A 143,185-nucleotide genomic window follows, 5' to 3' on the forward strand; every position below is an offset into this window, starting at 1 on the left:
AAAGGCAGAAGCTCAGAGGGACACAGGACTTGTCCAAGGTCATCCAGCGTCATCCATCCCCTTTCCAGGGGTCATGGCTCTTGGCTCTTACTCCAGGCTGGAAGGGAGGAAAGTTTGGGGGTGATGGTGGTGGTGGGCAGTCAGGAACCAAATTACTCATGAAAATGTCCAGCAAGACCCAACATCCCCCCTCATCCTTTCACAGTGGCCTCTGGGGCTCTGGCTTAATTTCTGGACAAGTGTGCTTTCAGAGTCAGCTTAATGGGTTGGGTCTTCCCCACCTAGGAAGTGGGTCTGTGGGCAGAACAGGGGATGGTAGGAGCTACCCCTTACCCAGGCAGGCTGCATCTCCAAGATCTAGAGCTAGCCCCCTTCTGGGCTTCTGCCTCCTCTTACCTCTGCAATTCTAACCCTCTTCATCCCTACACTCTCCAATTTCTAAATCAGGAACTGCAAACTCAATGTCTACAGGTCTCAGACAGGTGATGCAAACGGATGTGCTAAACGAGGGCATGGTGGGGACTCTGGTTAAGTGGAGATGAATGCGTATCTGCAGGGGACCACCATCACTCAGTCCAGCCCACTGTTACCACGTGGGAGCGGGTCCTACACAGCCACGTTTCTCCATCGTTCAAGAGGAATTCTAAATCAGGGTTATTCTTTTTGTTTAAACTTGGTGCAGGCCAGCCTTTTCAAAGAGGCCTGCAGGCCAGATTTGGCTCAAAGGCTGTCAATTTGTAACTATTATTCTAAGTGCCCTGAGTTCTAAATGCTTCAGAACACGCCAGCATGCCAAACTCACCCCTATGCACACTGACGCCCAGGATGGATGGCACCCATTTGTGGGGCTGAAACTGTTTCCAAACCGCTGCCTTTGACAGCAGGGGTGGTAATGACACTCTGACATTAATATTTAAACCACAAACAGAGTTAGTGTGCTAATACCATCCCTGAAGGCTTCGGACTTGTTTAAGTTTTATCCTTGTGAGACCTAATTATTGTCAGCAATGAATCCTGTAAAGCTGCAGGATTAGGGCTGGGGAAGAGGAACTAGGCAGACCCCTGGGACCCGTGGCTTATGGGACTGAAGTGTACAGGGCGGGAGGTGGCCCGTGGGCCTGGCTGGATACCCACTGTTCATGTGGACCATTGGAGAGTCCTAGGAGGAGGCAAATGGATCTTTGTGTCCTCCTGACTGTCTCCCAAACTAGGGAGCTTGCTCTTCATCCTTCCCGCACAAGGATGGGGGCACCTATACCCCGCACTCTGGGAAATTCATGCCAATTTCTGACCTTTTACCTGTAGCCCAATTGCTATGTGACTGTGGTCAATCACTTAGCCTTGCTAGACTTAATTTCCTCCTCTGTAAGAATTTCTAGGATGGGGTTTGAGGGAGAAAAAATATGAATATAGAGGCTAGCAAGCAGAGAGAACTGAAGAATTGATGATTTCGAATTGTAGTGCTGGAGAAGACTCTTAAGAGTTCTTTGGACTGCAAGGAGATCAAACCAGTTAATCCTAAAGGATATCAACCCTTAATATTCATTGGAAGAACTGATGCTGAAGCTGAAGCACCAATACCTTGGCCACTTGATGCGAAGAGCTGACTCATTAGAGAAGACCCTGATGCTGGGAAAGATTGAGGGCAGCAGAGGATGAGATGGTTAGATAGCATCACTGACACAATGAACATGAATTTGAGCAAATGCCAGGAGATGGTGAAGGACAGGGGAGCCTGGCATGCTGCAGTCCATTGGGGACATGACTCAGCGACTAAATAACAACACCACCACGCAGGGAGGACTGGATGAACGGTCACTGCTAATCTTGTTTTATTGCTACTGGTGTCTACCAAGGGGTTCACAGGAGAGATGCTTCACAGGGAGCAGATAGAATGGATTGGGGCCCTTCCCCGTCAGCCCCTGGGTCCCCTGGCAGCACAGGAGCCCCCTCCAAGGCCTGATCCACGGCTGCTCCCCACACTCCCTGGTTGTATCTCCATGCCTCCCTGCTCCCAGCTTGCCCTGGACAATGGCAGACTGAATTTTCTGTTTATTTGGGGGAAAGCAAGGTCCAAGATAAATGCCCTTGGACCAATGTGCTCAAGAAATGAATGGGCTGTAACTAAGCTGAGGCCTCCTTTGAGGGAGGGAAGGAGGATGCTCAGGTTACAGGCTGGGGGTGGCAGAGGCTGAGAAAACTGGGGACTAACCAGAGAATGGGCTGAGCCTCCCCTGACCCACCCTGGCTTGGTTTTCTGGCTTGGGGGCAAGAGTAAGATCTTTTTCAAGGGCACACATGCCAGCACGGAGGACACCAGAGGGGAGTTAGCACCTGCTCCTCCCAAAGCCATGCAGAAGCTGTGTGCATGCTAAGTCGCTCAGTCATGTCTGACTCTTTGTGACCCATCCTCTGTCCATGGGATTTTTCAGGCAAGAATTCTAGAGTGGGTTGCGTGCCCTTCTCCAGGGGATCTTCCTAACTCAGGGATCGAACCTGTGCCTCTTGTGGTTCCTGCAATGCAGGTGGATTCTTTACCACTGAGCCATGTGGGTGGGGATGTCGTGGAGAAGTTGAGTCTGGCTCAATCCCTTAGCACTCTTCCCCACCCCAAAAGGAGGCACTCATGAGCCCTGAAGGCAGCATCCACCATGGGCCAAGCTGCCTCTTGAGAGGGTGATTAGAGGCATCTCTCAGGGTTTAAAACACACAAATCCTTTGATCCAGCAGTTGAAGTGCAAGAAATCCACCCTGCAGAGATATTTACCCTGTGTCCAAAGGGTGGCAAGCCGGAGGGTCTAGAAACCACGTCATGCCCATAAATAGGGAGCTAGTGGGATAAACGGTGGCTCAGCCATACAGCTTTCCTTCTCTTTCCTTGGAGAAGGAAATGACAACCCACTCCAACATTTTTGCCTGGAGAACCCCATGGACAGAGGAAACTGGCGGGCTATAGTCCATGGACTTGCAAACGAATCAGACATGACTGAATGACTAAGCATGCAGTCACATAGCATCCAATGTGAAGTTCAAGAAACAGTGAAGCAGCGCTAATGTGTGAGCAGGGAGTCATTGCCAAGATCTCCTGCTGACAGAAGGAGGGAGGGGCAGAGTGGGCGCCTAAGAAGTGAGACAGCATCACCTAAGGACAAATAGTGTATGATCCCACTTTCCTGGGGCTCGCAGAGGAACCGAATTCATGGAGACAGAAGGCAGAATGGTGGGTTCTGCGGCCTAGAGTAGGAGGCAGGACGGTGAAACGTCAAGGTTCAATGGGGACAGAATGTCAGTTTGGAAAGACGAAAAAGTTCTGGACACAGTGGTGGTGATGGCTGCCCAGCAACATGAAGGCCACTGAAATGTACACTTAAAAATGGTTGAAATGGTAAATTTTGTGTTTACAGATAGTTTACTGTGATTAAAAAAAAAAGGAGGAAAAAAGAAGGGAAATGGGGATATGGTTGAGGGGAAGCTTACTTTTCACAGCCTACTGCTTGATCTTTTAAAAATCACATACTGGGGACTTCCCTGGCAGTCCAGTGGTTAAGAATCTGCCTAACAATGAGGGAGGTGGAGGTTCAATCCCTGGTCAGGGAAACTAAAATACCACATGCCACGCGTGGAGCAACTGGGCCTGCAACTGGGCCCACATTCCACACCTACTGAGCCCCCAACTCCAGAGCCTGCGAACAGCAACTAGAGAGTCCGTGTTCTGCAGGGGAGGATCTCGTGTGATGCAGTGAAGATCCCATGTGCTGCAACTAAGACCTGACATAGCCAAATAAATAAATAAAATAAATATTAAAAAATCACATACAGTACATGTATTATAACATTTACTACCAAAAATCTAATTATGTCACAGTGATTCCCTCTTCTGCCCACGTCGGCCATGCTCAGCACACCCCACCCAGAGTCGAAGGGGTAAAGGTTAGTGTTGGAGCAGTGGATTTGTAACAAGACTCACAGTCTCGGCTCATGCAACACTTGCTGTGTGAGCTGGGAAAGAGCAGAGGGAGCCTCTCAGCTTCCCTGGGCCTTATCTGTGGATACAGGCAGCTTGGCCTGGCAGAGCATCCTGGGCAGGGCTGGATGAACTGGCCTTGCACGTCGAGTCCAGCAGCAGCCCTGGGGTGGATGCTCTGAGAAGGAGGAGACAGCCTGAGCCCCCTGCTGCAGTCCCCGGCAGTGCTTCATCCACCTGAGCCCTCCAGCTGACTGCAAGCCCCACCTGTCAACCCCAGACCACGACAGCAGAGGAAGTGAGGCCCTCACCTTCCAACTCCATTTCTGGCCTTCTAGCAGCTCCTGGGCTGAATGGGGTCACCACCAGGGCACCCAGCACTGAAACAGAGTGAAGGAGAAACAGTGCCCTTCCCGAAAACCAGGCACTTCCAAGGTGTGAGGTTGCCCCTTTTCAGATGGGGCATCTATGGCCCAGGGAGTGGAGCCGTCTGTCCTGGGTGTCTGGGTTCTATGACAATGACGTTAATTAAGCAGGGTCTAAGCTCCCACTCCCGACCCCCCAGGCCAGGTGGCTTCCACTCTGCCAGGACCAGACACTCTGCTGAGCAGTGACTGGGTGGGGTGAGTGAGGAGGCGGATGATTCCTGGGCTGGGGGTGCGGGAAGGGACCATGGGGTCAGGAAGATGAAAAGACTCATCACCTGGAGCAGGGAGGGCATGCAAGTCAGAGGTGCTGGAGTTTGCATCCTCCCCTGCAAGGTGGTGAGGGGACAGCTCTGGAGTCAGGCGGGCCTAGTTGCGAGTCCCCAGGTCGGCCTCAGGGTCCCTGCTCCTGAGTGGGTCTATTTCCTCCTCCATAAACTGGTGGTAAATTCACACCCACCACTTAGGAGGCTGTGAGCATTAAACAAGACAATGGTACAAAGCACCCAGCCCCTGCCTGCTCATCAATGGAGTGCTTGATGGGAGCTCTTATGATTACCATCATTATCATTGTTGTTACCTGAGATGGGGGGCAGATTTCAGCACCTGGAAGGCTGTGTTTTGGAAATGCATTTGGTGGCTCAGACAGTAGAGAATCTGCCTGCAATGTAGGAGACCTGGGTTCAATCCCTGGGTCAGGAAGATCCCCTGGAGAGGAATACTGGCAAATCCACTCCAGTATTCTTGCCTGGAGAATTCCATGGACAGAGGGGCCTGGTGGGCGACAGTCCACGGGGTCACAAAGAGTCAGACACAACTGAGCAACTAACACTTTCACTTTTTCTTTGGAGGAAAAAGGAAGCACAGAAAGGAAGAGCTGGGTAGGGGCTGGAATGGGATAAGGGTGATGGCAGGGCAAGCACAGGCTGGGAGGAAGATGAGGAATTTGGCTCTGGGCTCAAGAGCAGAATCCGTCAAACAGGATACAGGGATCCTCACCTCCTTAGGTGCCCTCCTTCGGCCTTTTTGGCTGCACCCTCAGGCCTCCTTGGGCCTCCTGTCCTGCTTTCTGCAGGCTCCAATCTGCCCTCTTTCCTAGAATCCATCCGTTTGCAGGGCGCTGGCTCAATATTCCCCAGGAGAGATTTGAATTGGAGCAATAATTAATTGCGAGAGAGATGGTGCCTGGTGGGCTGTGGTGAGGAGCTAAACAGAAGAACTAACGGACAGACTGACAGCCGCCTGTGGACCTTGTGCTCAGGAGTCCTCAGGGGCCTGGCTGCCTCCCACCCCTGCACATCCCATCTCAACTACAAGAGAGAGAAAACCAAGATCTCAAGAGACCAAAGGTCAGGTTCAAGGCACAGAGACAGAACCTTGGCCTGGGTGGCTGGGCAGAGCAGCTGCTGTGCAGGGTGAAGGAAGGACGTAAGCTCTGGGCAGAAGGCCTGAAACTCTTCGCCATGTGTGCCTTTCTTGGGGATCACAGTGGTTGGGACTGTGTGTTTTGGAGGATGTTGATTGAACTTCTCATGGAATAAAGAGGGGCTGAGCCGTGAATGGCTGGCTCTATTAACATCTCAAATCCTGTTGAATGAATTCATGAATTGAATCTCAGAAAACAGCAGACAGAAGAGTGTGTCATCCTTATCCCTTGATTTGTAGGTGATCAACCCTTGAGAAGCGAATGGCTACCCACTCCGGTATTCTTGCCTGGAGAAGTCCATGGACAGAGGAGCCTGGGGGGCTGCAGTCCATAGGCTTGAGAAGAGCTGGACACGACTGGGAGACTAACACTTTCAACCCTTCTGAGTACGTGCTGTATGCCTGGCCTGTGTGGGCTCTGGATGGGGGTTACCTTCCCTGGACGTGGGGGCACCACGGGCTCCAGCAAGCACTGCACAGACCCGAGTTCAAATGTCACTTACCCTGAACAGGTCATTTCTCATGGAGTTGGTGTGCTGATCAGCACCATTTGACAGAGAGGGAAACCTGAGTCTCCAAGAAGCTGATCTCTTGTCCGAGGGCCCGTGGTCAGCGTGGAAGCTAGGACTTGAACTCTGGTTGATGTGACTCCAGAGCCTGTCCCATTCACCAATACAGCGCTGCCTGATCAATGTGTTCTAAAGCAGGGGTCCACAAACCCTAGCCCACGGCCTGTTAGGAACCAGGCTGCACAGCAGGAGGTGAGTGGCTCCCCATTACTCTCATTACTGCCTGAACTGTCCCCCCAGCACCCGCACCCCCACCCCACTCCATGGATAAACTATCTTCCACGAAACCGGTCCCTAGTACCAAAAATGTTGGGACTGCTGGTCTAAGGGAAGCTGATGACATCTGTGGCAGAGCACAGGAGGAGTACGGGGGACTCTGGGTCCCATTGTGATCCTACTCCTGAGTCCAGAACCAAATTCATTGTCCTCTCCCCAGCCTGCCTCCCACACTGTCACCCCGGCCCTGTCCCAGCCTTAGGCTAGCCTCCAGCCCCCTCTGTGCCTCCTCCGATGTGGATCTAGTTTGATACAGGAGACAGCAAGGCATCCTGAGCGTTAGTCCAGGCTGCAACCGTGACCCTGAGTAAATCACTTCCTTTTCTGGTTTGTTTTCTCATCTGTGAAGTGGCCTCTGCCCTTGACTCAACCAGATGGTTCAGACTTAACACTGTGGGAAGGAAACTGACCCAGAGATGCCTCCACCCATTGTAAAGGGCCCAGAGACTCAAAGTAGAAGCCGTGGGGAGTGGGAGGGGAGGGGTGGGAGCTCTCCCCCTACCCCCAAGCTCTGTGGCCTTCCCGGTAGCTCTTACTCCACATCCAGGGAGGGGAGCTGGCACAGGGACCAGCTAATCGTCCCCAGACAGCCAATCATTCTGGCCAAGTCTGAGGACGCGTTCCACTGTCATTGTTAACACTTGAGTTACCCCTTAATCCTCCAGACTCAGGAGGCTGTCCAGATGAGCCTGCCTTCCCTGAAGAAGGGAAGTCATGGGGAAGAATTCAAAAGGAGCAGGCTGGGGAGTTCAACACAGGCTGAAACGGAGTGCTGGGAGGGGGTCCTGGGGGCCGGGAGGGAAGAACATGGGCTTGGTCCCAGTTTGGCCACATGCTGTCTTGGGCAGGTCCCTTCCCATCTCTGCTGTCCTGGGCCTCTGCGGAGGGCTCCCCCTGCTCCGTCCATCCTGGGCACATATGCAGCATGAACCTGCATACAACAGACACCCTGCCCATCTAGCTCCTGCTAAAACCCCCATACCCAGCTCCCAGAAGGGTCCCAGTCCACCTATGCCTCTGGTGTTCTCTTTCTCCTCCCCCACCTCCCCATCCCATCCCTCGCTTCCCACCTGAACCAGGGTCCCTGTCATCCCTTGTGGTCCGAGCAGAGGGATGACATGTCCACGCTTTGCAGGACTCCATCCTTGGCCAGTGACCCAGGACCCCTCGATGGTGTGAGCCCCTGGGCGGGGTGAGCCGTGCATCCGGACGGTGACAGCAGGAGGACCAGACGACCTTACCCAGAGCATCCCGGGCTGCGAGGCTTTAATTTATTTAATCAATTCCGACCCCCAGGCTGGGGAAGGAAAACTGCAGGATATTAAATCTGTCTCTCTCACCAATCTGTCATAGGCATGTCGGAGCACACTGATTCCCCTCAGTCTGCCTTTATTAACTATCTCCTCCGGGAGCTGCTGGCTCTGCCAGGCCCGGCCTGGACCCTGCCCAGGAGCAGTGAGCAGATTGCAGGTGGAAAGGAGGGGCGTGGGGCAGGGGCACAAGAACCATTCAGGGGACAAATATAACAAGGCAGTGTTTAGCATTGGGAGGCAAGGACTTTGAAGCTCATTTGTAATTTAAGTCCTTCCCTTTAGGGATAAGGAACCCAAGTCTGGAGAACAGTGTCACCCTGAGTACAGCCAGTTGGGGGCAGGACTGGAACCAGAATCCAAGATTCCTGACGCCCAGGCCAGGGTTCTTTTTATTTATTGAGTCAACATGTTTTTCCTGGGTGAGTGCTAACTGGTGATAGTATTGATTGTTCAGTGGGCCCAGTATTGGGTTCCAATTACTGCTGCAATGAATCACCACAGCTTAGTGGCTTTCAAACAACACAGATTTAGTATCCTGCAGCTCTGGAGGTCAGAAGTGTGAAATGAGTCTCACGGGCTAAAATCAAGGTGTTGGTTGGGCCGTGTTCCATCCTGGAGACTCTAGGGGAGAATCCATCTTTGTGTCTTTTCCAGCTTCAAGGGGCTGTCTGCATTCCTTAGCTTGTGGTCTCCTTTCATGTTCAAAGTCAGCAATGTCTGCTGGCATCTTCCTGACACAGCATCACCTTGACATTGACCCTCCCACCTCCCTCATCCACTTCTAAGATCCCTTGTGATTACTTTGGACCCACATGGATAATCCAGCTTAGTCTCCACATCTCAGGGTCAACTGATTAGCCACCTTAATTTCATCTGCAAACCTGACGCCTCTTGCCACATAAGGTATCACATTCACAGATTTTGGGGATTAGAACTTGGACATCTTTGGAGGCCATTATTCTTCCAACCATAGACATCCTCATGGATCACGCACCAGGCTGAGAATTTTACATTCAGCACCTCACTTCATGATGATAACTTGGTAAAAATCACTGCTAGCTTGTTCCCGTTACATAGATGAGAAAACTGAGCTTCAGGGACGTTGAGATTTGCTAAGCCACATAGCTAGTTAGTGATAGAGCTGGGATTTGGACTTGAGTCCACTTGAGCCCAGAGGCCACTCTCCCCTGCTCTGCTGCTGTTGGGGTGGGTCACATCCAGGGAGAGGTAGTCTGGACTTGGTGCTATGGGTCTACATGAGAAGGGAAGACTCAGCCTTGGCCCACAGAGCCAGGTGAAGAAGCCACACTTTGAAAGAGGGGGGATGTGGACAGTACCCCAGACTTTGGGAGGCACTTTTGGTCCTAAATAATTGAGAGTCCTGCCCCGCCTCCTTCCCCCCAGCCCACTCTCTCATATGATTTATTTGCTCACAAAATTGAAGGCCTTCTTCCCTGGTACCATTCTCTATTTAGCTTAGACAAATACTTAACATCCAGATCTGACCTTAATTTCCCTAAATATCAGGGACCCTGGAAGATGGAGAGCTGGCCCAGTGGGTGAGGGTATCAGTGTATCTGGGATGGGTATGCTGCGACCCCTTACCTGGGTAAGGACCATGTCTGCCCGTGACCAATCAGGTGCATGGCTCCCCCTCCTTCTGTCTACACCTGTCAGGTCTTCCCACCACTGAGGCTGCAGGAAGAGATGGGAGGCAGATGGCAGGGTCCCAGCCACTCTCAGTGCCTGTTGCATTCTGGACCAGGGTCTCTGTCCAGGGGTGATGGGGAGAGTAACTACGGAATCCAGCCCCCTGGGACTCCCTCCCTATAGGGCGTGGCCTGGGGGAAAGGGGAATGCAGAGTGGCCAGAGAGAGTGAGGGGCCTCATGCTAGCGCTGCCAGGAAGAGGTAAGGGACAGGGGCTGGTGACTCTGTTGTTTTTCTCCTCTTCCGCACATTTGTTCATTGACTCACTTCATTCATTAAGAAATGTTTCCTGTGCTGGGCCTGGGGATCAGAAATATAAGTCCAGGGACTTTCCCAGTGATTAACGCTCCGAGCTTCCGCTACAAGGGTCACAGATTCAATCTCTGGTCAGGGAATTAAGATCCCACATAATGCCATGTGGTGCAGAAAAAAAATAAGAAAAAGAAATACAAGCCCAGTGTTGCTTTGTAGGGTCTTGTGTCCCAAAGTTTGGCTGGTGACAGGAGGTGTATAGAGACATGAATGAGGCGGGGATGGAGGGAAGGGGAGAGGTCAGGCTGTCCTCGTACAAGAAGAGTGACCAAGCTGAGTCCAGAGAATGAGTTACACAGGCTCCCTGCCAGCGGCCACCTGTCTAAAGGAGGACAAGGGGCAGACAGGACGCGGGGCTGGGGATACTGGCTTGGGGGCCTGGATGGTGCAACTGGGAAGCCAAACGGTTGGGCCAGCAGGAGGTTGGGGCCCTGGGGTCCTATTCTCAGATCCTGCCTCTGAAGCCAGTGTCAAGGTTCTCACCCTCCTGCCTGCCTCCACCCAGAGCCCATCCCTGCTTCTGTCCTTCCCATTTGAGTAAATGGGTCCCTGTGGGGAGCAAGGCCTCTACAAACCAGGGAACATGGAGGATTGCCGGCCATCCCAAGAAGCTAGGAGAGAAGCAAGGAACAGACCCTTTGCCAGAGCCTTCAGGAGGAACCAAACCTGCCAGCACTGTGATTTTTGGACTTCTAGCCTCCTGAATGGTAAAAGAATGAGTTTCTGTTGCCTTCAGCCACCCAGTGTGTATTTCCTGTTACAGGAAAGTAACACACCCTTGTTACGATGGATGAAGAACTCTGAACGTGCGTCTGCGTACACCATGGTGCTCAGTAACTCCGGCTCCCTTAGGTCTCCTTGGTGCCGAACCTCTGCCTTTACCATCTCCTCCTCCCCTCCTGGTGTCCCCATGCCCTCCCTCTTTGGCTTCTCAGGCCAGGCCTGTCTGAGCTGGGGCTGTGACTCAGGCCAGAGCGATTCCTGGCCCCACGCTGAAGCCCGCCAACACCTCATTATCAGGCAGAATGTGGTGCAATTTCACCCATGGACAGCGCTGAAAGCCCGGCCTTTGCTGGGGTAATGGATGGGCCGGAAGCTGCTATTGGTGCCTCCCACCCCCTCCTGGGCCTGGCAAATCTCTAAAGCACCCAAGAAGCTGGCACGCACATGCTTCACAGCTGAGGCGCACAGATAAACCTCAACAGAACGCGGGGCTGTTTGGTCCCCGGCCCGGAGCAAAGATCAGGAAATTAATGGGTCTTTCTGTGGGCAGCGCCTCTTGGCCGGCCCCCGCTCCCGCCCCGGGGCCTCACTCCCGCCTGCCCATCTCTCCCTCCCAGGGCTTTGTTTTCTTTTCCCCTTTGTTTCCTGTTTGTGATAAACAAGATTCATGCCAGCCCAACTGGGCCCTGTCACCCTGCCCAAGGCTGGCTGTATATCTCAGTGATGAGATGCTCTGGCTGTAGCCATGGCCGGTCACCGGCTCGGCAGTGAGGACCTGACAGGGGGCGAAGGCAGAGGTGATGGGGGCATCAGGGAGGCAGCAGAGCACCAGGTCTCTGTTCAGGGCTGCCGAGCACTGGGCACCAAGGGGGACACTCAGAAGTGAGGGTGGCCAGGCACCTGGGGATTAACCCTCTCTGCCCTGACAGCTGGCAGTAGTTTGGTTCCTAAAGCTGCTGTAACACAGTATCACCAGCTGTTGTTGTTTAGTCAGTCAATCATGTCCCACTTTTTGTGACCCCATGGACTGTAGCCCACCAGGCTCCTCTGTCCATGGGATTCTCCAGGCAAGAATACTGGAATGGGTTGCCATTTCCTTCTCCAGGGGATCTTCCTAACACAGGGATTGAACCTGAGTCCCCTGAATTAGCAGGCAGATTCTTTACTGCTGAGCCACTGCTGGGAAGCTTACAAAACCAGATGTTCTCTCCCAGTTCTGGAAGCCAGAAGCCCAATATCAAGGTGTCAGCAGGGACACCCTCTCTCTGGAGGCTCTGGGAAAAGATGCTTACTTGCCTCTTCCAGCTTCCAGGGTGGCCAGCCATCCTCGGCATCAGAGACTACATCACTCTAGTCTTTGCTTCTGACTGCACCTGGCCCTTCCCCTCTCAGATCTGTGTCTGCACACAGCATTCTCCTCCACTTGTTTCTCTTCTCTACTTATGAAGACACCAGTCACATTAGATTAAGGGTCCACCCTACTCCGGTACACCCTCATCTGAGCTAATTACATTGGCAACGATCCCATATCCAAATGAGGTCACATTCACAGAGACTGGGCGTTATGACTTCAACATAGCTTTTAGTCTTTTGGCCATGCTGTGAGGCATGTAGGATCCTAGTTCCCTGGCCAGGGATCAAACCCATGTCTCCTGCGATGGAAGCCTGGAGTCCAAACCACTGAACCACCAGGGAAATCCCAGGATTTCAGCACATCTTTTGGGAGTCATGATTCCACCCGTAATAGCTCCCAGGTCTCCCCGAGGTCTGGTCCTTGCCTCCTTCTCTGTATTCATCTCTCATCTCAGCCCTCATGTATCTGACATTCGCCATCCTGGTAACTTACCATTCCCTAATGGTCACTCCTCTGTATGTGTCGTTCCTCTCCTTGGATGCCTGGCTCATGTCTAGCTGCCCGCCTGTGCCCCCCAGGACGGGCCAACCGGTGAATGCCTCCTCATCCATCAAGATCAAGCTCAGCTGTCACCTCTCCCAGGAACCCTCCCTGACCCTGCGCCTCAAGCTCCCTTAATGCCTGTGCTTACCTGCACTGCAGCTTGCTGCCCGCAGGGTGGTCTTAACTCATCTGCCCTGCCTCCTCAGGCCCTTGGCTTATAGGCTCCGAGTTGGCAGGCTCTGTGTCTCCCCTCTGTGTCCTCAGCATACGCATGCCCAGTGACTCATTGCGTGAAGGATTCTACCCAACAGCACTTACTGAGCATTTATGAAGTCCTAACGCCAGATGCTGTCCTGAGCCCTGTCTTTGTCTTAACCCTTTAACTCCCACAATAACCCTACGAGGCAGGTGCTATTGTTATCCCTATTATACAGATGAATAAATGGAACTCAGAGTGGTTAAGTCACTTGCCCAAGGTCTTTGTTGTTGTTGAGTTGCTAAGTTGTCTCTGACTGTTTGCAACCCCAAGAACTGCAGCACGCCAGGGTCCTCTGTCCTCCACTGTCTCTGGGAGTGTGCTCAAATTCATATCCATTGAGTCAGGGGTGCCACCTAACCATCTCATCCTCTGTCATCCCCTTCTCCTTTTGCCTTCAATCTTCCCCAGCATCAGGGGCTTTTCTAATGTGTCTGTTCCTCACATCAGGTGGCCAACGTATTGGAGCTTCAGCATCAGTCATTCCCAAAGAATAGTCAGGGTTGATTTCCTTTAGGATTAGCCCAAGGTCTAATGATGGATAAACTGCAGAGGTGGAGATATGACTCTGGCAGCGTGAGGGAGGCCCCTACCCTTCCTTGAAGGGCCACACAGATGGGGAGCAGGAGGACAGCATGTACTTCAGGGTTCAGGGAGACACCCAGAGCATCCGTGTGTGATGTGTCCCTGCACCGAGGAGAAGGTATTCTTGCTGGGGTCCTTCCTCTTATCCCTGAGGTTGTGATGACCCCTGTACCTCTCCACCCTGTTCTTTTCTTTAAAATTTTATTTATTTGGCTGTGTCGTGTCTCAGTGGCTGCCACCTGCAGGCTTAGTTGCTCCATAGTATGTGGGATCTTAGTTCCCTGATCAGGGATTGAACCTGGGACCCCCACACTGCAAGGTGGATTCTTAACCACTGGACCCACCTGGTTCTGACAGAGCTCTGCCCACCTCACAGCAGTGGGTCCCTACCAGCTGAGCCTCTGTGCCCTGCTTCAGCACACCAGAGTGGCCAATCAGTGATGCTCAGAGAGAGGCAGCTGAAAAATGCCCCAACTCACCACCAGGAAGGAGGAAAGCTTGGCTTTGGGGTCAGACTGGCTGGTGTTTCAAGCCCAATACTGCCGCATATTAGCTGTGTTACCTTGGCCCAGTCACTCGAGCTTTCTGAGCTCTTGTTTCCTCAGGTCTGCAGCGGTGAAAACAATGAGGGAAGCTGTGACAGACAAGTAGGGAGCAGGCCCAGAAAGCCAACAGGCAGTTGCTCGCAGCCATCCCTGCCTGTCCCAGTCTCTTCCTCCTGAGGAGGCTCAGCACCATCCTCCATGGGGTGATGGATGCAGCTTCCATTGCCTTTGCATTTAATTCACTTACTTAAATTTCAACTTTTTTTTTTAAAGAAATGAAGCAAAACACAGATAAACAGCCATTTAGAATCATGACTCCATAATCCAGGAATTCTCCTTCCCATGCAATCTGTTCAGCAATTATTTTGTGAGGTGGGAGGGAGAGCATCATGGGAAACTGCAATATGCAAATTCTGAGCTGAAGGAGAAGGGTGGGCAGGGGAAGGAGAGGAATGCCCAATTTCTCCAGAAAGGTCTTTCTTCCCAGAAACGTAGTCATGTGTCCTGGTTCAGGAATACAACAATCTGAGTCTCTGTGAACTCCAGGGGAGAGGTGTCTGCATGCCAAGTTGGGGGTGGGGGTGAGGGACAGCCATGTGAGGACAAAGGTTCCCATTTACAGGTAGTAAAATGGCCAGTGGGTATTCTTGGGGCCAGCTATGCTCAGGGGCCCAGGAATTGCCTGGGTCACCCATCCAATGGCCTTGGAAAGAGCTGAGCTTAGGGTAAGACTCTGGCTCTGTCACTTGCTGGCTCTGACAGCTTTGGCCAAATCCCTGAGTCTCTCAGGACCTGTTTCCTTGACTGTAAAATGGTAACAGCATTACTTAGCAGTACTTGGAGCTGGGTGGTGAGGACTGAGAGAGAATGAGCAGCAGTGTTCAGCATCACTTCTGGCCCCTGGGGAAGGGGCTGAACTCACAGCAGCCTGGTGCCAATAACCTCAGACAAAGGAGAGACCACTGCCTTGGCACACTGCCGAGAGAAAGCAGAGGAAAGAGCCGAGAGTTCTGCACGAGGGGTCGGGAAAGGCTTCCCAGAGGAGACGGCATTCCCATAGCATTCCCCTGGGAGATGGAGTTTGAGCTGGAACTTGGATGAGGATGAGCTGGATTCCTGTAGCTGGGGGAGGCACAGGAAGAAAAACCTAGTCCTGGAAGCCTCCTGCAAGGACCCTGGGAAGGTTAGATGTGAGCTTCCGCACAGAGGGCTTGTGTGCATGAGCGGCTCAGTGCACATCACCTTCACATAAGACATGGAATACAGCCATGTTCAACATACGTCCTCGTCTTCCCTCTTCTCATCCTTCTTTGCGAGCAGGGGTGCATGTCCCCCTTGCTGTATTGCTGCATCCCCCATGGCTGAATGCACAGTAGGTGCTCAGTAAGTGTGGACAGAATGGACCTCACCCCTCCTCCCACCTAGCTGAGCTGATGGGAGGCATGCAGGTGAGCAGAGAGAGCTTCTCCATGTCTTGGAACTGGCCTTAACATTTGAGCATGACTAGTCCTGGTGCCTACTTCCCCTGCACTCTGGCGTCCATCATCTGACCACAGTTACTGCCTCCCTAACCCACCCCTTAGCTCCTGGCTGGAGATGCAGGGATGCTGCTGTGGCCTTGCTCCCTGCCTCCCACTTCCCTGGGAAGGAGCCAGGCCAGACAGACTGTGCTGGGCACCAGGACGGGCTGTGCCAGGGCCAGCACTGTACTCTGAGTGACAGAGGATTGGCAGGTGGGAAGTTGGTCGATACACAGTTAAAATGAGGTGCAGAAGATACTGTGACCAGGAGGACGCTTTGCCTCCTTACACAGGGTTTCTGGATGTCTCCTTCAATCACATTTATCCTGAGCATCTATCCTTACTGAGCTCAGGGCTGGGTGCTAAGGATCCCAGTGGTCCTTGATTTCCAGGGCTGTGGTCCACCAAGGGAGGCAGATTATAAAGGAGAGGGTAATGCAGGGAAGAAGTGCTCCCATCCTCAGGGAAGTTCAGGTGTCCCTACCTGGGGGCAGGAGGTGGGGGGTGGAGGGCGGTTCATTGAGGAGGTGACATTTGACTTGGGCCTTGGTGGCAGCATAAGGTAAGTCCAGAGGAAGAGGCAAAGAAGTGTACATGAGGAGAGGGAACAGGCTTTGCAAAATGTGGAGGTGTGAAAGGGTGTGAAGCTGGGGTCACCTGCCTTCCAACACATCTTTGTGGCCCATGTAGAGGCACCAGCTGGTGCCACAGCTTTCTTAGAGCTAGTGGAGGAGGAACAGGAGGAGAGAAAAAGCACCCTTTCTAAGGTTTGAGGCCACTGGCCACTGACATAGAGGTGTAGGCATTTTCAGAGATCAGGGAGCATCTGGGTTCACAAAGAGAGTTTAATTTCAGTGCCAATTCAGCTACCTGGGAAGGCTGCACTCCCTGTGTGTGTGTGGGCAGAGGGGGCAGGGGTAGGTGGTGGAGGGTAGTGTTAGGGAATGTGCTGGGAAAAGATTTCTGGTCAACCAGGACTCAGTGGGAAATAGTGCAGTGATGGATTAGTAATGTCTGCCAGGTGAACACTGAGCAGGGGGCAGCCCTGCTCCCTTAGTTTCCACATGCGGAGATGGAAGCCCAAGGACACACAGAGCCTGGGGGAGATGCAAGATCTTCTCTCTCAGTCCAGGGCTCTCTCCATTATACTGCTGGTTCTCGAAACTGAACATGCACAGGAATCAGGAAGAGCCTCTTAAGTCACAGATTCCGGGTCCCACTCCTAGAGTTTCTGATTCTGAAATTTACATTCTTTTTTTAGATTTTGTTTGATGTGGACCATTTTTTTAAAGTCTTTTTACTGAATTTGTCACAATAATTTCTTCTGTTTTATGTTTCAGTTTTTTGGCCAGGAGGCATGTGGGATCTTAGCTCCCCAACCAGCGATTGAACCTGCATACCCTGTATTGAAAGGTGAAGATTTAACCATTGGACCACCAGGGAAGTCCCTGAAATTTACATTTCTAATAAACTCCCAGGGAATGCTTCTGCGGCTGATCTGGGGACCTCACTTGGAGGACCCCTGCTCCACACCCACCTGCTGGGTTGAAAAATGAAAATAACCTAATTTCTGAAAACTGGGGAGAACCACACCCTCCTGAGCTCCTAGGGTTGTAGTGAAGAGAATATAAAGTCAAGTTTGGGAATGTCTCTGTAAAGCAAAAGCAAGGGTAAACCTTGGCTGCACAATTGGACCATCTGCCAGACATTAGAAAGTCCCACTTGAAAAGAAATAGCAATGATGCAGCATGATGGAGGTGTTAGCTAGTGCTACGGTGGCCATTGCTTTACAATATGTAAGTGTATCAAATCAACACATTGTACACCTTAAACTTACGCAATGTTAGATGTCAATTACATCTCAAAAAAGTCCTGTTGCAATTCGATTGGGGTTGTGAAGATCCTCTGGAGGGGGGCATGGTAACCCACTCCAGTATTCTTGTCTGGAGAATCCCATGGAAGAGCCTGGCGGGCTGCAGTCCTTAGGGTCACACAGAGTTGCACACGACTGAAGTGACTTAGCACTCATGCATGCATCCAGGCCACAGCTCAGACCAATCAGAATCCCCAGGGTAGATCCAGGCTTCGGGGTTTTCTAAACCTCCCTTGGTGATTCTAACGTGTGGTCAGCCTTGAGGAAGAGTGAGGAACTTGTTGAAAATGCAGCTTCATCTTCAGTAGATCCAGGATAGGGCTGAAAGTATGCATTTTTAAGAAATGTCCAGGTGTTGCTGATGCTACTGGTCCGTGGACCATACTTTGAGAAGCAAAGTCCGGAGGAGAGAAAGAACCTGCTACTATCATCTCTGAGGCTGGGCACATTCAGGCTGTTTTAACTAGGCAGTTAATGGTTCATCCTCAGGTTTGCATCCTCCCTCTCTGTTACCCGTGTTACCAGCAGGCCATCCTGAATAAAGCACTGTTCCCATCATCTCTGCAGCCCTGCCTGTGGGCATCCAGGGACCACTGCAGTGCTCATTGCCAAGTGCAGCCCCTGCAGGCCCCAAGCTGCTTTGTCAGGCAGGAGCCAAGCACGCCATCCGCCACCCCTCATTTCCTTCATCTCCATTCTGGTCTTTAGCAAATAGCGTCAGATATGATAGATTTTTGTTTGCAAACCCAGCCTCAAGGCTGGAAATTGACATCTCCGTTTCTCTGTTGCATCCTTTTTATCTCACTGCCTTTTTGCCCATGATTTCCCCTTGTCAGTTGGCCACATGGTGTTTCAGCCAATCCATGCATTGACTGAGCACCTACTGTGTACAAAGAGGATGACAGTTTGCTCTATGATGTTGAGCAAGTCTTTTACTCACTCTAACTGTGCAGCTTATGGGTCAGGACCTTTTTTTAGTCACTTAGTGTCTTCTGATCCTAGTACAGTACCTGGCAAGTAGACTGTTCAACCAGCATTTGGTAAATGGATGCTGCTGAATGAAAGAAGTCAGGACCTCTGAGAGCCTCAGTTTCTTTGCCTGTAGAATGGGAGTGGTAAGGCCTGTTTCATAAGGGTGTAGTGAGGCTCATTATTAGTGGGGAGGCCTCCCACTTTGGCCACCTGATGTGAAGAGCTGACTCATTGGGAATGACCCTGATGCTGAGGAAGATTGAAGGCAAAAGGAGAAGGAGGTGGCAGAGGATGAGATGGTTAGATAGCATCGTCAACTCAATGGACATGAATTTGAGCATACTCTGGGAGATAGTGGAGGACAGAGGAGCCCAGCATGCTATAGTCCTTGGAGTTGCAGAGAGTTAGACATGGCTTAGTGACTGAACAACAACAAACTGACCCAAAGATATAGAAGAAGCAAGTCACTGGAGAAAGTGAAGCTAGAACCCAGGTCTATTACACCCAGAAAACTCTCAGTGCAAGAGAACCATTTGCTCTCAAGGAACAGTGGCCAGAGTGGAAGTGAACCTGGATCCAGAAGTCATGGCCAGGAGGAGGGCCTGTGAGTTGGAGAGGAAAAGAGCCAGGGTCAGCTTCAGATCTGGCAGAGGGATATAGCCCAGGAGCCAGGTCAGCATTGGCATCTTTGAAAATTGTCTTAGCAGGTAGGGAAGCCAGAGTGAGGTGTGAGCCTTCCTTTCCTTTTCTGGAGATTCTGCTCAGAAAGGTTAGCCAGCAAAAGTGGGCACTGATGCCAAGCTAGAGGTTGGCATGCTGGGGCCAGGTCCCTGGTACAGAGGAGTCCAGTCTGGGGCAGGCTTCTCTGCTGGCCAAGTGCAGTTCTTCCAAGGGGCATCCACATTGTCCACCTCTGCCTCTGAGCATCCTTTGTGCTTTCCAGACCCTTGTCTGTGGCAACCTTTCCTAGCATCACTGTCCCAGGCGAGCTCAAACTCCATCTTCTGCTTGGATGAAGGGGTGAGAGGGCGTCTTGTAGGAGCACAGCCATGAAAGGCTACAGGTTGATGTCATTGCCGAGACCAGGAAGCTGGGATTATGCATCTCATTGCAACCAGCCCTCCCGGGGCCAATCTACAGTCTAGTGCCTGGTGCTGCAGGATGTCCTGGTATAGGATAAATGTGCTAACACCAATGCAGGTGCATAAAGACACGTTAGTTCTTCCCCTTCTACACACCCATAGCTGTGGGACCCTTTCCTCATTGCTCTAAGTCTTGCTTAATGTCTAAGGACTTTAACTTCCTGAGATTCAACGAATTTATAATTCTAAGCATCCTCAGTTCTAGGTGTCCAAAATTTTATGATTAAAGGGTTCCAAGTTTACTTAAACTCTTTCAGTTCAAGTGACAGAAAATCTCTTCCACCTGATCTCATAGAAGAAAAGTCCAAAAGTAGACTAGGACTTCAGGCGTAGTTTGATCCAGAAGCTCAAGTCAAATCTCTCTCTGTCCCAGTTCATGGTGACATTGAAACACTTTATTCTTAGAACTGACATGGTGGCATTGTGGCTGCTAGTAACACAAATCCAATAGCTTCTTAGTTCCAAGTCCTGCAGGAAAAGCAGTCTCTTTCGGGCTTCCTCTAACTTCTCATATCAGGCCCAGCAATTTGACAAAAACCCCAGGACTGAATTCTCACATGGCTGGATTTGCCATGAGTCTATCCTTGAATAAATCCCTGTAGCCAAGAGGATGATGGAATAGCCTGATTGGCTTAGGCCTGGGTCACATGTATGTTGCCCCCACTCCAATCACATGGCCTGAAGGGGAATGGTGGTTCTCTGTTGGAAACCAGTGAGCAGCTAGCAAAAGGATGGTGAACAGATGCAAGAAGGCAAAAATTAAAAGTGTCCCCACACTGAGACTCTGAGGCTATAGAGATGAGTGATCCTATGAGAACTTGACACAAAGATTCTGGGGATCCCTTAAGCTCACCTCTCAGATTTGGGACAACGGGTGGGACTGGGAGATGGGGGTGAAGGTAACTCTTCACTCTCCCAGGTTAAATGAATTCCATGTCCCTTTATTCTTCTTTACATTCAATTAGTAGAGCCTGAGTATTCTTACATCTCTTCTCCACTGTTATTTTGAAAATAGCATGGCTATGTTTCCTATGGGGAAGGTGGGGAGTGAGCTGAAGGCTCTGTGATTAGTGGCTGTGGGGAAGGAAGCTGGGGTGCCTGTCTGGCAGCTTTGGGGGGCAGTCAGTTATCAGTTTGAATTTGTAAGAGGAAAGGTAGAGTCTTAAGCACAGCATAAAGGGTTGAATCAACTCAATCCTCAATCAGCATTGAGGATTGGCTTTAACTCCTCACTCTCTGGATTAGTATTTCACATTCACACCCTTGCCAGGGCTACATGAGTCTACTTCCTCACCACTTGACCCTGAGCTTGGCCAGGTGACTTGCTCTGGCCAATGGGATGGTAGCAGATACAATGAGAGAAGAGGCTTGGGGTGTGTCTATGTGGCTGTGCTTGTCCTCTTTGCACTCCTGCAGTTGCTGGAAAAGGAACTTCACTGGGGGTACCCATGGCCTCCGACATGACACATGGAGACGTGAGCTGGTTCATGACCTGAAGCAGAGCTCTCCAGCCAGCGTCTAGACCCATGAACAACATGTAAGTGTTAATGTACTGAGTTAAATACTGAGATTTCTTTTCAGCTGTGCTGGGTCTTCGTTGCTCTGCATGTGGGCTTTCTCTAGTTGCAGTGAGAGGGGGCTACTCTCTAGTTGTGGTGCACGGGCTTCTCATCAAGGCAGCTTCTCTTGTTGTGGAACATGGTATCTAGGTGCTCAAGCCTAGTAATCATGGTGCACGGATTTAGTGGCCCTACACCACATGGAATCTTTCTGGACCAGGGATTGAACCTGTGTCCCCTGCATTGGCAGGTGGCTTTTTAACCACTGGACCACCAGGGAAGTCTACCACTGAGATTTTGGAGTGGTTTGTCATGCAGTATTATGGTGATAGCTGACTAATCAAGGTGGCAAGGAGGACAGGCAAGGCAGAAAGGCAAGGCAGGACAGGCAAGAAAGCTCTGGGTGCAGAGAGAGTGTGTGTGCAAAGCCCAGCCCTAAACTGGGACCTTGGGGGCCCCCAGGATTAGGAATTGGGAGCCCAGGATCTACAGTCTTTCTATAAAGTGTCATATGATCATGGGAAAGTCAGCCTTCAATGAGCCTTTGTTGTTGTTCAGTCGCTATGTCATGTCCGACTCTGCAACCCCAAGGACTGCAGCATACCAGGTTTTCCTGTCCTACACTATCTCCCGGAGTTTGCTCAAACTCATGTCCATTGAGTCCGTGAGCCTCAATTGCCCCATCCCTAAAATGAGAAGGATGTCTGCCTCTGACTTCTGAGCTCAGCGTCCAGGTCCTGGAGGAGATGGTCCTAGAACTCCAGGCTCCACAGCTGCTCATGATCTGCCCCTCCCTGTCCCCAGCCCCTGCCTGGGAAGTGCCCACCCCCACCCCTCGCAGAGTCTTCACATAACCTCGCACTCTATGCACGCTCACACAACAGACTTTTTATAGAAAACAAGTCAGACTGTGACAAATGCAGAAATAGATGTGTGAAATCATTTTAGGAGCAAAGAGGAGAGAGAGTTGAAGACTCTCTGGGGGAAAGGGTGGGATGGGCTGGGGGTGGCTCCATCATAGAAGGCCTGAGTTGGGCATTGAGGATGAGAGATATTTCAGCTGCTGCAGAAGAAGAGAAAGAGGATTTCAGGCAGATGGAAGGTTGTGAGTAAAGGCTGAGAGGCACGAAGGAGCCTGGTGTGCTTGAGAGATGACAGGTTAACTCTTCAACTAGGATTAATTCAGGGCTGCCGGGGGTGAGGAAGGGGGCTACTGGTTGACAGGGTTGGGGAGAGGCCATTGAGAAGAAAGGCCTTGAGGGCCATATGCAGGGTCAGGACTGTGTCCTGCAGGCAATGGGGTGGGGTGGGGGCATGGAAAGATTGAAGCAGCAGACCCTCTTTCAGGGAATATCAAGCATCATCAGGGCTTCCTGCGAGCCTGAGAGCTCTTCTGGCTTCCTCCAGCCTCCCAAATCAGGTCCAGAGGAGTGCAAGGCTTAGATTCAGGGCTTTTGTAGGCTGACCCTGGTCTGCGCATATACACAGAGGGAATAGAAGGATGAGAAGGTATGGGGAACGTAACAATTCAGGGAGGGAGATAAAAATCAGCTTCGAGTTTTACAGGAAAAACAAAGAGGAAAAAGCATTTGCCAGTCAATCCACCCAAGGCCAAAGCCAAAAGAGAACAGACCACACCACCTCTGGCCCTCTTGCCTTACGTGTGATGAGGTGCTACTGTCCCCAACAGGGAGGAGGGACAGGAGAGTGTGGGCTCAGAAGTCAGTTGCACCTTACAAACTCTGATCTCTGAGTCATATTTTCCTCAAAAGGGAGGTGATTACTCTCCAAGGGCTATTGTGATGATTAAAGAAGACGGTGCATGTAAAACACTTGGCATGGGCTTGTCACACAGTAAGTGCTCAATCAATGTTTACTGTGGCCATTATCAAGGGAAGGAAGATGTGTAAAGGAGGGAAAGAGGGGGATTTGGGGATGTTGGGGAAGAGATAGGACAGGAAACAAGGAGGAGGAGTGGGGGGAGGGTAAGGACATGCCATCGGCCTGCATCCCCAGGCACAGCCAACCCTGCTGGCCTGGCCCCCAGCTACTCCCATGTGACCGTTAAGACTACTCACACATTCCTTTTGCATCCTTCCTCCACATCTGTCACATGGCCCTGGATGCCGGCAAGAACAGCTGTCCCCAGACGTGCAGCTGCAAAATGAGGACCCTGCGGTGTCATGAAGGACACAGAGGCCATGGAGGGGTGGCCAAGAGGACAGTTCTGTCAGGAGGCAAATACACCACTGCAATCCCTGTGCTGGGTGGGCCTCAGTCTCCCCATGGGAAATGAGAAGCTAGGAGATGATGTGGCATTTTGTATCGGGGATGCCAATCCCATGATATGTCTGTAGCCAGAGGCCTTGGCCCCTACATTTGGTCCTGGAAGGTACAGGTAGGACCCTGCCCTCCTGGGTCCCGGGACCTGTCCCACTATTTTTTGGGATGGCCCTTCTAGTTGGCATGAGTGAATCTCATCAGACAAAGCAATTCTCAGACTGGAATGTGAGCTCTGTCTTAGGATCTCTCCTTGGGTAGATTGGGATCAGAGATAGAGGCAGTGACTTCCCTAGGGATGAACAGGGGGATGAGTGTAGTTGTTTTAGACCTAGAATGAGACTTAAGTGCTACTGTTGGGGTCTCTGAGAGTGGGCACTCAACAGGGACCAAGTTCACCAGGGAGCAATAAACTAGATAAATGTGGTATCTTTGACATCAGGCAAATCTTAGCTCAAATCCTCTTCATCACTGACTCTTTCTGTGACATTAACCAAGTCTTTTATCCTCCCCAGCCCACCAGATTTGAAGAGCCAACTCATTGGAAAGGACCCTGATGCTGGGAAAGATTGAAGGCAGGAGGAGAAGGGGGCAACAGAGGATGAGATGATTGGATGACATCATCAGCTCAATGGACATGAGTTTGAGCAAACTCCGGAAGACATTGAAGAACAGAGGAGCCTGGAGTGCCACAGTCCATGGGGCCACAAAGAGTCAGACATGACTTAGTGACCAAACAACAACGAAAGATGAGAATAAAAATGTGGTAAAGAACTTGGGCTATGGAATCTAACTGCCTAGGGCTGAGTCTTCAGTACTTACCTGCTATGTGATCTAAAGGAGCTTATTCTCTGAGCCTCAATTTCCTCACCTGGAAATGAGGATAAGAGGATTCATATCCCATGAGGATTCACTTCACGGGGTGAGTTTAAATGGAGTAATGCATGTACGAGGCCTGGCACTCAATAAATGGTAGCCATTCATTATTATTGATGCTAATGTTAGCAGAATCCCTTGGTGCCTAAAAGGTATTTTAACTGCCTGGGCACTAAAGATCTGTCCACTAGCCTTTCCTTCCAGCTCAAGGACCCTGGCCACCAAGTTCTCTGGTACAGATTGTTCCTCGCCCTGCCCACACTGGAAGCACTAGAATAGGAGCTGGCACTGGGGCAGCCCATCAGAGCTGCACAGATTCCTGACTGGGAAAATGCCAGAAAAGCTCTTTTTTGCTGTCACTGCAGAGGCTCAGATGGAACCTGGTGGTCAGGGTTATTAAAGTTGGCCTGCCTCCTGGCGCCAGAGGGCCAGCCAGCCTGGCAGGGGAAGAGGGAGCTGCTGGCCAACTTGTGCCAGGAAGCTGAGACCAGAGGAAACAAAGGAGCCGGGAAGGGTGGGAAGACAGGGTTGGCACTGCATGCTGAGTCATACAAGAGCTCACACACGAAGAGGTGCACCAGGAGCTTGGGCAGCCCCACTGGACACTCAGAAACCCTCCCCAGGTGTAACTGAGTTGTTCTTGAGCCTCAGCACTCCTCCCGTTGCGCATCACACCACCTCCAAGTGGCCAAAATGTCTCTCATCGCTTGGCTCCTGCCTCAACAGTGGCTCAGGTGTTTGGAAGAACGGCACCAGCTACTGTCCACAGTCCTGAAACACCACTCAAAGAAAAGGGCTGCACTTGGGGACTTCTACTCAGCCTCTCCCAGGAGCTCTGAATCAGGCAATGATCTTTTCCCTCTGTGTTTGTGGTTTCTTTTACTGATGAAGAACCAGCAGACTCTAGGCTTGACTGTGTAACTGGTTTCATGTTCTTTTGGCAGTTCTATTACCTTTACCATTGCTGCCATCCACCCTCTTGAAAACTTGGGGATTCTATATTTCCTACCCACTCTACACTCATTCCCTCCACCCCCACTCTCCTGGAGGATCACAGTTAGAGGGGCTCTAGAGTTCATCTAGGCTCATGCCCTCCCTTGGAACAAGAGGCCAGAGTGAAAAGTGCAGCAAGACCACAGTATAAGTTATAGCGAATTTGGGGTCAGCCTCCAGGTCACCTAACCCGTCACCTACCTCCTTCCCCATTTCCCCACACTTCCACTCCACTGCCAAGGGAAAGAGGACCCACAAAGGCATGGAACCTCTTTCTAGGGCTCTTTCCATACAGAACACAATAGCAACCATGAATTTCCAGCTCACTCTGTGCCACTAGCTGGGCTAATGTGCGCTTCTGTGTAGCAACTCTCTCCTTGGGGAGGTGTGGCTGCTGTTGCCAGTTTACAGGTAAAGAAATGAGCTCAGAGACATGAAAGGATTTTCCCAAAGCCACAGTGCTCGTATGCAACTGAGCCAGGATTAAAACCAGAACTTTTGGGGGCATTTCTGACCTCTCCCTTTCTAGCCAGTTCTAACAAAAAACCTGCAGGGAATCTACTTAAAACCGTCAACGTGGAGGTTATACTTTTTCCTTCCACAAAATGAGACCGTCTCTGGCTAATGCCACACTGTACATATCTCTGGCAGGGTCCTGCTCTGCCCTGCCAGTGCTTCAGCCCTGCTTTGTGCACTGCCCCTCGGGATCTCAGCCCTCGCTGACTTTCACTTCTGAAGTCCTCTACTTGGTCTTCTCCAGATGCTGAAGTCAGAGCAAAGGCCCCTAGAAACATGGATGGGGAATGAGGGGACCGTCGTGTTGGGAGAGGATTATGTGGCAGCGTGAATACTGATGATGCTGTAATTGGTTCCTTCTTTCAGAGCTGGGGTGTCTGCAAGCCCAGGCTCTGGGACTAATTGTTGCAGGCAATTAATAACTTGGATTGTATTCACTCTGGCACAGGCTCCTCCTTGGAGGAGGCAGGCAAGGCTGGGAAAGGAGTGCTAAGCCTGCTGCTTGCTGGATTCTGGAGGAGGCAGGAGGGAAAGGCTGCCATCTGTCTAGCTTCCCCAGGCCCTGTCTGCAGCACCCCCACCCCAGTCTGGCCCTATCACCTTTCTCCAGGCCCCTTTTTCATCTCTTGAACTATTTGCCCTTATATCCTCTTCTCCCATAAACTCACACTCACCTCTTGAATAGAACTTCAGGGAGAAGGGGACTGGTGAGTGGAAAGGGTGTCTTGGAAGAAGCTCGAGAACTGAAACCTGGAGGCCTGGGTCCAACCCAAGCTCTTCCACTGGCTGGCTACGTGACCTTGAGTCAGAAATTCATTCACTATGAACTTGGGCATGTTTCCTGAGCTCTTTTGCATCCATTTCATCACGTGATGTGCAATCAACCTTGAAAGTCATGGAAACAGGGATTGATCATTCTATCTAGCATATGGCTCTCTAACTATATATAACTATATATATATGACTAATTATCAAATTGTTACTTATAAATCTGTGCTCCATCTCTGCTGAAAAGATAACTGCAGGCATATTATAGGCAGAATTCATTATTACTCCCACTTTGCAGTTGAGGAAACGAGTCTCAGAGAAGTGAAATGACCTGTCAAAGGCCATACAATTAATAAAAGACACATAGGAAAATCAAACTCAGATTCCTAAATCTAGAACTCTTTACAGCACAGCCCAGTTCACTTACCTCTACCCGGTGGCTTCCTGGAGAAGGTGAGATTAGAGGAAAATCCCTAATTTCTTTGGATTGGGGCCAAACTCAATGTGTTAGCAGATTGAAGAGAGAAACATGTACAAATGTGGTTACTCTATTCCTTCATGTGGGGACAAAGGAGAAACTGCTTTAATCTATCGCATATTTTAGAATAAACACCCCCATCCCTCTGAATATACTCTTCTTATCTGCTCAGCCATCTAGTGGGAGGACTTAATCTGTACATATCCCCCACCACCACCAGGGTCAGGATGAAGAAGTAAGAGGTATTATGGTCACCTGTAGGTCACTGTTGCCCAACAGGTAATAAGGAGAAGAAGCAGCAGGAGGTCGAGACGGAGGGGGAGAGAGGAGGAAGAAGCAGCTAATATTTAGAGCTTAGTTTGTGCCATGCACTGTGGTAAGTACTATTTTTGCACTGAGATGATCTCATTTAGTAAAACTTTTTATCCACTACTGTGAGATAGGTACTTTTATCATCCTCATTTTATAGATGAGATGATTAAGGCTCAGCAAAGTGAAGCGACTTTCCCAAGGTCACAGAGCTGGTAAGGGATGGAACAGAAATATGGCTTTACTGAGGATGGTGGTATCAGAGGCTGGGCTCAGAGGCCCTGCTTCAGACACGGTTGGAGAGAAAATAGAAATAAAGGGATGAGAGCTAAGGACAAAGCAGCCCTTTATGGCTCCGTCTCCTTACAAAAGAAGGCTTTTCAATTAGTCGTGAAGACAGAGAATAGGGGAAGCAGCTTATTGGCACTGAGAGGCATTTAAATCAGACCTGGAAGAACTTTCAACAGCCAGGGCTGGGGTGGGGGGGAGCGGTGCGGGCAGAGGAACATCAACCCTCATTCTCTGCAGCCTTGCAGTTGGGTGGGTCATCTGACTACTGGAGTCATCTTTAAGTAACACCTGGAGTGAAAGAAGGCTTCAGGGAGTTGCCCTGACACTGGGCAGGGATCTTTGGGTTCAGCATTCCCAGGCTCCTGTAAAGAAGCATCCTCTCCTGGAATAGAGGGAAGGGCGTCTGAGGATGAAGCTCCAGGAGGGGATTCTCATGACTTTCCACACCAGCGCCAGCTCCCGCTGCCACCACCAGTTCCACTTTATGGCAGGCATATTTCAAAGGCCCGGTTCCATTTGCATTTTTAAAACTCCGCTGATGGCCTGAGAAAATTGCATCTTTCCAGTGTTCCTGGGTACCACACTCCCCACCTCCTCCTCCACTCCACTGAGCCTCTGCCTCTGTACCTCCTGTTTGCAGAGGATCCCCCATCAAAGGCTTAGCAAACTCAGCCCCCACTGCAGATCACCTGGAGGTCCTAGAATGCCAGGGAGGGCTCTGAGGAGGTGTGACTGAGGTGGCCACGGCTGTGCCCAGCTAGACAGCATGAAGATAGGACCCAAATCTGCTAAAATTAGTTCCCAGGGACGTGAGGGCTGTGTCCCCAGGCAAGGGCTGAGGGTGGAACATGGGGTGCATCAATGTCACTCCCTGTGGACTAGTCCAACTGGGAGGAACAACAGTGCCACAGGCTTGGAAAACTTTGAGGAGGTTCCTGGAAGCAGCTGTCAAACCAGTGGAAAAGAGTAAGCCATTCACCCAGCAAAGAAAACCCTTTGCTCTCAGCTGGGCTTGGGAACACACTTTGTGTCTCCCCTAGTGCTCCCTTAAAAACAAATCTTTTACTTGTTTTCCTTCCTCCCACCCTCTCCCATGGCACTGTGTTCTCTGCCTCCCCTCTGGGATGTGGCTAGAGGGACCAGACATTTGCACGGCTGTGCTGAGTCTGTTCTTCTGTGCACATGTGTCAGATCTGGCCTCTGAACTGGGGGCTGTAACACACACACACTCTCCACTTCTCGGGAGAGGTCTCCTGTCTGCCCGCTCACAGCTCAGGGTGGCACCCTTAAAACAGGAGCTTTCCTAAACCCTAGTGTCTTCAAGGACCACTGTGAGTTCCCTGATAGCCTTGGCCAGCCTGGCAATGACTCCCACGATGATCCTGAGTACACAGGGAGTGAGTGCTGGTATAGGGACACCGGCTCGGGCCATTTGCTTTTGCATAGATGAGCTCTCAGGGCATCCAGAATCATAAATACCAATGTGTCCAGTTGGCAGTCAGCCAGTGGGTACAGCTGGAAGGCTGCACACCAGAGGGACAGAGCAGGGGTGGCAGGTGAGGAACAAACAGAAGCTCCACTCAGCCCTGTGGCATTAGAGATGCTACCAATTTGGTTGTCTTCTTTTAAAAAGAAGGGCTGTGGAATGGACATGGGTTGAGCATCTACCTGTGGGTATGGGCTCCCTGGTGCTTCATTTTAGAATTCAACCCTGTTTCTATCTGCCCCATAAGCTAGGAACTTCCTAGAGGCAGCCTGGGTTGGGAAGATACCCTGGAGAAGAAAATGGCAACCCACTCCAGTATTCTTGCTTGGAGAATTCCATGGACAGAGGAACCTGGCAGGCTACAGTCTATGGGGTCGCAAGAGTCCAGCACGATTTAGCGACTAAACCACCACCACTTCCTAGAGGCAGGGGTTGCGTTTCTCCCACCTCTGCATTTCCTGTTTTGCTCTCAGCACACACTCAGGGGATGTATGATAAACACCTGGCTCACCCCTCATACAACAGAAACAATGGCTTCCCTTCTTTCGAGCTTCAAAAAGTAAAACACCTCCAGCCCACCGCTGGGGGCTGGCAGCGGGTCCTCTTTCGAGGCATCCCCCTGCCTTGGTTGTCCCTGGGTGGCCCCAGTGCCAGTGTCCGCTGAGTATTTCTCTACTGATGGAGAGAAATGAGCCAGGCAATAAGCCTGGCCCCTTCTCCTTATGGCCGGTGAACGAGGGGTACAGGCAGATCGTGTACTAAAGCTGGAGGGAAGCCCGGTCCGGGAGCTGGCGTGGCTCTGGGCTCTGGTGCCAGAGAGGTGAATGGAGGAGGGAGGAAGGGACGGAGCCAGGAGCTGGGCTTGGCAGCTCCCTCTGGAGAGGACCTGGGGATGCCCTCTAATGTCCAGGAGGCTGGTGATCTGCCAAGACTGGGCGGACGGGGAGAAGAGTGCAGGCGGGCAGAGAGATAGGAACCTAGGAAAGCGGGCAGCGGCCGGGCAGGGGGCCGGGTCTGGGCCCTTTGCAGAGGCGAGGATTGACCCACAGGGGTCGCTGCGCCTCTCGCAGCCCCCTCCAGCGGTTTTTGGGAGCCCGGCTGTACCACCACGCGGCTCTCGCAGGGGGAACAGCAGCCACGGCGGCGCCTGGCGGCCGGCTTCGGAGACAGCAGCGCGCGGTGGAGCGCAGGCCCTCGTCGGGTACTGACGCAAAGCCCGGCGGCGCGGAGGCCTGCGGCGCCAGGGTCTTGGGGGCGGCGCGGCACCAGAGCCTGCCCCTGCACACCCCCGCGCCCGGTGGTAGGAGCCCGGACCCAAACAAAGGCGGGCGGCGAATAAAAGGCGGCGGCAGCAAGCAGAGCTCCAGGTTGCGCGCTGGGGAACGAGACGGAAACCCGGCAGTGCACCGTCTGTGCGCTCTGGAGCGGAGCAGGGAACCCCGGCCTCTCGCGGCTCTTAAAAGCTTCTCTCTGCGACTCCCGCGACGGGACAAGTCCGCACGGCAAGGTGGCTGCAGCCCTGGGCCCCTCCGGTGCGCCTCCCTCCCGCGCCCGCGGCTCAACCAGCTCAGCTTGGCCAGCCGAGGTGAGTGCGACGGCCGGTGGGCACCATCCGGCTCGGAGCTGGGGAATGCATGGCTCGGAACGGGGGCGGTGTCATCCGCGCTGCCCCCACCCCGGCCTGCGCGGGTCTGTATGTGAAGTTCTCCCGCTGTCCAGCCAGGCTAGGAGGAGGGCCTCGGACCCTCCGGGAAAGCCGGTTGGTGGGGGGCAGAGCCCAGAGCTAGCCCTCGCCCCTCGCGGCCGAGCTCCAACTCCGCACCAACTCCCCACGGGACCCGAGCACCAGCCAGGTTTACGTCCACAAACAGCGAGGCTTCCGACCTCTAGTCCCCGCGGGAGTACAACTGATTCCGAAAGTTAATCATCAGCCTGAAGCCGCCGGGGATCAGGCTCTCACCCCAGTTGGAGCTCACGAAGGGGGTTGGGAAAGGTTAATGACCTCCTTTCCATCCACTTTCTGCCAGAGCGCACTCATGCTCTCGGCGGGACATTCCCGGAGTCCTCGGGCCCAATTAAACTGGCCACAGGTCCAGCCCGGAGCGCGGGAGCTCTGTGGCACACCTGACGGGCGTTGGAAGCTGAGCGCGAGAGGGTTTGCGGTCCCTGCCGAGAACGCTAGTGAGGGTGGAGATGGGGTAGGCAGCTGGGCCGTGGTGGTGGAGCTGAGGGCCTGGGAAAGATTCTCGGCGCGAGTGGCGCCCACTCTTGTGAGCCAACCCCGCCGTGGGAGAACTTTTCCCAACTCCCCGGGAGGCCCTCAGCTGGGCTAGGAAGGCGCCTCCTAGTCCTTTCCTCTGCTCCTTCTGCTGCACGGTTTGACCCCAGGTTCCTCTTGAGCCTGGGCGCAGGTCCCGCCCGTACAGGCCCGGTGTCAGTACGGCGGACAGCGCCTGGAGGCGGCCTTGGAGACTCACAACCCCGCTTCGCGCGCCCACGGACCCAGGCATACACCAACGGAGAGTCCATGCACACATGCACACCCGCATCTACCCTCACATCTACCCACAAACCACACACCTGCAAACAATCCACGCACAGATTCATAGTCCACTCACGCAATGTACATCCACCCACACTCCACACAGTCCTCACACACAGGGAAGATCCACCAGCACGTGGACACACACATTTTCTCACAAGCACCAGCAAGCGGAGAAATGTCTTCACTCAGGTCCTGCTGTTTCCGGACATCTAAGCCTCAGACTCCAGATCTCACCTCTGGCTACTCACAGGGATGCCCAGCGATCACAGGCTCCTTCCTGCAGACACAGCCCCCCATCCCCACCCCACAAATGCACACACACCCTTTGGGGGAAAGCAGCAGGTCACAAAGCATGCTCTCCCCTCCCCCCTCCCCCAGTGCAGACCTGGTCAGGAACCAGGGCATCTGCTGAATGGTGGGAGTAACCTGGCCCAGTGGAAGCTGCAGAGGAAGCCCAGCCTTACAGAATCCTGGTACTGGGTTCAGAGTCCATTTTGCTCAGCTCACCACCTTCATGCCTGCTCCCCTTTCTCACTCCAGACAAAGCTCCTGCAACCAAGGTCCACACCCCGTCTCCCTGCATCATTCTTTGTTTGCACTTTCTGTCTCTTTGTTTCCGTGTTCTGTTCTCCTTCCCTGTGTTTATCCACCCCCACCCCCACCACCGCTCCCTTTGTCTTTCCCAATTCCTCTTTCCCAGCTGCCTTCACTCTCTCCTTAACTTTCCTGCAACCTGGGCCTGATCCAGTCAGTCTTTGCTCCAATGCGGAAACACCTGGCCCTTAGGGGGAGCTGAGTCCATTCTCTAAGTGGACTCCATGCCCCCATATCTCTGACCCCCCTCCCCATGGGGAGTTCTGCTCCCTCCCCAAGGAAATCCCCAGGGTCAGACACCCCAGATCCCTCTCAGTCTCCAAGGGGCCAGGATTCTTCAATTCTGGAATCACAGCTGCTGCTGCTGCTAAGTCACTTCAGTCATGTCTGACCCCATAGACGGAGGAATCACAACAAGTCCCGTAAAATCCAGAAACTGAGCTGAGAGAGGAAGAGTCCACGTGAAGTGGTGGAAGGAGTAGAAGTAGGGGGCCAGTCCTAAACTCAGCTTGGCCACAGGCTCCCATTGTGTCCCTGCGCAAATGCCCTTCTCTGAGCCTCAGGCTTCCCCATCTGTACAAGGACAGGGCTGGTTGAGGTGACCTTCAAGCGTCCCAGTTTGGCCCTAATAATGTGGGCCACTGATGTTTCTCTGAGTTTCTTGAGTATGGGTGGGACTGAAAATTATGATTCTAACCCCAGACTTTATGGTACTTTCCCCCTTCCTCAGAGCATCCACCACCAGTGAAGGCATTCTGTCCCCTGAGCAACAGATGTAGGACCAGAGATGGCAAGTAACATTCATGAGGTCACACCACTGAAGTGCCAAGCATTGTTTCTACTGTCACTTTATCCTCTGCATAAACCCCTGGTTCTGCTGGTGGAAGATTAGTGAATGAATGAATGAATGAATGAGTAAAAAAGTCAGGACTAAAACCTGGATCTCCTGACCCTCAGGATCTTGGAATTTTGGTTTAAACCCTTTTCCCTGATAGTTTTGGAGAAGGAAATGGCAACCCACTCCAGTATTCTTGCTTGAGAAATCACATAGACAGAGGAGCCTGATGGGGCTACAGTCCTTCGGGTCACAAAAGAATAGGATACAACTTAGTGACTAAATGACAACCCTCATCCCCTCTTTTCCACTGACACTCGCCTGGTCACTCAAAGGCGGATGGAATTGTCTGAGACCCTTCCTCCCTTAAGGCAGACTCTAGACTGGTTGCAAATGACCACAGAGATGGGACTGACTAGCTGGGAGCAGCTTTAGAGCCTATGCCTTGTGGGTAGAGGCTTGGCTGTCAGCTCCAAGTCCCAAAGACTCTACCAAGTAGGCTGTCTGTGGGCAGCTGGCCAGGATCTGCAGCCGGGAGGGAAGACAGTCATCTCTACCATTTGGCTGAGCAACCCCTTCTCACAGCCCCATGAGCTGGGGACTGCAAAAATCACCTTTACAGACGCGCAAAGCGAGATGCTGAAAGATGAGGTGGTTTCCCTAAGGGCAATCAGCAAGCCCACTCTTAGTCATAAAAATAGGCACCCCCAAATGGTGGTGGTGGTGGCAGTCATTGATACTGATGTTATTGGTATTGATAATGTTGTTAGCTTTATGATGATTAGAAACTCTGATTTGGCTATTTAGTCCCCTTTACCCCCTCCCCTCTTTTCTCCCCACCTAAACCTCTTACATTCTTCCCCCACCCACATATGGAGAAGCTGAGGGCTGGGATGGTGAGGCAGGGGTATCTGATCGCCTGTTACTCTCAGCCAAGGCAGAGGGCTCATCATTTGAAATCTTCCTCCTCTTGCCCACCCTCCCCCCACTTGAGCGTGTCTCCTGCCAGAGAAGCCTGGAGCGGTGTCAAAGTCTGTCAAAACACCCCTGCGAGCTGGGTTCCAAATGCAAAGCCCAGGGAAAATAAATAAAGAGGGCAGTGTTGGCCCGAAATAGAAACACGCACCAACTCACAAATACGCATGTTTTCCAAAAGTCGCATTTCACAGGCAAGACAGTGCGATGCATGCTCCAGCTGCTCGACTAAGGCTAGAGGCAGGGATGCTGCCAGAACTGGTCCAGAAAAGGTGGCAGAGCCTCCCGCAGTGAGCTCAACTCTCTGCCTGGCCATGGGGGAGACCAGACGGCTGCTCCCGCTCCGCACCAGCTGGAAGGTAGATGGGTGGGAGGACTGTGATGGATGTGTCTGTGGTAGTCAGGACTCTTTGGAAATGAGCACCAAAGAGGACTGATGGCCTTGCTTCCTCTGCTTTACAGTGGGCGCGGCAGACTTGTAATAGCAGTCCCGATAATAATAACTGCCTTTCGTTGAGTATCTACTGTGTGCCACATGCTAAGTGTTATACTCGATCTGTCTCAACCTCACAACAATCTCATGGCATATGGATTGTTATCCCCATTTAATATGTGGGGAAACCAAGGTTCAGAGAAGTGAAGAGGTTTGCTTAAGGCAAACCTAGAAGGGGCTAACTTGGGGTCAGATTTTCATCTGCATGAACCAAGAACCCCTATTTTGTCCAGTACCCTGCATTGTTTTAGGGCTTCCCTGGTAGCTCAGCTGGTAAAGAATCCACCTGCAATGCAGGAGACCCTGGTTTGATTCCTGGGTCGAGAAGATCCACTGGAGAAGGGATAGGCTACTCACTCCAGTATTCTTGGACTTCCCTGGTGGCTCAGCTGGTAAAGAATCCACCTGCAGTGCGGGAGACCTGGGTTTGATCCCTGGGTTGGGAAGATCCCCTGGAGAAGGGAAAGACTACCCACTCCAGTATTCTGGCCTGGAGAATGCCATGCATAGTCCATGGGGTTATAAAGAGTCGGACACGACTGAGCAACTTTCACTTTCTTCCTGCATTGTTTCTGCTATTCATTCAATATATATATAGTCAAGAAACCCACGAATGTGATGGTTTTCAAAAGAATGTAGATTCCTCTGCCGGTTGGGTCAGGTGTAAGGGTGGAGTTTAGCTTTGGCCATCGTAGGCTCGGTACTCAGGGCTTCTGGACTGGGGCTGGGACTGGGTCTTAACCTTTACATCTTGGACTCTGTCCCCAACCATGAGAGCCCAGGCCTGTCTGCCTGGGGGATGGGCTCAGGCAGGAGCCCCACTGTGAAGCCTGGACTATGAAAAACGATTTAACTCCATAAGAGATTAGGGCTGCAAGAGGTGTCGTAGATGGGGAGTTACATCAGAGAGGGTTAGTGAATTGCCCAGCATCACACAGCGTGTTGGCAGAGCCTGAATCTCAGAATCCCAGGCTTGTGTGCCATGTGGCCAGGCTAGACTCCTTGAGTGTGTGGGAAGCATCCAGTGAAGGGGATTGAACAGGTGCAGGCAGTTAACGTAACATTCCCCTTCCAAGCACAGAGGTGAGATGCAGCTGGTTTTCACTGCCAAGTCTTCTGCTCCACATCCCCCCAGATATCAGGACTAACCCTGCTGACCTGCCCAGGTGCCTGCATTCATCCATGTGAACAACGGCACCGGAAGGTACAGAATATTTGCCACATGCCAGGCACTCTGCTAAAAGCTTTGTTGTTGTTTAGTCACTAAGTCATGTCTGACTCTTTTGCAACCCCATGGACTGTAGCCCTACAGGCTCCTCTGTTCATGGGATTTCCCAGGAAGAAATACTGGAGTGGGTTGCCATTTCCTTCTCCAGGGCATCTTCCCAATCCAGGAACTGAACATGAGGCTCCTGCATTGGCAGGCGGATTCTTTACCTCTGAACCACCAGGGAAACTTGTCATGGGCTAATTGATGTAATCCCCACAACAACCCTGGAGGTAGGTATGCTTATTCTGCTTTTCAGTTGAAGGACCCAGGCTTGAGACGTTGACTTACTTGCCCAAAGCCACACAGCTAGGAAAGAGGCAGATGGAGCCCGGCAGAGGCCGCACTAGCTGGTTTATTCTGGTGGTGAGAGGGAGAAGGTTTGAAATCAAAGTCATGGGGAAGGAGGAACTGATGGGCAGCAGCAGGCTATTTATGTTATACCTCCAGGCCTTGTCATGCTTGCTGGCATTAGTGCTGGCAGAAGCTGAGCCTCTGCCAAAACCTGGAAGGAAGAAGCCCAGCAGAGGGTCCTGGGACCAGTTCCTGGGATATTAGTGAAGTGGAGGGTCTGAGTATGTTTCTCCTTGAATTCAAGGGAAGGAGCCTGCTAGGCATGTGGGACCCCTGTAGACACCCTTAGTTCTGACATTCTGCTTTCTCTCCTTGCTCCTCCCTCTGAGGAAATTTGGAAATTTCCCCTGGGAAATTTGGAAAGGGCCATTGGGTAGAGATTAGGGTCTTGCTTTATCAGTGAACTTGACCATTGGGAATGAGGAGGTGGTGGGGACAATGGGAAGGACTGGCTTGAATTTAGATGCCAGCAGGTGCCATCCAAGTCTCTTATAGGAAGCATTCCTTGGAATTAGGAAATGATGACCTGGGAGACAGTGTCCAGAGGCTTAAATCTCCTCTACCAGAAAAAGCCTTCTCCTTAATACCCCATCCCACAAGTGTCTACCTGTGCACCCCACTGTGTGCCAGGCATGCAGAAGTGGAACAACTTCAGTCTCTGTCCTTGCAGAGCCCACCAGAGTCTCCCAGGCCTGCCCCAACATCCCCTGCCTCGACTCAGGCAGATGGGTAGGTGAGAGCTCACCCAGGTACCCCAGCAGAAGTGGAAGAGGGACCCAAGCATCCTTTGGGGCTCAGAGAATGTGATCCAGGCAAGTGGTCGCTTCACAGTGAGAAGGAAATTTCCTGTGAGTGGCATCTGGGTGCCCTCCCCGGCTTGATGTCTTGGTGGGAGAGGGGGTGTGGTAGTGAAAGCTCATTCCCACCCAGCCATCTGCTCGAGGCATCCAATACACATACTGGCACCTGGATGATGCGTCCTTTGCCAAACCTTGTTAATGGAGGAGACATGACTGCCAGCTGGAAGCCACTCCTATCATGAAGGAGAATGTGGTGATCTTGTTGTCTCAGGGGAAGGCAGCTTAAATGGGGCTCAGAGTTTGGAACGGTTGTAGCAGACTGGTGTTCCTAGGATGTTTGGGGGAGGAGTGTTTCACCCCCTTCTCCCCATGGTATCGGCCTTTGCACTGTCCTGGAGGATTTCTCCTGTTCTTAGTTGGGAGAGTTCTGCAGGGTGACCACCTGGTGATAATGACAATTATAATAATGGCCAACATATTTTGACTGTTTACTGCCTGCCAGGCCTAGGGCTTTGTAGGTATTACCTTAGTGCATCCTCACACCTGCTCTATGAGATGCAGGGCTGCTGCTGCTGCTACTAAGTCACTTCAGTCGTGTCTAACTCTGTGTGACCCCATAGATGACAGCCCACCAGGCTCCCCTGTCCCTGGGATTCTCCAGGCAAGAACACTGGAATGGGTTGTCATTTCCTTCTCCAATGCGTGAAAGTGAAGTCGTTCAGTCGTGTCTGACTCTTAGCGACCTCATGGACTGCAGCCTACCAGGTTCCTCCATCCATGGGATTTTCCAGGCAAGAGTACTGGAGTGGGGTGCCACTGTCTACTCCAGAGATGCAGGGCTAGGTCTCTTCAATTGTGTCCTACTCTTTGCTGCCCTATGGACTATAACCTGCCAGGCTCTCTTGTCCATGGGATTCTCCAGGCAGGAATATTGGAGAGGGTTGCTGTGCCCTCTTCCTAGGGGGTCTTCCCAACCAAGAGATCAAACCCAAGTCTCTTAGGTCTCCTGCATTGGCAGGCGGGTACCTTTCCACTAGTGCCACCTGGGAAGCCTTGCTCTGTGAGATAGCTACCATTATTATTCTATTTTAAGGATGAGAACTGTGAAGAACAGAGACTAAAGAGATTGCCAGTAAGCCTCAGAGACAGGACTCAAACTGAGGCAAGCTGGACTCAGTACCATGATCATGACCACCATAAAATGACTGAGGCTCACACTTTGGCCTTGATTTGGGTCCTTGCAGATGGGTAGGACTGAAATCAAACTACCTTTTGGATCCTTCAGTAATCTGGGTAGTTTGTACCTGTGGGCTCGGGCTGAGTCCTGGTTGACAGGGTGACATGAAATGACCATTTGCTCCTTGATGGCCAACTCACTGAACGGATCACTTTTCAGAGATCCAGATGCAGGCAACATCTGGCAGACTGGCAGGGTTATTCTGGCTTTCATCCAGAAGTTTCCCCTTTTCATCCCATGTCGATACAGCTGGGACTTGCATCCCTCTGGACATAATCATATGTGCGAACTTTCTGTTTGAAGTATTGTTTGCTGGTTTTTAAAACATCATCTTGTGACTTCACAAAGGCAGGATGTTGGTTTTTGGCTCTTCTCTGCAATCCGGGCCTGAGAGGCATTCAGCTAAGCTAGAGAGAAGTCAGGCTTTGATTTCTCAGCAGCCAGAGGGGAAAAAAAAATCCTTTCCTTCTCCAACCGGAGAAGCTGGGACGAGACTAGCTGCAGAAGGGCATTACAGGTTAGTAGTTGCTGCATGTTCCCTGCAAGGGTTCCTGACTTGGTGACCTGCTCTTCCAGAGGCTTTGAGTGGGTGATCTCAGAGTAATGGAGTTAGGAATTTGTGATGAATAGGGATGTGTCAGCTGAGGGCACTCTTGGGCATTAATGAGTGTGAAAATAAATCTGTGGTGGGAAAGTTCCTGGAGCCTTGGGGAGGAAAGGAGTTCAAGACGTCCCAGAGTGAAGATAATGATGGTTTAACAGAAAGTCCTTATAGCAAGCACCAATGAGTGAGCAAATGAGGACGATGAATGAATGAATCAGTGAATGAATATGTAAATGTGTTCATGATAAGTGGGGCTGATGGACTTTGACCTTGGCTTGGATTTGGCAGGATCTGACCCCAAGTACTGACAAGGCAAAGAATACTGTTCTTGTCCACAGGAAGACCCTTCAGCTCAGGATTAGGCAGAGGGAGTCTGTCTGAATCCTTGAACCTTGCCCTCTCACTACACACCCCGCCCCCACCCTGTTCTGCAGGACCCTCTGACCCCTGGGCTCCTCTAGTTCCCAGCTGTGGCAAGGACTGGAACTCAGGAGACTGCAAAGCTGATGGAGGCTGCAGCCCCAGCACCCCCGAAAGTCTGCAGCTCTCTTCACCTTCCCAACTGCTCCCCCAGCCCTGAGACAGCCCATTTTCTCTGTTATCACAGTTCTGTGTCCTGGCTTTTTGGGGACTCCAAAGTGAGAGAACTAGGAAATAACTGAAATCTCATTTGGTCCAGCCCTCCCATTTTACAGAAGGGCAAACTGAGGCTCACGAAGGAAGAAAGACTAGTCCCAGGTCACGAGTGAAAAGGAGACTGATCCCTGTTATTGTGGGAGGACTTGAGGAAGGTTCCTGTGAGACCTGGGATAACACTGCACCATTGAGTGGGGTTGGAGGGGGACAGAAGGGGCTGGAGATTCTGAGGCTTGGGTGACTTTGTCAGGTTTTTCCTGGCCTCTGGTGCTAGGAGCAGCAGTTCTGAGTTCCTGGGACCTTGAGTCTCCCAAATGTTTCATGGGAGAGGCAGCAGAGTTGGGGAGAGGTGCTACTTGGGGGTCTGCTCTCATCTTGGACCCTCTGCTCCAGCAGCTCATCTCCAGCCCTCCATTCCTGCCTCCACAGGCAGCTGCACCATCACGGCAGGTGGGCTGAGGGCCCGCATCAGACCCTCCCCTCCCACGCTGCCAGGGCCTCTGTGCTGGTCCCAGGTGTGGAGGGTACCAAGTGTACCTCCCTCCCCACTATATGCACCTGAGCTGTCAATCAGCAGGGTAGCCAGGAAGCCCTTCCCCTGTACAGGCACGGAATGTATGTTTCCATCTGGACACCCAAGATGGACACATGGACAGAGGAGCCTGGGGCTACAGCCCCTCGGGTTGCAAATGGTCAGACACAACTAAAGGGACAGCACACGCACCCAAGATGGTGAGGTTGGGTGTCAGCCCGGGGTGCTTTTTCTCTCCTCCCTTCCCTGGAGCCAGGGTTGTGCCTGTGGTCAGAATGACTCCTGGGGACAGACACTGGGGTGGAAGGTGGGGGGATATGCGCCTGCACCAGTGGAGATTGGGAAGGCTGACTCTAGAACTCTTGAGAGTTTTCCAACATGTGAGACTCAAAACCTAATATAGTGAGATTGGGACTGAGCTTATCAGAAATCATGTTCAAATATCTCCCTTTACTTCTTTTAGCCTCAGTTTTCTTGTTTGCAAATTGGAAATAGTTCCTGAGACGAGAAAACCTGTGTGAAAATCATCTACAAGCTGTAAGTTGCTGCAGAGATGCAGCATCGTTCAGTCCCTCAGGATGAGAGGATCAAGGTCAGGATCAAGGCTGGGAACGTGAGTGCCCCGGCGGTTGCCAGTATCTCCTTGATGTGCGCTTTCATCGGGTGCTGGCCTCCTGGGCTTTCCCCAAACCCTGGCAGCAGGGGCTAGGGGTGCCCCCAGTGCTCAGAACGGGAGGTTCCTCCTAAGGTTCCTCACTTTCTTTCTGAGCCATGAGGCTGGGGGTAGAGCCCCTTCCTAGAACTCCATCCCTAACTAGATGTAGTGTCCCCCATTCCCTGCCATGGGTTTGAGTACTTTGCAGTGTCTGCTTGCTTTCAGCTTTCAATTTACCCTTAAGCTTCTCTTTCATGGTATGGGGCCAAGAAGAGTCTTTGCAGTGTCCCCAGACCCACAGATGAGATCTGGGTGTGTATGGTTGGGGGAAGACGGGGTAGTGGTCTCTGGAGCTTTCCCCAGAGCTAGGAACTGGCAGGTTACCACCTACTATGTCCCAGCAAAGCTGACGGCATCCAGCCAGCACAAGTTATTTGGCCTTTCCTGCTTCTTGGCTTGATGTTTTTTCAGGACCCCACAGTGTGCCCCCACCCAGTTATACATTAACTTCTGAATAGGGATGAAGGGGACCCCCCTCTCCTCTCTCTGCCTCCCCGTCTTGGGCAACAGCTAAGAATCAGAGGGTTTAGAGAGCATTTCTCCCTACCCACCATCTGACAGACAGGGGACCACCCATCCAGAAATGTTCAGTCACTTGTTCTAGGTAACGCAGCAGGCTGGTGGCAGGGCAGGTCCCACTGCTCCCGCCCCAGGACCCATCCCCTGCTGACACCTTCTCCCGTGTCCCTGAGCTTCAGCTCACAGGAAGTGCTGGCTGGAGCTGGAAAGGAGACACAAGGGGAATTGTTTTACATATTTGTTAATCGGGTCTGAGAGAGAGAGAAGGGCTCTGAGCTCATCAGCCAGGAAGGAATCCAATTTGGCTTTTATGGCCATGGTTATTAGTTGTATTTTGTGGGGATCTTTTTATTTTTTATTAATCCAGCAGTCTGGGGGCTGGGGAGCCGACTGGTTGCTGGGCCCCACGGGCCCTCCTGCTCTCTCGGAGTTCCAGGCAGCAGCCAGGGGGAGAGGTGGTGGAAACAGCAACCTCAACAGTTGGGTCCAGGCATGCAGTGGGGGTTTTCAGGAACCTTCTGATCCTTCAGGTGAGGGGTGTCTGGGGGCCTGGCTGTATTTCACAGCTTCTGTAAGTATTGCTGGTTTTATTAAGCTTTTATTGCCTTTTTCTCAGAGATGCAAGACTGCTTGGTGGGCAGGCCTGGTAGGTCTGGGCCTTAAGGCCTGAGCTGTGCAGGCGGAACAGAGTGGGGAGGGAGGGACAAGAGTGGGTCAGTGGGTGAGATACTCTGAACAGTGGAGCTCAGTGGCTGAAAGGACGGGCTCTGACTTGGGCCTGCAGAGGCTCAGATCTCAGCCCCGCTCCTGAAAACTGCCTTACAGAACTGAGGCTGGGTCAGATGAGGAGTCCACAAGCAAAGCACCAGTGCCAGCACACAGCAGCACTTGGTGCTGTGCCAGCCCCTTGCACAGGGTCTTCTATTTTCTTTTGCTGCCTGGACCCATCAGGAAGAGCTGGATGGCAGATCTGAATGCCATCATTTCTTCCCTCCCATGGCCAGAGGAAGGGGCATTTGGTTGGAGGACTGAGTCCTGGCCAGAGATCCAGGAGCCTAAGTCCATCCCCAGAGCTGGGGGCGGGCAGGACAAGCCTGAGGAGAGGCTAGTGTGAGCCCCAGAAGGGGGAAGGCCAAAGGCAAAGTCATCTGATGGAGGAAGCCACTGGGAAGGTGGCCAAGGCAGCAGGGTATTGCACAGAATAGTCCTGAACCACCTACAAAAGAATCATGTGGGAGGTGGTGTAAATGCAGGTCCCCAGGTACCACCCCCTGAGCATCTGATTGATGGGATCTAGTGCCTGGCCCAGGAGTTTGCACTTTAACAAGCCTGCCCGGCTTCTGATCCATATTAAAGCCTGAGGCTGATGTGTGTGTGTGTGTGCATGTTAAGACACTTCTGAAGTGAAGTGAAATCACTCAGTCGTGTCTGACTCTTTGCGACCCCGTGGACTGTAGCCCACCAGGCTCCTCCATCCATGGGATTCTTCAGGCAAAAATACTGGAGTAGGTTGCCATTTCCTTCTCCAGAGGATCTTCCCAACCCAGGGATTGAACCCAAGTCTCCCGCATTGCAGGCAGATGCTTTAACCTCTGAGCCACCAGGGAAGTCCCAAGACACTTCTAGTCATGTCCAACTCTTTGTGACCCTATGGACTATAGCCCGTCAGGCTCCTCTGTCCATGAGATTCTCCAGGCAAGAATACTAGAGTGGGTTTCCATTTCCTCCTCCAGGGGATCTTCATAATCCAGGTAGGGATTGAACACTCCTGCATAGGCAGGCAGGTTCTTACCCACTAGCACCACCTGGGAAGGAGGGCTGATGTAGCAAAGAATGAGTCAGTTCTAGCTGACTTGCCAACCTGCCCATGCACATGGGCCAGGTTTGGGGCACTTCTCATCTTTGAGAAGTGACTTCTCATCATGACTGTGACTCAGCAAGCAGGGTGTCACCACCCCATTTTACAGATGAAGAAACTGAGGCTTGCCCAAGGCACTCAGCTAGTAGCAGAGCCAAAGTTTGAACTCAGGACTGTTGCTGCCGTTTCCCCAAAAAACCAGGCCCTGGTGCTTAGTTCCAGACATCCCTCCTTCTGTTGGGGGACCTGTTCTGTTCCACTGAGCCCACCAGAGAGAGAACACGTGGAATGGGGGAAACCTAGGCTGTTGTGACAATTAATGTTGGTTTCTCTGGTGCTGGTATGTTTCCCCGGGTGATATATTGATGTGATCAAAGCTTGTTTGCCTGATATATATTGAGCTGTTGGGCTTACGAGTCAGTACCCGCAGTTTCTTCACCAGCTGTCAGCCTGGGGAGCCCAGCCGTCCTTCATATGCTCCATCTTTGCAGCCTGCTCTTCTCTGAGAAATGAGGGGTCTGGACAGGCTCCCCCTAGAGCCCCCCTCCCAACCCTCTTCCCTCTCCCACCCCCACCTGGGCTCACAATAAATAAGCCCAGATTTTCTTTGGGGAAGAAGCAGTTGCTCTGAGTTTCCTGCCCTCTGCTGGCACATTTAGCCAATGAGGATGGTGTTTCTTGGGGGGCAGGAGGTCTGATGGGGAGTAAGTAGGTGCAGGTGTTTGCTTCAGCTGCAGCCGCAAAGCCAGACTTCTTCAGGGCTGGGGCAGGGAGGATGGGGGTAGTAGATTTAGGGTCTTAGGGGAGGGGCTCAGAAAGTCACCCAGCCACACTCTTTCTTCTGTGGATTTGGAGGACCTTTGCTAGCTCTGTTCCCATTTTTGTCTAAGATTCTGGGTAGGACTTGGGGCTTCTTGAGAGAAGTTTCTAGGAGGGTCATAGGATCCAGCTGCTACAGTGGGGCTCCCTGCTTCACTCACACTTTCCCTCTAGGGAAATTATATTAGTGAGTGTTCTTCAGAGAAGCAGAACCAATAGGATGTAGGTTAAGTAATTAGGTAGGTAGGTAGTATTAGTTGCTTAGTTGTGTCCGACTCTTTGCGACCCCATGGACTACAGCCTGCCAGACTCCTCTGTCCATGGAATTTTCCAGGCAAGAATACTGGCGTGGGTTGCTATTCCCTTCTTCAGGGAATCTTCCCTGCCCAGGGATTGAACATGGGTCTCCTGCATTGCAGGCAGATTCTTTAACATCTGAGCCACCAGGGAAGCCCCAATAGGTAGGTAGGTAGGTAGGTAGGTAGGTAGGTAGGTAGAGGGATAGAGAAGTTGAGACTTCAAGGTCTGCAGTTGGCAAGCTGGGACCCAGGAGAGCTGATGCTGTAGTTCCAGTCTGTTTTCAAAGGTCTGAGATCTAGGAGAGCTGGTGATGTAACCTCCCATCTGAAAGCCAGCAGACTCGAGACCCAGGAGGAGCCAGTGTTTCAGTCTGAGTTTGAAGGCTGGAAAAAACCAATGTCCCAGCTCAGGCAGTCAGCAGGGAGCATTCCCTTTCACTCAGCCCTTTTGTTCCATTCACATCTTCAGCTGATTGGATGGGGCCCACCGCGTTAGGGAGGATCATCTGCTTTACACAGTCTGTACATCCAGAATCATGTTTGGTCAGATGCATGGCATCCCATGGGGCTTTCCAGGTGGTGCTAGTGGTAAAGAACCTGCCTGTCAATGCAGGAGACATAAGAGACATGCATTTGATCCCTGGGTTGGGAAGATTCTCCTGGAGGAGGCCATAGCAACACACTCCAGTATTCATGCCAGGAGAATCCCATGGACAGAGGAGCCTGGCGGGCTATAGTCCATGGGGTTGCAAAGGATTTGAAGCGACATGGCTGAAGTGACTTAGCATGGACACACTGGCATCCCATGGCCCAGTCAGGGTGACATGCAAAATTAACTGTCACACCCATGCTTTCCTTGAAGGGAAAGCCAGGCTTCCAAGACTGCTGGAGCCTTCCTTTGCATCATGCCCTGAGCTGCCTGAAACCTACCAAAGAGTGAATTGGTGAGACCTGTGTGATTCCACGTCTTATGGGGATGTTGCAGTCTTACTAAAAGGCAATGGGTTTCTTCAGTGAGAACCGACACCTCAGTTCTAAAGGAACTCCAAGGCTGCTTGGAATGGTAAACAGAACACAGGCTTTGGGATTGGTAGACCTGAGGTTCGAATGCTAGTTCCACCCCTTATTAAGCTTTGTGACCACAAGAGAGTCACTTAACCTCTATGATTGTTTATTACTCTGTAAAATGGGGAACTTATAAAGCCTGCCCTGTGGGGCTGATATATGAGAGAGGGTGTTTGCACACAGTAGATGCACAGCTAATTATGTTACGATTCTCTTCCTGGGTGTCAGTTTCTGTATTGAGCTGGTTGGACTTTCAGCTTCACTCTATCTGTGTGATTTTGACCCAGTTCTGCCATCATGTCTGCAGTGAATCTGCAGCCTCCCTGCCTGAGATGGAGTATCCAGGTCTCTGAGAACAACCTGGAATTCTGGATGGCAGGCACATAGCTGGGGCACATAGAGGGTGGCAGACTCTCAGAAGATGGGGTATTAGGATTTAGGATAGTGGCACCAAGGAGGGAGCAAGTCCTCCTCTTTCCTTTCATCTTTCTCCCACCTCAAATGAGCTGAATTCACCAAAGGGGAGATCCATAACCAGGGAGTGGAGAAGGGTACAATGTCCCCCCTTCAGCACATCCGGATAAAATGGAGCTGTTCAACTCAAAATATCTCATTTTGAATTTCTGCCCGAATCTCTCAGCCCAAGAGTAAGAGAATCAAAAACCCCAAGATGTTTTCAAGGACCAGGGAGGCAAAACACCCCGAGACAAGAAGAAAAAGCTGATTAACTCCTAATTGCCGTTAAATTATATATACATATACGTGTTTTAAGTCGAATCTGCATGGCTAATGTGATTTTTTGATTACATTTTAATAGTCTGGCTGGGATGGGGGAATGAAGAAGGAAGGGTTCTGTCACCCTTCGCCATAAGGAGGGAAGTTGTAAACAGGGATACAGGCAGGCTTGGGGGTGGGTCCACAGCCCTGGGAGCCTTTCTGGAGAAGAGCAGGGCGCAGCAGGGGGCTGGGGATGTCTTTGAGGCAATACCGCTTCCCACCCTAAGTCCCATTCTGTCCAGATGGGGAAGTCCATCTGCCTTGTGACTTGACAAAGGCCTCTTTTCTAGGCCTTAAAAACAGCTTCCCTGTCTTGGCTCTGGGTCCCCATGTCATCTTCCCCAGGCCTAGTTGTTCTCTTGGACTGCCCAAAACTCTCCCCCGCCACCCCTGAATTTGGTGATGGGGCAGATAGAGCACTCCTTTGAGCCAAGGGCCCTAACTCAGCCACTGTAACATGAACTTGAGGGGACTTCCCTGGCAGTCCAGTGGTTCAGACTTCACCTGCCAATGTAGGCGGTGCGGGCTTGATCTCTGGTTGGGGAGCTAAGATTCTACATGCCTCATGGCCAAAAAAAATCCATAACATAAAACGGAAGCAATATTGTAACAAGTTCAGTAATGACTTTTAAAATGGTCCACACCAAGAAAATCTTAAAAAGAAATACAACCTTGGATAAGACTGTTTGCTGGGCTTCATTTCTAAGCTGTGAAATGAAGGAGTTGGACCAGTGCTCTGAACCCTTCTGGGTCTGATAAGCCAGGATCTCCTTCCTGGTCATTTTAAAGACCCACCCCCTGTCCATCTCAGGGGAACAGAAGACTCCACAGTGACTCACTCACTGGGCATTTACCACCTCCTGCTCTCCCTAGGTCCTTCTGCTTTCTACCCAAGGTCTCTCTTGCTGCAATGCTCCTTGTTTCTCTTCTTGGAGGACAGAGCCCCACCTCCTCCCATGCCTATTATAGTAACTCCTCAAAGAGTTGAAGGCTGTTAGCAAAATCCCTTCTACACACATATACACATGTTCTATTTTAAACATGTTTTTAAATAACATTTTTTTTATAATTCTAAAAGGCAGGCTGTACCTGATCATTGTAGAAATATTGGAAAGAGACAAGTATAAAGAAGAAAATAAAAATCACCCATAATCCTCCTAGTCAGAGATAATCACTATTAATGGGTTTTTTAAAATGCATATATATGATTTTTTTTTCCTGTTTTAAAATTGGGATTAGGCTGCAAATGTGGCCTTGGCTTGCCTCAGGCTTGGCCCTTGAAACTGGACCAGCTTCTTTGTCTCCAAGGCTCCCCAGTGTCTGCCGTTCCCCTTTAGGTGGCTGTCTCATTTGCCTTTCCCAAGAGGAGGGAGACCATGTTCCATGGATGTGTGTCCACCTTGGTTCATGAGATCCCAGGAGTCCCAGAGTTTAATTCTGACTATCTCTGAGTGTGTGTGTGTGTGTTTGTGTTTGTGTGCATGTGCGTGTGTGTGTGTGTGTGTGTGTGTGTGTGTGTGACAGAGACAGATGGAGAGGCAGGGAGAAAGCACACACGCAGGTCACTGAGCAGGAACACCCTAATGGGATATCAGACAGGCAGGATCACAGTCCCCGGTGATCACAGTCCGATTTCGGGCTCTTTGTCTGAGCCAGTGACAAATATCAAAGAAGCCATCCTTATCTCCTTTCCACGGAGCAGCTGGAGCTCTTCAGTAAGCTAATCAATTCCCATCATTTGAAAAAGGAAAACAAATTTGTGATTTGTTGCCCATCCTGGGAGCGGGTGCTGAGAACAGGATTGCCAGCTGAGGCATTAGTGTCAGACCCTAGCTGCTAGCTGGGTTGGTGGAGACTCTCAGATTGTACCCATCCCCCCTTGGCCTGCAGACTAGGGCTGCTCAGAGAGTCTGGGGATGTCACAGCTGGAGGGACCTGGGCTTTTACCATTCCACTGCCAGATGGGGGAGACAACATTTCCCATCTCCCAGGTAGGGGAGACAGGGCACCAAGAGGGGGCCGGGACATGCCCAGGGCCACACGGAAAGTTGGAGGCTGAGCTGAATCTGGAGCCATGTGTGGTATCCCACATGGCAGTTTTTCTTTTCAAGAGTAGGCTGAGAAGGAGGGCATGGCGGTGGATGGGGGGAGGGGAGTGACAGTAAAAGAAACCATCAAGTCTACTTCCTGCTCATCTGTCTCATCCTCTCCAAGATCCTTCGCACCCAAGACAGAAGAAACTACACTCTCTGCACTATGTTTATATTGTTTGGTATCTGACTGTCCTCTGTCCAAGGAGAGTCCGGGGGCATTTCTACCTAATATCTAACCCAGATGCTTCTGCTGCTTCTGAGATTCACTTTCCTTCTTTCATTTAACAAATACCTGCTAACTACTGACACACACCCCAGCCCCCAGGCAGGAGTATTTTAGACCATGTGAACCCAGCAGGGAACATGACAGTGAAGTCCCTGCTCCCTTGGAATTTATGTCCACTGGGCTGTGGGGCTCTCACTGGGAGACCAAATGGCTGTGCTCAATTTTCTGATCACTTAAATCTAGCTAGCGCAGACTGCAGGACACAAAGTCATGTGGGACAGAGTTCTATTGCAATTGTTCACTTACTATTGCTATGGAACAGCTAACCCAAAACCTAGTGATGCATGGATGCATGGCAGCTGATATACTATGTTCATGGATTCTGTGGGCCAGAATAGAGCACAGGAGAGGGTGGCTTAGCTCAACTCCACAGTTTCCGAGTCTCAACTGGGACAACTAGAAGGTTGGGTATTACTTGGTGGCTAGGGGCCCAGAATCACTGGAGACATTTTCACTCATATCTGGTGGTTGATGATGGCTGTCAACTAGGTTGTCAGCGGGAGCTCCTAAGTGTAGTCTCTGCATGGGCTAGTTTGGGCTTCCTTACAGCATGGTGGCTAGGTTCCAAGGATGAATGTCCCAAGAAAGCCAGGTGGAAGCTGCATCTCCATTTTAACCTAGCCTCAGAAGTCACAGAGCATCTAGATTCAAGGGAAGGAATGAAGACATAACTGCTTGGTGGGAGAAGTCTTACAGTCACATCATGAGAACATGTGAGATGGGAGACATTGTTGTGGCCATCTTTGGCAAATATAATGGGCCACACGGATGTTTTAGGAGCTCACAACCTTTTGTGAGGAAGCAGAGTATAAAAGAACAGCGGCTATCATTTCTCACGCACTTATACCTCCTAGGCACTGTGGTCAGCTTGCTGTTTGTATCATCAAGCAACCTCTGTGGTGAGCACTGTTAGCCTTGTCTTGCAGATGGAAAAACTGAAGTTCAGAAATATTATACTGCTTGCCTAAGTCATACAGCTGGGATTTGCATCCAAGTCTGTCTGTCTCCCAAATCATGGTCTTTACCACTGCTACAGTGCCTCTCCCTCCCTGTCCTCGAGTAAATTTTTATCCCAGAAGTGTGGTGAGAAGCTTGGACACATATCTCGGAAGGGGTGGGGGTAGCTAGTGTTCAGATCTGGGAAGTCTTGGCAGAGGTGACGCTTGAGCAAGGTCTTGAAAGATGTTTTAAACTTGGACTTCTGGAGCAGAAAGTAGCATTCCTAGTGAAGTAACAATGGGCTAGCAGGATCGTTCGGGGAGTGCTGACAAGACCCAGAATCCTGGTCTTAGACCCATTCACATGCCAACACATTGAAAACTGTACCCTGGGTAAGGGGCTGGGGGCCAGTGGATGGATTTAGTCCCCAGAAAAAATGCAAGCATCCCTTGTCCCTCTCCACTGTACTGCCATCAACTTCCTCCTTCAGCAGTTAGGGATGAAGGGGAGGCTCCCACACACAACCCCCACCTCCACGTGCAGATTTGGGTTTGCCCTTTGGAGATGGGGTGAGCCTGAGCTGCCTCTGGTTTATGCCCACAAGTTTCTGCTGATGCAAATTGAGCCTCAGAGCAGGTAGCACCCCCTCAGGAGGCTAGCTTTAGGACATCAGAAATGAGAAGTTTAATTATTGCAACCATAGGAATCTCGCATATTTCTGGAGCAGTTCCTGCCCCTTCCAGTCTCTCTCCCTTTCAAGTCTTCCTCTCTTATCCACACTTGGCACCCTCTCCCTCACTCTTCTGTTTTTCTCTTATTTCCCTCTTTGCATCTATCTCCAACCCCTGCCCCCTAACTCCACTCTCCTGTCTCCTGTTTTCATTTTTCTCTGTCTCTCATCTCTCCCATGTCCTGTCTGTCTTTCTCTCTCTGTTTCCCTCCTTCCCCTCGCCCTCTCTTCTTCACTTTCTTTGGGATGATGGCAGCCTGTTCTCTTCCTGGACAGACCATCTAATTGAAATGGAGCATTCTAGAGAATGTTAATAGGAAAAGCAGCATTAATTAGCCAACGCTGGCATAATTAGCTTCCTCCTCTCACTGCCTGGCGTCTAACTAGATAATGAGTCTCTTTCCGTCCAAACAGAGGGCAGGCAGGACAAGGGGGCAGGCCATGCCTGGGGACACCGGGGGGCCTCCTGCCTTTGGGCCACCCTGCTGGAGTCCTCAGACTGCCCTCTCCTGCCAGGCCCTCCTGCTGCTTGTGCCCACATCTTGGGGAGACAGATGCCCGGCCCCTGTCTGTGCCCAAAGTTTTGACGTCCCTGGAGCTGCATATTAAGTGGTCTGAGCCGGACAAACAGTGGCTGCAGCTGCAGCATCCCAAAGAGGGGGTGGGAAGCTATTGAGAGTTCTTGAGGACTATGACAGGCATCTAGCGCTGTCAGAGCCACGTGGCAATGGCTGAGCACATTATAGTCCCCAGAGAGGAGCAAAGAAATGTATTCATGTGATATATAATAACAAATATACCACACAGACAGCAGGGTGCTTCTTCCCTAGAGGAATCGTGTGGGAAACAGCCACCTGTGCTTAATAGACAAAGATTCTGAGGTTCACTGCCTTGCCAGTGTTCACACTACCAGGACCCAAATAAGGGTCCAATTCCAGACAGCGTGTTCTTTCCCTTCTACCCTGATACTTTTGGACGACTTCATAGTTGCTCATTAAATAAAAGTGATTGCGACAAAGTCACACCTCACATTGGCTTTGATTTCTAAAATCAGAGAATGCAGCAAAAATTGGGAAATCATACATAACCAAAATTCCCCTCGAATATCCCTTCCTTGTGGAGGAACATCTCTTCCGTTTGCAACTGGGCCCTGATTCTCCTTTTTCAGTGGCCTTGAAAGCTCTGATCTAGTTGGGAGCTGTGATGGGCAAATAATAGGATTTCTTCTTTCTGTTTTGTACACATGTGGTTGAATTCAGTTAAGTGCAGTTAAGGGCCTGTTTGATGCTATTCCATTGTAGTATCTGTCTTGGTTATGAGTGGGCAAGGTTAACACTCGGGGTGGGCAACTGCAGCTATGGGAGCACCATCCTCTCCTTCTCTGTAGCCTGCTCACCCTCTCCCTCTCCTGTAGGCTATGGACTCAGAGGATGACCCCTTGCTGCAAGACGTGTGGCTAGAGGAGGAGCAGGAAGAGGAGGAGGAAGCAATGGGTGAGGCCTTTAGGAGGGGCCAGAAGAAGCCGGGGCCCCACGCTGGGGCAGGGAGGCAGTGTTGCTGGCGGCGCTGGACCTTGCCGTCCCGGCCCCCAGCCTCGGGCTTCTGGAGTACCCTGGGCTGGGCCTTCACCAATCCGTGCTGTGCAGGGCTGGTGCTCTTTCTGGGCTGCAGCATCCCCATGGCCTTGTCAGCCTTCATGTTCCTCTACTACCCGCCACTGGACATCGACATCTCCTACAATGCCTTTGAGATCCGCAACCATGAGGCCTCCCAGCGTTTTGACGCCCTCGCGCTGGCGCTCAAATCCCAGTTTGGGTCCTGGGGGCGCAACCGGCGCGACCTGGCTGACTTCACTTCTGAGACACTTCAGCGCCTCATCACAGAGCAGTTGCAGCAACTACATCTAGGGAACCACTCGCGGCCGGCCGCCCGAGCCCCACACACTGTGGTCGCTGTAGCCACGCAGAATGGCTTGTTGTGGGACACCGCCACCGCCCAGAAGCCAACAGCCAATCGAAGCAGGCGTCTCCGGCGAGAGGCTCCACCCCTGGAGAGGCCAGCAGCCAACCAGAGTGAAACACCGATAAACCCTGGGTCAGACAAGAGTGGGCAGCGCCCACCCAGTGTCCCGCCCCCCACAGCAGCCGCGGCCAATCAGAGCCGTGCCCGCCGTGGAGCCTCGCGCTGGGACTACTCACGCACCTATGTGAGCGCTAACACCCAGACACATGCGCACTGGCGCATTGAGCTCATCTTCCTGGCACGTGGCGACGCTGAGCGCAACATTTTCACGAGTGAGAGGCTGGTCACAATCCACGAGATTGAGCGCAAGATCATGGACCACCCGGGTTTCCGGGAGTTCTGCTGGAAGCCCCATGAAGTGCTCAAGGACCTGCCGCTCGGCTCCTACTCCTACTGCTCCCCGCCCAGCTCGCTCATGACCTACTTCTTCCCCACTGAGAGGGGTGGCAAGATTTACTATGATGGCATGGGCCAGGACCTGGCTGACATCCGGGGTGAGCAGCCCTAGGTGTGCTGGGGTGGGGCCTGTAGGGACCCGGTCTGAAGGACCCTGGAAGAGGGGCTTGTAAAGGGTGGAGACTGAGGATAGGTGGGGCTTGGGATGAAGGGGCATGGTTAATAAGATGGGGCGGGGCTTAGAGGTTAAAGGAAGGCTTGGCTCTGCAGTACTCTGCAGGTTGGTAAGAGGATGGAGCTGGAATTGGCTGTGAAGTGGAGTCAGGCCAGAGCTGAGTGCTGGGCAGGCCTGCAGGCCATTTATTGAGGAAGGGCAGGGACAGGGTTGGATGTGAGATGGAATCTGAGGGAGGCAAGGAAGGAGGTGCATACCTAGATTGATGGAGATTGGGAGTTACACTGTGCCTAGAGTTAGATAAAGCTTGGGCTGGGGCTTGGGCATGACATTGGTCATGTGGTTTCAGAGAACTGGACATTTGGAGAGAGGCTGAGGTTGCTGGAAGATCAAGGTGGATTAGTTTGAGGTACATTAGGGATGGGACTTGAGAAAGAATGGGGAGGGGACAGAGGCTGGCTGTGGGGGCCGGGCTTCGGTATGTCTTTTAAGGTGGACATGGCAGGGTTCTAAGCAGATGAAGGTGGGACTGGGATGGGAAGGAGTTACAGGACTACAGAGACTGAGCCTTAGTATTAGGTGAAGTTGAAGCTGAAATGAAGGTGTAAACTTAGTGGGAGCCACCTGAGCAGATCCTGGGGGCTGCTCTTTTGGGGCAGCAGTGATTTCTCTAAACCATCCCTCTGTCCTGTTAGAGACAGTTGGAGGCAGCCCAAGCTGGAACAGTTTTCCATTTCCTTAAAAAGGGGGTGAGATGTTGAGGAGGGCAGGATGACCTTGATGGAAGGTTTGTGGGAGCTGACTTACTGAGCTCCTTGGACCTCTCGACCCCTGCCCCTGCAGGCTCCCTAGAGCTGGCCATGACTCACCCAGAGTTCTACTGGTATGTGGACGAGGGCCTCTCCGCAGAAAACCTCAAGAGCTCCCTCCTACGCAGCGAGATCCTCTTTGGAGCACCCCTGCCCAACTACTACTCCGTGGACGATCGCTGGGAGGAGCAGCGGGCTAAGTTTCAGAGCTTTGTGGTCACCTATGTGGCCATGCTGGCCAAGCAGTCCACTAGGTAGGCAGTCCAGCTGCATCTGATGTGTGCCTGTCCTTATTTGTACCAGGAAAGGGCTGTATTAAGGTAGGGAATTGGTTTCCAGGTGGTTCTTTCTTATACATCCCAGATCCCCTTCTGCAACCTTTTCCCTGGAAGTCTTTCTTTTCAAATCAGAGCCAGAGCCAGATACATCCTCATCATCACTCTGACAGATGAAAGGATGCTTTTCCTGGTCAGTGCTAATGGTTAGTGAACATGACAGCTTTGGAGAACTTCTGCCCTGGAGGTCTTGGGTATTGATTTTCTCCTGCAATGGTGCTAGAAGGCTTTCTGGAAAGAGTATTAACCAGGGAGTAAGGAGTTCCTCTCTGCCTTTACTATCCAGGGAGATAGTGGACAAGTCACTTCACTTCTCTGGGCCTCTGTTACTGCTAAAATGGGAATGATGAGTCCTGCTACCCTTCTGCGGTCATTAGAAGGAGATGAGCTAAGAGATTTGACAGAGCTTTTTGGCAGTAGGTGCTCTGATTGTCCTCTAGTCCTTGGGGTGTGTGTCTGAGAAACAACTGGGCCCCTCCCCACCAGGTAAAAGCATTTGATAGTTCATCTGTCAGTCCTGCAGGGCAATAACTCCAGTGCCTTTCAGTCTCTTGCCCTGACAAGTCAGCCCCTGGCACAGGAGGGATCATTCTGTCTGAAATACCCTCGTTCCTTTATTGAACAGCTACTGTAATAATCAAAGCTGACATTTATTGTGCTTGCCCTGTGCCACATACTATCCTAAGCCATTTATACACACCATCTAACTTAATTCTTACACCATCCTGATGAGGGAGGAGCTGTTATGATTTTCTCCATCCTACAGTTGAGGAAACTGAGGCACAGTACAATTAAGTAAGCTGTCGAAAATATTGAGGCTCATAAGTGGTGGAATGGGATTAAAATCTAGGGTTTCTAATACAGTGCCCTAGCGCTGTGTGTTTTTACAGCAGTTGCTGTACTGAGTCTTCTTGCAGCTGTGCTTCATTGCCAGGCAAACCCCTGTTCAGCTACTAAGATCTAACCTGGCTATTATTTACCTGAGATTGCATTAAATTATCACGCTACCCATTTCCGCAGACCTTTGCTTCTCCATAAGACAGGCAGGAAAGAGCAAACACAGGCTCTGTAGTAAGATATATCTGGGGTCAGACCCCAGTTACTCCACCTAATTGTGGGAGTTTCAGTGAGTTATTTCACCTCTCTGAGCCTCAGTTTCATCATAGTGCTTGTCACTCTGTGTTTTACTTTTTTAATTCCTTGTAATTCAAAATGCAGCTCGAATCAGCATTAACATCACCTGGAGACTTGTTAAAAATGTAGAATATCCAGGCTTTTCCCAGACCTATAGAGTTTGCAGATGACTTATTTGGATATATAAGTCTGAAAAAGTTCTGGTTTAATTATTTCTCAGTAGAGTGTGAGTTTGTTGAGGACTGGGATTGCTCCTGCTTCCTTTCTGTAGGCATAGCCCCTAGCACAATTCCTCTTTGTCTGAGGAATGAATGGCTGGCTGGCTGGCTGGAGATACCTTTGAATATCTAAGGGAAAGGGAAAGGTCCTTGGCTGGGTTGGGAATCTGGGAAGGGCTGGCTGTAGAAGGAGCTTCAAGATTTTAGATACCAACAGTTAACTTCTGCTTAATACATTCAACTGCTGAGACAAAACCCCTGTCCTGGGTTAAAAAAAAAAACAATTCTCTTCCCCTTACCATCCCCCTAGAGCTTCATGGGAATGGTGATAACCAGGGCCTCTGTAGTCTTGACGTTAATGCCTTCTTTTAGATCAATAAAATCTTTTTTCAAAAATCAGTCTATTATTTGTTACCTGAGAAATGACAACCTACATCTTGACTTATTACAAAGAATACTACAAATTATCACTTTTACTGCTTCCCTGATAATACCAGAATCTTAGAACTCATTCATTGCATTTATGCCCCTTCAGTCTTTTGCCTTATTGTTACATGCATTTTAATTCTATATACATTTTAAACCTCATAAGACATTACATTTTTATTTTACTCAGTCAGAATCCATATTTACTCACATATTTATGTTTTCTGTTGCTCTTCATTACTTTCTACAATTTCATGTTTCCCTCTGGGATCATTTTTCTTGTATCTGAAGAATTCTCTTTAGTATTTTTTTTTTAGTGTAGGTTTGCTAGTGATAAATTCTCTGTTTGTCTAGAAGGCATCTTTATTTTACTTTCATTTTTGAAATATATTTCTTCTGGTATAGAATTTGCAGTTATTTTCTTTAATACTTTAAAAGATATCAGTCCATTGTGTTTTGACTTTCATCATTTTGAGGGGAAAGTCAGCTGTAAATCTTTTTGTTGCCCCTTTGAACAATTGTCTTTTTTTTCCCCTGGCTGCTTTTAAGATTTCTCTTTGTTTTTGGTTTCAACAATCTTACTATTGTATTTTGATATGGTTTTCTTTGTATTTGTTCTGCTTGAGGTGCACAGACCTTGAATCTGCTGGTTTATAACTCATCACTTTTAGAAATTGCTGGGCTATTATGACTTCAAATACTGCTTCTACCCCATTCTCTGTCCTATCTCCTTTAAGGATTCTAACTACACAAATGTTAGATATTTTCAGTCGCATGTGTTTTCTTTGATTTATGAATATGATAATAAAAGGTGGGAGCTGGAAAGATAAGCTGAAGAGTCTGGGTAATCAGCATGCTACTTTCTTCATTTAAAAAATTTAATTTAAAAATTTTAATATAATTTTAAAAGTTATACTCCATGTACAGTTATTGCAAAATATTGGCTATATTCCCCATGCTGTACAATACATTCCTATGGCTTATCTTATATGAATCCCATGTGTTCTCAGTCCTCTTTGCCAGGTTTTTCTTTGCTTTGCATGTTTTGGTTTAGATATTCCAATTCACTGATCCTGTCTTCCGTTGTATCTAATTTGATGTTTAATGTCTCTTGAGATTTCAAGGTTAATGTTTTTCTGTTGAGGACTTCCAATAATTCTTTATTATAGATCTAAATCCTTGGTGAAAATTTTCACCATTTAATTTATTTGGTTCATATTCTCCTCTGTGTTCTTAAGCATATTAAGTTATGTTATTATGGATGAAAGTAAAAGTAGCTCAGTCATGTCCAACTCTTTGCTACCCCATGGACCATACAGTCCATGGAATTCTTCAGGCCAGAATACTGGAATATTCCCTTCTCCAGGGGATCTTCCCAACCCAGGGATTGAACCCAGGTCTCCCACATTGCAGGCGAATTCTTTACCAGCTTAGGTTATTGTGGATATCTTTTGTTTTTTTTTCCCTGTGGTCTGTTCTTTCACTTGGTTTTTGGTCATGTGGTCCTGCCTGTGGGTATGCCTGGTAATTTTTACTGAGTATTGAATATTGTCTGTAAAAACATAGAAGTCCAGATGACGTTATTTCTTCCAGAGGAAGTTTTTCTTTTCCTCCAGTAGGCAGTTGGAGTTGTGGCTGATCACCTTAAACAAATAGCAGTTACACAGAGTTGAGGCTGGTTTGTAGTCCTGAAAAGTCGCAGCATACATCTAGTTTGCCCTTGGTTCTCTAGGATTTTCAACTGAGAGCCTTGTGTATTCTGCAGAGCCCGTTTCCCCTGACATGTTCCAAACCCTAAGCTTTGTCTCTCAAAAGAGCTAAAAATATCTCTCCTCTGGTTTTTCTGAGGCTTTCTGCTTAAGTTTGTAGCCTCAAACTCTAGACTGTCCCAGTATTTGGCAGAAGTGCTGCCAAAGGAACTGGCTTTATGCTTTGCTGGTCTGCAAGTCTCTACCCACAGCTCTGCTAGTTTTTCTGACTCCATGCCTAAATTTTCAGCCTCCTGCCTGCGTTCGGAATCAGCAGATACCTCCAGGGTAAACAAAGCGTGGAAGGGAAGCTTATCTTTTGTAGGTTCTTCCCTTTCTGGAGTCTCAGCTCTCTAGTTTCATTGCTTCAGGAAATCTCTAATGTAATCAAATAGATGATTTCTCAATTTTATTTGATTTCTTAGTAGTTCTAAGCAGGAATATTGGTCTTGCTTGAGCTATTCCTTTCTACTCAAGAGTAGACGTTTGGGCCTATGTCTTTCTATAGCTGGAAACTAAAATAGGACCCAGAACCTAGAAGATGTTCTATAAATGCTATACAAATGAATGAATGAATGAACAATTGACCAAACTTTCAGTTTTCTATTCTAATGAAAGCTCAATTAACCCTTTGTTGAATTTAATTCAAAAAAGTAGTCAATTCAAAGATCTCTTCTACATTTTTTGTAAATGTCCTGTTTGACTTTTTAAAACAGCTTTGAATTGATATACACTAAGTGCATATATTTAACATTTACAATTTGATTAGTTTTGACCCATGTATACACTATGAAACCTTTATCATGATCAAGTTAATGAATGGATCCATCACCCTCAGAAGTTTACTCATGTTCCTTTGACAGTCACTCCATCCTGCCTCACCTCCTTCCCATTTCACCCCAGGACCACTTTCTCTTTTCTATCACTATATATTGGTTTTCATTTTCTAATTTTGTATATATGGCATCATATAGAATGCACAGTTTTGACTGATCTCATTCACTCAGCCTAATTGTTTTGAATTGTATCCATGTTGTTGCATGTATTGACAGTTTATTCTTTTTGAGTGCTGAGTAGTATCATTGTGTGGAGATGCCAACTTTTGTTCATCCACTCACTTGTTTATGGATATTTGGGTTATTTCCAGGTTTGGCTATTGTAGATAGAGATGTTACAAAGCCTTTGTGTGAACAAATGCCTTCATTTGTCTCAGATAAATATCTGGGAGTGGTATGACTAGGTCATACGATAGGTGTATGTTTAACTTTTTTAAAAAAACCATGAATGTATTTTTTTAAGATTTTTTTTTTTATGTGGATCATTTGTTTAAAATCTTTATTGAAATTGTTACAATACTCCTTCCGTTTTTTGCTTTGGTTTTTTGGCCGCAAGTTCTGTGATTTTTGAGCTCCCCCACCAGGGCTTGAATCTACACCCACTGCACTGGAAGGCAAAGTCTTAACCACTGAACTTCCAGGGAAGCCCCCGTGTGAGTTTAACTTTTTAAGAAACTGTCAGATTGTTTTCCAAATTGATTGTACCATTTTACATTCTCAGCCAGTATATAAGAATTCCAGTTCCTCCACAAACTCTGTAACACTTGGTATGGTCAGTTTGAAAGTGAAAGTGTTAGTCACTCAGTCCTGTCCAACTCTTTGCGACCCCATGGACCATAGCCCACCTGACTCCTCTCCAGGGGTTCTTCCTGACCCAGGGATTGAACCTGGGTCTCCTTCACCACAGGCATAGTCTTTACCATCTGAGCCACCAGGGAAGTCCATGGTCAGTTCAAAAAGTCTAAATTAGCTATTCTGTGTAGTGATATCTCACTGTGATTTTAACTTGGATTTCTGTACTTCCTAGTGATGTTCACATGCTTATTTGACATCCATTTGTCTTTGTTGGTGAACTATTTAGATTTTTTGACTATTTTAATACTGGCTTTACATTTAGTTCTGTGATATTCCATTTTTAGTTCATCTTTGTATATGTTGTAAGACATATACTACATATACTTTATATGTAGCATAAGGTGCTGGTATTTATTGTTTTATATGGATATCCAGTTGTTCCAGCATCATTTGTTTAAAATATCATTCCTTCTTCACTGAATTGACTTAGAATCTTGGACAAAAGTCTTTTGTCCGTATATATGTGGGTCTGTTTCTGGACTCTGTTCTGTTCCATCAACCAATTTTTAAAATTTTATTTACACATTGGTATTACACTGTCTTGATTATGGTAGCTTTATGCCATGTCTTGTCCAAGTGTTGGTCTTCCAACTTTTTGTTCTTTTTCAAAGTTATATTAGTTATTCTGTGGCCTTTACATTTCCCTGTGAATTTTATTTTATGTTATTTATTTATTGTTTCTTAATGGTTGGTTCATTTTCTTTCTTTCTTTCTTTTTTTTTTTTTGGCCATGCATGCAGGAGCTTAGCTCCCTGACCAGGTTGGAACCTGTGCCCCCTGCAACGGAAGTACAGAAAACTAACCACTGGACTTCCAGGGAATTCCTTTCCTATGAATTTTAGAAGCAGCTTATCCATTTCCCTAAATAAAAGTCCACTGGGATCCTGATTATGTTTATGTCAAATACTTGGATCAATTTGAGGAGAAATGACATCTTAACAGTATTGAGTCTCATGATCTAATTAACCTGGTGAATCTGATATCTTTTGTCAGATTTGTCCCTATTTCACATTCTTATTCTACTGTAAATGATATTTTTAAAAATTTCCTTGTTAGTTGAAAGTATACCAGTTGTTAGTTGCTTCTATTGGGGTGACCAAAAAGTTCTTTGGGGTTTTTCCATACCATGTATGGATGTGAGAGTTGGACCATAAAGAAAGCTGAGTGCTAAAGAATTGATGCTTTTGAACTGTGATGCTAGAGAAGACTCTTGAGAGTCCCTTGGACTGCAAGGAGATCAAATCAATAAATCAAAAAAAAAAAAAATCAACGCTGTATATTCATTGGAAGGACTGATGCTGAAACTGAAGCTCCAATATTTTGGCCACCTGATGCAAAGAACCGACTCATTGGAAAAGACCCTGATACTGGAAGGATTAAGGGCAGGAAGAGAAGAGGGTGGCAGAGGATGAGATGGTTAGATAGCATCACCAACTCAGTGGACATAAATTTGAATAAACTCTGGGAGATAGTGAAGGACAGGGAAGCCTGGTGTGCTGCAGTCCATGGGTTCACAAAGAGTCAAACAAGACTTTGTGACTGAACAACAACAATACCATGGAAATCCCAAATGAACATTTTGGCCAACTCAACATATAGAAATATAATTGACTTTGGGTCCTGCAACCTTGATAAGCTCCTTTATAAGTTCTAGAAATTTCTTCATAGATTTCATTTAATTTTCTACATAATCAATCATGTCTTTTGCTAATAAAGACAGTTTTACTTCTTCCTTTCCAATTTGGATTTCTTTTACTTCTTTCTCTTGCCTGAATGCACTGGCTAGAACCTCCAATACAATGTTGAATGAAAGTGATGAGAATGGACAACCTTTCATTATCCCTGACTGAAGTCTGTAGGTGTATTTGTAAATGTCTCTTATCAGATTAAGGAAGTTCCCTTCTATTCCTAATTTGCTGATAAATTTTTTTTTTAAATCAGTAATGAATATTGGATTTTTCCCAAATATTTTTCTGCATCTAGAGAGAGAACATATATTTTTCATTTTTAGTTTAATATGATGAATTATATTAATTGAGTATTAAAGTTTAAACCATCCTTGCATTCCTGGGCAGATTCCCCTTGGGATTATCCTTTTTATATAGTGTTAGATTCTATTTGTATTCTTTATTCATTGGCATGTTAATGATGGATACTGGGCTGTAGTTTTCTTGTAGTATCTTTGTTTGATTTTGATATCAAAATATCTTCCAGAATGAGGTGGGAAATATTGTCTTCAGTTTTCTGGAAGGTTTGTATGGAACTGGTATTACTCTTCCTTAAATGTTTGGTAGAATTTATCAATGAAACTATCTGAATCTGGAGTTTTCTTTAGGGGAAGGTTTTAACTACAAATTCAATTTTTTTTTTTAATTAAAAAAAAGTTTTGGGCCATGCCATGTAGCATGGAGGGTATTATTTCCCAACCAGGGATCAAACCTGTGCCCCCTGCAATGAAAGTACAGAGTCTTAACCACTGGATTGCTAGGGAAGTCCCTACAAATTCAATTTTTAAATATACATATAGAGCTTCCCTAGTGGCTCAGACGGTAAAGAATCTGCCCATAATGTGGGAGACCCGGATTTGATCCTGGGGTCAGGAAAATCCCCTGGAGAAGTGAATGGCTACCCACTCCAATATTCTTGCCTGGAGAATTCCATGGACAGAGGGGCCTGGCAGGCTGTAGTCCGTGGGGTTGCAAAGAGTCAGACACCACTGAGCAACTAACAGTTTTGTAAGGCTATTAAAGTTATTTCTATATTCTTACACAAGCTTTGGTAGTATATGTCATGAAATTTGTCCACTTCATTTAAATGGTAAAAATTTGTTGGTGCAAGGTAATTCATAATAAATATTCCCTTATTATCTTTGAATACTTACTTAAACTGTAGTGGTGTCACCTCCTTCATGTGTGTCTTATCTCCTTTTTTCATGATCAGTCTGGCTAGAAATTTATCAATCTTATTGGTCCTCTCAACGAGCTAGATTTTGGTTTCTTTGATATTTATTGTCTGTTTGTTTGTTTATATACTTATACTCTGATCTACATTATTTCCCTTCTTCCACTTACATTATGTATAATTTTCTCTTGTTTTGCTTTCTTGCAGCAGAAGCTGAGGTCATTGATTTGAAAACTGTATTCTTTTCTAATACAGGTGTTTATTGCTATAAAATTCCCCTTAAGCATCATTTTAGCACATCTCACACATTTTGACATGTGCTTTTATTTTCACTCAATTCGAAATACTCTCAATTTTCCCTTTTGATCTCTTCTTTGATCCTAATATTATTTAAAAGTTTGTTAGTCTACAAATGTTTAGGAATTTCCCAGGTAGTGTTTTGTCACTAATTTTTAATTTAATTCCATTGTGGTCATAGAACATACTTTTTATGAGTTAAGTTATTCTAAATTTTCTGAGTCTTATTTTATGGTCTAGAGTGTGGTTTGTCCTGACGAATGTTCCCTGTGCACTTAAATGTATTCTGCTGTTGTTGGGTGGAGTGTTCTATAAATGTCGATTAAGTCAGGTTGGTTGATTGTGTTGTTCAAGTCTTCTGTATCCATACTGATCTTCTGTCTAATTGTTCTAGCAGTTAGTGAGAAAGGAGTTTTGAAATGGCCAACTATGATTGCAGGTTTGTCTATTTCTTTTTTCATTTCTGTCAGTTTTTGCTTCATGTATTTTAAAGCTCTGTTATTAGGTCCAAAGCAATTAGTATTGTTGCATTCTTTTAACAAACTGAGCCCTTTATAATTTTTAAATGACTTTCTTTATTTCTAGTAATATTCTTTGCCCTGAAATTTATTTCATTTATTATTAATGTAACCACTCCGGGTTTCTTTTGATCCATGTCAGCATGGTACTTTTTTCTGTACTTTTATTTTTAACCTATTTGTGTCAACATTGAACATGAATTTCTTGTAGGCAGCTGGGTCTTGATTTTTTAATCTAATCTGACTGCCTCTGCCTTTTATTTGGGATATTTAAACCTTTTACAAGAGGCAGTGATCAAGACCATCCCCAAGAAAAAGAAATGCATAAAGGCCAAATGGTTGTCTGAGGAGGCCTTACAAATAGCTGAGAAAAGAAGAGAAGCTAAAGGCAAAGGAGAAAAGGAAAGATATACCCATTTGAATGCAGAGTTCCAAAGAATAGCAAGGACAGATAAGAAAGCCTTCCTCAGTGATCAATGCAAAGAAATAGAGGAAAATAATAGAATGGGAAAGACTAGAGGTTTCTTCAAGAAATTTGCTTTTTCAGTGGTCATGTATGGATGTGAGAGTTGGTCTATGAAGAAAGCTTAGCCCCAAAGAATTGATGCTTTTGAACTGTGGTGTTAGATAAGACTCTCGAGAGTCCCTTGGACTGCAAGGAGATCTAACCAGTCCACCCTAAAGGAAATCAGTTCTGAATATTCATTGGAAGGACTGATGCTGAAGCTGAAACTCCAATACCTTGGCCACCTGATGCGAAGAACCGACTCGTTGGAAAAGACCCTGATGCTGGGAAAGATTGAAGGCAGGAGGAGAAGGTGACAACAGAGGATGAGATGGTTGGATGGCATCACCAACTCTATGGACATGAGTTTGAGTAAGCTCTGGGAGTTACTGATGGACAGGGAAGCCTGGCGTATTGCAGTCCATGGAGTCGCAAAGAGTTGGACACGACTGAGGGACTGAACTAAACTGAGACCTTTTACAGTTAGTATGTTGTTAACATGGTTAGACTTAAGACAGTTTTATTTTATTCTCTTTTCCCCATATATTCTTAGTTCCTTTTTCTTCTCTTCTGCCTTCTTTTGGACTGAGAATTTTTTATTATTCCATTTTATTTCCTTTGTTTTTTTTAGCTATAAATATTTAATTTAGTGGTTGCTTCAGGGTTCATCCTTAAGTTATCAGTGTACCTTCAAATGATGTTAAACCACTTCAGGTATGGTGTATACTATATATGAATAGTATACCACCATTTCCTTCCTCCTGACCTTTATACTATTGTTGTCATATATTTTATTTTCATATATGTTATAAACCCCACACTACATTACTATTATTTCTGTTTAAATGCTCAGCCATCATTTTAAAAAATTTATGTCATGAGAAATTTTTATATACTTATTCATGTTGTTACCATCTCTAGTACTTTTTATTCCTTTGTGTAGATGTGTATTTCTGTTTGTAATAATTTGCCTTCTCCCTGAAGGATTTCCTTTAACATCTCTTGTAGTGAAGGTGTACTGAAGATGAATTCTTTTCGGTTTTGTATACTGAAAAAAAAAATCTTTATTTTACCTTTGTTTTTGAAATATACATTTCAAATTCTAGAATTCTGGGCTGACTTTTTTCCTCCATCGGTGAAGGGTCTTGCCCCATTGTCTTCTCACTTGCGTTGTTTCTGAAGGGAAATTTCCTGTCATTCTTACTTTCGTTCCTCTGTGCATAATGCATCTTTTTTCCTCAGTCTGCTTTTAAGATTTTATCTTGGTCACTTATTTTGAGCAATTTGATTATGATGTGCATTGTTGTTTTATTTACGATTTTTTGTGCGTGGGGTCTGCTGCTCAAGCTTTTTGAATCAAGGGGTTTATCATTTTCATCAAGTTTGGAAAACTTTCATGCTCTTTTAAGATGTCTGTTAACCCATATATTGCTTGCTCATTCACTCATTTGTGTCTCTTTGTGACCCCATGGGCTGTAGCCAGCCAGGCTTCTCTGTCCATGGAATTTTCCAGGCAAGAATACTGGAGTGGGTTGCCATTTTGTACTCCAGGGGAATCTTCCTGACCCAGTGATTGAACCTGTGTCTCTTGTGTCTCCTGCATTGGCAGGCAGGCTCTTTTCCATTGCACCATATATTAGGATGTACCAAAGCCTGGAAACTTTCTCAAGCCAGTAAGTCAGAGTGATCATAAAGTCCATATTATTTCTCATCTCTTAGAGATCACCATTCTTTGTTGTCATGTCCAGAATCTTTTTTCATGTATTTTCTCTCTCTCTCTCTCTTTTTTTTTATTGTTAGTTTCACAGGAAAGGAAATGTAGATTTCATCTCGTTACTCCATCTTGACCAGGAACAGATCTCACCCATCTTGGTATTTTAAAAATCAACTTCACCAACTTGGTTAAGTTTTTCTAATAGCTTTTGTTAAATGGACACTGAGTAGCACTGTAAGACTGAGTATCTGGAAGCTGATTTGAATTTAGAATTTTGCTGTGAACAATTGAGAATTGAGGATAATTGAGAATGACATAGAATTCAGCTATAATTGACTATTGTCTGTGTGGAGCAGCAAGCTCAACCTCACTGATAATTCAGTCCCACCGAGACATGCTAGTTTCACTTGTCTAGAGTATGACCTGGACATCAGGATTCTTGAAAGCCGCCAGGTGATCATAATGTACAACCAAGATAAAGAGCCACTGAGGAGGTGTATGGTGGTTCGTGGTCCTCCTCCATCTCTGATCCACTCTGTCTTTCCTCCCTCTGTGTCCTCCCTCCCCAGCAAAGTCCAGGTCCTGTATGGGGGCACAGACCTCTTTGATTATGAGGTTCGCAGAACCTTCAACAACGACATGCTCCTGGCCTTCATCAGCAGCAGCTGCATCGCGGCCCTCGTCTACGTTCTCACCTCCTGCTCAGGTACAGTTTCTCCAGCGGCCCCACGTGGAGCCAGCCCCTTCGTTGCTCCCAGAGTGCTTCTCTCTGGACAAAGCCTTCCTGCTCAGGAATGCCAGAAATGGGCTTGAATCCACTCTCTCAGAGCTGGCGGTGGGACAGCTGCTCAGACATCACCTTCTAACCCTGGGCAGGGAGACTGAGATGCAGAAGCAGACTGGGCCATGCCCCAGGGCCCGCTCCCCCAACACCTCCTACAGTTGAACTTTTCTTTGACAGTCTTTTTCTTGTTGATAAGTTCTGTGGAGTCTGGAGTATTGGACACTTTATGGATTATTCCTTATCCTGTTTATTATTATTATTTAGTATTTATTTATTTGACTGTAACAGGTCTTAGTTGTGAACTGTGGGATCCTCATTGTGTCGCACGGGATCTTTTGTTGCAGTATAAATTGTTTGCTGCAGCTCACGGGCTTCTCTATAGTTGTACAAAGGGCTCTCTAGTTGATGGTGCATGAGCTCCAGAGCACATGGGCTCAGTAGTTAACACACACCGACTTAGTTGCCCTGTGGCATGTGGAATCTTAGTTCCCCAACCAGGGATCAAACCTGTGTCCCCTGCACTGGAAGGTAGCTTCCCAAGTGCTGGACCACTGCCAGGGAAGTCTCATCCTTAGCCTGTTTTAAAGTCTCAGGTGAGCTGCCATTAGACTCCCAGTTCACTTTTCCACCACCCCTTCCCCATGCACCCTAGCTGCTTCTTTCTGCATATATAGAGGTACTCTTCATTGGCCAAGTGAATGAGAGATTGGTCATACCTTCAAAAATGGAAAAGACATTCACTCATCCACATAACAAATATTAACCGGGCACCAACTATGTGCCAGATGCTCTCAGGTGCCAGTGTTCTAGTAGTGAACATCACAGATGTACTTCCTCCCTCCGTGGAACCTCTAATTTATTGGGGTGACAGATGTTAGAAATATAATAATTTCCTACTAGCATGTGAAGTAAGCTCTGAAAAGATGAGGGCCCGTGAACAACCTGACTTAGGCAACAAGGGTTCATCTGCTACTGAGGCCTCCTGCCCGGCACCTTCTCTGGGATGGAGAACTATGCTGGGCTCGGATGGGGCGGTGAAGGTGCCCCTGGGGATGAAGGTATATGAGGCAGGGCCCAGCCGGGGCCAGAGACGCTGAAAGGCTGTGTTCTGTTGGGTCCCCCGCTCCATCCCCCGCGGCTTGCCCTGCGCAGTGTTCCTGTCCTTCTTCGGGATCGCCAGCATCGGCCTCAGTTGCCTGGTGGCACTCTTCCTGTATCATGTGGTCTTCGGTATCCAGTACCTGGGCATCCTCAATGGGGTGGCTGCCTTTGTGATAGTGGGCATCGGTGAGTTGATTCTGTTGCCACGGATATGGGCCTCCCACTTGGGAATTTGACCCCCAAAGGGCCTTTTACAGGATGCAAAAGTCTGGCTTCCATGGGGGCTCTCAAAAGTCCTCTCTCCAACCTCAGAGCCTTGGACTTGGGGTGGAGGGTGGGTAGAGTGTGAGTGGTGAGTGATTCTTGGCATATGCTGGGTGGAACCCCCCCAGAGGTGGAAAGAGTGGGTGGATATGCTGGGTGAAGGTTAAGCATGGTGGGAAAGGCGAGGGGTGGTGAAGATTTGGAGGAAGGGGTCTAGTTCTGGTGAGGGAGGGGGCCATGCAGCATGAGGGTGGGGCTTGGGTTCATGGCCGAGGTTGGATCTGACCTTGAGACAGCAGAGTAACCCGGCTGGCCTGGCCCCCTCCTGTAGGCGTGGACGACGTCTTTGTGTTCATCAACACCTACCGCCAGGCCACCCACCTGGAAGACCCTCAACTGCGGATGATCCACACCATCCAGACAGCGGGCAAGGCCACCTTCTTCACCTCGCTGACCACGGCCGCCGCCTATGCGGCTAACGTCTTCTCCCAGGTGGGAGCCGGCCCTCCAGCCTGGCCTGGCGTCCCCTGCCCCCCGCCCCCGCCCATGCATACCTGGACCCTGGTCTCCGCTCTTCCCACCCACCCCTTCTCTTGGGGCCACGCAGCCTCCGCCTCAAGGTACTTGCCACGTCCCTAGAGTCCATTTTTGTTACTAATCACCATCACCAGAACTTAACAAATGGGAGGATTCTAGTAATACAAATTGTGTTTCTTATTGATGCTTATTACTGATAAGCCACCCTCGGCCCTGAAGGGCATTTAGCAGTTGTTTCCAAAGGTCCCCCAGCTGATACATGGTAAGCCTGACCATGACTCCTGACCCCAGTCCAGCGCCCTCTCCACCCACCAGCTGCATACTGCATTGTTATCCCTCATATGCACTTTCCTCTCGCTGGCCCCACACTCCTTCCTGTCTGAGTTGGGCTCAGGAGAAGGATCCTAGGACAGGTCCTGGGTGCCAACAGAGCCTGAAATGCAGTGAACCTGTCTGAGTCTGAGAGGTCTTATGACCTGGGCTAAGGATCCTGTCTAGAAACCACTAGATGCTCTGGAGATGCTTTACTAGAGAACCACGCCCAGAAAACAAGCTGAGCTGGGTTCCCCTCCCTCCTCGGCAATTTTCTGACTGTGTGACCTTAGGCAGCTTGTTTAACTTCTGTGAGCCTCACTCTCCTCACGTGTGGATCATCAGAGACTGGAATGAGATGCTTGTGAAAGTGTTCCACAGACAGTGAAGGAAGGCCTGTCTGCTTGTTGGCTGCAGCTTCCTTCTGACTGCCACACCCTGCTCAGGTCCCCCTGACATTCCTGGGGCTCACCCTGTGGCAGCTTTCTCTCCCGTCCCCTCTGCTAACATGTGCCCTGCCCTGACAGTGTGTGTCTTCCTCTGTCCTTCCTGTAATGAGTTATAGAAAGCTTGCTCTGTGCCGGGCACTGTTCCGGGCAGAGAGCTGCAGTGTCGACCAGAGGCTGGACTCTTCCTCTGACATCCTCCTAGGCCAGTGCCTTCATTCCAGCAACCTCGGCCTCCGCATCCTGCCTCAGTCTGGGGGTGGTCAGGGCCCAGTGCTGCAGAGTCCCTGGGCTCCTTGGGCTCCAGGCCTGATCCCCTCCCATCGCCCCCACCTTTCCATCGCCAGATCCCAGCTGTCCACGACTTCGGCCTGTTCATGTCTCTGATCGTGTCCTGCTGCTGGCTGGCAGTGCTCTTCACCATGCCCGCGGCCCTGGGCATCTGGAGCCTTTACATGGCACCGCTGGAGAGTGCCTGCCAGACCAGGTAAGCCGGGCGGGTGAGGGAGGCACAGGGGCTGTGTCCTGCTCTCACGGAATAGCCATAACAGGCCCTTGGGGGGCCATTCAGCACACCATCCTCTCTCCCAAAAGCCTCGTGATTCACTACTGGGCACCTTCTGTATGCCCCATCCTCTGCTGGGCACTTCTGTGCACTCTTGTCTAATAGTTACATTTGGTCACCTACTGTGTACCAGGAAGTGGGCAGAGTGCTTTTGTACAGATCTTACTGCCATCCCCAGGGACCCTACGAGCTGGGTCCTCTTATTTTGCCCATTTTACAGACAAGGAGGCAAAGGCTTGGAGAGGCTGGGCAGCTTTCTCAAAGTCACCCATTTAATAGGCAGCAGAGCCAAGATTTAGACTGAACTGAATCTGACTCTGGATCCCATACTAGCCACCACGTTAAATGTCCTCTGGGTCCTCATCTTGAAAGAGGAACAGTACTTAGACCCAGTGAGCCAGGTGCGAAGTTGATTGGATCAGTCCAGAGCTGCTGCGGCTGAAGGTAGAGAGCTTAGAGTCTTGTGGGCCAAGTCAGCAGGGTCAGGGCAGGGGGCATGGTGGTCAAATGGAATCTGGCCTGAGTGGCTGTCTGGGTTGGGAGTACTAGGGACTGATAGAGGGTCTGGCCTTGGTGCAGGGCATGCAAATGCAGGACTGTCAGGGGTCCATGACAGTGTCCACTTGACCAGGGTGAGACGAGGGGCAGGAAGGAGATGAGAGGCCAGCAGGGAACTCAGATTAAGGCCTAGGAAGGACTCCTTAGCTCTCCCACACATACCTTTGCTTCAGGGTCTGTACGTATGGTGGTTCAGGTTGGGCACTGCACAAGAGCCCTCGAGCTGAGGCACAGTCGTCTGCACTGTGGTCATTCAGATTTGACTGTTTCTATGACAGTTTTGTGACATAGAAGCAAAGTGTCTTGGGTAAAAGGCTCCTTTTTCCTAATTTCTACAAAGACACCAACTAAGCCCACCCTGTCCCTTCCCCCAGTCTGGGGTAGGGGATGCAGCCTCAGCCTCCTTGCCCAGGAACTGTGGACCTTTGGACATGTTGCTTAACCTCTCTGCACCTCAGTTTCCTGTTCTATAAAATGGGTACATACAACCCTGTGGGGATTAATGAGAGAATCCATGAGGAGCTCTAGCTCACTCTCTGGCACATTCGCCCTGTGTGCTGTTCTTGTCCCCAGTCTCCAGGGTGAGCCTTGGTCCCCTACATTCACCTCAGCTGCACACTCAGCCCAGCCCCGCTTCCCCATCCCCCTGGTCTCAGGGCCCCGGGCACTCGACAGCACAGGCGTGATCCCCCTGCTCTGGTCACCTCGATGCTTGGACAGCTGCGTGCCATCATCCGCTGTCCCTAGTGATGGCTACTGTCACCATTTGCCTCCCCAGAGGAACTATGGTACCTGAGGGCCCTGGGGGAGATGACACTGGTGAGAATTCAGACACAGGCTCCTGGAAGCCTGTGAGGCGTGTCCTGTGGGTTGTCAGCAGCAGTGTGATGCCTGGTTGACATGTAGCCTGGATTCCCAGGACTCACCCTTCCCCAACTCTTTCCGCAGCTGCAACCAGAAATGCGGCCGCAGGAGTTCCCCACACTTCCCTGGGGATGTGTTCACGGCTCCTGAGCGGGCTGGGGGTGGGCCCGCACAAGGCCCCATGCCCTACCTGGATGATGACATCCCCCTGCTGAGTGTGGAGGAGGAGCCAGGTGAGAGGGGGTGCGGGCCTGCCGCTGAACCTGGGGGACCCAGGCGCCGCCTCTGCCAGGGGAAGTACCTTGACGAGCTGGTGTGAGGACCAGCTGGTCCTGAGGTGGGGGCGGGATGAGACACCTGGGAGGATCCCCGTCAAGCATCTGAGCTTCCCTGGAGGGGGTGTGGACCAGGGGGGCTTTGACCCACTTCTGGGCCAGCCCTCTGACAGGCCGCTGCTCTGCCCTGGCAGTGTCGCTGGAGCTGGGAGATGTGTCCCTGGTGTCTGTGCCCCCCGAGGGCCTGCAGCAGGCCCCCAACGGGAGCAGCCGGGGGCAGCTCATTGCCCAGCTGCAGGAGCTGCTTCACCACTGGGTCCTGTGGTCGGCTGTCAAGAGCCGTTGGGTGATTGTGGGTAAGTGGGCTCTCCACTCTCCTTCCCCCATCTTGCAGTGTCTCCCAGTGCCTGAGATGTGGAGAACAGACTCCCCCCACTGTTTTCTCAAAGAACATGCAGGTCTTGGGAGCCCACCTCTTGTCCCACAGATGAGCTAGAGTTCAGAGACCTGGGCTCAGGTCGCTCACTCTCTCGGAGCCTCACCCCCTCCCTGCAGAAAATAAAGCCGGTCTCACGATAGCTGTTGCTTACTGAGCACCTCCTACGTCCCGGTCATCATGCTAGACAGCAGAGCAGAGTGCCCAGTGATTGGGCTCTGGCATTAGACCAGTTTGGCTAATTGGGAGCCTGACTCTGCCACGTTCTGGCAGTGTCACCTGGACTGGGGCAGTTAGTCTGTGCCTCAGTTTCCTATCTTATGACTGAGGAGAAGAACACTCTCTAGTAAGGCTGTTGTAAGGAAACCACAGTATGTGTAAAGGATTTAGCCCAGTGCGAGGCATGCAGTAGTGCTCAATGAAAGTTAAGTGCTATTATTATTATCGTTGTAAAGATTTAGGTCTGTGTAAGACCAAGTGGATGTGCCGGCTCTTTATAGACTGTTCAGGGCTCTAAGATGATGACTGCTTCTTGTCCAGGAATGTGAGCTGGAACTTGGAGTCCTACCCCTGGTGACATGCATGACAACCGGCCCCTACCTTCAAGGGAGTGATCCCCAGCAGCCTCACCCACAGGCTGGCGTGCTGGGTCTCTGCCCACTCCCTTGGGATACCTGCCCTCCTTCTCCCCATAGTGGGAGCAGCTCTTTCCTGGGGCTCTGGAGGCCCCAGCTGTGCATGTGTCCCCCCGCCCCGGGCCCCAGCCCTGCCTAGCGCAGTGTCCTTTCCTCCCAGGGCTCTTCGTCTCCATCCTCGTCCTGTCCCTGGTGTTTGCCAGCCGGCTCCGCCCCGCCAGCCGGGCCCCGCTGCTCTTCCGGCCCGATACCAACATCCAGGTGCTGCTGGACCTCAAGTATAACCTGAGCGCCGAGGGCATCTCCTGCATCACCTGTTCAGGTGAGGTTTCCTGCCGGGGTGTCCCCTTTGGAGTCCAGATCCCAAAGACTAGAGATGCCAGGCTCCCCATCACCGTGTGAGCTTAGGAAATCAACTCCACCTCTAAAAAGTGTTAGTCACTCAGTCATGCCCGACTCTTTGCGACCCCATGGACTGTAGCCCTGTAGTCTTCTCCGTCCATGGGATTCTCCGGGCAAGAATACTGGAGTGGGTAGCCATTCCCTTCTCCAGGGAATCTTCCCAGCTCAGGGATCAAACCCAAGACTCCCACACTCTAGGCAGATTCTTTATCATCTGAACCACCAGGGAGTCTCTGAGTCTCTGTTTCCACATTTCCTTAAATGAATACTTCCTGGGTGCCAGCCGTGCTGGTGCTGGGGAGGCCGCAGTGGGCAGGACAGGCTTCCCAAGCTCAGGAATTCACTCCACTGCTGCAGAGGCCATGTAATAGTAGATCTGAGCTGTGGTGGATGAAAAGTGGGGTGCCTGGGGAGCTCAGTGTCATAGAGATCTTCCTGGAGGAGGTACCATCTAAGCCAAGACTCGTGGAATGGGAAGGACTTAGCCTGGCTGGGAGGGGACAGGAGGGGAGTGGTCTAGGCAGAGGAGAGCACCAGAGGTGGGAGAGACTAGGACCAGGTTTGAGGGAGGTAGTTGCATGAGCCAAAGCTAGCCACATGGGCCCGGTGGGCTACAGTGCAGAGTCTGGATTACATTGTCATTGTCACTGGAAGTTAGTGGAGCGCTTTATGCAGAGGGGCCAGGTGCTGTGTGGTTAGAGGGCTGTGTGGAGCATGGCTGGGAGTCCAGGTGGGAGGCTGTGTAGTCATCTCTACAAAAGACTGTTGGGGCTGGGGCCAACGTGGTTGATGGTGGCAGTGAAGTCAAGAGGTTTTTAGGAGGTGACATCCACAGGACTTGGTGATGGAATGTGTGCCGGGGATGAGCAAAGAGGTGAGATAAAGATGTCTGCTTGTCTTAGAGTTAGTCTGATGAGGTCCAGGGTGGGGCGGGGGAAGTCAACCCAAGGTCATACCGCTTTGCTGGGTAGTTAGAAACCAAATGAGAAGACGCTTGGGTGAGCTCTCCCAGCTCCTAGGGGAAGACCCGCTGACTGCTGTAATTGCCTTCATGTAATTAGGGCGGTGTTCAGATTAACCTGGCCTTCCCCTTGGTGATGGCATGAGCCGAATGCATGATAATCGGCGGAGGCTCAGGGAGGTGCCTGAGGATCCCCTCTTGAATTGGCGGCGACCTGGCCACGTCCCCTCCTTCACTGCCGCTGCTGGGCATTGAATTCCATTCCATTCTCACTGCCCCTGCAAGGCCTCCCGCCATCCCTTGGGACCTGGAGGCAAAAAGCCACATCTGCTCCCATTTCACAGATGGACAGACTCTGGGATGATCCCAAAGTTCCTGGAAACATCTGGAGAAGGGCCAAGACCCCAGCCAGAGTCCAGCCCATGGCCCCTTGTATCTCTCAGCCTCTGAGCTGCCTCTAAAAGAGGCCCTTCATGTTGTAGCAAAAAAGCTTCGGCTGTAGGGGCAGACAGAACCTGTCCTGCTGGGCTCCGCCTCTCACTTCCCCTACAGGTCATGTAACCTCCTTGAACCTCTGCTTGCTTCTCTGTCAAATGGGGTTAATAATAACCACCTCCTAGAATTACTGTGAGGACTGCATTTTTGAAGGTGTAAAATGTAGCTCATTAAAAAAACAAAATCAACAAAAAATTCATCTACAATGCTTGGGGCAAAACAGGCAGTCTCCCCTCATCTCTGCTGTTTCTAATTATTCCTATTTATGGAGCATTCAGCATGAGCCAGACACGTTGCTAAGTCCATGAGATGCAGCGTCCCCTTTGGTCCCTCAGCCACCCTCTGGAGGTAACCCTTGGGGGTGTCATCCCATTTGACAGAGGGGGAAAGTGAGGCAAGGTGAGGGTGAGTAGGGAAAGCTTCTGAGTATCTTTCTCTAGGTAAGGCTGGGGGGTACCTTTCTTTTGCCTTAAGATTCTTATGCATTTGGCATTTTTTCAGTTCCCCCCTTGTTTGTTTTAGAAAAAACCCTTTCCTCAGACACCCTGACACCACCCCCTTTTCTGAGGGCTCCAAGGCCCGTGTCCCTGGGATTGTCACTGTCCCAACCTTGGCCAAACCCAGCCGGGGAGGCTCTCCTGTCCCTGACACAACGCGGGGGGTAGGTCTGTTCCAGGAGAAGCCCCACAGCCTGCAGAACAACATCCGGACATCCCTGGAGAAGAAGAAGCGGGGTTCCGGGGTGTCCTGGGCCAGCCGGCCTGAGGCCACCCTTCAGGGTCAGTGGGGAATGTGGACTGGCTGGGTGGGGGTGCTGGGATGTCCTGGTAAAGGGTGTGGGGGTCTTGCAGGGAGAGCAGATAAAATCCCTTCTTTGATTCTCCTTCAAGAACAACAGGGTTGGGTGGGGTGGGGGTGGGGGAGTGAACTTGAGGCCCTCGCCCGGCATCCCACCAGCTCTCCTCGGCCAGAACAAGGCGATCCCCTCCTGCCACACCCCAGCCTGGCCTGTGCTGTCCCAAGAACCCGCCTCGTGTGCCAGATCCATCCTGATTTGGGGGAGGGGGCCTCCTGAACACTGGAGCCTAGCTTATCGCTTATTGCTTCTGGGGTCCCCGTCAGAGGGGCGATGCTGGGATACATGTGGGAATTACTCCCGGCTTGGGGCAGTTCCACATGTCCTTGTCACCCCATGACCATCATCACCTCCTCTGTGCCCACCATCGTCATCACCAATGTGGCCCCACCTTTCACACTGTGCTCCCATCATTGGCATCACTCCACTTCCCTAGTCCACACTGGCACACCTCTACCATGGCTTCCACCCACACTGTCACTTCCTCCAGCCCTGCCACCTCCCCATTCAGTGTCCACCACCACTCCCCTCCATCTATGCCACCGTCCATCCCAGTATCCACCACCACCACCTGCCCCCCCACCACCACTGCTGTGGGCTCGGTCCACTATATAGGAACAGAGCCAGCACTTGGAGACCAGCCCGAGATGAGGCTCAGCTCCTCGGTCAGCAGAGCAGAGGCTGGGCTGCTGCAGGGTCAGGGGACACCAGCCGAGGTGATCGTCCCCCCTCCTCCACCCCTCGTTTGTCCCTAGACTCCCCAGGCACCGTGTACATCTCCAAGGTGAAGAACAGAGGCCACCCGACTGTCTACAGGTTCTCCCTCAACGCCAGCCTGCCTGCCCCTTGGCAGACCGTGTCCCTTGGGGACGGGGAGGTGCCCTCCTTCCAGGTGAGCCTGGGCTCTCGTGAAGTGAGCTGCCACAACCAGGGAAGGGGCCCTCCCTGCTGCATTGGTGGGCACTGGCCACGTGGTGGTAAGGGCAGGGTCTGCGAGGATGGACCCGCTCCAGGCAAATGAGGACCCTCTCCTGCCATCAGCCAGGCCCATGGCAGGAGCCTGCAGAGTGATGAAAGCAGGGCCGCTGAGCCAGCCAGGCCTGGGTTCGAGTTCTGGCTGTGCCATTTATAACCTGTGTGTCTTTGGGAAGATTACTTCATCTCTCTGAGCCTCAGTTTCCTCATCTGGGTAATGGGGGTATGAAAGGTACCACTCAGGCTTGCTGGAGGTACTTGAGGCAAGGCCTGTGAGTTCTGTAACACCTGGAATGTAGTAAGCACTCAATAAACGGGAGCCATGAGTTAGATTGTTGTTTTCAGCCTCTGTTCTAACACCCCCAGTAAAGGGTCTCCCAGGGCCAACCCAGGCCTCTGATTTTTTCCTCTCAAACATCACTGGTGTTTCTTTAACATGTTACATCTCCAGAGTGACAGTACCCATGTCAACTCATGTCGACTCATCTGATCAGGGTTTGTATGTCCATTTGAAAGACAGAGTGTGTGAGGTGTTTCCCTGGCTCTGACCTTTACACTAACCTTTACAAGGTGATTCCCACTGCCTGGAGAGCCTGCCTTCCAGCTTAAAGCACGGCTGGCTCCCCATTTTGGTTTCTCAGCATAATGTCACCTCCTTCTTGGGCCATGTCCTGGAAATAATTCTCAGTTCACCCTCCTCTTCCACTGCCCCATTCCTCTGGGTCTTATCATCCTAATATTTAAGTCAAAGCCCTTAAAAGAGTCTGAAGCCATCGTCACTGGCAGCTCTAGGAGGGCAGGGACCAAGCCCATCTGGTTCAGTCTCTTATTCTCACAGCCCAGCTCAGGGCTCGCTTGGAGTAAATCCTCAGTTGAAGGAAGGACCGAGGCACAGAGAGAGAGAGAGGGAAGGGTTTGCCCCACCTTTAAACTCGAACCCAGGCCTCCTGGGCTCTGCCCAGAGCTCTTCCCCCGACTCTGGGAGCTGGAATAGGGGCGGGGGGCGGGGAGCTCTCCTAGGTGGGAGGGGACCCAGCCTGAGGCCCGGCCCAGGCAGAGGCAGCCTCCCGGAGTCACCTGTCTTGTCTCTGTCAATCCACTGCTTAGGTGTATAGAGCGCCTTTTGGTAACTTCACCAAGAAGCTGACCGCTTGTATGTCTACAGTAGGGCTGCTCCAGGCGGCGAGCCCCTCCCGCAAGTGGATGGTGACGACCTTGGCCTGCGACACCAAGCGGGGCTGGAAGCTTGACTTCAGCTTCTACGTGGCCGCCCAGGAGCAGCAGCACACCCGGTAACGGAGCCTTGCAGACGAGCCGGTTCCCACTCGTTTGCCCCTCCCACCAGAGATGTCAGCAGGCCCCTTGAAGCAACCCCTGTCCAGGCTCTTCCCTGGTGGTCTGGTGATTAAGACTTTGCCTTCCAGTGCAGGGAGTGCAAGTTCAATCCCTGGTCGGTGAATCTACAGTCCCACATGCCTCAGGGGCATAAAACCAAAACCTAAAACAAAAGCAATATTGTAACAAAGTCAATAAAGACTTTAAAAAGTGGTCCACATTAAAAAAGAAATCTTTTTTTAAAAAGAAACCCCTGCCTATTTCCACACCTGTGCTTAGACAGTCTTCCCCACCAGGGCTGGAGGTGGGGGAACACCAAGATGCCAGGCCCGCAGTTCTCTCCCCCATCTGCCCTTTATCCTCTGAATGGCTGTGTGAGAGATGCTGTCTGCCTGCCCCTTGGCACACCAGGCAGTTCCCAGCTCAGAGCTCCTGCATTTGCTGAACCCTGAACCTATGGTGCTCTTCCCCAGCTCCTCCAGAAATGGACTTTTTTTTTCCCTGGCCGCACCACATGGCATGCGAGATCTTAGTTCCCTGACCAGGGATCAAAGCGACGTCCCCTGCGGTGGAAGGCAGAGTCTTAACCACAGGACCATGAGGGAAGTCCATGATTGACTCCTTCTCAAGATTTAGGTCCTTATCCAGATACTCCCCACCCACGGCTGTCTCTGACCAGACTGTCCTCCCCCAGTTGAAACAGCCACACATCTGTCCCCATACATCACCCAGCTGCTGTCTTTCTGGTTCCCATCGCCACCTGGATTCATACTGACAGCTGGTTCATTACCTGTGCTTGCTCAGGAGAATGTAGGCCTCCTGCCGTATCCCCTCACCTGGTCCAGGGCCTGGCACGTAGCAGGTGCTCAGGAAACACTTGGTGGGTAAATGAGTGAAGGAAAGAATGAGTACACTCTGCCTGCCTCTCCAAGGCTCTATCCACACTCTCAGTGCATACAGTTAATTCAGAAGTTATTTATTTAGTGTTCTCCCTCCCTGAAGAATCTGACTGCAATGCAGGAGACCCGGATTTGATTCCTGGGTTTGGAAGATTCCCCTGGAGGAGGGCAAGCAACCCACTCCAGAATTCTTGCCTGGAGAATCCCATGGACAGAGGAGCCTGGAGGGCTATAGTCCATGGGGTCGCAAAAAGTCAGACACAGCTGAGCGACTAATGCTCCCTAAGACTGTAAGGTGACAGGAGAGAGCCTGTGTCTGTTGTCCTTATCTGCTATGTACACATGCCCTGCCTAGCAGCTGGCATGAAGTCAGTGCCCCCAAATACTTATGAGCAACTGTGTGCTGTGCCTTGGGGGTCTCCAAGCCAGCTGGGGGCATCTTTTCCCAGGTTCCTCCCCCACGTTCTGACCATTGAGGCTGTGTTAGCTGAGGACCTTACTCTCTCTCATCCATTCATTCATTTAATAAACCTTGAGCACTGACAGTGGGCCGGCATGTGGCTAGTGCTGGGGATGGTAAACAAGATAGATGTGACTCCTGCCCTTGGGCTGACTAGCAGGAGACAGCAGCTAGCAAGTCAAGCGCAATGTCATTACAAATTACAATACGTGCTCCGAAAGGAAGAACCTGCTGCCATCGCAGTCCAGATAACGGCAGTGTAGGGCCTGCGCTGCTGACACCAGGGACCATGGTCTGTTTGTCAGGGCCTGGCCTTGGGGCAGTGAGCACCCACATGAGGCTGGACTCAGCTTGGGGCCAGGAGGTAAACAGATGGGCTCACTGAGCCATTCCAGCTTGGCCCACCTGGCTCGGGAAGTGGGGGGTCCTTCTGCTTGCCCTCTAGGGCTAGGCTCCCTCTGCAGATACACAATAGCCACTGGGGTCATGCTGCCTGGATGAGCTTAGAACATTCTAGAAAGCACCTGGAACTACATCAAGAAAGTATGTTAGTCGCTCAGTCGTGTCTGACTCTTTGTGACCCCATGGACTGTAGCCAGCCAGGCTCCCCTGTCCATGGAATTCTCCAGGCAAGAATACTGGAGTGGGTTGCCATTCCCTTCTCCAGGGGATCTTTCCAACCCAGGGATCGAACATGGGTCTCCTGCATTACATGCAGATTGTTTACCACTGAGCCACCAGGGAATCCAAAGCTATATCAAGTCCAGTGGTAAATAAGCTGACTGTGGAATCCTTTCTTCAAATAGAATCTTGAGGCTCTGTAACTGTTCAGTTTAAGGTGGGGCTGGGGGCTTCTGAGCAATGACCCCAAGGCTGGCCCTGAGGTCCTTCTGAATTCTTGCTCCCCTGGAGGGCTTCCCAGGTGGCGTTAGTGGTAAAGAACCCACCTGCCAATGCAGGAGACGTCAGAGATGCTGGTTGGATCCCTGGGTTGCTCTTCCAGCCTCTGAATGCCTTTGCCTCTCCTCCGCAGCCCCTCTTGGCCTTCCTGGCCTCAGTCCCGGCCTCCTTTGCCTCCACAGGAAGCTGTATTTTGCCCAGTCCCACAAGCCCCCTTTCCATGGGCGTGTGTGCATGGCACCTCCCGGCTGCTTGCTCAGCTCCAGCCCCGATGGGCCAACCAAAGGCTTCTTTTACGTGCCCAGTGAGAAAGGTACGTGCAGGGAGGCTGCCATGGGGCCCTGGGAGGCTGGGCCTGGCCTTCCTGTACAGCTATGCCTCCCTCTGCAGCACCCAAGGCCCGCCTCTCCGCCACCTTCGGCTTCAACCCCTGCATAAACACGGGCTGTGGGAAGCCAGCAGTGCGGCCGCTGGTGGACACAGGGGCCATGGTCTTCGTGGTCTTTGGCATCATTGGTATCAACCGCACACGGCAGGTGGACAACCACGTCATTGGAGACCCGGTACGTGCGCCCACATTGGACAGCTGCCAGAGGGCCCTACCATAGCAGGCTTACGAACAACTACCAGTGCAGGGACCACCAACCCAGCTCCCCACCTCCACCTTTAGCTCCTTGACCACTCACCCAACCCAGACAGGACCTCCCCAGGCCCCTGGGGCATCATTTCTCTTAAGGATGGAGCAGGGTCAAGCTTTTAGAATCACCCAGGAATCTGGGTACCGTGGGACCTAGCCAGCCACCCTGCATCACTAGGGGTGGAAAGGAGGTGAGGGAAATAGGTGTGTAAGCCCTCCCTGTCCTCCTTCAGGGGGCTCCTCCCCCACCCCGTGCCCATAGCCCTTGTGTGCCTCAGCCAGGGTGCCCTCGCCTGGGGTAGTCTCCCTCTTTGTACATGTTTGTGCTGGTGCTGGGCTCTTGGGCGCTGGAGGAGAAAGGATCTGACAGAGAGAGGTGTGACTCAGTCTGCGCCTGGCACATGATGGGGGCTGAGACGTGGTGGAAAGGACTGTGGATGTAGGTCTCATTGGTCCTAACCCTTGCCTCGGGAGGTCAGCCCAGCCGGGTATACAGGGCTTCAGACACAAAGTAATTCAAGAGCCAGGTGGAGTCAGAGGAGTTGTATCCAGTCTGGGCCATGAGTCTGCAGGTGTTCAGAGGAGGGATGGGGAGGTGGGGAGGAGAGGAAGGAGGTGATGGAGGGCAGGTGGGACTCGGCTATACGGAGGGGGAGGGGAAAGCAAGGGGCCCAGGTGAGCATGCTGTGAGTAAAATCAAGGAAGGGAGACTGAGGGGGTCCGTGGGGGTGGGCAGTGATGGGAGCAGAGGTGCTGCTGGGGGTGGGGCAGAGGGGGCTCAGGCAGGACCATGGGCAACCAGGCCGAGGGTTTGAGCACTGGCCAGGATGGTCGCAGGAGCTGCCGGAGGCTCCTCCCCCGGGGTGGGGCCAGGACTGAGTCCCTGACTCACTGAGCAGCTACACTGGCTTGTGTCTCTTGGGAAAGGGCAGCGTCATCTATGACAGCAGCTTTGACCTCTTCAAAGAAATTGGGCACCTGTGTCGCCTCTGCAAGGCCATAGCGGGGAACTCAGAGTTGGTGAAGCCGGGCGGGGCCCAGTGCCTGCCCTCAGGTGGGTGTGAAGTCCAAGGTGTGGGGGTGTCTGCGGACTCTCGTCTGTGTTGGTGTGTGTCCATGCGGGGATGGGAGCTATGCGAACCTTCCAGATGAGAGCAGGCTCATGCCTGAGGATGAACTGGCACAGAGTCCACAGGCTGGGGGAGGTGTGCGGTCTGCAGGGCACACCTGGGGAGGAGCTTTCCCAAAATTGGGGGTGAGGTCTGGGGCCAACCCCTCAGTAGCAACCTGGGTCAGACTAGGGTCCTTCCTGAAAAGGCATGCATGTGCTGCGTGCTAAGTCACTTCAGTCATGTCTGACTCTTTGCAACCCATGGACTGTAGCCCACCAGACTCCTCTGTCCATGGGATTTCCCAGGCAAGAACAGCAAGAACACTGGGGTGGGTTGCCATTTCCCCCTCCAGGGGATCTTCCCAACCCAGGGATTGAACCCTCATTTCTTATGTCTCCTGCACTGGCAGGTGGGTTCTGAGAAGGCACAGGATGTCAATTTCTGCCCCAATGGCAAACGGGTATTGTAGGTTTCCCAGTGACATTGCTAGTAGTTTCAGACATTTTTTAAACTAGGAGGTTGGGGGGAAAGCATGTGCCCCTGACATGTACACACTCAGATGGGTGGGTACACATGGGTGGGTGGAATGGGGGAAGAGGTGCTCCTGTCCCAGGTCCCCACCCCGACCCCCTCTCCACTCTCCCTGCAGGCTACAGCATCTCCTCCTTCCTGCACATGCTGCACCCCGAGTGCAAGGGGCTGCCCGAACCCCACCTGCTCCCGGGGCAGCTGTCACATGGGGCCGTGGGTGTCAAAGATGGCCGCGTGCAGTGGATCTCCATGGCCTTCGAGTCGGTGAGCCCTGGACGGACCAACCGGACACGGGGCAGCATGACAGCCTGCCAGAGTGCAGTGTCGCCACTGATCTCTAGCCCCCGTCCCAGAGCAGAGCAGAGAGGTGCTCCTCAGAGGGGAGACTGAGGCTGACAGGGATGCAATTGCTTGCCCAAGGTCACGGGATTCATGAGTGCCAGCATCAAGTGCAAAACCAGGCCATCTGACCACCAGGCTAGGCCTTTCTGCCACACAGAATGCCAGGCCGCTCTCACCTTCCTTCTTCCCCAATGGCTCAGGGTTCACATCATCCCGTGGGGGCACGTGACAGTCCAAGACGCTCCCCTCTGCCACTGGGAGGGGCCAGGTTCTGGGCCACAAAGCCCCTGTGCTGGGTCCACCCGGGAGAGATGAAGCCAAGGGACCAGCCATCCCCACACCCCACTGCTTCCTCTCTCCCACCCCTGATGCTCACTGGGCTCCGCCAAGGAAGCACCCACATACACACACCCGTATGCACACACCCGTGTATACCCACCTATGCACACACACACATGCACATCCAGACCTGGGCATTACAGGCCTGGCCCTGGCACCTGGCACTCTATGAGTCTTGCCTCGTGCTGAGCCCAGAGGCCCACCCTGGCTCTGGTCTTCCTGTGCTCTGCATCCTTGAGCAGGACACTCGTCCCCTCCAGCCTCTAGCTCCTCCTCTAAAGATTAAGGTTTCAGTTCCCTGCCCACCTGCTGACAGTCATCAGGAAGCTAGGGTCTATCACAGACGGGAAGGCATCAGGGAACGAGAAGAATATGACAAGGTGACAAGCCAGCAATTTTTGTTCTCTGGCCCCTGCCCTGCTTTCTGTCCCACCACCTCTTCCCCTCAGTGCATCTACAGCCTCACGGTCAGCCACAGGGAGGAAGACCCAGACCCCCTCCAAGCCTTCACGGGGCCCCAGGCTAATGCAGAAGGCACTCAAAGCCCCAAGTAGCTTTTTTTAAATTGCAGTATAATATACATCATAAAATTGGCCCTCAACCATTTCTAAGTGTATAGTTCAGTAATATTAAGCACATTCACAGTGATGCAAATGTCACCAACGTCCATCTCTAAAATCTTTCATCTTGAAGAAGTGAAACTGTTCCTGATAAATGTGGACTCCCCAGGGCCCCCCTCCAGCCACCACCCTGCTTCTGTCCCCATGGATTTGACCGCGCTCATCCCTCACACAGCACTGGCTTTTTGTGATTGGTTCATTCCACTTAGCATAATACTCTTCAGGTTCATCTGTGCTGTAGCCTGTGTCCAGATTTCCTTCCTTTCTAAGGCTGAAGCCGCAGACAGATTGAAGAATCCCTGCTCGGGTCCCTCCGTGTGACAGGACATCACTTCCCACCCGACCAGCAAACTCAGACACACACGTGCGCACAGACTCACTGTGAACTGGTTTGTGCTCAGGGAGGGCAGAACTGGATCAATGAAGTAACATACATGAAAGTTCCAGAGCTGGGCCCTGTGAACCAGACAGGCCACCTGCCCTCCCAGACTCACAGTCCAGCCAGGAGAGGGTGGGAGCAGCTTGCTGACAGTGATGAGAACAAGGATGGGAAAGCACCAAGGGCTTAAACAGCCCAGAAGATGCCTGTCTTGGGGCATCAAGGAAGGCTTCCTGGAGGAGACGGAACCCTACTTGAAGGAGGGGCAGAAGCCGGCTGTGCGGGCAGAGGAAACGGCATGGGCCGAGGGTGGGACTCAGAGCTGGGGGCTCTGGGAGTTGGAGATGGTCCTGTTGGAAAGGGGCAGGGACTTGGGTTGCTTTGGGACCTGCTGCCACTGCTGTGAGTCATGTGCACCCGAAGGCTGGTGGGAGGTGGCCTCGGATGGGCTCACCCTTCACCCGCCCCCCGCCACACTCCGTTTGCAAGTGTCCAGGGACCAGCTGCAGCTGTTATAGAGCTGACTGGCCATCACCAGGGCAGCATAACAGGCTTCAGCCATGTACCCGTCTCACTGGCTCATGTCCCCGCAGACCACGTACAAGGGCAAGTCCTCCTTCCAGACCTACTCGGACTACCTCCGCTGGGAAAACTTCCTGCAGCAGCAGCTGAAGATGCTCCCCGAGGGCTCGGCCCTGCACCATGGCTTCCAGACCTGTGAGCACTGGAAGCAGATCTTCATGGAGATCATAGGCAAGCGGCAGCCCCTCCCGCAGGGTCCCGGCACAGCGGGCAGTGGCAGGTGACCCGGACCAGGGAGGCTACAGGACAGGCCTGGCCTGTCTGAACCATGCTTGTCTTCTCCATTCTGGCCAAGAGCCCTGGAAGAACTGGAATGACACAGGGGCCACCAACACTGATTGGAGACCAGAGTTTGGGTCCCCTCCTGCTTGGGGGCATCTGGCCACATCCTCTGATCCGAGTTTGCCTGCTTAAAAAGAAATGGTAATGATGGTAATGGCCATCACAGCCAGCAGTCATTACCATTACCAGTGACTGCTGTAAGCAGCCATCTGTCATTAGGAGCCCTTCTCGATGCCAAGCCCTGGCTGAGGCCTGGCCAGTGTTCTCTCTTTAAACTCCAAATGAGGCCCAGGGAGTAGGTACTGTTATTATCCCCTTTCACAAATGAAGAAATGGGGATTCAGAGAGGGCATGTGGCTGAAAGCCACCAGAGTGCACAGCTGGCTGTGGCAGTGCTGATCTGCGTGACCCCCACACCTCTGAACCACGAGGGTGAGGGGGCTGTGGGTGCCCCGTTGTGGGCGCAGCCCAGCTGAGGGCCCTCGCTTCTCCCTTGCAGGGGTGCAGAGCGCCCTGTACGGCCTGGCCCTGTCCCTGCTCATCTGCGTGGCTGCTGTGGCTGTGTTCACCACCCACGTGCTACTCCTGCTGCCCGTGCTCCTTAGCATCTTGGGTAAGTGGGCCGGGGGCCAGGAGTGGGCAGGGGTCTCACTGGCAGTCTCAAGTTTCTCTCCACCCTTAACTCTCATCTCTTCAGTGAAGGTTTCCCGACACACACACACACCCCACCGCAGGCAAGAAGAGCCTCTGTGACAGTTGTTCGTAGGGCTGTGCACCAAGAGGAGCCAGGTGGCACCAGGTGGCACCAGGTGGCAGGTCTCAGCCCAGGGACATGTTGCTGCCCCCTCTGTCACCTCTTTCAGGCCCCCTCAGCCCTCTCTGGCCCTGTCCCTCCTCATCTCGCCTGTCACCTGAGCTGGGGGATCTGCTGTAGACTTCATTGCCTTCCCCAGAGACCCTCTGAATTTGCCCAGCCCTCTTCCAGGACTGTATGGGTGGGACCAGGTCCAAGCTACCTCCCCGCCCTCTGCAGGCATCGTGTGCCTCGTGGTGACCATCATGTACTGGAGCGGCTGGGAGATGGGTGCCGTGGAGGCCATCTCCCTGTCCATCCTCGTCGGCTCCTCCGTGGATTACTGCGTCCACCTGGTTGAGGGCTACCTGCTGGCTGGAGAGAATCTGCCCCCCCACCAGCCTGAGGTGAGCCCCCCACCTGCCCCACCCGTCCCCAAGGGATCTTCTCCCTCCCCAGTGCCACTGATGAAGGCCCCCAAGGGTAGCTGGACACCATGGTGTCCGATTCCCAACCAGGATGTGCTGCAGGAGCCTCCGTTTCCAGGGCCATTCTCCATACCAGGGGACTCGAGTTCTCAGGCAGCTGCACCCAGCATGACTGTGGGCAGTGGATGGGTCCACCCCCCAGCTCTGTCTCCCTAAGTGAGCATGAGGGGTTAGACCAGCCGCTGTCCAAGGGCCCTTCCTGCTTCTCGAGTCCCTGATTCCCAGTCTCATTCTCAAGCCCAGGAAGCAGGTCTGAGCCCTTCTAGTTGTGACCCCTGAGGCCACCCCGCCCTCGCTGGACCTTGTGGCTTAGGGAAGACATACCCACGTACTCAGTGCCAAAACCAGCTCCGGGTCTCAAAGATTTTGGTTTTCCCCAGTTTGGAATTGTTTTGATGTGAAAAATTCATTAATACATAAATTAAATCGGTTATACATTTAGCTGCTCTGGGTCGAAAGAAGGAATCAGTTCCAATCAGGGCTCCCAGGTTCGAGGACCCACTGTGCAGATCATCAGTGTTCTGGTTGTCATAGCGATGTTTAACCTGCCCCCGCTGTGTGCCCTGCACTGGGCACTGCTTCAGGGGAGCGGGTTTTATGTCCCCGCAGAGCCAGCGGAGCAGGTGCTGTTATTACCCCCCTCACCCCCCACCCCCCACCCCAACACACACACACACACATTTATTAAGGTGGAATCAGAACCCTGCAGGGTCAAGGCTGGCCTTGGACAGCATGTGCGTGTTTCCTCAGGGCCCAACCCCCCATCCCAAGCCCCAGGCAGGGAGCGATCCCTTCCAGGGCCCCAGCGTTCTCTCACTTATGCCCAGGACGCCCACTCGCAGCGCCAGTGGCGGACGCTGGAGGCGGTGCGGCATGTCGGCGTGGCCATCGTCTCCAGCGCCCTCACCACGGTCATCGCCACGGTGCCCCTCTTTTTCTGCATCATCGCCCCGTTTGCCAAGTTCGGCAAGATCGTCGCTCTCAACACAGGCGTCTCCATCCTCTACACGCTCACAGTCAGCACAGCCCTGCTCGGCATCATGGCGCCCGGCTCCTTCACGCGGACCAGGACTTCCTTCCTCAAAGCCCTGGGCGCTGTGCTCCTGGCGGGGGCCCTGGGGCTGGGCGCCTGCCTTCTGCTCCTCCGGAGCGGCTATAAGATCCCCCTGCCCAACGGGACCTCCCTATAGCCCTGGCACTACATCTGGACTTGCACACCTTTGGTCCAGTGGTTGGGGGACGAGATGCTTGTTCTCTGCGCCCAGAGGCACTTTGTTCGCAGCTCGGCTACAACTTCTTATGTTCCCAGGCCTGGGCCAGACGTCACCCACCTGTGTGACCCACACTGCCTTCATCGCAGTGCCAGCCCCTGCTGGGTGGTGAAGCTGGCTGCCGCTCCCCACTGCTGGACACTGGCAGCTGCCCTGCATCTCCCCCATTAGGGGAAGAGACCAGCCCTCCTTAACCTGGTGAAGGGGTCAGGTGATTTTTGCAGGGGGCTTCCCTCTGCAGAATTTCCACATTGCCTCAGTGCTCACAAGAACTTTCTGGTGTGGTTGTTACAGGGCCCCCATTCTATGGATGTGAAAACCAAGGCATCAGAAGACAAAGTAACTGACCTGTAGCTGGGTCAGGGGCACAGCCAGAGTGGCCTCCCTTGGGGACTCTGCAAGAAGAGCACAGAGGGTTCAAGGGCAGGGCCTCGCACCCCCTGCCCCCTCCCTCCCCATCAGTCTTACGGCGGCCAGTGCAGGATGGTCCTGTGGTCCTCCCTAGGCCTTTAGGTTAGGTCCTGGCCTGGGAGGACAGAAAGACCAGCCTGGGTTACTGCATGTCCTATCTCCGGCCCCAGACTCAAGGGGATCTGCTCTCTGGAAAGCCATGGGGCCCCAGCACAGCCTTCCTCACAGATCTGAGCCCCCCACCTCCCCCACCTGACTCTGTGGGTGGAATTTAGGGGAGGGGGCAGCCCCTGGGACGGGGAGCTGGCCATGCCTGCTGCCTGCTCACAGCAGATGGTTCTTATTAAAGTGAAATGAAACTGCAGACTGCCGCCATTAACACGAGCATTTTAAGCATTGCTGGCTCCATTGTATTCTTCAAATTGAGATAACTAAGTGTTCACAGGGTGCCATTGGGTTCCTGGCTTGAGGCAGGCGCTGGGCCTGGAAGGAGATGGAGGTGGAGTGGAAGGGGCAGGACCTTCTGGGGAGCAGGGTCACAGAGTACTCTGGGAACCCAGAGTCAGGCTGGGGAAGTCTGGGGGGGCACCACAGGAGTGGGGCCCATTCGGCTCCCCACCAGGACACATTAGCCCCTTCAGTGTTACCAGTATCATGCTGTGACCTTCTTCCTTGGGACAGACATTGGCCCAGGGCATTAGGAAGCTGGACACAGACTGAGCTGGGACTGACCCGTTAGGGTGGGTGGATGGTCCCCAGGTGAGCTCGCCTGGTCATCTGTAAATATTAACAGGGAGGCTGGGCATGCAGGATAGACCTCAACATCCTGTCACCACCTGGTGCATGCCTGGCACCCAACAGAGGCTCAGTATTTGCTGAGGGAGCACCAGGTCTTGGTTCCCACTCTCCATGGTGAAGACAGACACCAAACACGGGATAAATGGTATAAGCTGACACATAGCTCTTACCATGCCAGTTGCTCTTCTTAGAGTCTGTCTTAGTAACAAAGTGCTTCAGACTGCGTGGCTTCTAAAGACAGGGATTTATTTTCTTGCTGTTCTGGAGGCTGGAAATCTGATGGAAGGTGTAGGCAGAGAGGGTCGTTCTGGAGGTTGAGGGGGACTCTGCTCCACCCCCCTCTCCTGGCTTCTTTCTGCTGGTGGCTGGCCATCCTTGGCGTTCGTTGGCTTGTAGAGGCATCACTCCAGTCTCTGCCTCCATCTTCACTTGCCTGTCTTCTCTCTGTGAAGGTCATATTGCCTCTTATAAAAACATCAGTTGTATCAGATCCTAATGACCTCATCTTAATTTGATCACCTGCAAAGATCCTATTTCCAAATAACCTCACATTTGGGACTTCTCTGGTGGTCCAGTGGCTAAGACTCTGCACTCTCAAGGCAGGGGTTCAATCCCTGGTCATGGAACTAGACCCCACATGGTGCAACTAAGGAGTTCACATGCCGCAACTAAAGATCCTGCGTGGTGCATCCAAGATCTAAAATCCTGTGTGCCACAACTAAGACATGGCACAGCCAAAATAAATAAAATATTTAAAAAACAAAACAAGCTCACATTCATGGGGACCAGGGTTAGCCTCAACATATCTTCTGGGAGGAACACAATTCAACTCAAAACAAGGCTCAACATGCATCAGCTCAGTTGTTAATCTTAGGAAGTGGGTGCTTGGACCCATTTTACGCATGGGGAAACCAATGCTCGAGAGATTGCCTTGTCAGGCAGCTGCTGGTGGTAGAGCCAGAGTTTGACCCCAACCAGCCTGTCCCTGGTGGTTCAGACAGTCAAGAACCCACCTGCAATGCGGGAGAGTCAGGTTCAATCCCTGGGTCAGGAAGATCCCCTGGAGAAGGGAAGGGCTACCCACTCCAGTATTCTTGCCTGGGGAATCCCACGGACAGAAGAGCCTGGCAGGCTACAGTCCATGGGGTCGCAAAGAGCTGGACACGACTGAGTAGCACACACAGCCTGTCCCAGAGTGTGTGCCCATCCCTGAGGGTGTGCAGCCTCTCGGGGAATTGCAACAACGGGTGGTGATGGCACAGGGGCACTCTTATCACGTGGCTGCTGCTTAGAGAATCTGGATGGAAACCCTTCAATTTGCACAATACTTCACCCCTAAGAATTTCCCCATCAGCCTGTCTGAAACCTGAGCCATCAGAGGCCTGGCAGAGAGCACTGTGGCTGAAGGAGCTGGTCAAGGATTCAGGTAGGTCAGCCGGGGCTCCAGCAGCACTTGTAGGGGGTGAGGCAGAGGGCAGAAGGCCACTACTGCAGAGTTGGACATCTTCCAATGACAGGAAGGAAGGAAAAGGCAAACTTATAGGAAAAGGCCAGGTGGGAGGGGGTGGGGCAGGGAGGGAGCTGGCAAGTTGACAAGACGTTCCAGAAGGTGCTCAGAGAAAAGACTGCCATCTCCAAGCCCTTGTCCTGAGACCTTCCCAATAATCTAGTATTAACGTGTGGAGGTATGGTCATTTGCATATCATTTGCATGCAGTCCAGGTCAAGCCCATTTGTCAGGAAACCCTCACTCAGCCCATTTCCTTGCTTTTAAGAAACAGTTCCTCTTCCTTCCCCTTGGTCTTGATCTTCACAGGGTGCTCTGGGGGTGTCAGGCCAGCAGGTCAAGGGTGAAGGAGGCCAGGCCCTGATGTCGCTGTCACCTCCCTCCAACAGGTGACTAGGGCTCCTCTACATCAATACAACTCTCTCATGACCCTCACAGTGCTCCTGAGAGTGGGGTTCCCGTTTTACAGATGAGCACTGTGAGCCCCAGAGGAGGCAGTGACAGTGCATGGCCAGGCTGCCTGGGTCCCTGCCCGTCTCTGCTTCCCTGCCGGATCCACTCTCTGTGGATGGTATTCTTTATCTTCTCATCATATGTCCTGGTTCCTCAGGCCAGCATGGCAACTGCCCTGTCCAGCTCTGGGTCAGTACTCTCTCTTCTTGGGGCAGAGGTGGAGCAAGGCTGGGGGAGGGACATGTGCTCAGTCGTTTAGTCGTGTCCAACTCTTTGCGACCCCTTGGACTGTAGCCTGCCAGGCTCTTCTGTCCATGGAACTCTCCAGGCAAGAATACTGGAGTGGGTTGCCATGTCCTCCTCCAGAGGATCTTCTGGACCCAGGGATCAAACCAGTGTCTCCTGCATTGGCAGGCAGATTCTTTACTGTCAGTCACCCGGGAAACTCACAAGGGGAAGGATGCTGGTGACTATTTGGGAGCTCCGGGGAAACTTAGCCACACCCTTCGCCACCTACTTGGCTACAAATAATTCCCCTTTCATCTTGTTTGCAAATATTGGCTCCACAGGGTCCCAGAGGCAGTAACTCCCGTGAAAAGGACCTTGACCTTCCTTCACCCACTAACGCACAGCTCACGGTCTTAATGAGCTTTTGCTGAGCGCTAATGAGATGCCCTTCATTAGGTCGGGCACAGCAGTTAGTCTGGGATCTGCGAGGATGTGCAGGCATTCAGCGGGCTGGGGAGGGGCAGAGGGCCTGAGGGGAGCCCATGGAGAGGGACCCCTGTCACTTACAAAGGTTCCCTGTACCCCTGCTTCTCTCTTCTTCCCTTGGAAGCCAGGAAATCGACGAGAGCCAGTGCTTTAAAGTGCTGGCCATGTCCCAGGCCCCATCCATTCACCCGGGAGTTCTTGCAGCATGCCTCAGAAGGGAATGTCTTTGTCCCATTTCACTGCGAAAAAAGAACCAAATCCCAGGGACTTTCCTGATGGTCCAGTGGCTAAGACTCTGTGTTCCCAATTCAGGGGGCCTGGGCTCACTCTCTGGCCGGAGAGCTATATCCCACATGCCACAACTAAAGATCCCACGTGTGCATGTGCTGTTTCTTCAGTCACGTCTGACTCTTTGCAACCCCATGGACTCTAACCCACCAGGCTCTTCTCTCCGTGGGATTCTCCAGGCAAGAATACTGGAGCAGGTTGCCATGCCCTCCTCTAGGGATTTTCCCAACCCAGGGATCAAACTCCTGCATGGGGAGGTGGGTTCTTTACCTCTAGCACCAATTGCGAAACCCTAAAAGACCCCTATGCTGCAACTGAGATCCTATGTAGCAAAAAACAAAGAACCCCAGAGACATGAAGTAACTAGCCTGAGGTCACACAGCTTGTGAGTTATAGAGCTGGAATTCCTGCCTAGGGCTAACAGCTCCTGAGTACATGCCCTCTCTCTAACACAGCCTCACCTGCAAACAGATCTGATTCGCAGAAGCAGCCAGCCCCAGGCCAGCTGGGCAGCCAGGGTCCTCCCTCCTTCATGTTCGTCCACCTGCTTGCTTCTCTGAAAGGAAAGAGCACCAGACTGAGAGTCCAGCCTAGGTGACCTGGAGCAAATCACTGCACAGTTTCAATCCCCTGGAAAGTGGGGAGGGGACAGCATGACATCTAGGGCTCTGCCTCCTCCCACTTCTATGCTGCCGGATTTGAGTCTCCTTAAGTCAATCTGCCCTGGGCCCCACGCTCCGTGGCCGTCTTCTCCTCTGAGCCTCTCCTGTCTCCTCACTGTTCACATCCATTGGAGCTGTTGTCTGTTCAACAATGATTAACTGAACATGTACTGTGTCATGCACTGTTTCAGACCTCGGTGATCCAAGGTAACACAAAAACAAACCCAAATCTGACTCCATGGACCTTACAGTTGAGATAGGGAAAAATCTCTTTAGTAAAAGAACCCTCAAATACGTAACCACAAACCAGAGGGCTGTGAGGGAGAACAGTGAGGGGTAAGGGCCCCAAGCCTTGTGACAGGGACTCCTGGGGATGTGGCTGCTGCACAGAGATTTAAAGGATGAGGACCATTTCCCCTGCTCTGAGGGGGTTGTTCCCTCCAGGCACAGGCCTCCTTGAGCCACAGAACAGCCTTCTACAGACTGATGCTAAGACCTAAAAGGACGGATTCATTGTATCTTAAGGGTCAAGGCTGGAGCTTTTGCAGACAGGGAAAGCAGCGACAGGCTGAGTCAAGAGAGCATCTGGCTATTCTAGGAGCTCAGAGTCACACACCCACACCCCACCCAGTGACTGGAGAGGGAGGCATGGAGTGGCCCTCTACACACGGTTCTCAGACCAACCTCAGTCAATGGGAGGAGGGAGGGAGGGAGGAGGGGAGGGGGAGAGGGGGGAAAGGAGAGGGGGAGGGAGGGAGGAGGGGAGGGGGGAGGGGACAGGGGGAGGGGACAGAGGGAGGGAGGAAGGAGGGGAGGGGGAGGGGAGAGGGGGAGGGAGGGAGGAGGGGAGGTGCCCAGGCAGAGAAAGGTGCCCAGGCAGAACGGAGACTCCTTTTCCTGCTGGGGCCTCCAGAGGACTTCAGAGTGGCATTCCTGCCCACTCCAGCTGGCAAAATACCATTGCCTTTGGCATTCAAGGCTCAGAGGAGCCCTGTGAAAAGCAATCCACTCTAAATAGACTTAATATGAGCCCAGAAGCCAGAAGCCATGAGTCCACACACCACCATGCCTGGGGGGCTCAGGCTGGTGTAGGGCCTGAGGTCTTTGCCCAGCCCTGCCCTCTAAGGCTGCATGGATTTGCCTGAGACTGTTCAGTCGTGTCGACTCTTTGTGACGCCATGGACTATAGCCCACCAGGCTCCTCTGTCCGTGGAATTTTCCAGGCAAGAGTACTGGAGTGGGTTGCCAGGGTGGAGTGTAAACTGGCTCTACTATCGTGGAAGGGAATTTAGCAGTAACTATCAAAATCACAATGGCACAATCCTTTTTTTTTTAATTTGACTGCACTAGGTCTTAGTTGTGGCATGTGAACCCTTAGCTGCAGCATATGGGATCTAGCTCCCTGACCAGGGATCAAACCCAGGGCCCCTGCATTGGGATAGAGGAGTCTTAGCCACTGGACCACCAGGGGAGTCCCGGCATGATCCTTTTGATCCAGCAATCCCACTTCTGAGAATTTATCCTGCAGAGAAACTTACACTAGACAAGTTTTTCACAGAAGCCTTGTCTGGTATATCCAAGGTCTGGGAGCTCCTCCATGTCCCTCAGCTCAGTAACCAATGAAATAAGTTACAATCAGTCTTTTTAGACAATAGGATACTCTGTGACTGTCAACAAAGAATGAGGAAGATTTGTAAGTGCCAGTATGAGAAAAATGACAAAGCTCTATTAAATGAGAAGAAAGTTGCAAAAAATGTGCGTAAAACACCTTGAAAAATGGGTGGGAGAGAGAAGGAATGCTCATTTTGCTTGTATATCTATGAAGAAACTAGAGGAAACACACAAAAGAATCTAAGGCAGTGGTTACTTGCGAGAATTGGGATGTGGGGACTAGGCAGATGGCAGACAGCCACGGGAGGAAGACTTTTATTACAAATCTTTTCACACTCTTGGATTTTTTGACTACAGGAATATATTACCTGGATTTTTTTTTTTTTTTTTAAGCCAAGGAGAGACATAGTCTTTATTTGCTTCTTAGAGAACTTACTCTTACTGCAGGGCAGAGGATGAACTCAGGAGGGTGGAGAGGGGGCAAGGAGAGCAGTGAGGAAAGAAGGAAGCAGTGCCCCCGCCCAGAGAAGACATCGATAAGCATCACCTGAAGTTCTCTGAACCCAGACACTGCCAGGATCTGGGAGGGGGGTGGGCAACAGCAGGCTCCCTGCTACCTTCTCTGAGTAGAGATGTGGACCATCTCCCCCTCTGGTGATGTTCCAGAGCCCCTGGAGTGCTCAGGAGTGTGGCATTGTCTGATGCTGCTCCCTCACCCCCTTGTAGTTGAGCCGGAAGAGGGAATGCCTGGAAGGGAGCAGCACTGGGTAATAAAGCACAGAGTTGGGCTCTGTGATCCCCCTGGTGTGGCGTTCTAGAAATTGGGATTAGTATCCTCATTTTGCCTCCATTAACTGTGTGGATTAGAGCAAGTCCCTCCCTCTATTTTAGCCTGTTTGCTCACCCATTAAATAGAAAAATAATATCTACCATGCCTGGTTGTTGTGTTTAAATGCGGTAATATATGCCAAGGGTTTGCGCATAGAGATAGCTGCTAAACCACCATCATTTTCATTGTCATTAGAACAGAGTTCTCCCAACACAGGATAACATTTATGTGCTTGGAGTATCAAAGCACTTCAATAAATAGGGACTATTCCCTCTCCAATTCCTTTCTCTCAGACTATGGGTGGAATACATCTTCTTGTCCCATTGATGTTGGGTCTGGCCATGTGACTTGCATTGTCCATTGGGATGTCAGCAAGAATCAAGCAGGCAAAGGCTTGAAGCATGCCCATCCAAGGGGACTTGCTCTCTGCGCTTCTGCCTCTCCATGGGACGAGCATGCCCAGCAGGTGGAGAGACACATGGAGCAGACCTGACCCAACGGTAGTTTGGAGCCAAGCCCACATGACCCTGGCATGGCTTCCCCACCTCTCAGCTGACATCAGTTAATGATTGTTTTAAGCCACAGAGACTGGGGAGATTTGTTACACAATATTATTGCAGCAACAGCTGGTGGAAGCATTGTTCATTGCATTCATAATAAAGTTGATTCTGTCTACAGCCTTCACAGTCCTTTCGGATCTCACTGACACTTTCCTGTTTCTACTGCACGCCACTGCCTCCTCTTTGCATTTCGGGCTTCAGCCAAACCAAGCTTCCTTCAGTTCCTGATTACCCAGGCTTCGCACGTGCTATTTTCTCTGCCTAGATGCTCCTCCTCTCCTTCTGGCATCTTCATGAAAGTGTTAGTCATTCTGTTGTGTCTGACTCTTTGTGACCCCATGGACTGTAGCCTACCAGGCTTCTCCATTCATGGGATTTTCCAGGCAAGAATACTGGGATGGGTTGCCATTTCCTTCTCCATGGGATCTTCCTGACCCAGAGACTGAACCTGTGTCTCCCTCAGGGAGACTCTTTACTGTCTGAGCCACACGGAAGTCAAGCACCTTCCTAGTTCCTCCTAATCCTTCAGGCCTCAACTTTCTCCTAGAAGCCTTAATCGGTGCCTCGAGTCTGGGCCAGTTGTCCTGGGATGTGACCTCACAGCACTTTGTAATTCCCATGCCCTGGTTGTTTCCTGACCTCCTACTTGCCTCTCTCCCCATTTGGACACACTCCCTGAAGACAAAGCCTGGGTATCCCCAGTTCCTGACATACAGTGTGTTCATTGTAAATGTTTATTGACTGAATGAATTTCCTACCCTTTCAAGCCTCGATCCGCCCACCTGTTAAAGGGGAATAATCACATCAGAACTGGGGCAGAGGGAGTTCCTTGGCTAAGACTTCACCTTTCAATGCAGGGAGTACAGGCTCCATCCCTGGTTGAGGAGCAAAGATCCCACATGCCTTGTGGTCAAAAAACTAAAACATATAACCGAAGCAATATTGTAACAGATTCAATAAAGACTTTGAAAAAGGAACTGGGGCAGAGTGATGCCTGTACCTTGTTTTGCTACAGGGGGAGGAGTTAGCAGGTACCTTATACTCTCCAGAAACTTGCATCCATTCCTCGCTTTCAGACTTCTTCCCTGCCTCTTCTCAAAAGGACTCAGGGTGAAAGACACAGATTGTTGGTGGGATCAATGAAGCCTTTGTTCTGCACATCTATCTACCTAACAGAGATGCTGCTTGTGCTCACTTGGCTTGATCGGGGAGAGGAGAAGTGCTTCTCACTGGGTCGTCCCTACTCACTCCACTCTGCCAGCTGGAGCATCTTCAGGACTGACCTGCCTTGTCCTGTGAGAACAGGCAGAAACAGGGCAGGAGAGAGAAGGATGGAGGGAAGGAAGCTGAGACATAACTGGGTCTCCTCCAATGCCTTCTCTCCACCCATGAGCTCATTGCAACCCACCTTGGAAGGAAGGTGTGTCCCCAATTCTCAGAAGAGAAGGTGACTCACCCACCTTCCCGCGGGCAGTGGGAGTCTAACCCAGATTGGCGACTCCAAGGTCAGTTTCTACGACATGCAGCTGCCCCCACGGAGAGCAATGACCTGGAGCACCTTGGTGTTGCAGGTGGTGTCAATGAGGACAGAGAGCACCAGTGACTTTATTACAGTAAAGAGACACTTCCTAAACTGTGTACAGCCCTATGAAATTCACAAAAGGCTGCCACATTCAGAATCTCATGGGTTCCTCACAACTTTGCAAGGCAGGCTTATTACCACCCCGTTTTACAGAGGAGAAAATTGAGGCTCAGCAGAGTGAAGTGGCTTCTCCCAGGGTCTCAAAGCAAATGGTGAAGCTGGTGTAACACTCCTCTCACCTTGTCTCCGGAGTCACTGAATTCCAGAGTCCCACCTAGTGGCTTCCCGGGTGGCTCTGTGGTAAAGAATCTGCCTGCCAGTGCAGGAGATGCAGGAGATTCAGGTTTGGGATTGGGATTCAGATTCTGGATTGGGAAGGTCCCCTGGAGAAGGAAATGGCAACCCATTCTAGTATTCTTGCCTGTGGAAGAACAGTGGAATCTGGAGGGCTACAGTCCATGGGGTCGCAAAGAATCAGACACAGCTGAGCACGCATGCACACATGCACCTAGTAGGGCCCTTGTCCCAGGGAGACTTTGAGGAATCTGACACCATGGGACACATCCTTTCCATGTGGTGTGGCAATATAACCATGAGGATTCTATAGGTATACCACCTATATCTGTGCAACCTTGTACAAGCCACACGTTCTCTCTGAGCCTCAGGATACTAGTTATTTATTGCCACCTAATAAACCACTTCAAAATCCAATGACTTAAAACAATAACCATTTATTTAGCTCATGATTCTGTGAACTAATTAAATTAATCTGGGCTCATTGGGTAGTTCTTCTGATCCTAGAGGCCTCCCACATGTGTGTAGTCAGCTGTGAGTTAGCTGAGTGGTTTCGCTTTAGGGGTTGGTTGGTGTCAGGCTAGGGGAGCAAGGGTCACAGGCCACATGTCACTCACCAGGCTTGTTCACAAGGCAGTGTCAGCTTCCTGGGGAATGAGTGACTGTGCACAAGACCTCCTGTTACGACTTGAACTTCATTCAACCCCCCTGTTATGGGTCGAATCCCAGAAGACAGGATTATCAAGCTTCGTTTCAGAAAAAGAGAGAAAGCAAGGGGGGGAAGGGAGAAGGAAGGATACACACATTTGCCAACCCCAAAATGCAATTTATAAAATGAAAATCTGGTGTGACATTCAACTAAATGAACAATTTATAGATAATTCACAATGCTCATACCATTAAGCAAATGCACTTTAAATTGATTTCAAATTAGTAAGCTAATGATTTCCCCAGGTCCAGTCTCTGCCAGACCCCAGTGCAGTGTTTTTAATAAGAGGTAGGTGTGCAGTAACAGCCTCTTTATTCCATAATTGAAGCCATAATTGAACTTGAGGTCATATTCAAGGGCCCTATTGATCTACATAGAGAAGGAAAGTGCTGACAGTGACCATCTTTGGGCCAGAGGGGTGGGGTGGGCCACGACAGAATCCCGCAGCTGTGGTAGGTTTGGAGAACACTTCCTCTGTGACCTGCAGGGAGCCTTGATGGCTGGTGGGGATGTTAAGTAAACTTGAGACAGGCAGGGCTCTCAATCCCAGTCCTGTAGGGGCTCCCCAAAGTCACGTCAAGGATCCACGTGCACCTTCAGGGCCCCAGGGTAAACACTGCACCCTCTTTTGTCCCACCACGCCTATCTGACCACCAACTCTCCAGGCCAAGGGCATTCAAGCCGAGGTACAAGCACACATGTGTTCTACTCTCCCTTTTCATCCTAAGGGTCAAGTCCTTGAACCCTCAGTCCAACCAAGAAAGGCAAGGTGGGGCTTCCCTGGTGGCTCAGTGGGAAGAATCTGCCTGCCAATGCAGGAGAAACAAGTTCGATCCCGGATCCCAGAAGCGGCTAAGCCTGAGTGCCACAACTACTGAGCCTGCACTCTACAGCCTGGGAACCGCGTTTACTGAAGCCTGCACTATCTAGAGTCTGTGCTCTGCAACAAGAAAAGCCACTGCAATGAGAAGACCATGCATCTCAACTAGAGAGTAGCCCCTGCTTGCCACAACTAGAGAAAAGCCCGCCCAGCAACGAAGACCCAGCACAGCCAAAAATAAGTAAATAAAAATAAACATTCAAAAACAAAAGAGAAAGGCAGGGTGAAAGGTCTTTGGTTCTTGTTGGCATAACCCCAACTGCTCTCATTTCATGAGGCACAAACCATTATTCATCTCTACTGCTGTCTCTGAAGAGATATGAGAAGCTTTGACTCATCTCAAAAGGACATTAGAGCCTCATTTTATTCTTCACCAGCCATTTTGGCTGTTCTAAATCCAGAGATCTTTTCTCCAGAGAATATGCCAGACAAGCGGAGGTTGAAGGAGAAGGGGAGAGAGAGAGAGAACATTCACAAAGGTGAGTGGATTGTGGACACTTGTTCTCCTAATGAATGGATCAATGTTTAAGACAATCCAGAGAGTGCTCCCTCTGTGCCCTTGAGATTGTCGAGCTGTCTATAATACAGTTCAAATTTGAACTCTAAATTATTTAAACACTGTATATTAGCAGTAGGTGTAAGACTCCAAAATCTCATAAAAACTCATAAAATTGGGAAAGGCAAGAGGGGAGCAGAACAAAGGAGAAGGAGCTTGGTCTTTTCCTGCTACCTGTCCCCCTCCCATTCTTGGAGCACAAAGCTCCTTATAGATTTTTCAACTGGCCTTTGCATGTATACTGCATCCAGGATTTCTCCACTGGCACTGGGGGTCAATTCCATGCTCCTAACTCTCCTTGGCCAGATCCTTCTCTCAGACAGGTTTGCAGCCTGGGGTGTGGAGGAATAAGGGAAAATTATTCATCTTAAACTTTGCATCACCTCATTCAGATTCCATTACAGCAATCAGTCATGGTGATAACCAAAAAGAAGAAGGGTTTAAGGGAAGAATGTCTCTAGTTTCTAGAAAGAGATTAGTAGAGAATAGTCATCTAATCAATACTGATCAATAAAGTGTCCCAGAAAAATCTAAAGCCACATTACTTAAACAAACCTTCCCTAGAACATCTCTGTCAATCAGAGAATGCAGAAAAGGCAAAATCAGGAAGGAGGGATTAATGTCTTATTTTTTTAGTGACTGTAAAGTAAAACAACCACTATGGCCAGCAATTCCAATCCTGAGTACATACCCAACCTAAATGAGTACTTTGTCCTCAAGGGACATGCAAAAGAATATTCATGGCTTTATTCACAACAGTCTCGAACTGGAAACAACCCAAATGTTCTCCAGCAGTAGAATGGATCAATCAGCAGTGCTTTATTCACACAAAACAATACTATACAGCACTAAAGAAGAATAAACTACTAACAAGCAACAACATGGATGAATCCTAAGACACCATGCTGAATGAAAGGAGCCAGACACAGTAGAGTGCCTACTGCATGATCCCATTTATATAAAATTCAAGAACAAGAAAAACTGGTCTATACCCACAGGTGTCAGAAAAGTGGTTATCCTTAGTGGGAGTTAACACAGGGAGGTGGTGCTGGAAATGTTATTTATTTTCATCTGGATGGTGATTACACACACACATACAACATATTTTAAGCTGTATATTTCAGATTTGTGTACATTACATGTTACACCTCAAAAGTTTTAATTTATCTTAACAGTAATTCTTAACTGTTAGTTTTTATAATTTTGTTTATTTCCTTATTTAATTTTGGCTCTGCTGGGTCTTTGTTGCTGGGAGGGCTTTTCTCTAGTGGTGAGCGGCTGCTACTCTCTGGTTGCAGTGTGTAGGCTTCTCATTGTGGTGGCTTCTCTTGTGGGTCATGAACTCCAGGGCACATAGGCTCAGTGTTGTGATTCCCTGGCTCTATAGCACAGGCTCAGTAGTTGAGGTGCACGGCCTTAGTTGTTCTGCACCATGTGGGAATCTTCCCAGATCAGGGATCCAACCTGTGTCTCCTGCATTGGCAGGCAGACCCCTTACTACTGAGCCACCAGGGAAGCCCACCTCAAGATTTTTAACAAATATTTTTAAATCATCACAGCATCACTCAAAAATTTAAATTATCATGTGTCCTTCACTTCTAGAGGGTCACAACAGGGCTTGTGCTTTACTTTCTATCTTGAGGGAAATGGTAACATACCTGTCCATAGCACCAATGAGGATGCAGAGGCATGGAATGCACTATTACAGGCCATGCAGTACAAGGCCAGGTGGATAGGTGTCATGGTGAGTGCAGACAGTGATCTGTGATCTGTGCCATGTCTGTACTTTCTCATGGCATTATTGATGTGGTTCACAGTTGAGGCTGGATGCACCCCTTCCAGTTATAAGAGGACTCACCATCCCATTGCCCTGCCACTCTCCCTGGAGCAGAGTAGGATGGCTTTTACAGCAGCTCCAGGATGAACTTTTGAGAGATGCCAAATGAAAATTGAACGAGAGCCCAGTCTTGTGGTTTCCAGCAGCTATCATTGCAGTGTGACCCACCTGTGTCAGGGCATGGTGACCACAAGCTGCCAGGCAGCTCCCAGAGGCTGTTGCAACACCTTGGATAGAGGTGCCCCCGCATGAAGTGCAGGCTCCCGGCCGAGTCTATTGTTTCAGCACCAGGGACAGCGGCTCGTGTATTAAATAGTTCCGGAAATAGACTGGGAGGGCAAAACATATTTGCAGAAAGCACTCTTCCCACGATTTGCTATTTACACACAACGCTATTGCTTCCAGCTTTGTATAACAAATTAAATTCTGACAGCATTAAAAATGTGTGTGTGATGAGGAGATTGGTTTGGAAAACATGCAACATTTACCTCCCTTCCACCCCTACCTCCTTCCTCCAATCCAGGTGTTCCCCAAGGGAACTGCTCTTCAGGGAATGCCCAGGTAAGTGGAGTGTCTCATATTCAGAATTGTCTGTGGAGTACCTGGGTAGAACAGGGCCCCTGGGATCCAACTTGCTTTCCTTCTGAAACCTAGATGCAAGAATACCATTCACTCTGAGAGTGAAAAGGGGGGTTATTTAGAAACCTTTTCTTTAAAATATGTGTACCATGAATTCATTCATTCATTCAGCTAATATTTATGGAAAGCCTACTGTGTGCCAGGCTTTGTGCTAAGCACTGGAAATGCAACAATGAACCAAATGAAGTCCCTGCTCTTGTGGAGTCTACATTCTTGTAAGAGGTAACGACCATAAACATATCAATAACTAGGATAATTTTGCTGGTAGTTCAGCTGGTAAAGAATCTGCCTGCAATGCAGGAGACCCAGTTTGATTCCTGGGTCAGGAAGATTCCCCTGGTGAAGGGATAGGCTAACCACTTCAGTATTCTTGGGCTTCCCTGGTGGTTCAGATGGTAAAGAATCCACCTGCAATGCAGGAGACCTGGGTTTGATCCCTGGGTTGGAAAGATTCCCTGGAGGAGGGCATGGCAACCCCCTCCAGTATGGGCTTCCCTGGTAGCTCAGTTGGTAAAGAATCTGCCTGCAGTGCAGGAGACCTGAGTTCAATCCCTGGGTTAGGAAGATCCCCTGGAGAAGGAAGTGGAAAACCATTTCAGTATATTCTTGCTTGGAAAATCCCATGGATAGAGAAGCCTAGAGGGCTACAGTCCATGGGATTGCAAGAGTCGGACATGACTTAGTGACTAAACCACTAAACCAGGATAATTTTAGTTTGTTGCAAGTTCCAATGAAGAAAACAAAGTAGTGGACTATATAGTGACTGAGAACTACTCTAGCCAGGATTGTCAGGAAAGGCCACTCTGAAGAGATAACGTTTGAGTTGAGACCTGAACAATGAGAAGGAGACAGACTTGTGAAGACCATACAGAAAGGCATTCCAGCAAAACAGTGCAGCATCTTCAAAGGTGCTGAGGTAGAGACAAATGTGGCATGTCCAAAGGATGGAAAGGAGGCTAGTATGGCTGGGGTACAGTGCATGAGGATGAAGACATGGAGGAAATAAGCTTGGAAAGGTAAGAAGGGACCATGTCACGTGGAGCTTGTAGATCATATAAGGAGTCTGGATCTCAAGAAGTGAGATGGTCTGATTCATGTTTAAAACCATCTGTTTTTGTTTTTGTTGTTGTTGTTGTTGTTGTTACCTGCTGTGTGGAGAATGGGCTAGTTAATGGGAGGAGAAGCTGGAAGACCATGTTAAGCTGTTGCAATGGTCCACTGAGAGATGATGGTGATGGAAACCCCTCCTTACTTCTCTACATGTGTAATTTGATCTCCAAAATTAAGGATGCCTATCTCTGAGTCACCCATGCTTTCTTCGTCCAGTCCCTCCTCTAACCAATGCCATACATTTGTGAGATATTATGAGAGAACATTGTTCATGGGGTTCATGAACAGGACTTGGGGTTCATGAACAAGACAGGGAAGCCTGGCGTGCTGCAGTTTGTGGGGTCACAAAGAGTTGGAAATGATTTATCAACTGAACAATGAGAGAACACACACGGAATCACATATTATATCCTATTTACTGTTGAAAGGGGCTTCTTAGGTGGCACTAGAGGTAAAGAACCTGCTTACCAATGCAAGAGATTTAAGAGACACGGGTTCGATCCTTGGGTCAGGAAGGTCCCTTAGAGGAGGGCAGAGCAACCCACTCCAATATTCATGCCTGGAAAATCCCATGGACAGAGGAGCCTGGTAGGCTATAGTCCATAGGGTTGCAAAGAGATGGACACAATTGAAGTGACTTAGCATGCATGCACACTGTTGAAAGAGTGAGTGAAATGATACTTCAGAGCTACTTGGCTCATCTAGAAATGAAATCTATTGCCTTTTTTATGCCAAGTCTTCCCAAACTCTCAGTTCATGGGCTGCCACTTTTGGAGGAAGGGTATACAGAGCACTTAATCCACTCCTCATGGCTCATCATCTGAGAAACAAATCTCACGTGATGGGATGACCATGGGAGAGACTATATACTATCAATTTTGTGGTGAACAAAACCGTTAACATATACGATATTTAAAGCATTACTACAACAGGGATACCCCCTTCCCAGACTAGCTAGAAGGCCCAAAAAGACCACAAATGCATAATGGGCAAGACCAACGAGGCTCACCAACCATAAGTACCTTGGGAATTTGCACCCATACAAACACCAGGAAGGGAGCAAACTGAACAACGAGAAGAAAAACAAAGATCAGTTTGCTAGCATCAGAGCCCGTGGTGCTTGGTCTCATCTCATTTACTAACTCACTTGAGGATATTAGGCAAATCCCTTTACTTTCCTGGGCCTCATTTTTCTCAGCTGTAAAATGAAGTGGTTTGTTTGAACTCCATGATCCTCTAGCTCCAGCAGTTTGTAAATCTGTCAGTAATGACCTAGGACCTGAATTTCCCATTTTCTAGATCTCGTTTGGTCCTCTCAAACCTCCCCCCACCCACCCCCCAAAAAAAGTAGAGAAAATATGTTATCATTGTGCCCACTTTTCAGGATGGGAAAATTGAGACTATGAAATCACCAGGACTAGTCGCAGATTTACAAATTGAGTTAGAGGGGTTCAGGTTCCTTTACAAGTCACTCAGGGAAAGCCTAACTCTTCCCAAGGGACCTGCCAGAAGCTCACTCTGCAAGGGCTTATTCCCCTCACCCCATTCAAGCCCTGGCTCTCCTGCAACCCCTCCGTTCATCCTCAGGAGGTGTGCTAGGACCTCAAAGGTGCCTATGCTCCACACAGCCTCTCCATATGTATTCTTATTTCGATTTCATGGCCAAGCCCTTCCACTGGGCTCATAATTGGAATCTGCCACCTCATTAGCATGGGGAAGGGGAGGAAGGCACACTAGCCTTTATCCACCAGTACTGATTTAGTAAGTGTTCCCTTTTGCAGATCTTGGGCCTTGGAGGAATCTCTGTGCGTCTGTGTTTGTTATGGAAATTACCACTCACCCATACATATAAATCTGCAAGAGAGCCTCTTGTCATCTCTAATAGTTCCACAGGCTGCACTGAGCGAAGCCCGGGCAGAGCTGAGGCTGTTTTGGAGACGCTGAGACCTCCATTCTTATACTAACAGCAGAGGAATCTTGACCACTCAAAGAGCTCAAGTCACAGTTTTCAGTCTCCAAGAGTTCGCAAGTGTGCCCAGCACTGCGCTTGGGGTTCCCTATGTACCGTCTCATTTAATCCTCACAATAACCCATGATTTCCATATTTCAGTTGAGAAAACTGAGGTTAGGAGAGATTTAAGGGACTTGTTTAAAATCATAAGAATGAGAAGCAGCTCCCCTTAATTACCCCAATTCTAGGACATTTCCATGATTTTGGGGTTCTTTGGGGAATAAAATCATGGTGGGAGGAGAGGAAGGAATGGTAGTGTTAGACTTCATGGAGGGAAGAGACCCCCACAAAGCAGGCCTGGAAACTGTTCTGCCTTCCTCTGGAGGAATTTTCTCCCCCCATAGAATGAGACTGGGGGCTCAAAATCTTGGCCCTCTCGCTTATACCTTTGAGATATAGTCATACCTCCCCGCCCCCCAGCTCTGTTGTTAAGAATCCTTTTCATTGTGTCAGAAACATGAAATCCTGGACAAGACCTGGTTGGGGGCATGACTCTACCCATAGCAAAAGCAATATTGTTAGAACTCTGTCTCTCTCCAACTCTAAGCTCTGCATGTGTCTGCTTGGAATCATTCTGCAAATAGGCTTGCTGCAGCTGGCAGCAAACAAGGTTAGCCCAGACCCAGAATCTCATCCTTCCAGAAAATTCCTCTCCCAAATACATAGATCAACACCTGGAAGAACTCTAATGACCCTGCTTGGGTCGTTATCTACCCTTGAACATTTCACTGTTGCCAAAGGGATAGAGTATCTCATTAACCAGCATAGATGGGGTGACCACTCCTGGGGAAAAAACAGGCGCACCATAATCAACAACCACACCGAGACTGAGTGTATGTGTATTATGCTTTTCCTTACATGGCCTTTGCAATAATTCCCATCTTGCACACTCTTTTAGAATGTGATATTGAGACTCCTCCTATCTGTGGTTGAGTTCATGTTCCTTCCCCTTGAATCTGGGCAGACTTTGTGTCTGCCTTGACCAATGGAATATGGCAAAAATGACACTGTCCTCATTTTCAAGTTCAGCCCTTAGAAACTGACAGCTTTCACCTCTTCCCTCTTGAGACACTCACCTGTGAAGCCCTGGACCTCCATTTAAGAAGTTAAAGGTTGTCATGTTGTTAGGAAGCCCAGGCCACCTGGAGAGGCCATGGGCAGGTGTTCTGACTGCCCTAGCAGTGGTCTTAGAGGATAACCAACATCAACCATAGACATGTGAGTGATGATACCGCAAGAGGATTCCTGTCCCTGGGTTGAGCCCTCCTAGGTGAGGCCCCTGATGTCATGCAAACAGAGACAAACCACCCTGTTGTACCCTTCCCCAAATTCCTCACCAAAGAATTTGTACTCTATGCACATAATAAAATGGTTGTCTTAAGTCACTGAGCCTGGGGGTAACGGGTTCTGGAGCAAAAGATAATTAGAACACATATTTGTGTGTATGTGTGAGAGTAGTATGTTGGGGAGGTTGTTTCCCATAGGAATTAGAATAAGGGGGATGGGCAAGCATGTAGATAAGCACTCTATCTAACACCTGCAGGGCTGCCCATGGTACCCACCGTTTTTAATATACCAACTTTTATTAGTGGGAGGAATAGTTGTGTGACATATTTGATGCACAAGTTGGCATGTTCCAGGTACTGAGCCTCACACTGTGCAGTTAGCTTGGCAGAGTGTTAGAGAACTTCTTGCTCTTGTCTCTTTCTGTCCAGTGAACTGCTGCTCACCTAAGTGAAGTGTCCCCAAGCAGCGTCTCCATGCTGCCCAAGTCCAGGCTTTGCCACTTATCTCATCTTCCTTGTAAATGGTGCCCTTGCATTGCAACACCTCAGGGGCATTAACCTTGAGGTCCCGGTACCTTTCACCCACCAGACCCAGGCCAGTCATTCTCATAGCCCCTCCAGCCCCTCCCCAGGCTCCTCTCACTCCCCTGTCCCCCCTGTAGACTTTTGGATCCTCATTCAGGAGCACACTCTAAACTCTGCACCTCTTCTTTCTCTTCTGTCCTTATTCCTTTCAAGCTCTGCGAAGCTATGCTGCCTCTGAGGTTTTTCTTTCCTCTTTTCTGAACACCCAGCTTCTCCAGAAGGCCCCAGTTTCTTCCTCCTCTACTTCCCAGAGTCATCAATCCACTGCCTCCCCCGGGCAGTACAGCATTGAGACTAAGCGTGTAAGCTCCAGATCAACCTTTGGGTCAAGCTCTGGGCTCTACCACCTGCCAGCTGGGCACCTTTTGACTCACTCATCACTCTTACCATATCTGCTGTCCCATCTATGAAAGAGAGATGACAATAGCTCCATCTTCTGTGGTTGCTCTGAGAATTAACAAGATAACCTGGGTGAAGCATGCTACACTTCACTTGGCTCCTCTTAATCGAAATGAGACAAGAGCTCTAAAACTCCTCCTTCAAACATGAATTCCAACAGCTCCAGGTTCTGTCATTCACATGGGAGAAGAAGCAGAGCTTACCACCCTTCTCTGGTTTCACAAAGACACTCACAAATGGAAAAATCCATTTAAACATTATTACCTAGGTAATAAATTCATTAAGTAGAACAATCAGAATTGTGGGGTTTTTAATAGTAAAAACTGTTTTTAAAACTGTTTTAAAAAAAATAAACTGTTTAAAAACCACAGCAATATTCACAGTAGTCAAGACATGGAAACAATCTAAATGCGCATGAACAGATGACTGCATAAAGAAGATCTGGTATGTAAGTACAGTGGAATATTGCTTGAGTGCATGCTCAGATGCTCAGGTGTGTCTCACTCTTTGCAACCCCATGGACTATAGCCCACCAGGCTCCTCTGTCTGTGGGATTCTCCAGGTAAGAATAATGAAGTGAGTTGCCATTTCCTACTCCAGGGTATCTTCCCAACCCAGGGATCAAACCAGTGTCTCCTGCATTTTCTGTTGGCAGGCAGATTCTTTACCACTTGTGCTACCTGGGAAGCCCACAACAGAATACTACTCAGCCATAAAAAATATGAAATAATGCCATTTGCAGTAACATGGATGCAACTAGCGGTTCTCATACTGAGCAAAGTAAGTCAGAAAGAGAGAGACAAATACCATATGATATCTTATATGTGGAATCTAAAATGTGACATGGACTTCCCTGGTGGTCCAGCGGATAAGAATCCATCTGCCAGTGCAGGGCATATGGGTTTGATCCCTGGTCTGGGAAGATTCCACCTGCCTCAGAGCAGCTAAGCCCATGTATCACAACTACTGAAGCTCTCACAGCCTAGAGCTACACACTGCAACTCCTGAGCTGTCTTGCCACAACTACTGAAGCCCAAGTGTCCAGAGGCTGTTCTCTACAACAAGAGAAGCCACCACAATGAATAGTAGCCCTTGCTTACTGCAACTAGCAAAAGCCTGCTTGCATCAACAAAGACTCAATGCAACCAAAAATAAATAAATATAAGATATAATGGAATCTATCTACAAAACAGAAGCAGACTCATGGACATAGAGAGCAGACTTGTGGTTGCCAAGGGGGACAGGGCTAGGGGATGGGAGGGGTGAGAGACTGAGGTTAGCAGATGTAAGCTGTTATATACAGAATGGATAAACAACAAAGTCCTACTGTTTAGCACAAGATACTATATTCAGTATCCTATGATAAACCATAATGGAAAATAACATTTAAAAAATAATGTGGAAATATGTATAACCGAATCACTTGGCTCTACAGCAGAAATTAACACAACATTATAAATCAACTATACTTAAATAAATAGTGTAAAAACTGTTTACCATGGAGTATTGCAACCATCTCTGAGGTCAGGTGCCATATAAAACTCTTTTGTTAGGAATAACATTTACAAGAATGGGCTTTTGATGCAGAGTAGAATCTGCTTTCCTATAGCTGCAGGGGAAATGGAAAGGGTTTTTTTTTTTTTTTTTTAACATCTTATCTTGCTGAGATTTCTTTCACCAGAAGTTATAGAACATACAGTTTCAAGAATCAATATTGGAATTCTATTAGTCCACATGGAGGGGGGATAAAAAGCAAGCTTGAGGAGGTCAAAACTTTCAATATGAAAGAGAAGATGATAGACTGGTGTTATTAAATGAAATGTGGGGTACTTGGTAATTTTTATTCAAACATAGTATATAATAACCTTCTACAAGTTAGGTATTTTGTTTTCTTTGTCCTTATGACATGTGAAAGTGAAAGTTGCTCAGTCCTGTCTGACTCTTTGCAACCCCATGGACTATACAGTCCATGGAATTCTCCAGGCCAGAATACTGGAGTGGGTAGCTGTTCCCTTCTCCAGGGGATCTTTCCAACCCAGGGATTGAATCCAGGTCTCCTGCATTGCAAGTGGATTCTTTACCAGCTGAGCTACCTAGGAAGCCTCAAGCTATCATCCAAATGGTTAGTGTCACCATGATGAAGACACACAATCCAGCAACCAAAAATTATTTGTGCTCAGTCACTTCAGTTGTGTCCGACTGTCTGCGACCCCACGGACCATGGCCCACCAGGCTCCTCTGTCCATGGGATTCTCCAGGCAAGAATACTGGAGTGGGTTGCCATTTCCTTCTCCAGTGATAAAGTATGAAGTGAAGTAGTCAAGTGAAGTCGCCCAGTCGTGTCCGACTCTTTGCAACCCCACGGACTGTAGCCTACCAGGCTCCTCTGTCAATGGGATTTCCCAGGCAAGAGTACTGGAGTGGGTTGCCATTTCCTTCTCCAAAAATTATTTAAAATTATTTAAAATTCTTCTATCACATATCTCAGGCCTTTTGAAGGGGACACATGTCAGAAAATGTTTCCTGTTTCCTTTTTTCTCCCACTTACACCCCTATGTCCTTAGCGCCTTTCATTTGCCTGGTGCCTTCTTCCTCTCAAGTCGCCCCCGTCCTGCCTCCAACTCCAGGTCTGCATATTTTCTGGTAGCTCCTCCCATTCTCCATGATTCTGTATTCCCAAAAGCCAAGGAACCAGTCTGATAACACTAGGGCTCTCCCTGGAGTGGGGGCATGGACCAACTGGGGTAGAAGATGCCAGTAGACGACACCAGAACCCTCTGGAGCAAGCAGGGCAGGGAGAGGCTAAGGACACTCCCAGGTGAATCCTTTTTGTGCTATCACATGCCTGTTAGTGTGATAAAGCCACTCAGTAGCTAATATCTCTCTTCTTTCTAGCTGCATCAGCATGACTGACTTGACGTTTACTATACATCACCCCAACTCCAGTCCTCAAGGGACTGCGGCAGATCACAGAGTTGGAAGGTGGTGAGTGGGAGGGAAAAGGTTTTGCTTCTCCCTAGCCCAGGCTGTCGGCAGCACAACAGCTTTCATCTCAACCTAACAGCCGGGACACTGGCCCTGCCACCAACTCCCAGTGCAAATTGGAATGAGTCACCGATGTCTTATCAGCCAGTCTTGCTTGACCCAGATACAGGTGAGGATAAAACAAGGTAGCACTTTGGAAAATCTCCCTTCCCCTTTCCCCACCTAGTCATCTCTTCCCCACTTACCCACCACAGCATCCATCATGCCCACCACTCCAATGACTTCTTTTTTAAAAAACTTTTTATTTTGTATTGGGGTATAGCCAATTAACAATCTTGTGATACTTCCAAGAGAACAGCGAAGGGACTCAGCCATACATATACATGTATCCATTCTCCCCCAGGATGAGATGGTTGGATGGCATCACCGACTCAATGGACATGACTTTGAGCAAGCTCCAGGAGTTGGTGATGGACAGGGAAGCCTGGCGTGCTGCAGTCCATGGGGTCGCAAAGAGTCGGACCTGACTGAGCAACTGAACTGAATTCTCCCCCCAAACTCCCCTCCCATCCAGGCTGCCACATATCATTGAGCAGAGTTCCCTGTGCTATACAGTAGGTCCTTGTTGGTCATTCATTTTCAATATAGCAGTGTGTACATGTCCATCCCAAACTCCCTAACTATATCCCTTTCCAACTACTTCTTTGCTTCAAGAAATTGCCTTTGAAACATCCCCTGTGAGTGGAGACCCTTCTGCACTGGGATGTTGGCTTCTTGACTACAGAAAGTTTGTCTGACATACTAGGTGCTCAGTTGCTGAATGAATTAATTAGTGCTCACTGAGACAAAAGCATAGATTTAGATCACGTTATGGTTACCAGTGGGGAAGGGATAGTTAGGGAGTTTGGAATGGACATGTTCACACTGCTATATTTAAAATGGATAACCAACAAGGACCTACTGTATAGCACAGGGAACTCTGCTCAAGGTTATGTGGCAGCCTGGATGGAATGGTAGTTGAGGGAGAATGGATACATGTATACGGATGGCTGAGTAGTCCCTTTGCTGTCCACCTGAAACTATCTCAACTTGTTAATGAGCTATGGGGTGGTGGTTTAACTGCTAAGTCAGGCTGATTCTTTTGTGACCCCATTGACTGTAGCCCACCAAACTCCTCTGTCCATGGGATTTCCCAGGGAAGAATACTGGAGTGGGTAGCCATTTTCTTCTCCGGGGGATCTTTCCAATCCAGGGGTCAAACCCACATTTCCTGTATTGCAGGCTAATTCTTTACCACTGAGCTACCAAGAAGCCTTGTTAATTGGCTAAACTCCTATATAAAATTAAAAAAAATTTTTTTAAGTTAGATCATGTAATTTGCTTGGACAGCAAGGTGATCAAACCAGTCAATCCTAAAGGAAATCAACCCTGAATATTCATTGGAAGGACTGATGCTGAAACTGAAGCTCCGTTACTTTGGTCACCTGATGTAGAGTCGACTCATTGAAAAAGACCCTGATTCTGGGAAAGACTGAGGGCAAAAGGAGAAGGGGGTGAAAGAGGATGAGATGATTGGATGGCATCATCGACTCAATGGACATGGGCTTGGGTAAACTCCGGGAGATGGTGAAGGACAGGGAATCCTGGCGTGCTGCAGTCCATGCAGAATCAGACAAGATTTAGCAACTGAACAGCAACAACAACTTGCTGACAGCTGATAGAGAGCAAGTTTTTGAAGAAATTGGACACAATGGTTATTCATTCATCCACTTGACAAATCCTGGTTGAGCTTTTGTGTGAGGCACTGGGCTTGGTACCAGGATACAGGTGAACAGGGCAGTAACTGTCTCTGGTAGTCTCTGGTCTGACGTCAGACACCCTGCCCCATGTCTGAGCAGAGCATACTCACCCGCTGGGCCTCTTCTCCAGGGAACCAGCTCTCTCCAGGCCCCCCATCCTACCCTTCCCGCCTCCCCCACAGAAACTCACAAAATGAGAGACCAGAGGTGACAAAGTGAGTGTCACTGAAAATGGCCATTATCAGATTAGCCAAACCCCAGGGCCTCCAGCCAGCACCGCCCACAGCACCAGCTACTAATTTACTAGGATGAAAAGGCTCATTCATATTTCATTTCAGGCCCGCAGCCCCCTCAGCTGTCATTTCTTTCTTCCCTGGGCCCATTTCACACCTCTCTGCTTAGAGAATGCCCTGGACCAACAGTGACACAGGGATCCTGAGCTGACAGCCTCTTTGTCCAAAGCCTTCCCCAACCCCACCATCATGCATTCCCCCATTCTGTGATGGGCTCTGGCCCTCCTGTGAGCCCAGCCCTCACCTTCTGTCTCTTCCCACGGGCCAGAAGAACTATCCACCCCTTCACCAGGAAGGGTACCCCTCTCCCAGCCCCCCACTCCGGTGTCCCCACCTCCCCCAAGGTCCTGTGCCTACCACAAACCCGACAGCATCAGCAGATTATCGCGGGGATGGGGGAGCCATTTTGGGTCCCTGCAGGCAGATCTGAGACAAGATCGGGGATTTTCGAGCATGAAAAGGACCTCCGAGATAAGGAAACTGCTATTCATTTTCTCCCTTTGACAAAGTGATCGGCATTTGCCTTTTTTCTGCCTCTTTGCAGAACAAAGTAGAAACTAAGGCACCCAGAGGGCTTGGCAGGCCCAACAGTCTACTGAAGCTGCAAGGTGTTATTAGCGTGCTCTGGACAGGCAGGAGGATGAGGGAGTTGACGAAACAGTACAGGGGGTGGGGAGTAGCGGGCAGGTGTAGGGGGTCCCCCATCTCTGTCCTGAAATAGCCCAACTAGTGCTGCAGAAGCAGCAAATGGGAGTGGAGGTCATGAGCCTCTGGGGACCCAGAGGATGAGGGAGCCGTGTTCCAGTTCAGCTCCGCTCTAGTGACCTTGGTCTTAGCTCTCTCTGGACTTAGCTCACTGAGTTGTAAAGAGAAGGAATTGGATCAGATCAGTGATTTACAAGACAGAGCCTGGAGAACACACATCTCCCAGAGTGATGTCAGGGCAGGAGGAGACGAGAGAATTGGCGAACAGAGGTTGGGGGTGGCCCCAGCCTAACCCAGAGATTCCCAAGACAACCTGATAATCTAGTCAAGGGGCCCCAGCCTACCCTATGAGTCTCAGTCTTTAGGATGGGGGCCTTGGAATCTGCATTTTCCAAAAGCTCTCCTGGTGAGTCACGAACCAGGTTTGAAGACAGCTGACTGTGGTGGGAGGTGAAGGGGGGGGAGTGCAGTGTGGGGGTACTCTCTGAGGCTTCCAAAGCAATGATCAAAAGAGTGTGAGGGCTGAGGCAGTCTGGGGTGCACCTCCACTGTCCCCCATGGGAGAGCACACACAGGGACATGGGCTTATGGGCTTGAGACTAGCTGGTATGGGACAGGCATTATCTGCCTCCCCGAAGGCTTCTTTGCTTACAGACACCACGCCTGCGAGCTCCTTCGAGGGGTCCCCTGGAGCACTGGAGTGTCTGTTTACAGTTCATTAGCTACTTGACAGAGAGGCTCCAGGAGCGAGAGACATAAAGAGGAAGTGTCAGGGCCCAGCCCGCTGCAGATCCATCAGAAATGAAGATAAAGCTGCGGGGAGATGAGGAGGTCTGACGGTGGTGACAGCAGTTCCAGCTAGGTGCCTGGGCTCCCAGGCAGCCCGGGAATGCAGTTCAGCCTGTCTTTCGGAGGCACTACCCCTCCGCCCACCCAGCTGGCCTGAGACCTTATGCCTGGCCTCCCTGGAGCCCCTTGCTGCCCAGTCTGCCGGCTACTCATGTCCCAGAAACAACCAAGGTGTTCAGAAAGAGGGGATTGGTTAGGGAAATGATTTCATGGCCCCTCTATGGGGTATTATCTCGCCACTAAAAATTATATTTCTGAGGAACTAGTCATTACATGGGAAAATACTTATAGGCTGTAAGAGTAAGTGTGGGGGGGAAGCAAAATGTAAAATTGTATACAGTATCAATGCTGTGAAATGAAAAGTACACATAGGGAAAAAAAATACTGGGAAGAAATACTTCAAAAAAAAAAGTTGATGGTGGTGATGGCAGAGTGCTCTCTTTCTTTTCTATATTTCCCCAATTCTCCACACTGAGCATGATTACTTTTGTAATGGTGATATCAAACTATTTTTAAGCAAGACGTGCATGTGTGTCTGCTAAGTCCCTTCGGTCGTGTCTGACTCTTTGCGACCCCATGGACTGTAGCCTGCCAAGCTCCTCTGTCCATGGGATTCTCCAGGAAAGAATACTGGAGTAAGTTGTCATGCCCTCCTCCAGGGGATCTTCCCAACCCAGGGACTAAACCTGAGTCTCATGTCTCCTGCATTTGTAGGCAGAGTCTTTACCACTGATGCCACCTGGGAAGCCCTTAAGCAAGAAAACTTGAAGTTAATTCACCTTCTCAGCTTGTTCTAGGGCAAGGACAGGCCTGGGAAGGGAACATGGGATTCAGAGAGTCCCAGCTCTCCCTGCCCCAAGCCCAGCCTTTTTGAAGCCCAAACCCATATTCCCCGGGCTTTCCAGATGGCATAGTGGTAAAGTATCTGCCTGCCAATACAGGAGATGCAGGAGACGCAAGTTTGATCCCTGGGTCAGGAATATCCCCTGGAGGAGAAAATAGCAACCCACTCCAGTATTCTTGCCTGGGAAATCCCTTGGACAGAGGAGCCTGGCAGGCCGTAATCCAAAGTGTTGCAAAGAGTCAGACACGACTGAGAGACTAAGGATGCACGCACGTATGTTTCCTACCCTGAATTTGGGGCCTGAGCTCATCACTCACCCTTGGAGCCCACTACTGCCCCGGGAACCCAAGGCAGAAGCCTACGTTTCCACACTCACCCTCCAGTCACATTTTGAGATCAAGGGGGGCTTCCCGGGCCACCACTCTCAGCCCATCACCTCACACGCAAGGACAGCCTCGTATCCCTCACACTCACCAGTGGAGGGAACCTGTGTGAGATAATTGAAGGTGGCAGAGCATCCTTCCTGCTTTGGCCCCTGAGGCCCAGGGATGGAGACATGAGAGACAGAACTCAGATCAGAGTCTGGGGGAACAGAAGTAAGTGTGGTGGGGTTGAGGGCAGCTGCTATAAGTGGTTTTCAGCAAGCCCTTAGTGATAGTAATAGCAAGAAACATTACTGAGCCCTTCCATGGGCTGTAGTGGGGTTGAATAGTGGCTCCCCCCACCCCAAAGATGTGTCCACCTGGAACCTGTGAATATGAACTTGCTTGGAAAAAGGCTCCTGGCAAAATTAAACTAAGAAGCTTGAGGTGAGATGGTCCTGGATTAACTGGGTGGCCCCACACATCCTCATAAGAGACAGACAAGATACACAGACACCTGGAGGTGAAGGTGAGGTGAAGATGTAGGCAGAGATCCGGGCCATGTGTCTACAAGCCCCAAGACAACTGGCAGCCACCAGAAGCTAGGACAGAAGCAGGGAACAGATTCTCCCTCCAAGCCTCCAGAAGAAATCAACCCTGCTGACACCTTGATTCTGAAATCCTGGCCTTCAGAACTCAAGACAACACATTTCTTCTGTTTAAGCCACCCAGATAGTGATCATTTGTTTTTGGCAGGTCTAGGAAACTAATATATGGCCAAGCCCTTTATACCCATCATTTGTCTGATGAGATAGGTTCTTGTATCATCTGCATCTGACAGATGGGGAAAATGAGGTTCAGAGTGGTTAAGTAACTTTTCTAAGGTCACACAGCAGTGAGCACTTGGTTGGGACAGGGACCTGGATCTGCCATCCTTCTGAGTCCCTAACAGTACTGAGACCTGTGCTAAGGGGCTTTACACTCGTGAGTCCCAGCTCTGGATTCAGGCCTTAGTTATATCACTTCCAGGCTGTGTGACGCCACACAAGTTACTTAATGTCTCTGATCCGCAGTTTCCTCACTTTCAAACTGGAGGGACTATCAGAAGCTATCCTCAGGGCTGTCATAACGATATGAAAACTAGTGTGGAGGACTTCTCTGGTGGTCCAGCGATTAGGACCACACACTTCCAATGCAGGGGTGCTGTTTCAATCCCTGGTTGGGGAACTTAGATCCATATGCCTTGTGGCACGGCCCAAAAAAAGGAAGAAAGAAAAAGAAAAGTAGTATGAAGTTTTGCAGCAGGTAACCTCCCCAGGCTGGGGACACCCTTGGTATCCTGTCCACTCCCAAGAAACCTTCCCCCACTCCCCCGCATCCCCCGCCCCGCCCCCCGCCCCGTAGCCAATGGGAGCCCAGCCTTCCCCTGCTAGTGCACTCCAGACATTCCCAGCTAACTACCAGCCGGGCGGCTCTGCTCTAACGGCAGAAGCAAATTATGCTCGTAAATTAGGGTTCAGCTAATTGTGAGTTTACAGGCCAGCAGTAGATATGCCTTTAAACTCCTGTCTGTAAACACACAGCGGCCCCGCTGAGCAAGTGCCTAGCTGTATAAAAACTCTTTTAGGCAGAAATATATGGGCTGTGGTAGCTGACTCTCCAGGACAGAATCTCATTCGTTATGTTTTTTTCTCCTCCCTGTGCTAAATGTCGACGAGTGCACCTAAGCCGCCGGCGTAGCGGCTCCTCTCACTCCGCCCATAAATCCTTGTCTTGGGAGCGCGACTGAGCGCACCCTCCTGACAGCAGGACAGCGGCTCCTGGGCGGGGGCTGCCTTTGCCCAGACCCCACTTCCCAGAAAACGGAAGACTCTGCCCTCCTAACTTTGGGGGGGAGGGGTCCCCTGGAGGAAGGGGGTGACAGGTAGTGCGGGAAAACACTCTGGCCTGGGAGGCAAGACCCAGATAGTTTTTAGTACAAACCCCAGGCCCCATCCTCAACAGGGAAAATTAGAACTGAGCTGAATTGTTCAACAGACGTGCATACATTTTTTTTTTTTAATGTGGACCATTTTTTTAAAGATTGTATTGAATTTGTTTCAATATTGCTTCTGTTTAATGTTTTAGTTGTTTGGCCTGGAGGCCTGTGGGGCCTTAGCTCCCCAGCCAGGGATCAAACCCACATTTCCTGCGTTAGAAGGCAAAGTCTTAACCACTAGACCACCAGGGAAGTCCCAGCACATACATTTTTGAAGACAAACTGCATGGGAGTTGGGGGTGGGGGGGATTGAGGGCAGGTCCCTGGGGGAAGGGGCTGAGTGGAGTGACCTGGAGGCTGGGGGGTGAGTCTCCTGCTTTGCTCCCCCACCTCCTACCTTCTTCAGGAGCTAGTGACCAAAAGGTCTCCCCAAGCTGGACAGGACCTTCTTTGAGGGGGTGGTAAGGGAGGGCTGCTGCCCCACCCATCTGTGGGAAGAAGAGCGCTGGCTTTGCAGTCAAGCTGTCTGGGTTCATATCCACACTTGGAGAGTGCCAGCTACATGCCAGGCACCTCGCTGGCCTTGCTGATACCATCCTCACTCATCCTACGTGGTAGGTGTGATGGATATCCTCCCATTTCGCAGATGAGGATACTGAGGCACAAAGACATAATGAAATCTGCCCAAGGTCAGCTGATAGATGGGGGAGACAGCATTCACATCTGAGTGCCATCTCCTTGTTCTTAAGCACCATAACATTTCCTCTGTTAGACCTGAAGATGGCAAATCAATGGTCCTGACCACTCATGCATCAAATTCAACCTGATGCCTGATCTTATAAAGTTTTATGGGAACACAGTTGCACCCATCTGTTTGCACATCATCTATGACTGTTTTCAAGCTGGTAGGGTAGAGTTGAGCAGTTGCCTGCAAAGCTGAAACTATTTACTATCTGGTTTTTCACAGAAAAGCTTTGCTAAAGCTGTTCCTAAGACAATTTTTTCATCTGAGCAATGGCAAGAGCACGAGGCTCCTTGGGATGTTGTGTGGATGAAATTAAATCACCTTCACTCATATCAGAGAATGCCCCGAACATAGCCAGGCTCAGGAGTACTCACTCCCTTTCTTCTCCCAGCTCTCTCCATCTTCACCCCACATACACATACTTGGCTTTCACCATCCTTCACCAATCTAAGCACCAGGGCTCCCCCCACTGCCCCCGGGGCCTGGATACAAGCCACAGAAGGCTGGGCTGAGTTTAGTGACTCCAGATCATGACAGACTCCAGACCAAGGCTTCTCCTGTCCCTCCTCTTGCCCACACTACACCAGCAAGCCAATTAACCCACTCCCTAGCCTCAGCTAAGTGGAAAATACTTCACTTTAAGAATTGAAAGCTATTTTTAAAAAGAAATGTTGTTATTCTATTGAAACTAAATCCCCAAATGACTTGTCTCCAACTGTGCAGCCACACACTATGGAGAAAAGACTAAACAAACAGTCTCTCATTTGCGCAGGATCTAGCCCTGACCCACTTCTGGGTCTTGCCATTCTAGGGAGCCTCTTTATGGTTTTATCTATTTATCACCAACCCAAATTTTTCCCGTGTTCCAAAGGTTGGACTCTCTTCAGCTCTAAGCAGACACTCGGTTTGTTATTTAAATTATGTGGTTTCCATATTTGAGCATTTGAATTCCATTTTATTTACAACTATTTAACAAACTTATAGAGCACTGAGGTTGCCAGGTACAGTTGTGTGTGCCCTGCGCTACACAGGTCTATGAGCTTCACAGTTTGTGTTCTCCGATTTGTTTGTGGATTAGGATGACTGTCTTCTCAGTTGACAGTAGAATATCTTGAGGAAGGGGCTCCCTTTTTGATTTGCTCAAAGGGTCCTGACCTAGGAATCTGCTAGGTGACGGTGGGGGTGGAGAGGAAGGGAGAATGTTCTGGACCGAAAACATCATGTGAAAAGGCCTGGCGGTGGTCCAGAGCAGGACCTCCCTCTAAGGCAGTGTTCTAGCTGACTCCCTTCCTCAGCACAGCTAGGTTTCTACCTCCTTGAAGGAGCATTTTGTACGCTGTCCTGAACATCCATCCCGGAGGGAAGGAGCTGTGTGTCCTGCCTTGGCGAGAGGACTAAGGAGAACATTTCAGCTTGTTCTTTGGTAATGACCTGCGTGGTAGAACAGGGCCAGTTGGTAAGTATGCTTGATGCTTCAGGCTCAATCACAGGCGCCCATGACCCAGAACACACCGTGTCTGGAAGAATGGCTATGGCAAGCAGCTCCACAGGCAGCTCAGCCACACAGCCGGACATGGACTGAACCAAACCCAACCCAGATCCTGGTCTCAGCAGGCTGCGCCCAGCCCCCTCTCCCTCCACCTATAGGCCTTGGGCCAGGGGCTCCAGGGTTCAGCCCCACCTTGTCCCAGGCCTCTGCCCAGCTAAGCAGCAGGCCAGTCCAGTTCTTAAGAGCAGTGGCTGCCTGTGTTTGCTTCATCTCTGCCATGTCTGAGCTGTGTGGCCCTGGGCAAGTTAATAAACCTCTCTGAGCCTCTGTTTCCTCGTCTATCAAATGGCATAATAAGAGTACCCACCTCACAGGGCTGTTCATCCATGTAGCAATTATTAATAGAATTCAAGGGAACAGGAACCTGCCTTCTCTGAACTCAGCTGAAAATCCAGTAAGAATATCCATATTCCGAGTGCAACACACAGCCTGTTTCACAGGAGGCCTTGTGATCTGCTTGACTATGTTCCTCTTTTATCACATTACTGCCCTCAAGACAAGCAGGGCAGCAAATCTGGGTTCAGTAAATGTGAACAGAAAGAAAGTTCCAGCAAATCATGGCGAGAAGCACAGGGCTCAGCTGTCCTGTGCTGGGATTCTGAGGGTCTGCAGGGAGAGCCAAGCCACATCAGGGCCTCGGTTCCTGTGGCAGTGGAGACAATTCACTCTCTGCTTCAGCATCAGAGTGGCAGGATAATGCACAGGGATGCTGAGCTGTGTATGTGCCACACACACACACACACATACACACACACGCGCGCGCGTCTTGATTTTTCCTTGCTTGCGGTAGGCAGTGGGTGCACAGAGGAGAATGCAGAAGCCCTCACACTCTGGGGGAAAGTCTCAGCCCTTTGAAGAGATAATGCCCCTGAGGAAATGGGAGCTGGGGCCTTTGAGGCCAAAAAGAGAGAGGCCTGAGTGAGACGGCCCAGAAGGGAAACGTACGGAGGTCCTAGGGAACCACTATCTCCTGCACGCTGAGCCCATGGGCCCCATAAAGGCCCCACCCTGGAGCCAGAGGTGCAGCATGGGACCCAAGTAAACACATGACCCAGGCTGGCCAATGGGTTCATTCCATCCCCTTGGCCACCATGGTCCATGGATTTAAGTAGCAGCTATAAGACGTAGGCCTTGGAGGATGTGAGGCTGAAGCTGCCTTGCCACCATGAAGGGAAGCCCATCTGAAGCTAAGACAGTGGAAGCTGCCAGTGAATGGCAGAGAGCTGGGTGTCTAGGCACTGGAAGCCAGATGAAGGCTTAGACTTCATCGCTAATGGAACCAGTCCATTTCTCTGTGGTTAGATCAGATTGGGCTGGACTTTCCCTGATTGGCAGTGGCCTCCCAGAGCCTGGTGTTGGTAAGGATGCTGTGGTGTGTTTGGGGCCAGTGGAGGGACTGACAAGAGCAGTTTTCTGGGTCTACCGTACAAGTCTAAAGGAGGAGATGGGAGCACGAATGTCACACATGGGCCACCCTTGGCCTGGAGGCCCCAGGAGAAGCAATCAGCCTGTGGGTAAGGACACTGATGAAACTTGAGGTTGAGAGATAGCCAGTGATGAGGCTCAAGGCAGCCGGTGTCCGGGTCTAACCTGCAGGCTCCAGAACCAGACTCTCTGTAGCTTCAGACTCCAGTTCTGCCTTTAATCAGCTGTGGAACCTTGGGCAATTCACTGCATCACCCTGTTCCTCAGTTTACCTGTCTGTAGAATGGGGATAAAGAAAAACACCTATCTTATTAGAGTTTTGGAGAGGAACTCATAGTGCTTTCTCGTTCTCGTTGTTCAGTCGCTATGTCATATCTGACTCTTTTCCACCCCATGAACTGCAGCACACTAGGCTCCCCTGTCCTCCACTCTCAACCAGAGTTTGCTCAGATTTGTGTCCATTGAGTCGGTGGATGCTATCTAACCATCTCATCCTCTACCACCCCCTTTCCTTTTGCCTTCAATCTTTCCCAGCATCAGGGTCTTTTCCAATGAATTGGCTCTTCACATCAGGTGGCCAAAGTATTGAAGCTTTAGCATCAGTCCTTCCAATGAATATTCAGAGTTGATTTCCTTTAGAGTCAACTGTTGATCTTCTTGCAGTCCAAGGGACTCTCAAGAGTCTTCTCCAACACCACAGTTCAAAAGCATCAATTCTCTGGCGCTCAGCCTTCTTTTTGGTCCAACTCTCACATCTGTACACGACTACTGGAAAACCATAGCTTTGATTATATGGACCTTAGTCGGCAAAGTGTGTTCTCAGTAAGCATTGAACTCGTTAAACGTTAGATTCATATAGTTAGTGTTAGTTGAATTTATTAGGACAGAAACTCTTGCTTTCTCTCTCATATGAATGTAGACACACACACACACACACACACCTTTTCCTGGCCTCCTCTTTAGACACAGCAGAGAATTGCTGGAGTGGGGGTGGCGGCCATGTCTTAGGAAGATGTGGCCTCACCACCAAGCTTCTCAGAACCACCAACCGTGATTGCAGGTCTCGCCGTGAGCTCCTGAGAGTGCAGGCAGCCTCAGCAGAAGTTACATTTGCTCCAGAGCTGAAGCTAGGGCCACACAGAACCAAAAAGATTCTTTTAAAAAGAGCCCTCCTGCAATGCTGGTGAATGGAATAGCTTTGGTTCCCGTGGAGACTAAGGGAAATTACAAGCTCTAAGAGATTAGGTGGCTGTAGGTTGGCAGGAGCCGTGAGAAAAGAGCTTTGTTCTGGAAGACCTGGGGCTAAGCATCTGCCCCCTGCACATTCAGCGGCTCTGGCCGAGGCAGGGAGAGCCAGCCTTGCCCTCTCATCCTTGTCACCTCCAATTTAGGGCTTTTCAAGTCAAGGGACCAGGGGTCTCTGAACCCATCACCTGAGATGCTCTGGAAGTTCTTTGGGGCACGTCTCACAATTTGAAAAACAAATCAATTGTTCTATTAGTGTAGGGCAACGCAGTTTAAGTTTTTCTCTATTTCCAACATTTTGTTTAGTTCTTTTGTGTTACCTTTAAGATAATGCAGTTCTGCCTTTAATCATGGCTAATCTTTATGTAGTTCTTACCATGGGCCAGACACTTTACAAATATTAATCCTTGAAATGGTCCTGACAGATCTCTGAGGGACCAAAACAGGTAAGGGATCTGAGGCTCAGAGAGGCTGAATCGCTTGCCCAGGGTAACACAGCTAGGAAGTGACAGAGATTGCTTATAAGGTCCGTGCCCCTGACCTCTCCTCCACACTGCCTTTCATAAATGTGACCTCCTGTCTTTGGGCTTATAGATGATTGATTGGTGATGGAGCGGGTGATGGAGAGGGAAGCCTGGCGTACTGCAGTTCATGGGGTAGCAAAGAGTCGGACATGACTAAGCGACTGAACTGAATTGAACTGAACTGAAGTGATTGATCACTGCTTTCAGCCACCTTCCCACTCGCCCCATCTGAAGACTCAGGGAGAAGACGGCCATCTCAAGCCAAAGGGAGAGACTTCAGAAGGAACCTGCCCTGCTGACACCTTAACCTTGGACTTCCAGACTCCAAACTGTGAGAGAATAAATACCTATTGTTTAAGCCACCCAGCCCATGGTCCTTTGTTATGGCAGCCCCAGGACACAAATGCAATGCTCACACCACAACCCCAAAGGGCAAACTTCCTTACTATACCCTCACCAATGAGGTTAAGGTCAAAAATAGCTAGAGCACAAATCCCCTTATTTTTGCTTCTTCATCTTCTCTACAGTCCTCCCCTTGGAAAGGAGGTCCTCTTCTTCCACCCCCAAAAGTGGGTCGTTTTCACAAAAAGTCTTCCCCAAATGAGGCATGTAATAGGTCAACAGACTGTATCTAAACGCTTTTATTTATTATAGAAGAAAGTCAGCTTTGCAGGCCCAGTCCTGTCTGGAGCCTTCCTTGATTCTTCTAACCTCCCTGCAGTTCACCCTGGGCCCTGGATTTCCCTGACCCCAGAGTGAGTCCAGCACCCCTAACCCTGGTGTCTCTGCTGGAATCTGGGGGCTCTGAGATGGGGAGGGGTCTCAGGAATCAGAGCGTATTCAGGGAGAGCTCAGTACGAAATGGTGGCTGGCTGAGATTTTTTTTTTCCTTTGATAAATCTGTTCTTAAAGTTTAAAATACATATTGCCAGTAAAATACATACACTGGCCATCTGGTGGTTAAGACTTCACCTTCCAGTGTAGGGGATGTGGGATAGATTCCTGATCAGGGAGCTAAGATTTCACAGGCCACCACAGCCAAAAACCATAACATAAAAGAGAAGCAATATTGTAGCAAATTCAATAAAGAATTTAAAAATGGTCCACAAAAAAAAAAAATCTTTAAAAAAATAGAATACATATGGAAAAGTGTTCAGTTCAGTTCAGTCACTCAGTCATGTCTGATTCTTTGCGACCCCGTGGACTACAGCACGCCAGGCTTCCCTATCCATCACCAACTCCCAGAGCTTCCTCAAATTCATGTCCATCAAGTCGGTGATGCCATCCAACCATCTCATCCTCTGTCCTAAGTGTTCAGCTCAACAGATTTTCTTAGTGACAGGCCCAGAGAGACAGTACCCCAATCTAGCTACAGCAGACAAACAGCTCTAAAGCACCCCAGACAGAGGTCCTCTTCCTGCCCCTTTCTTATTACAGCCCCCCAAAGGGAAACTGGGCAGCACTACCCTTAGACCCAGGAAGTGTCCTGTGGAAGACCCCACACTTCGGAGAACTTTCCTTGAAATTCCTTATTCCCCCATGGTGGCTGGGATGGCCAGGGCAGTTAGTGCTTCCTGCACAGGGCACTCTGAACCTAGACCAAGATCCATATGCACCTGGGTCGCTGTTTCTCTTTGGACGTTCTCTCTGGCCTCCTGAGGGCTTCCCAGGTGGTGCAGTGGTAATGAAGGAAGTGCTGGAATCACAGGTTTGATCCCTGGGTCAGGAAGACCCGCTGGAGGAGGAAATGGCAACACACTCTAATATTCTTGCCTAAAAAATCTCATGGACAGAGGAGCCTGGTGGGCTACAGTCCTAGTGGGATTGCAGAGTCAGACGCGACTGAACCAACTCCGCATGTACACATGGGGCCCCCTGCCCTGCACATGGGGTCAAGTGGATACCCAAGCAGCCCTGGAACTCACGCCTATGGGTTGCCCTGGGGCTCCATGGTGAAGCCCTGGTTCTAGGAGGGTGGCCTGGCATTCAGTCCACTCTTGCCGGTCAGAGGATATTTCTTTGTGAGACTGTATAAGACTAGGCCACTGGAATGATGGTGACATGCTGATTTAGAGTGACTCTTCACCCTGACACAGAACTAGCTCAGGGCTCTGGGCTACCATTGGTCCACTGCCCACCTTTAGGTTTGAGCCGTCTGTTAGCTTTTGCCCATCTGTCCCCTGGCTGCAGTGTTTCCTCTGGTTTGCAGCACCAAGGGTGGCAGGGCTGGTGGCAAGCATCCTTGACCCCATGTTCCCCCAGCCCGTGGCACCCGGGCTGGTCTGCCTCCTCCTCCATAGGAGTCCACGTGTCAGGCAGTCCTCCGGGCATTGCTGTGCCCATTTCCTCCAAGGGCTTCTGAGACCACTGCTCCATAAGGCCAGTGGGCCCTTCTTGCTGATGTCCTCTCCTTGTCTATCAACGTGGTGACATTGTGCTCTACTGGTCTGAAGCCATACTGGACGAAGGATGAACACTCTTTGCATGAAGGAGACCTCCTTTCTTGCTTGGTCCCAGGGCCCCTGCCTGTCTCCCTGTTTGGTGGTGGTGTAGAAGGCAGGGGTACCATCAACAATGAAAGAGATTGAGTTCTAGGAATGCAATGATTATGACCCTGAAATTCAAGAGGAGACATGTTTGAAAGATGTGCTGTATATTTGCTATCGAAGTGCAAACAGCAGACCTAGTATTTCCCCCCAAGGCTTTCTCACTCACTCGCTGAGTAAGACGTGCATTTGAGGTCATCATCACCCAAGTTCAGGAACAACCTCTGAGAGAGTCATCAGAAGTCGGGATTCATGGGCAGCACAATGGACGACACAGCATCACGAGTGATGCTATAAGCAGAGCCGTGTAAATCGCACCAGGGTACTGCGGGGATGGGAAGATCTATACTGTTTCAATAATAGCAGCTTCCAGAGAGCCATAGCGCTGTGAATCACAACAGCACTGTCACATTTTCCTCCTGGTGGAGAAATAAAATTAGCCAGGAATGGCACATTGGATGGTAAAGAATGTGAAGAGAGGGTTTCTGGATCTAAACGGAAGAGATGGTGCCTGGGCACTATGAACAAACTTCACCAGAAAGTAAAGAAACTGGGGGCTTCCCTGGTGGTCCAATGGCTAAGACTCCACAATCTCAATGCAGGTAGTCCAGGTTCAATCCCTGGTCAGAGAACTAGATCCCTCATGCTGCAACTAAAGATCCTGCATGCTGCAAGGAAGATCAAAGATTCTGCATGCCAAAACTAAGACCTGGTGCAACCAAATAAATAAGTAAATGAAATATTTTTTAAAAAATAGAGAAACTGACCATATAATAAATAAGTATATAAGTAATTCTTTTCTCTCTGTCATTCTACATCTTCGTCAATAAATCACCATGCCTTGTGGGAGAACATGCGTTTTGTAATATATTTTCATTAAATTGTTTATACAAACAAAAAGCCTGCAAGAATTATTTCCCCAGTATCTTGCACACCATAAGGGTAGCCTGACACCTCAAAGTAGAATTTCTGAGTCACATAGGTCCAGTTTCAGAAGATTTTGCCAATTTTCCTAAGTAGTTGTACCAATCTACACCCATATCAGCCATGTAACAGAGTTCCTATTGCTCTATATCTTTGTCAACACTTGGCATTGCTTTTTTGTTTTTCTTGTTAGTCATTGTGGTTGGGGTACAGTAGGATCTTATTATGGTTTTAATTGCATTTCCTTGATAATTCGTGAAGTGGAGCACCTTGTCATATTTTCATTAGCCATTTGTGATAGCCTTTCTTCATAATGATTTGTAGGTGTTCTTCATATATCCCTGGTGGCTCCGACGGTAAAGATTTGCCTACAATGCAAGAGACTCAGGTTCAATCCCTGGGTCAGGAAGATCCCCTGGGGAAAGGAATGGCTACCCACTCCAATATTATTGCCTAAAAAAACTCCCATGGACAGAGGAACATGGTGGGCTACAGTCCATGGAGCTGCAAAGAGTCAGACACAACTGAGTGACTAACACTTTTCGAAAGATTTTCATGTAGTCTGGCTGTGAGTTCTTGATCAGATATATGTATTACAGATATCTTCTCCCATCCTATGGTTTTCAGCCAGAACTCTTGACCTTTCAAGGGACCTAGGGCTCACATTCACTTGTGCTATGTGGACCTTCTTAGGAATGGGAGATCTCACTCCTTCCTAGGGACTCCTGGGACTGAAGGTGGAGGGGGGAGTGCTGTCAGTAGGAGGAGTGCTTGGGAGACATTGGCTGCTAATGATGTTGGAGGCCGCCCACATGAAGTTCATATCACAGCCCCAGCAGCCCTGGGTGGAGTCAAGGCTCCTCCAGCTGTCAACCGGGTGACCCTGGGTAGATATCTCCATCTCAGCTACTGGTCCTTTCAGCATCACAGTCATGTACTGGCCTCATTAGAACGCAGCGGGCTGGGCCCCACCCCAGATGAGAATTTGCATTTCTGACAAGTGATGTTGGTCAGGAGACCCCACCTTCAGTGCCATTGTTCTAAGCCTGGTGGCCTGTACACCCCTGTCTCAGATTCAGGAGGGAAATAGAAGCCAAGTCACTGACGCATCTGCTTGCCTCCTGATCTGACCCTCTGAGAGGTGCATGTAGGTGCTTCTCCAGCAGGGCCCAGTCCTACGATGCTAGACGTACATGTAAGGGCTGCTTCCACAGACCCCACTGAGACCCCACAGTAAGCCAGTGGGTCCTGCAGTCAGCCAGATCCCAGCATCTCACTCTCTCTTGGGTGACCTGGGGAAAGTAGCTTCATTTTTATAACCCCCTATCTGTAAACATAGCCATAGTGTCAGGACCTGTTGGGAGGCACAAGTGAGGTGATATATACACAGTGCTCGACACACCTGCCACTGAGGAAGCCCTCCACACATGGGGGTCACCACCGCCACCACCTCCACCATGCGTTCATACTCAGTCACTTCAGTCATAGCCGACTCTTTGCAACCCTATGGACTCTAGCCTGCCAGCCTCCTCTGTACATGGGATTTTCCAGGCAAGAATACTGGAGTGGGTTGCCATGCCTTCCTCCAGGGGATCTTCCCGACCCATGGATTGAACCCATGTCTCTTATGTCTCCTGAATTGGCAGGAGGGTTCTTTGCCACTAGTGCCACCTGGGACCCATTGTCATAATCATTCCTGCGTTCTGGCTCTAAAGAACAGTGAACGTGAAAGTCGCTCTGTTGTGTCCAAATGTTTGCGACCCCATGGACTATACAATCCATAGAATTCTCCAGGCCAGAATACTGGAGTCGGTAGCCTTTCCCTTCTCCGGGGGATCTTCCCAGCCCAGGGATCAAACCCAGGTCTCCGGCATTGCAAGTGGACTCTTTATCCGCTGAGCCACCAGGGAAGCCCAAGAATACTGGAGTGGGTGGCCTATCCCTTCTCCAGTGGATCTTCCCAACCCAGGAATCCAAGCGGGGTCTCCTGCATTGCAGGCAGATTCTTTACCAACTGAGCAAAAGCAAAATAATGGAATGATCAGGTGGTGCTTTTTCTCTAGACAATAGTAACCTCTGGTAGAATGGAGGGGAGAATCCAGTATTCAAACTGCTCCAGCGCCCCCTCTGCCCCTCCAGTGTGTGCACACACACAGGAAGACACGGAAACACAAATACACACTCCCACATACACACTGATCCAGGTGCACTCACCAATACACTTGTTGCCTCACAGTAAATTTGAGACCCTTTGTGGTTGAGCCATTAACATTCTGACTTCCTTCTCAGCACAGGACAAATGCAGCATGCTATTGCATCAATATGCCTGCAGGGGGAGCCCTGCATGACACAGCCAGCCATCGGCGGAGATGGTAACCACACACTCGCACACACACATTCCTACAGACTCCAGCCTCTGCCTTCTGTTCCACTTCGTCCTGCCCCTACACTCCCCGTCCACCCTCATTCCATCTGAAATGCGGGAACATGTAGAAAGAGGGCTGAGGACAGCAGAAAGGACAAGAACTGAGAGAAAAGGCTTCCACTGGGTGCCAGGTGTTCATCCTTTGTCTTAGGTGATGCTAGAGGCAGAGAGAGAAAGCAGGAAAGAGGGCAGTTTCTGGAGCCAGACTGCCTGGGTTTGCGCAGAGCCTCTAACACTCACTTGCTGTGTGACCTTGGGCAAGCTCCTTAACCTCTCTGGGCCTGCCTTTCCTCATCTGTACAGTAAGGATGATAATTATACTTCCTACAAGGTTGTTGTGAAGAGTAATCGAGTTTCAGTACCCAAAGCCTGTCTGGCACACAGTAGGCCCTTGACAAATGTTAGCTGATGCTACTATTCCCATGACAACCCAGGTGGAAGAGACTAGTGCCCCTTTATCCGGTGAGGAGCTATGCTCAGAGAGTAACACACAGGAAAGTAACAGAATGGGGGTTCAGTGCCAGGCTGTCTCATCACCCACCTAAAGCTTTTCCTTCTTCACCTGAGCGGCCTCCTCTCCTTCCCAAATCTGTGACTCCCGCACGTGGCCCATCTCCATACACACCAACTCCATCCTTCCAGATTTGTTGTTGTTGTTGTTCAGTCTCTAAGCCATGTCCAATTCTTTGCAACACTGTGGACTGCAGCATGCCAGGCTTCCCAGTCCTCCACCGTCACCTGGAGTTTGTGCAAGTCCAAGTCCGTTCAATCAGTCATGCTATCTAACCATCTCATTCTTCCAGATGCTCAGGCTAAAAACCTTAGAGTCATCCCTGATCTTTCTCTCTCAGCCCTCACCTCAGCCAACCCACCAGCAAGTCCCATCAGCACCACCCTCAAAATGTATCCAGAATCCGACGCTTCCTTCCCACCTCCCACGCTGGCCCGAGCCTGGAGTGTGGCCGGGTCTCCCCACTGCTCTCCAGCCTCCATCCGTCCAGCCCCAGCAGACTCCTCTACAGAAACAACAGGCTGTTTAACAAGGATTCTGTTAAATCTAAGTCAGCTCACACCCCTGCTCTGCTTAAAACCACTCCCGTCTCACTCAGGGCAAGGTCAAAGCCCTCAGGGTGGCCCTAAATTCCTGCATGCTCTGACACCCAGCCACTCTCCCCTGACCTCCCTCCCACCCTCCCAACTCCTGCTCCAGCCATGGTGGATTCCGGATGTTCCTCAAACACACTGCCTGATCCACCCCTTCTACCCGGAATGCTCTCACCCTACAGACCCACATGGCTCACACCCACCCCTGCTTCAAGTTCTTGCCCCACAGGCTACCTCCTCAATGGGCCTTCACTTATTACTCTACTTAAAATTGCAACAGTCCCAACAAGCCCCATCTCTTGCTTTACTTTGTCACCACTTCACAAAGCACTGTTATTTCCCATTTATTTATCTTGTTCTATTTGCTTTTTTTCTGCCCTGGAATCTAAACGCCACGAAGGCGGGAATACTTGCTTGCTCTATTGCCTGTGCCTTAAACTGGGCCTGGAACATAGCAGGTGCTCAGTGGATGTTTGCTGAATGAGTGAATGACCCAGCAGAGCTTGGAGAGAGAAGCCACGCTCAGCTTGGTCCCTGGAGGTTGTCGTGAATGTGCCCACACTAGCCTGCCCATGGCAGGAGTTCAGTGAGCAGGCACGGGGTCTGGGTCCCCCTGCCTTTCATCGTGTAGCTGGTGGGGGTGGTTTAGTTGCTAAGTTGTGTCTGACACTTTGACTCCATGGACTGTAGCCCACCAGGCTCCTCTGTCTTTGGGGTTTCCCTGGCAAGAATACTGGAGAAGGCTGCCATTTCCTTCTTTAGGGGATCTCCCTGGCCCAAGGATCAAACCCAGGTCTCTGTCATTGCAGGTGGCTGGTTAGCAGTTTAGAACATCTCTGCTGAACCATTTTCATTTACATTTTCTTGAAGCACCTGTCAGCTAGGGGAGACCTCAGTCCCCAAACGCAGCCATGTTCGGGGGTGAGGAGTCGTTCCGTACCACTGCTGGAGCCAGGAAAAGGTCATTCATGTCCAGGACAAGCCACTGGAGGAGAAAGGATGGCAGAGATACAACCCGGAGAGAGAACAAAGAAGAGAAGATAAATGCCTTTGTTACTTACTTTTCCTTGCACCTACACAATAACAAGAATAATGGAAATTGAAATAGAAGGTGAAAAAAAATCACCCAGAGTCTTGACACCCTGCACAAATCATGCTGTGATTTATTTGTGATATATTTATTTGCAATGAGAGGCCCTGGACAAAGGCTGCAGGCAGTGGTCCCAGGGACACAGAGCAGGGGATGGGGTTCCAGGGCTGCCCACCGAGTTCCCAGCCTCACCGTCGAAGTGCCAGATGAACCAGAGCAGAAGCAGGGCGGGCTTCCACTTCCCCTCTGGATAATGCGACAGAATGACTGGCATCTGAAAAACACAGGCAGTGCACTCAGGAAGAGGCGGCTGCTGGAGTCAGGGGAGAGGGAGGCAGGCTCTGGCACCAGACGGAGTCAATTTCAGTTCCACCTCTTCCTGGCTGGGTGAACTAGGGCAAGCTACTTAACCTCTCTGAGTCTCAGCTTTAGCTTTTGCAAGATGGATATACTCTTACCCTACAAGGTTATTATGCAGATTATCTAGTAGAATATCTACATACTTATATTTAGATATTTAGATATAATGGGCTTCCCAGGTGGCTCAGTGGTAAAGAACCCACCTGCAATGCAGGGGATGATGGGGACGCATGCTCAATCCCTGGGTCAGGAAGATCCCCTGGAGGAGGAAATGGCAGCCCACTCCAGTATTCTTGCCTGGGAAATCCTATGGACAGAGGAACCTGGTGGGCTTCAGTCCATGAGGTCACAAAGAGTCAGACATGACTGAGCCTGCATACTATGCTATTTAGATATAGTAATAAATCGAAATATATATTTATGTTATATATATACATATATATAGTGTAGCACACATGTATATATCATTTTACATATGCAGTAATCCCTCTGTCAAATAGCTGCTATTACTATTCCTACTACTACCGTTCATACTCAGTTGTGTCTGACTCTGCGACCACATGGATTGTAGCCCACCAGGTTCCTCTGTTCATGGGATTCTCCAGGCAAGGGTACTGGAATGGGTTGCCATTTCCTCCTCTAGGGAATCTTCCTGACCCAGGGATCAAACCCACTTCTCTTAGGTCTCCTGCATTGGCAGATGGGTTCTTTACTACTAGCACCACCTGGGAAGCCAACTTCTATTATTATTCTATTAGAGGGATTCCCTGGTGGCTCAGAAGGTAAAGAATTTGCTGCAGTGCAGGAGACCCAAGTTCAATCCCTGGGTTGGGAAGATCCCCTGGAGAAGAGAATGGCAACCCACTCCAGTATTCTTACCTAAAAACATCCCATAGACAGAGGAGATTAGTAGACTACAGTCCATAGAGTTGCAAAGAGTCAGACATGACTGAATGACTAACACGTTTCAAAGAGAATTACAGAGTAAAGGGAAAGAAATCAGAATGAAAATGCTTTTCTTCCCATGTGCTTAACCGAGGTTTTGAACCCTGTAGACAGAGGAGGGAACTTCTTTAGAACAGATTATTCAAAGCACAAGAAAATGGTTGTTTTCCAGAGGGGGGAAAAAGGCATTTAGCATATCACACAGACACACATATTTTCTTTAATCAAAATCAGGCTAATGTGATCACCGAACCTCTGAGCAGGGCGCCTGTTCATTTTCCCTCTGCAGGGCTTCACAGGCAGAACTCCCTCCTCAGACTCTAAAATCCCACCAAGTGGGGAACCGACAGCTCAGAAAATTGCAAGAACCCTGTGACTGAAGGAAATATGCAGCTTGGGAGGTAAATGAGCTGCTGAATTCTATCTGCCCCCCATTTCCTCACCAGGTACCACCCTGGAAGGAGTGGCTGGCTTGAGGGAGCATGGCCATGTGATAGGGGACAAGAGGTGCCGCCTGGCCCACACAGGCTCTGTGGTCCAGAGCCCAGCCTTCTCGCCTCCTGGGCATGTGTGGCCCGAAGCCCATCCTTTGACATCTGCAAGGCTCAGCTTCCCCATCTCTAAATGGGGCTTACTAGAGTCTCTACTGCCTGGGCTGCTGGCAGGTACTAAATGAGACGGTGTGTGCAAATCAAATAGCATGATGCCTGGCATGTAAGATGCCCTCAGAGTGGATGCTGTGGGGCCCTTTGGCACTCACCCCTCCTACAAAAGCTGATGGTCCCTACAGATCCTTTCCCTAAGTCTTCACTCACTGCAGCGTCTCTCACAGCTCTCACAGGGATGATGAACAGGAGTTGGTAGATAAATATCCATTTTCTTTGCCCCTCACCTAAGGCAGCTTTGAGGTCTGCTCTTCCAAGACTTCCAGAGACCCTCCAGGGAATGAGCCCCATTGCCCACAGCAGTCACCTGTTCGTTAACACACTCAGCATTGCCTTCCTTCCCCTACTCCTCCAACCTCACTTCTCCCAGCCAGTGTTTCCTAGGATCACCTCCCAAATAAACTACTGCACTCATGTCTCTGTCCCTGGACTTGCCTCTAGGATAATTCAACTTAAGACAGTGCTCAATAGATGCCAGTGATTAAAGTAGTGAGAAGCGGCAGTATCTGGAGTCTGAGATCCCAACAGAACGTCTAGTTAACATCCAGTCTAATACTCAAGAGGGAGGCTAGAGAAGACTGTTGGGCATCACCCACAGAGACAAGAGAAGGATTTTTGGTTGCTGTTTGGTTTTTATTTTCTGAAGATTCATAGAAAGATATAAGTTGGCCAGACCCTGGTCATTAAGTGTGGAAACAGAACCGATATTAGAGTCAACCAAAATCCATGCCAGAAGGTACTGTATCTCAGGAGACCTTTATAATGAGATCTATAGTCAACCTTCCCTCCATCTCTCAGGGTTTGTAGTTACTGAGAATTAGCACTGAGTTTTGTTTCCGGTCTGTCTTGTGCTCCTGGGAAGCTGCAGAAAGGCACTTTAAAGCTGATTCTTTAAATTGTGACTCTTTGTTTTTGTCCTTGCTGGTGAACTCCTGACTGTACTGAGTGTGACATTCTCCCCTTAAGATCATGAAGATTCCAGCACATTCTGAGTATGGCCCCTGCATTTCCGGTTTCAAGTCTTAACTAGGAGTATTGTTTCTCTTTTGTTTATCTATCACATATTTATTTGGGGCCAAGGAGGGGAGAAACATGTGCTAGGGGCTTTTGGTGTGAGTGTCAGCCAGAAGGAACTTGCAGAGACTGCTTTCATTCAAATTTACAAGGGAATGTTGGGGAAGAAAAGAAAGTGGTTGCACAGACAGCTGGGAGCACAGACATTTGCAGGGCAAGTGGGGAAGAAGGAATCTGTGCCAAGATTAAGAAGGGGCCAGCTGATAAATGGAAGGGATACAGACAGGATCACCTGTTAAGTCAGGAAGAAGGACGTCAAAAAGTTGGGGGTGGGGCGGGAAGATTTTTCACTATTAAATTAAAAGAGTTTAATGATAATACACAGTATGGTCGAAGATTAGGGGAAACAAGTGCTGTCTATCCCAACTCATGGGTGTGATTTGATAAAATTTTTCAGGAGGGCAATTTAGTAATGCTCACCAGTCTTTAAAACACATACACCCTTCTGGAGCAATTTTGCTCGCAGTCATTTATTGTTAGATTTTGCTTCTGAAATGCTCTTTGTAATTCTGTTCCTAACGGGAAAATTAGGCTGAATCTATATGTGTTCTAAAAAAATTCCAACAATAGGCATTTAGTTCCATAAATTATGGTTTTATCCAGACTGCAGAATATCAAGGAACTACTCACACTGACAGTGTGAATGTTTATTGACATGAGAACAGACTCAATAACACATCCAATGAGAAAATAAATCATAGAGCCATGTGTTAAATGTGATCTCCATTCTTTATTCTGGTTGTTAATAGATATTGATTGAAAGTCTATAAGAACAGCACCACACTATCAGTAGAGGTTCCTCTTGGTGATGAGTGGTGAGAGGGTCCGTGGTGGGGGATCAGCTTCCACCTGGCCCTAAATGCCACTTGCAGGTGATGCCCACCCAGGAGGTTCCAGCATCCTGTAACCCCTTCTTTTTATTTATTTATTTATCTGTGGCTGTGCTGGGTCTTGATTGCTGCTCGGGCTTTTCTGTAGCTGCAGCAAGTGAGGACTACTGTCCAATTGTGGTGCAGTGGCTTCTCTTGTTGCAGAGCAGTATACGGGCTTCAGAAGTTGCAGAACATGGACTCAGTTGCGGTTCCCGGACTCTAGGGCACAGGCTCAGGAGTGGTGGTGCATGAACTCAGCTCCTCCACAGCATACAGGATCTTCCTGGATCAAGGATCGAACCTGTGTCTCCTCAATGGCAGGCAGATTCTTTACCACTGAGCCACCAGGGAAGCCCCTGTAAGCCCTTCTAATGGACCTTTCCTATTGCAGAGGTTGGGGTGTCTCCCCCAAAATCTCACTATATTTCCCAGACTCCCTCAAAGCTTAGAAACTTCAGTGATCTTGCCACTTTAAAAATACTCCTGTGGACTGAATTGTGTCTCCCAAAATTCACATGTTGAAGCTTAACCACCCCCTCAACCAAAAGTGATGGCATTTGAAGATGTGGTTTTTGGAAGGTGATTAGGCTTAGATGAGGTCATGAGAGTGGGACCCATATGATGGGATCAGTGCTCTTATTAGAGGAGACACCAAATAACTTTCTGCCATGTGAGAATACAGCGGGTGAGAAGACAGCCTCCTGCAAGCCAGGAGGAGAGCCCTCACCAAGAACCACATCAGCCAGCACCTTGATCTTAGACTTCTCAGCCTCCATAACTGAGATAAGTGAGAGATAAATGCCTGCTGCTCAAGCTACCCAATCTATGGCATTTTCCTATAGCAGCCAGAACGCATACCACGTCTGTGTTTTATGCAGCAAGCCAAATTTCTGAAATCTGATTCTTTTTCACTTCTTAAAGGTTAACTTCTAAACACTGACCTTCATGGGGCTTGACTGCTTTGGCTGTTTCTGTCTGGTGGCTATGGCCTCATTCCCGGGCAGTTCCAGTGGCCTGGACGCCAATGACCTGGCAGAGCTCAGGAACCCAGTATTGTCGGTGTGGATGGTAGCAAGTACATCCTGATTCAGCAGCTGGGTTGGGGCAGTGGTGGTACTGGTCACAGTGGCAGGGGTTTGAATTTGGAACAGCAGTCCTTCAATTCTACAAGAGGCTTCCTGACCATAGAAGGGACAATCCCTGGGACTTCCCAGGTGGCATAGTGGTAAAAAATACGCCTGCCATTGCGGGAGAAGTGACAGCCTCCTTGTTGGTGGCCCAGTTCTGCTGCTTGACTGCAGGAATCAATCCTGAAAGGTCAAACTGGAGTCTGGGCCTCCAGCCCCTAATGATTCTATAGACCATTGAAGAGCCTGTGAAACATCCCTTCTCTGCCCTGAAACTAGCCTGAGTGTCCTCATCTCTTTACTCCTAGCAAAGGGGAGTTGGGCTGGATTCTTTCTTCCCCTCTGCCGTATTTTACGGCCCGAGCTCAAAACCCAACTTCCCTCGGAACCTTCTCTTTGATTTTCAAAAAGTCTCAACAGCAACCACCCTATCCTTTGTGCTCCTGCCATAATCTGTCCTAATGTAAGATGATCTTTCTGCCTGACAAGGATGGGATGTCTACCAGGGCCTCAGGGGACAGAAAGTCACAAAGATCTTATTTCAAAGATCTAGGTCACCATATCTGAATTTTTCTGATATTCAGATGTTATCATGTACTATTAATATAATAAAGGAAGCTTCAGAAATAAAGCTATAACATGGTGAAGGTGAAACCAGAGGCAACACGGAAAGCTATGCTGAAACCAAGAACAAACTAGAGAAACTGACTCCCCAAAAAGAGGTGTTTGGGTTTTACCATTGGGTCTTTGATGAATCTCCTGGATAAGTATCATCTGATACCATAATCCCTCACTACACAAGGTTACTGAGTACTTGAAACAATTATTCCAAATTGAGATGTGCTCTAAGTATAAAGTGAAGTATAAGTGAAGAACCGACTCATTGGAAAAGACCCTGATGCTGGGAAAGATTGAAGGCAGAAGGAGAAGGGGATGGCGGAGGATGAGATGGTTGGATGGCATCACCGACTTGATGGACACGAGTTTGAGCAAGCTATGAGAGTTGGTGATGGACAGGGAAGCCTGACGTGCTGCGGTCCATGGGGTCACAAAGAGTCGGACACAGCTGAACGACTAAACTAACTGAAGTAAGAATAAAATACACATCAGACTTCTAAGAGTCTGCCAAAAAAATAAAGAAGAATGTGAAATATTGCATTAGTGGCTTTTCTATTGATTACAGGCTAAAATGATAGTAGCTTGGATTTTTTTGTTGTTGCTGTTGTTCAGTCACTAATTCGTGTCCAATTCTTTGCAACCCTATGGACTGAAACATGTCAGGCTCCTCTGTTCTCCACTATCTCTCAGAGTTTGCTGAAATTCATGTTCGTTGGGTCAGTGACGCTATCTAACCATTTCATCTGCCAGTCCCTTCTCCTTTTGCCTTCAATCTTTCCCAACATCAGCCATCTTGGATATAGTGTGTTAAACTAGCTATATTATTAAAGCTCCATATTACCTGTCTTTTTTACTTTTTGAATGTGGCTGCTAGAAAAATTTTAAATTCTGCATGTCACTGGCATTCTATTTCTAATAGACTCTGGTGCTGCCCTAGAACACCTCAGGGAACAGGGAAGGACAGGAGCCTGAGCTTGAGGGTCGGGAAGTGAACACACTAATGGGAGATGAACAGAGGTGGGGAGAGAAGGTAGATTTTTCAGAAAATTCACAGTAAATTAAAAAGGAACCACGGAAAAATGGCTTGAGGGGAAGAGAGAGTCCAGGGAATGTATTTTAGGATGAGGAATCTGCAGATGCTGGCTGAAAATTAGGGTCCAAGAGTGGGAAAGAAAATCTGCCAGAGAGAGGAAAATTTATTGAGCAGTCCCAGAGTGGGAATGGAGGATGGGGACAGACACTGAACTCCTAGGGAGGAGGAGTATTTATGGGCATTAATCCCTTAACTGAAAAGGCAGGCTGAAACAGTACAATGTGAAACAATACGTGTGTGTAATATACACACAGACCAAAGACGGAGGAAATCACCAAAGACGTGCCTGCTTTCTAGGGAGTCGGACTGCCGTTTCCTCTCAAGGGGATTTTTCTGTGTCTTCCCAGTCTCTTTCATTGTCCAGGTATTGATTGTGTAATTACAGAATCCAAGAAGCTTAGGAAGCTTCTGGGTTGCAGAAGGACACACAGAAAGCAGTTGTTTTGAGTCCCCTGGGGCTCACCCCAGGCTTAGGAATCAGAATCTTGGGGTGGGGGCTCCCCAGTGATTTTGAAGACAGCCCGGCTCAGAACCTCTCTGGCTCTGCTGCACAACCCATAAAGCTGCCTGGAGGCACAATGAAGCTTTGTAATACAGGTGTGGGCTTTGGTTCCTGGCCCGGGTGCCATCCATCTCTCAGATCGATGGCACCTCTAGGGTTGCTGGCTCAGCAACCAGTTCTCGGGCAGCGGCAAAGTAGCTTAGGAAGGCTTCTGGGGTTCGAAGCTGAGTCCGGGGAGCCTCCCAAGCAGGCCTGAAACTGAGGGGACTGTGTCAGTCACCAGTCTGGCAGATGCCCCAGAAGGACAGTTGCATTAAATTCCTTCAGCCCCCTCACCTTCAATCCCCTGGTTGGCCAGGGTTGACTGGGGTCATCCCATTCTATGTTGAGTTCAGGATGAAATGAGCTCACAAGTAACAGGGAGCACTAACTATGGGCCCGGAGCTGCGGAGGTACTGGGCATACCCCATCCCACTGACTCTTTTTTTGCTTTTTAGTAGTTTTATTTATTTATATATTTTTGGCTGTGCTGGGTCGTCTTTGCTGCATGAGCTTTTCTCTAGTTGTGGAGAGACAGGTACTAGGTTTTGTTGCAGCGCTCCGCCTTCTCATTGCGGTGGCTTCCCTTGCTACAGAGCACAGGCTCTAGAGTACTCAGGTGTCAGTAGTTGCAACCCGTGGGCTCAGTAGTTGCAGCTCCCAGGCTCTAGAGCACAAGCTCAATAGTTGCGACCCTGTGGCATGTGGGAGTTTCCTGGGCCAGGGATTGAACCCATGTCTCCTTCATTGGCAGGCGGATTCTTTACCACTGAGTAACCAGGGAAGACCCCCACTGACTCTTCATAACAACCCCACTGATGCTGATACTTTTTACTTTCCCATTTTACAGATAAGAAAACAGAGACTCAGAGAAGTTAAGCCACTTGCCCAAAGGCACAAAGACCCAAGGCTGATCACTTAGTGGCAAAGTCAGAACTCAAGCCAATCTCAGGATGGGCTCTGTGTTCACCTCAGAGCCCATCCTGAGATTTCTTATTTACCTGCTTTTGCCCTTGACCTGCATATTTGAGTCTTAGGGAAGAAGGATTTGGACTCTAGGAAAGAGCAGAATTTTGCATCTCTCTCTCCATTACCCGGCAGAAAGATGGAGAGTGCCTGGGGCTGGCCTCCTGCAGAGAGAAGTTCATGGGGGCCCCTTTTAGGGAAGGGATTCCCTGCAAGGGGGCCAGAAGTCACTGTGTTCAACATGGCATCACTTTTGACTTGTGGAAACTTGCCAAATGATTACAAACTAAATCTCCAAATGACAAAATAATGAGCAACTCATTTGAAATGCAAAATATTGGTAAATAAGTAAATCTCTGGTGAGAAGGCAGAATAAATGGCACTTGGATGACATTTTGTGATTAAATTAAATGGCAATGGACTCGTGAATAATGTACCTAGAGATGTCTGGGGAGGGCAGTTTTTTCCCGTGAAGCTCAGGACATCGAGCTCCAGCTGTTTTCAGTTCCAGTCGATGAGCTCAGCTGCCGGTCGTGGGCTCTGGGATTTGAGGTGGGCGACTGGCCTGTCTACTCCACCAGGGACCTGCAGAGAGAGCAGGGCCTGCCTTGTCCTTCCGGGAACCAAGCCCGTGTCTGATGGTGCCAGGGGAACCTTCTACATCTACATGTAGTCTACATGTAGTCTACTACATCTACATGTAGTCTACTTCTACACCTGGGGAAGCTGAGAGCCAGAAAAGGCAAGACACTCATCCAAGGGTGACCAGCAGAGCCAGGACTAGGACCCAGGTCTTCTGAGCTGAAGCCCAGAAACCTGCCTTCTGCCCCACATCTCTCTTTAGCCCAGTAGTGACTAGCTTCCAGAGATGACCCCCCAATAAACTGCACCTCCCAATGAGTGGTCCCCGCCCCTTGAATCTGGGCTGGCCTGTGACTTGTTGTTGACCAATAGAACATGATGGAAGTAACACTGTGTGACCGCCAAGGATAGGTAACAGAAAACCTTATAACCTCTACCCAGGCTTGTTGAATGCTTGCCCTAGGGAAAGCCAGACACCCTGTAAGAAGTCCAACTACGCTCCAGGCCGTGAGGATACCCCAGCTAGCCACGTGAAGAGTGTGCACAAAGAGGGACATGGCCGGGCAGCCCCCAGCTCTTCCAGCATCTCAACTGAGACACCAGAGATGCACGTGAAGAAGTGATCTTAGACAACCAGTCCTTCCAACCTCACGGACTGTAGCCTGCCAGGCTCGTCTGTCCACGGGATTTCCCAGGCAAGAATACTGAAGTGGGTTGCTATTTCCTTCTTCAAGGGATCTTCTTGACCCAGGGATGGAACCTGCATCTCCTGCATTAGCAGGTGGATTCTTTACCACTGAGCCACCAGGGAAACCCAAGGAAGAGCATGCCAACTGAAAATTGTCACTTGCCATCTGCCACTACAAGGATTAAGTCACTAGCCGCTGCAGCCACTGACCTTCAACATACCCTGAACTCTTTTTAGGAATGAGCACTCTGTGCTCTGGGGAAAACTGGCAGAACAGGCCTTTGGATAGTTAGATATTTTCAGGAGAAGATTTTATGAGCCCAGTTCTTGCATCTCCTCATAACTAGAAAAGCACTAACATCATGAATGATTACATCTGCTCCTTGTGACTAGCAATAAGCCTCTGCCAAAAGGTGAGCTTGACTGCACCTACCTCCCTTCACTAAAATCATACATAACACTGACCATCCCCCCACCTCTTTGGAGAAGTTTCTCACAGCTATCTGAAATTCTCTCTCCTGGGCTATAGTTCTGATTTTGCCCCAAGTAAAACTTAACTCACAACTCTTAATATACATTTTTATTTTTAGTCGACAAGAATGTCTGGAATACAAAAGATCCCTCAGGATGTCTTTTAGGATTACCATGCCCTTTGATTAAGGTCACTGAAAAACTACCACAACTCAATCCAAGCAGGAATACCTACATTGAGGTGCTTTCTGAAGGTGAAGGGAATACAAATGTAGAGTCAAGAAAGGTGGTTATAAATACCAACTATGACCATGTGACCAGTTTAAAAAAATCAAGGACTGTAAGTGTCATGAGCATTTCCACCTTATTTGTAATGTTTTTGTGTATATATACATATATTAAGCAAATATCTTTGTTTCCTTTCCTATTCCTTTATCATGTAACATAAAATGTACTGACTTTATGTCAGTACTCAGATATTGTTAATTTTACATCACAGTATTTAAGTTATAGGATATCGAAAAAAGAGTAAACATCACTCAAGAAACTTACCTCTTCTTCTGGGAAAGAGATCAGTGCATTTTCAGTTGTATGAAGCATAGTTCTATCAAGTTAGATAGACTTATGACCTTGCTATTGTCTTTATTCAGAGATTAAGGGGATGTGCATGGGTGCCAAGTTGACAAGAGTTGGACTTATGACAGTTAATTCTATCTGTCAACTTGGTTGGACTAAAGGTTGACCAGATAGTTGGTAAAACATTATTGCTATCTCATGTATCTGTGAGGGCATCTGCAGAAGAGATAAGCATTTGAATTGGAAGACTGAGTAAAGAAAGATCACCCTCACCAACATATGTGGGCGTCATTCAATCCATCTAGGGCCTGAGTAGAGTGAAGAGGCAGAGGAAGTGCCAACTTCCTCTCTTTCCTTGAGCCAGGACACCCATCTTCTCCTGCCCTGGACACCAGTGCTCCTGGCTGTGGGGCCTTCACACACAGACCAAGACTCACACCATGGGTCCCCGAATTCTCAGGTTTGGGGACTCAGACTTACACCATCAACAACCGTGATTCTCAGGCTTTCAGTCCCCCCTGAATTATGCCACCAGCTTTCCTGGTTCTCCAGCTTACAGATGGCAGATGGTGGAACTTCTCAGCCTCTACCATTGTGTGAGCCAATTCCTATAAAAAATCTCTCTATCTCTTTATATATATATATATATATATATGTATATATATATATATATCCCATTGATTCTGTTTCCCTGGAGAATGCTGACTAATCCAGCTACTAAGTTTGGGGCCAGTTTTTTATACAGCAATTTATAATCAGCATATAACTGACCTTCACAAACAGAAAGAGTTGTCAGACAGCTCTAGCAGTGCAAGATCAGGGAGATCAGGTCCAGGCCCCTCATTCTGAGTTTAACGTTGGTTAAATCTGAACCCTAGATCTCCCACGAGCCCCACTGTCTCCCAGGTCCAAGGAAATTTGTCAGAGGTCCTGGAGACACTGACCCTTTGGTTTATTTATTCAACAAATATGAATGAACTTCCACCGTGTGAGCAGTAAAGGTACAGTTGGGAGGAAAACAGACACTGATTTCACTCTCCTGGGACTTACAGTTCAGAAGGAAAAACAGATACCACTCAAGTGGCCCCTAGGGGTCCAGTTAGAGAGACATGTGTTCGGATTCCATGAGAGGCGGCCCTGCCCACCCTCCTGAATCCCCATCCAGTACCCATTGCCTCAAAGGAGATGACACATGACAAGCCACCCGGGGAGGCTCCCAGTGTGCCTTACCTATGGGCTCGTTGGTGTGAGAAGATTAAATAAGAAAAATGTTCATAAATTGCTCCTTGCAAGTGGGTGGTGCCTAATGCTCAGTAAATGGCAGCTGTTGCTTTTATTTTCATTACTACCATGGTCATTAACGAAAGTCATACAGAGTGAAATAAGTCAGAAAGAGAAAAACAAATATCTGTAATGCATATGCATGGAATAAATTAGTTCGTATGTGTGGAATCTAGAAAAATGGTACAGAGGAACCTATTTGCAGGGCAGGAATAGAGATGCAGAGGTAGTGAACGGACTTTGAACAGAGTGGGGGAAGGGTGGGACAATTGAGATCCGGACTGACACATACATACTGTCATGTGTAAAACAGATAGCTAGCAGGAAGCTGCTGCGTAGCACAGGGAACTCAGTTCCATGCTCTGTGATGACCTAGCCAGGTGGGATGGGAGTGGGGAGTGGGATGGGAGTGGGGGCTGGGAGGGAGGTCCAAGAGGGAGGGGATATATGTATACGTGTAGCTGATTCACTTTGTTGTACGGCAGAAACTAACACAACGTTGTAAGGCAATTATACTCTCATAAGTGTTTAAAAAGCTTTACAAGATTCTTCTATTTTTCCCAAATTAATGGAGCACCTATGGAGCATCTTTCTGCCGCCTACTTTGTAACCTGTTTGCAATGGGATCCTCTCCAAGCCCCTGAAGCTTAACATCCCCAGATGTTCCTCCTCTCAGTCTTTTTCCCAACGCTGCTCATCCTGACTTCTCAGCTCTGCCAGTGGTTCCAGTATCCATGACTTGGGGACACTTAGAGCTGGTTCTCTTGCAGACAGGGTGGGAGGGAGCTCAGGAGGGAGTAGGGAGACTAGGCTCCCCCAAGTCCAGGAGGATAGTGCTCCAAGATAGTCTTGATTTGCAGTCCTGGAATGCAGTCCTACTACTGCATTCTTTTCAATAAAGGCAACTGTGTAAATGCACACATAAATTGCCCTGGAGAAGGAAATGGCAACCCACTCCAGTATAGTTGCCTGGAAAGTCCCATGGACAGAGAACCCTGGTGGGCTACAGTCCATGGGGTCACCAAAGAATCAGACACAACTTAGCAACTAAACTACAACACATACATTGATGTGATTTTTAGACTTAATTAAATCACTATCAAATATCATTGCAATTCTCTGGAGACAGTTGGTGTTTGAATCCTGGTTCTGCCAGGATTCACTAGCTTTGCGCCATTCAATCTCTCTGTACCTCAGTTTTCCCATCTGTAAAATGGGAATTATAGCAGTGCCAAACACACAGGATTGAAGCAAATTAAATGAATCAGCAGTACAGACAAAGCCCTTAGAACAACCAGGTTAGCAACTATTTGATGAATGTTAGCTACTGTTTCCATTTCCTCCCCAGGAAATGGCTTTGGGGCAGGTATTACCAGGACAGGCTGGTTGAGGCTGAGGCCGGTGGTAGAATCTGTTTCTCCCTTTCTACCACTGGAAGACCAGATCTTGATTCTCCTCTGATATACTCCTGGGTCTTGGGCACCTCTGACCCCTTCCAGATGGGCTGTGGATGTCCCCGCCCACATCCCAGGGGTTTTGGGCAAGATGGGTATGAGAAAGTTCTGAGAATGACAAACCGCAGAAGAAGCATAGCAGTGGAGTAGGCTCCCCGGCCTCCTGGTCTCCTGGCCTCCTGAATTGAGGCTGAGCAACTGAAGCCTCTAAAGAGATGAGAGGGAGAGACAGGTGGCAGCAGGCACAGGAAAGGTGCAAAGGGCCCCCAGAACATCTGAAATCCCACAACCTTTTCTTACCACCTGCCCCCTACCCCCGCCCCACATCCCTCAGGCCTTGCTCGGTCTGGGTCTCCAAGGCAGGAGTTGTGCAGGACAGGGAGGCCTGTCCTACTGAGCAA

General features: G+C 49.8%; 1 protein-coding gene and 1 long non-coding RNA gene across 2 annotated transcripts; both read left to right on the plus strand.

Moving 5' to 3' along the window:
* The first annotated feature begins 6,441 nt into the window (after positions 1 to 6,441).
* Positions 6,442 to 23,917, plus strand: LOC122452527. Its single transcript, XR_006272734.1, has 4 exons — positions 6,442 to 6,575; positions 16,860 to 16,932; positions 20,923 to 21,043; positions 23,861 to 23,917. It is a non-coding gene; the product is annotated as an uncharacterized LOC122452527 (long non-coding RNA).
* Positions 23,918 to 30,432: 6,515 nt separating this feature from the next.
* Positions 30,433 to 87,166, plus strand: DISP3 (dispatched RND transporter family member 3). Its single transcript, XM_043486149.1, has 21 exons — positions 30,433 to 30,647; positions 51,449 to 52,550; positions 53,471 to 53,690; positions 65,493 to 65,629; positions 66,860 to 66,994; positions 67,404 to 67,564; positions 68,715 to 68,854; positions 70,439 to 70,587; positions 70,824 to 70,985; positions 71,861 to 72,022; positions 74,224 to 74,337; positions 75,170 to 75,306; positions 76,497 to 76,681; positions 79,166 to 79,296; positions 79,374 to 79,546; positions 80,548 to 80,674; positions 81,382 to 81,527; positions 83,537 to 83,696; positions 84,307 to 84,420; positions 84,841 to 85,007; positions 85,916 to 87,166. Exons 2-21 carry the CDS (start codon positions 51,452 to 51,454, stop codon positions 86,276 to 86,278), a joined length of 4,182 nt encoding a protein of 1,393 aa, XP_043342084.1. The 5' UTR covers positions 30,433 to 30,647; positions 51,449 to 51,451; the 3' UTR covers positions 86,279 to 87,166.
* The last annotated feature ends 56,019 nt before the right edge of the window (positions 87,167 to 143,185 follow it).

The sequence above is a fragment of the Cervus canadensis genome, chromosome 13, assembly GCF_019320065.1.
Source record: "Cervus canadensis isolate Bull #8, Minnesota chromosome 13, ASM1932006v1, whole genome shotgun sequence".
In the NCBI taxonomy this organism is placed as follows: Eukaryota; Metazoa; Chordata; class Mammalia; order Artiodactyla; family Cervidae; genus Cervus; species Cervus canadensis.

What these genes read in the sequence shown, in the direction of transcription:
- DISP3 (XM_043486149.1), top strand. Translation starts at nt 51,452, where the DNA reads ATGGACTCAGAGGATGACCCCTTGCTGCAAGACGTGTGGCTAGAGGAG. An exon ending in CTTTGTGATAGTGGGCATCG is followed by an intron (nt 66,995 to 67,403) that starts GTGAGTTGATTC and finishes CCCCTCCTGTAG; the next exon opens with GCGTGGACGACGTCTTTGTG. An exon ending in TCTCCATGGCCTTCGAGTCG is followed by an intron (nt 81,528 to 83,536) that starts GTGAGCCCTGGA and finishes ATGTCCCCGCAG; the next exon opens with ACCACGTACAAGGGCAAGTC.